Raw genomic sequence first — 144,179 nt, 5'->3', positions numbered from 1 at the left:
GGAATTATGAAATAATCTAACCATTCTGGAAAGCAATATGGAACTATGCTCAAAGGGCTATAAAACCATGGATATCCTTTGACTCAGCAGCTCCATTACTGGGTCTGTATCTTAAGGAAATCATAAAAGAGAGAAAAGGACCCACATGTGCAAAAATGTTTGCAGCAGTTATTTTTGTGGTAGCAAAGAATTGGAAAATGTGTAGCTACCCATCAATTGGGGAATAGATGAACAAGTTGTGGCATATGAAGATAATGGAATATTATTGTTCTATAAAATTGCTCCTCAATACATAAGATTCTCATAGAGGAAATCAAAAAGGCTCTCACAAGAGAGCTAGGAGAGAAATGGGAAAAGGAAAAGGAAGCTTGGCAAGAGAGTCTGGAGAAGTCATTCCACGCATTTAAAGACAGAGTGGATAAAGAAATCAAATCATTGTAAAACAAAATTAGTGAATTAGAAAAGGTAAACAACTCCAAGGAAAACAGGATTAGTGAGCTAGAAAAAGAAAACAGCTCCCTAAAAAATAAAATTGATGAAATGGAAAAAAATTCCATAGAAGATAAAAACTCAATTGGACAATTACAAAAAGATATAAAAAAAAAGTGAGTGAAGAAAATACATCATTGAAAATTAGAATGGAACAAGTAGAAATGAATGACTCAGGAGAAACTAAGAAGTAGTCAAGCCAAACCAGAAAAACAAAGCAATTGAAAAGAATGTCAAGTACCTTACTGGAAAGACAACAGACCTGGAACACAGATCCAGGAGAGACAATATGAGAATAATCGGACTCCCTGAAAAAATGTGAGGAAAAAAAGAGCCTAGACATTATTTTTCAGGAAATTATCAAAGAGAACTGCCCAGACATTTTGGAAACAGAGGGTAAAATATACAGTGAAAAAATTCATCAAACTTAGCACTCAGCACTGTATTAAGTGGTTGCCTTAAAAAAGTCACAGGGAATCATTAAGCATTTAATTAATCAGGGACTTGGAAAATCAACATAGAGTATTAGACATAGAGTTCTGGGTTTAGAGACACAAAGTTATAGTACAAATTCCATCTCTAGAACAACTAGATATATAATGTCAGGCATCTGTTAACCTCAAGCACATCAAGCATCTTGGCTGCACAGCTGGCAAGGACCTCACTGATATACCTGAAGAAGAATCACCAATATAACACATGTGAAAAGTAGTCATCTAGTCTTTGCTTGAAAATCATCACTATACTTAGGTATAATAAGGTAGTCAATATAACTTTAGTAAATTTCTGATAGTTAATAAGTTTGTCATTTATAGAAAATCTAAATTTGTAACTTTATAACATCTAATTATTGATCCCAGTTCTTCAATTTAGATCAGCATAGAGCACATCTAACTACTCCTCTACTTGAAAACATTATAAAGTGGTAAAGGTCACTTGTTATACTTGTGCCTTTTTCTTTTTTTAAGCAAAATATTTCCAGATTATCTAACTAGTCTTCATAGGAAAGGGACCCAAAGTTTTTTTTTTTTTTTTTTTTTTTTTTTTTTTTTTTTTTTTTAAACCATCTGGTGTCCCTTCTCTATACTTTTCATTTCACCAATTCATTCAGTGATGTGCCAGGCAAAGTGGTTGGCTCAGAAAATACAGAGGAAAAAAAAAATAAAATATTTCTAACTTCTAGGAGCTTATTATAATCTGTTGCAGGAAGTGTCATGGCTAAAAGTAACTAAATATATGCAAAAGCAATAAATATATGCAAAGCAAATCAGAAATAACTGAGAAACAAGTGGAATCAAAAGACCTAGTGTAGGGAGGCAGGAAAAGTTAGCAACTATCAAAAAATAAAAACAGATAGGGAATTCATACTGGATGTAGGAGATGGTATATTAAAAGATCTGATAATAAATAATATAATGAACAATAGAAAATTGGATGATCTACTAAAATATGCATTGTTTTTAAGGTAATGTAATAATTAGGAGATGGTATTCTGGAACCAAATTGTAAAGGATTTTAAATGACAAAGGAATTCATTAGTAATCCCAGAGATAATACAGAGCCAGTGGGTTTTTTGCAACAAAAGATTGATACACTCAGGCATGTGCTTTAGGAATATTTTTTTTTTTTTTTCAGCAAGGTGAAAAGAACTTGGAAAGAAGAGTAATTAGGAGAATATCGAATTATTCCAGCTTTGAAATAAGTTCTTATGAGAAAAGATCTGAATTAGAGTTGTACTTTGTATAAACAGATTGAAAGGCACAAATATTTTCTGTAGTTTTTGAGAATAACACAGTACTTCAGACTTTGCCTAAGAAAGAGTACAGAGTGAGTATCATTTTCTTATTCCTGGAACTCAAGCATCATAATATAGGCCCAAAGTAACATTAAGATTTTCTTACTGTTGCAGAAAAAGCATTTGATAAAATCCAACATCCATTCCTACTAAAAACGCTTGAGAGTATAGGAATAAATGGACTTTTCCTTAAAATAATAAGGAACATATATTTAAAACCTTCAGTAAACATCATATGTAATGGTGATAAACTAAAACCTTTCCCTGTAAGATCAGGAGTGAAACAAGGTTGCCCACTATCACCATTACTATTCAATATAGTACTAGAAACTCTAGCTTGGCAATAAGAGCCGAGAAAGAGATTCAAGGAATTAGAGTAGGAAATGAAGAAATCAAATTGTCACTTTTCGCAGATGACATGATGATATATATACTTAGAGAACCCCAAAGACTCTGCTAAAAAGCTATTAGAAATAATTCAGAATTTTAGCAAAGTCGCAGGATACAAAATAAATCCACATAAATCCTCAGGATTTTTATACATTACCAACACAATCCAACAGCAAGAGATACAAAGTGAAATTCCATTCAAAATAACAGTCGATAGAATAAAATATTTGGGAATCTATCCACCAAAGGAGAGTCAGGAATTATATGAGCAAAATTACAAAACACTTGCCACAAAAATAAAGTCAGATTTAAATAATTGGAAAGACATTCAGTGTTCTTGGATAGGCCGAGTGAATATAATAAAGATGACAATACTCCCTAAACTAATCTATTTATTTAGTGCTATACCAATCAGACTCCCAAGAAACTATTTTAATGACCTAGAAAAAATAACAACAAAATTCATATGGAAGAATAAAAGGTCGAGAATTGCAAGGGAACTAATGAAAAAAAAGTCAGAGGAAGGTGGTCTAAGTGTACCTGATTTAAAGCTATATTATAAAGCAACAGTCACCAAAACCATTTGGTATTGGCTAAGAAATAGACTAGTTGATCAGTGGCATAGGTTAGGTTCACAGGGCAAGATAGTGAATAAAAATAGCAATCTAATCTTTGACAAACCCAAAGATCCCAAATTTTGGGATAAGAATTCATTATTTGACAAAAACTGCTGGGAAAACTGGAAATTAGTATGGCAGAAACTAGGCATGGACCCACATTTAACACCACATACTAAGATTAGATCAAAATGGGTCCAAGATTTAGGCATAAAGAAAGAAATCATAAATAAATTGGAGGAACATGGGATGGTTTACCTCTCAGACTTGTGGAGGAGGAAGGAGTTTGTGTCCAAGGGAGAACTAGAGACCATTATTGATCACAAAATAGAACATTTTGATTACACCAAATTAAAAAGTTTCTGCACAAACAAAACTAATGCAAACAAGATTAGAAGGGAAGTAACAAATTGGGAAAACATTTTTACACTTAAAGGTTCTGATAAAGGCCTCATCTCCAAAATATACAGAGAATTGACTTTAATTTATAAGAAATCAAGCCATTCTCCAATTGATAAATGGTCAAAGGATATGAACAGACAATTTTCAGATGATGAAATTAAAACTATTTCCACTCATATGAAAGAGTGTACCAAATCACTATTGATCAGAGAAATGCAAATTAAGACAACTCTGAGGTATCATTACACACCTGTCATATTGGCTAAGATGACAGGAACAAATAACGATGAATGTTGGAGGGGCTGTGAGAAAACTGGGACACTGATGCATTGTTGGTGGAGTTGTGAAAGAATCCAACCATTCTGGAGAGCAATCTGGAATTATGCCCAAAAAGTTATCAAAATGTGCATACCCTTTGACCCAGCCATACTACTACTGAGCTTATATCCCAAGGAAATACTAAAGAAGGGAAAGGGACCTGTATGTGCCAAAATGTTTGTGGCAGCCCTTTTCATAGTGGCTAGAAACTGGAAAATGAATGGATGTCCATCAATTGGAGAATGGTTGGGTAAATTATGGTATATGAATGTTATGGAATATTATTGCTCTGTAAGAAATGACCAACAGGAGGAATACAGAGAGGCTTGGAGAGACTTACATCAACTGATGCTGAGTGAAACAAGCAGAACCAGAAGATCATTATACACTTCAACAATGATACTGTACGAGGATGTATGCTGATGGAAGTGGATTTCTTCAACATAGAGAAGAGCTAATCCAATTCCAATTGATTAATGATGGACAGAACCAGCTACATCCAGAAAAGGAACGCTGGGAAATGAGTGTAAACTGTTATTTTTACCTTCTGAATCCAATTCTTCCTGTGCAACAAAAAATTCGGTTCTACACACATATATTGTATCTAGAATATACTGTAATATATTTAACATATATAAGACTGCTTGCCATCTGGGGGAGGGGGTTGGGGGAGGAAGGGAAAAAATCTGAATAGAAGTAAGTGCAAGGGATAATGTTGTAAAAAATTACCCATTCATATGTACTGTCAAAAAAATGTTATAATTATAAAATAAAATAAAAATTAAAAAAAAAAAGATTTTCTTACTGTAAGGATGTATTTTGGGAATGTGTGTTTGTGTGTATGTGTGTGTATGTTTGGTGTATATGCATATATGTGTGTATGTGCTTATATGTGGGTGTACATGTAGGTGTGTATCTTATATCCTGTGATCTTTTTTCAGATGAACTGTTATCCACCTCTGTGATTTCTCATTTTATATTATTGAAGATGATCTTTTGAAAATCAAGAATGAGACTTCGCAACTATGCTTTTTCAGTTTTCATCCTACTAAATTCAGAACAGGTTTTCTGTGTGATCAGTATTATTTCTGGAAGCTGACGTCAAAGGTTAATCCATCCCATTTCTGTGTTCTCTGAAAAATCTGATATAGATATATTTCTTTATCCAAATCTTTGATGAAAATGTCAAATAGCACAGGAATAATCCAGAGGAATGTTAAGCAAAGATTCTCTTGAGATTATGCTGGCCATGTCTTTCTGAAGTTATAAAGGACAATTATTGATAGTTTGGAGTCTGGACATTTATCTGAATCTTCTTATATTTATGTGTATTCTCTTCTAGTACAGAGGTATATAACAGTAGCCAACTCCAACGCAAACCATTTCTAAGTATAGCTTGAAATAGGTTGAAATGTAACTCTTTACTGATTTTACTATGTTGATTTAGTAATTTTTAACAAAAAGTAATATCTAAATAAATGTGATTTTCTAAGTCAATATGTGACCTATAATACTTATGTATGATTTAGTGTACTCATTCCTATTACTGTTTGACAGCAAAAAGTATGTTAGATCATATCTCTTTACTTTTTTCACAAAAATATTGTTATTTACTCCAAAAATGTTTATTTTTTACATATTTATAAAGAGAATCTTTTCTACTACTTTGGAAGGTCTTTCAAAAAAGGAAATAAGTGGGCTTCCGGCCAAGATGGTGGCATGGAAGCAGACAGCTGGTTGAGCTCCACATTTTCTCTCAGGACTCACTTCATGACAAGCCTCGGAATTAATGCTTGACCAGAAAAGAAACCCACAAATAACCAACAGAAGACATCCTTGATAATCTCCAGAAAAGGTCTGTGTTTGCTCAGGGGAGGGTCAAACAGACTGGGCGCAGACTGAGGGCAGGCAAGCCAGAGAAAGACAGGCAGCTCACACTGCAGACCAGAGGAGGAGGGGTGTGATCTCTGCCATTTCTATGAAAAGACTTTTACCCCAGTGTGGATACTCCATCGTGGCAGCAAGCCAGGAACAGCATAGAGGGTGTAAACACCAGAGGTGAAGAATAAAACCCTGGAAAGCTAGTGTCTTTCTGGACCAGGCCACCCCCACCCCCATCCCCACCCAGAGTGACTCAGGACATTCTCAGACCCTCAGAGCAAAGACGAAGCACAGCCATATCTGTCCTGCTAGTGCCTTGCTGCTACCCTCCCCCCCTTCTAGAGGAAACCCATTAACACCATCCAGACCCATCCCCCCAAAAAACAGAGCAAGTGTTTCTCTTGTCAATTTGTTTTCTTTGAGTCCTGCTCTGACAAAATGAACAAAAAATTCAAAAGGGCTCTAACCACTGACAGCTTTTGTATGGAGAGAGAGCAGACTTCAAATATTGAGGGCACTAAAAGCAGATTGTATCCAGAGGTATCCCCTAATGGGGATATGATCTGCTCCTCAATAAAAAAAGAATCTGATAGAGGAAATCAAAAAGGCTCTCACAAGAGAGCTAGAAGAGAAATGGGAAAAGGATAGGGAAGCCTGGCAGGAGAGTCTGGAGAAGTCATTCCACGCATTTAAAGACAGAGTGGGTAAAGAAATCAAATCATTGAGAAACAAAATTAGTGAATTAGAAAAGGTAAACAACTCCAAGGAAAACAGGATTAGTGAGCTAGAAAAAGAAAACAGCTCTCTAAAAAATAAAATGGATGAAAAGGTAAAACATTCCATAGAAGAAAAAATCTCACTTAAAAACACAATTGGACAATTACAAAATGATATAAAAAAGTGAGTGAAGAAAATAGATCATTGGAAATTAGAATGGAACAAGTAAAAATGAATGACACAAGGAGAAACCAAGACTTAGTCAAGCAAAATCAGAAAAACGAAACAATTGAAAAGAATGTCAAGTACCTTATTGGAAAGACAACAGACCTGGAAAACAAATCCAGGAGAGACAATTTGAGAATAATCAGACTCCCTGAAAAAATGTGAGGAAAAAAAGAGCCTGGACAATATTTTCCAGGAAATTATCAAAGAGAACTGCCCAGACGGTCTGGAAACAGAGGGTAAAATAGACATTGAAAAAATTCAGCGAACACCTATGGAAAGGGAACCTAAAATCAAAATGCCAAGAAATATACTGGCGAAGTTCAAGAACCATCAGACTAAGGAAAAAATACTGGAAGCTGCTAGAAAAAAAGCAATTCAGATATGGAGAAGCCACGATAAGGATAACCTAGGATCTAGCAGAGTCCACATTAAAAAAATGAAGGGCCTGGAACATGATATTCCAAAAGGGTAGGAACTTGGCATGCAGCCAAGAATAACTTACCCAGCAAAAATGAGCATCGTTTTCCAGGGAAGAAGATGGACATTTAACAAAATAAATGAATTCCATCTATTCTTGATGAAAAAACCAGACAAACAAAATGTTTGATCTTCAAAAACAGAACTCAAGAGATTTCTAAAAAGGTAAAAAAAATGTTGAGAACTATATTTCTGCCATAAAGATATGTAAAGAGCACATGTACAATTTGTCCTAGAAACCAGAGGTGGAAAGGAAATTATATCATAAAAAACGGTAAATTGGTGGTACTACATCTCATGAAGAGGCAAAGGTAACCTATTATATCTGAGAGAAAGAAAGGAGGGAGATGAACATAGTGTATCAATAGACATATCCGATTTATGGTGAAAATTCTTCCACTTCATTGAAAAGTGAGAGGGAAGGAGTAAGCTAAAGGGAAGGGAATACAGAAATTGTGAGGAAAAGGGTTAAAACAAGGGGAGGAAGTTTAAGGTGGGGGAGGGATACTAAAAAAGGAGGGCTATGAAATGCAAGTGGTGTTCACAAGTTTAGAGGGGTAAGAGGGAAGGAAAGGAGAAAAGCATAAGCAAGGGTTAACAGGATGGCAAGCAATATAGAATTAGTCCTTCTAACCATAAACTTGAATGGGGCAAACTGCCTCATAAAGAGGAAGCAGTTAGCAGACTGGATTAAAAGTCAGAATCCTACTATATGTCATTTACAGGAAACACACCTGAAACAGGGTGAGACATTCAAACTAAAAGTAAAAGGGTGGAGCAGAATCTATTATGCTTCAGGCAAAACCAAAAAAGCAGGAGTAGCCATCCTCATCTCAGATCAAGCAAAAACAAAAATTGATCTAATTAAAAGAGATAAGGAAGGGCATTATATCCTGCTAAAGAGTAGCATCAATAATGAAGCAGTATCAAAATTAAACATATACACACCCAGTGGTGCACCATCTAAATTCTTAAAAGAAAAATTAAGACAGCTGAAAAAAAAATAGACAGCAAAACTATAATAGTGGGAGATCTCAACCTTGCACTCTCAGAATTAGATAAATCAAACCACAAAATAAATAAGAAAGAAGTCAAAGAGGCAAATAGAATACTAGAAAAGTTTGATATGATAGATCTTTGGCGAAAGCTAAATGGAGACAGAAAGGAGTATACTTTCTTCTCAGCAGTTCATGGAACCTACACAAAGATTAATCATATACTAGGGCATAAAAACCTCAAAATCAAATGCAGTAAGGCAGAAATAGTAAATGCATCCTTTTCAGACCACAATGCAATTAAAATTACATTTAATAAAAAGCCAGGGGAAAATAGACCAAAATATAATTGGAAACTAAATAATCTTATACTAAAGAATGATTGGGTAAAACAGCAAATCATACACATAATTAATAACTTCACCCAAGAAAATGACAATAATGAGACATCATACCAAAATGTGTGTGATACAGCCAAAGCAATAATAAGGGGAAGTTTTATATCTCTAGAGGCCTACATGCATAAAATAGAGAAAGAGAGGGCCAACAAATTGGGCTTACAACTAAAATTGCTAGAAAAGGAACAAATTAAAAACCCCCAGACAAACATGAAACTTGAAATTCTAAAAATAAAAGGTGAGATTAATAAAACTGTAAGTATAAAAACTATTGAATTAATTAATAAAACTAAGAATTGGTTCTATGAAAAAAACAACAAAATAGACAAATCCTTAGTAAACCTGATTAAAAAAAGGAAGGAGAAAAAGGAAAGTGTTAGTCTTGAAAATGAAAAGGGAGAACTCACCAGTAATGAAGAGGAAATTAGAACAATAGATAGGAGATACTTTGCTCAACTTTATGCCAATAAATTTGATAGCTTAAATGAAGTGGAAGAATACCTTCAAAAACATAGCTTGCCCAGATTAACAGAGGAAGAAGTAAGTAGTCTAAATAGTCCCATCTCAGAAAAAGAAATAGAACAAGCTATTAACCAACTCCCTAAGAAAAAATCCCCAGGACCAGATGGATTTACATGTGAATTCTACCAAACATTTAAAGAACAACTAACTCCAATGCTATATAAACTATTTGAAAAAATAGGGATTGAAGGAATCCTACCAAATTTTTTTTTATGACACAGACATGATACTGATACCTAAACGAGGTAGATTGAAAACTGTGAAAGAAAACTATAGACCAATCTCATTAATGAATATTGATGCTAAAATCTTAAATAAAATATTAGCAAAAAGACTTCAGAAAATCATCCACAGGATAATACACTATGATCAAGTAGGATTTATACCAGGAATGCAGGGCTGGTTTAATATTAGGAAAACTATTAGTATAATTGACCATATTAATAATCAAATTAATAAGAACAACCATATGATCATCTCAATAGATGCAGAAAAATATTTGATAAAACCCAACATCTATTCCTACTAAAAAAGCTTGAGAGTATAGGAATAAATGGACTATTCCTTAAAATAATAACGAGCATATATTTAAAACAGTCAGTAAACATTATATGTAATGGCTATAAACTGGAACCTTTCCCTGTAAGGTCAGGAGTGAAACAAAGTTGCCCACTATCACCATTACTATTCAATATTGTACTAGAAATACTAGCCTAGGCAATAAGAGCCGAGAAAGAGTTTCAAGGAATTAGAGTACGTAATGAGGAAATCAAACTATCACTCTTTGCAGATGATATGATGGTATACTTAGAGAACCCCAAAGACTCGGCTAAAAAATTATTAGAAATAATTCAGAACTTTAGCAAAGTTGCAGGATACAAAATAAATCCACATAAATCCTCAGTATTTTTATACATTACCAACATAATCCAACAGCAAGAGAATCAAAGAGAAATTCCATTCAAAATAATGGTCGATAGTATAATATATTTAGGAATATATCTACCAAAGGAAAGTCAGGAATTATATGAGCAAAATTACCACAAAATTGCCACAAAAATAAAGTCAGATTTCAATAATTGGAATGACGTTGAGTGCTCTTGAATAGGCCGAGAGAATATAATTAAGATGACAATACTCCCTAAACTAATCTATTTATTTAGTGCTATACCAATCAGACTCCCAAGAAACTATTTTAAGGAACTAGAAAAAATAACAACAGAATTCAAATGGAACAACAAAAGGTCAAGAATTTCAAGGGAAGTAATGAAAAAAAAAAATTAAATGAAGGTGGTCTAGCTGTACCTGATCTAGAAGTATATTATAAAGCAACAGTCACCAAAACCATTTGGTATTGGCTAAGAAATAGACTAGTTGATCAGTGGAATAGATTAGGTTCACAGGGCAAGATAGTGAATAAAAATAGCAATCTAGTGTTTGACAAACCCAAAGTTGGGATAAGAAGTCTTTATTTGACAAAAACTGCTGGGAGAACTGGAAATTAGTATGGCAGAAACTATGCATGGACCCATATTTAACATCACATATTAAGATAAGATCAAAATGGGTCCAAGATTTAGGCATAAAGAATGAGATCATAAATAAATTAGAGCAACATAGGATAGTTTACCTCTCAGACTTGTGGAGGAGGAAGGAATTTGTGTCCAAATGAGAACTATAGACCATTATTGAATACAAAATAGAACATTTTGATTACACCAAATTAAAAAGTTTCTGCACAAACAAAACTAATGCAAACAAGATTAGAAAGGAAGTAACAAATTGGGAAAACATTTTTACAGTTAAAGGTTCTGATAAAGGCCTCATCTCCAAAATATACAGAGAATTGACTTTAATTTATAAGAAATCAAGCCATTCTCCAATTGATAAATGGTCAAAGGATATGAACAGACAATTTTCAGATGATGAAATTTAAACTATTTCCACTCATATGAAAGAGTGTTCCATACCACTATTGATCAGAGAAATGCAAATTAAGACAACTCTGAGATATCATTACATACCTGTCAGATTGGCTAAGATGACAGGAACAAATAACGATGAATGTTGGAGGGGTAGTGGGAAACCTGGGACACTGATGCTTTGTTGGTGGAGTTGTGAAAGAATCCAACCATTCTGGAGAGCAATCTGGAATTATCAAAAGTTATCAAAATGTGCATACCCTTTGACCCAGCCATACTACTACTGGGCTTATACCCCAAGGAACTACTAAAGAAGGGAAAGGGACCTGTAGTGGCTAGAAACTGGAAAATGAATGGATGCCCATCAATTGGAGAATGGTTCAGTAAAGTATGGTATATGAATGTTATGGAATATTATTGTTCTGTATGACATGACCAACAGGAGGAATACAGAGAGTCTTGGAGAGACTTACATCAACTGATGCTGAGAGAAATGAGCAGAACTAGGGGATCATTATACACTTCAACAATGATACTGTATGAGGATATATTCTGATGGAAGTGATTATCTTCAACATAGAGAAGAGCTAATTCAATTCCAATTGATCAGTGATGGACAGAATCAGCTACATCTAGAAAAGGAACACTGGGAAATGAGTGTAAACTGTGAGCTTTTATTTTTTTTTTTCCTTCCCAGATTTTTTTTAACTTCCGAATACAATTCTTCCTTTGCAACAACAACAACAACCAAATTTGGTTCTGCACATATATATTGTACCTAGGACATACTATAAGATATTTAATATGTATGGGACTGCCTGCCATCTAGGGGAGGGGGTGGAGGGAAGGAGGGGAAAAATTCAGAACAGAAGGGAGTAATAGGGATAATGTTGTTAAAAAAAAAAATTACCTCTCCATATGTACTGTCAAAAAATGTTATAAGTATAAAAATTAATAATAATAATTAAAAAAGGAAATAAGTTTAGTTTCTCTAAGGTTTATTAATGTTTTTGGTCATTTACAATTTGTATTATTTGAAGGAATTCCTATGTTATGATTTCTCTATTGTGATGTAATCCCAGATACTTAACAAAACAGTAAGCAATAAGATAGCCAAGGTCAAATACTTACTCATAATCTCTTGTAGTACAGTGTGTCTCATTCATCCTCTTCCTGTTTTGTTTATTCTATGATGACAGGCACTACATAAAATACAACCTTTACAAATTTTTCCATTACTTAGCATAATTTCCTACACAGAGTAAGTAGGCATTTAAAAGTTCATTTAGCCGAATGAAGTCCTAAAACAACCCTATGTCTAATGTAATATGTTTATTAAGTGCAAATGCAAGAAGGAACAGATAGGTTAATACTCACAAGTTTTTTAAAGACTATCAACTTTTCCTAAGTGAATATACTTTTTTATTTCCTATAATTGCTTATGAGGAACAAACTTACATTCTCAAATAATTTAACTTTAATGGGTCATATCATTTCACAAATGATTAGTTGTATCCACAATTATATCACTTTATTGCAGCAATGAAATGAACAAAAATAAGACATCTTGACGATTTTTAAAATGTTACTATAATTTTAAAAAGTTAGATCACTTTCTAATCATTGGTTAGAAGGTAATTTTTTTGTCTCTTGAATCTTTTTTTTATGAATCTTTTTTTAAAATTTTTTCCAATGAGAAAATAATTTTAAGTAAACTTCAAATTTAAATTAAGCTCTAACAAAGAGGAAGTAAATATGATAACCAATTAGTCACAAAGTTATTGTTATTTTTTAACTAATGCATGCACACATATGATAGAATTGACACAGAATTAAAGAAAACATAAAATATTATAGTAAAATAAAATGTTAACAAAATTAAATTTTATTTGTTAATGACAAAGACTAAAATCTTTGAAATTATGGGAAATTCTCAGAAGTAGATCTCTAAAGACTTAGAAGAAAATAATGAAATTGTAAATCCCAATATGTCAGGCAAGAACTGGGGAACTGGTGCTGTGGTACAAAAGTCATGTTGAATCTTTTCCTATCCTCCTCCCTCACTCACATCATACTCTCTATGGCCAAGCTGACTTAGGGAAAGGCGAAAACAGATAAGTATAGTTCCAAAGTAAGAACAGACCCTGTTTGTGACTTTCAACTTGTCCTCATTAACAATAAAATCTCTAATGCACAACTCAATGAAACAAGTGACTAATATGATATGGCACTGATTCTTGAACCAGTACAACAGGGACTCTAACTATATAGCATTTCAAGTTTTGATCTAGTCTTGAAGGAAAAGTTAAGCCAGAACAAGAATTAGATATAATTAATTCATTAGACTGTAGTAGAATACAGGACAGGCTTCTTTCTGACCCTTCCATGTGTTCTTTCTGAACTTGAGGCCACTTCCCATATTTCTTTAGGAATGTGCAAATAAGTGTTTGATTGTCAAATAAGTGTTTGATTGTTATCCTTTTTTGAGTTTGTCTTTCCTTCTTGCTTTTTTCTTTCCTTTTCTTCTTTTTCTTTTCTTTTCTTTTCTTCTTTCCTTCCTTCCTTCCTTCCTTCCTTCCTTCCTTCCTTCCTTCCTTCCTTCCTTCCTTCCTTCCTTCCTTCCTTCCTTCCTTCCTTCCTTCCTTCCTTCCTCCCTCCCTCCCTCTCTTTCTTTCTTCTCATTTGTTTTAACACATTTCAGGGTTTCCTGCTGGTTTACTGAAGTGGGGCTCATGAAAAAGCTCCTGAAAAGCTTTCAGTCTTGGTCTGTGCTTCATATTACCTAAATGAGATGGACCTCTCCAGCCTATTCTCCTAATTTCTTGGCTAATTTACCCATCTCCTTTATGATTCAATAAATCCAGAGCCTTTCTTTTGGTATTATTTTATAGTTAAATGGAGATGAATATGGGAGATTTATAGTGATTCACTATTTACTCCACCATCTTGGCTCCTGGAAATAAGAGTCTGGCAGACCATTTATTAAGTGTTGATCAGTACAAGAAATGTTTAATTCAAAATCCAGACTATTCCTACTTTCAGAAAACATAATGTAATGGGGGAAGAAAAAAAAGTTTCATTTGCAAGTCAAGTAGAAATATTCCACAGTCTTTATGATATAAGGAGTAAACAAATGGAAATGATAGTTTTTCTTTACATTGATAGTTATCCTATCAGTTTCTTATGTTAAGCAATTTCATGGTGCCAAGAATATTGGTGATGAGAAATTTATCCTCTAAGGCTTTAGTAGTTTTGGTTGCTAGAGAGCCAGAGGATGAAAGAACTGTACAAGTACTTATCAGTTCTTAACATTATAAAGGTTGCTTCCCTTAAATAGTGGATGGGTGGCTAGATAGGAAGTAAAGAAGATGAAACTAGAAATATAGATAGGGAATTGGTTCCTAGGGTTTATAGGCTTACCTGCTGGTCACTGTCATGAAGGATGAAATATTGTAGGAAATAATTTGATATTAAGTCTTCACTTTGATTTTTTCAGTAACCCCTTTTATCTGCAATTACCAGCTTACCTAAAGATAACTCATTTACTTTGTTTAAGCTTATTTTCTCATGTGTATAACAGAGAAAATAATATCTATTGTATCTCACTCACAGGAGCATTTTGTAGAGACTGCTCCTAACTCATAGTCTAGAATGCTGTAGTTGTTTAATAAATGCTTGTAGTTTGGCTGTCTATTTCACATTTGCTGTTCTGTTTGATGCAACCCTTTGGAAAGAGAGACCCCTAACAGCAAAATTGTTTGATGATAAACTGTAAATGAATTAGCTATGTTCAACAATATAATGATATAAAACAATTTCTAAGGACTTAAGATGAAAAATGCTATCTACCTCCAGAGGAAGAACTATTGGAGTATGAAGAAAGAATGAAGTTTACTTTGTAAACTTTTATATACATATACATATATGTGTGTGTACATTATATATGTGAGTACTTACATGTATATAACATACAGACAGAAAGATCTATAGATATACATGTATATGTTCTTTGTTTTTCTTTTAGGAATAGTCTATGTTCTCTTTTGCAATATGGAAATATGTTTTGCATAAAAGCACATGTATAATTATAGGAAAGTACTTTCCTTTTCAAGGAAAGAGATAAAAAGGGAAAAAAAGAGAGAATTTGGAACTCAATATTAATTTTAAATGAATATTAAATTTTTCCTTTCTATAATTGAAAAGTAAATAGCATAAAAACTTTTCTTGAAAAAAAGAGATGTTCCTCCAGAATAAGCTCATCACTTCTCTTATGACCATGAAACTCACTGAAGCCTTGAATGATATTACCTACCTCAGTCTCCTCTCCTTTCTGACTGGAGAGAGAGCTCTTTCTAACTTAAATCCAATCTATAAAGTACCAAACTCTTTCAAATGCCTTCCATTACACAGGGCAGAAAGTGGACTATAAGTTCATGTATTTTCAAATTCGTTGTTCTGTTTGGTTTCCACTCCAAAAACCAAGACGCACCTATAGAGTACCTTGTGGTGTTTCACACACACACACACACACACACACACACACACACACACACACACACACATATACACACTTTCCTCCTCCCCCTTGGGCAGCATTGTTTCCCTCTATTACACTGTAAGTTCCTTGAGATTGGTAACTGTCTTTCTTTTTATTAGTTGTATTCCCAGTGCTTATTATGTTGTCTGATCCATAGTAAGCTTTTACCAGGGTGTGGCTGCTGTGTATGCTACAGTCCTGGAAGCCAGAAGTGAGAGTTAAGTGTATTAGGTGGACAACAAAGTTAAAAAGCACTCCTCTAAATGACTGATCAGCACTCACCCCAGAGATAGCGGTCTTTCCTGAACACACCTTTAACCTATTTCAGCAGACAGGCTAACCCAGATTGAGGATAACAAAGGGGTCTCAAATCCTTTGGTGAGTTAGGGGACTGTTTCCCCCAAGCATGTGAAGACTTCCCCTGATGGAATGAAAGATCTAGAAGTGTGTCCATGAAAGTAGATGAAGCAGATGTTGTGAAGCACTTACAAATTGGTTAGTCATTGAAGACACCATGGTCCTCTATTGAATCTCAAATCATCACCAGTCATTTTGACTCTGTCCTGCCAGTGGATAGTGATGACTCAGGAAGAAAGAGTTCATGCCTAGCTCTTTCTCACTTAAATCCAATGTATTCATGAATCAAAAGACATTGTCATACATAGTCAAAACCTAATATGTGCTTATTCAATATTGTATATAAAGACAACTATATTAAGTCTTTGTTAACTAACAATGCTATGAATTATTATAACTACAAAGAAAAAGATTTTTCAGTCAGGAGAAATTAGGACAGAAAAACTGGAAGAGTTAACCAGCTCTAAAAATTCTAAATTGTAGGAGGGACAATGGTGATTTGCAAGATCTGCATAAGAATGTCATTTGATAGTCCTCTGCTTGAGAGATCTCTGCCTAAGGTGATGAAATATAACATCAAATCGCCTGATAAAGTAGGCATTTCTCATAATTGACGAAGAATAATGAAAAAAAAGAAGAATTGAATAGTGCAGAATGTGGCAGTGTTTCTCTGGAGGAGACAATGTTTTAAATGACTGGTTTGGGTTAGTTCTTTAGGCTGAAATAACCCTGGAGTCTAGAAGGGTAATTCATCAAATTGTTATAACGTGAACAAAATGTCCCTTAAGGATATATAACTCCATTTACTCTAATTCTGTGTTCATCAGATCAACTATCTGAAGTGTAATTGGTCTCTTGTGTGGCCTTATCCTCTAGGAAGGTGTTTCCCAATATAGAAAACTGACTAGCTCTGTGGTTCTGCCTTTCTTTAGCCATTTACTGAGTTTTTCTATGGAGGATTCTGGTTACTACATATAGATCTTCACTCTGTTACATAATAATATTATATCTAGTTTCTGCCTATTCTTGTAATTTTAGTTTTGACCCATATTACTTATTTTCTGTGTCTGGTTTCACCCTATGTTATCCAATCTTTGTTTCTAAATCAACTTTCTTTTATTTTTCCTTTTTATTTCAGTTCTAAACTAGGTCTTTAATTTCACCAGCCTACCTTCTTTTTGCACCTTGGTTATTTATGCTTCCTCCTACCTGTACAGATTTCAGTAATCTTTTTAGTACTTTTTAGTATTTTCTGCTTGAAAATATCATGGCTGACATTGACATAGGCAGGCATATAAAAGGAAAAGAATAAGGACAGGAAGAAGAAGAAATGGAAGGGAAGAGAAGAAAAGAAATTAGAAGATTTCGATAAACAGAGCAATTTTATTTGGCCTGTTGAAAAGATGTGTTTTTATGTGGAGGCAAAGGTTACTCCATTTAAACTATCCAAGTAATACAGAATACTTAATAGATAGCCTCTCAATAATATAGTTAATCTAAATAACTACTGATTAGAAAAATGCAAATTAAGACAACTCTGAGGTACCAATTCATACCTCTCAGATTGGCTAATATGACCGAAAAATATAATGATAAATGTTGGAGGAAATGTAGGAAAACTAGGATACCAATTCATTATTGAGTTGTGAAACAATGCAACCATTCTGAAGAGCAATTTGGATCTATGCCCAAAGGGTTATAAAAAATATGCATATACTTTGATGCAGCAGTTTCTCTACTGAGTCTGTATCACAAGGAAATCATAAAAGAGGGAAAGAGGACTCAAAAGTTTAAAAATGTTAGAATCAATATTTTTTGTATTGTCAAGAAACCGGAAATTTAATGGAGGCCCATCCATTGGTGAATCGATGCAAATATTATAGTATATGAAAGCAAAGAAATAACATTATTCTAAAAGAAATGATGAGCAGACTGATTTCAGAAAAGCCTAGAAAGACTTACATGAATTGATGCTAAGTGAGGTGAGAACCAGAAGAACTTTTTACAGAGGAACAAGATTATGTAATTAACTGTGCTGGACTTGGCTCTTTTTAACAATGAGGCAATTCCAATACATAGACTTGGGATAGAAAGAGCTATCTGCATCCAGAGAAAGAACTACAGAGATTGAATGTCAATCAAAGCACAGTACTTTAATCCTTATTTATGTTGATTTGTTTGTTTGCTAGTTGTTTTTCTTTTCCCCTTTTGGTTTGATTTTTCTTGCTCAGAATGATGGATATGTAAGCATCTTCAGAACACTTGCACATGTTTTCTCCTATTGAATTATTTGCTGTCTTGTAGAGAGAAGTAGTGAGGGATAAAGGAAGAAAAATTTACAACACAGGTTTTTGTAAAAGTGAATGCTGAAATCCATCTTTGTGTACATTTGATAAAATAAAATACTATATAAAATAATACATTTAAGTAAAAGTTTTTTTTGTTAACTTTTGAATGATTTCCCAGTATTTCCTTTCATTCCAACAACCAATTTTTGTTAACAGAAATTTATCAATAATATTTACTAAATTGTGGAAGAGTTTCATTATATAACATTAGGAAAAGAGTTCACCAAAAAAAGGCCTAAATTGTTTAAGTATTTTTTTAATACTACATTTTAGAGCCTATTTAAATTGAGAAATCGTAAATGAAGCTCATGTTTCTACACAGGCAGTTATAGACACACACACACACACACACACACACACACACACACACACGGTGAATATTGAGGTCAAGATATCTATATTTGTTTAGAACTGAGATAAAATTTTAATAAATGTCTGACCAGTTGGATGAGACATTAATTACTAATGGCAAAACCCTGTGAAGGTTTTGTGAATAGATAACTGTCTAATTTACAAAAAAAGATTGATTCCAAGGAAGAAAAGAGAAGATAGAATGATATAAATAAAAAAAAGGGATTTTTTTTTATAAAACCTTACATGTGGAAAAATCCATTTTTTATTAGAAAACTTTTCTCAATTTTATTATTTATCCCTCCATCCTTATTTAGGAAACCAAAGAAATGTGTGGTTTATGTAACTGATAAAAAAATTATTTAATGAGTTAAAAAATAATAAAATCAATGTTCTTGATATTTCCAAATTTCATTATTTTTCATTTGTTCTGCTATTTCTATTGATCTATATAATGTAAATACATTCACAAATACAGAGGTATCTTTATTATGTATAACTGTACAGCTATATATTATATATACTCTATATAATTGTATAGCTATGCATCACAGTGTATTTTTTAAAAATCACCACTGCACATAAACAATTCAATAAAAGAGAAACTCTTTAATACATTGATTGTCATTAGATCCTAATCAGAAGAATGTGGAATTCATCTAATTAAAAGTGGTATGATTTTATTTTTTAGTATGCATTCACTTTGCTTTATCAAAATCTAACCTCTATGTTATGACAATTACTGTTGCTGCTATTACTACAATGAGAAAAATTGAAAATTTAGGATATTCAAAAGACAAATGAATTAAATGTTATACTTAGAGAATACAAGTAGAAAACATTTTGCTTTCAAACAATGCCATCTTTAATTGAAACTCTTCACCGAGGTTGAATTTTTTCTTATTATATTGGTCTTTATAAATACATAAAAGAAGGATTAAAATATGTGTGAATAGAAACTCAGCTTTTTCAAATATGTCTTCAAACAAAGCCAGATAATAAAGCTTACAATATAGCAGCCTTGGCTTCTGTACAGAGCATCTTTTAATAGAAATACCTATGCCTTGTCTTTATGTTTGATTTCTTTCTCATAAGAGGGAGGTCTTTATCTATTCTAACTAGTGAAGGGAAAGTAGTGGATTTCAAATTCTCAAACTTAGCATACAGTATACAAAATACTTTTGAAAATCACTTCTCAATGATCATCTGGATAGCCTTGTATCTCCTGTGAGGATTATTGGATTCATTCATTGACAACAACAAAATTCTACATACCTATTCTCTTTTCCATTGTTATCATAGCTTTAAGAAGGTTTCACTTAAAAAAATGTTTTTATTGATTATATTTCTATTAAAATTGGGGGTCATAAATAGATATAGACAGTATTATATTAAATAGCACAAACTCCATTATCGTTCTCTTCACCAAGGAAATGTAACAAAGACTAAATAAATAATGTAAACCATAGGAGAATGGTCATCATTTTCCATAGCACAAAATAAATATATATCTATATATAATATATATCAATATATCTATATATCTATATCTATATATCTATATTTATATCTATATCTGACATATGTTAAAGGATCTGAGGAATTTCAGTAATCTTTCTTATCTACATTTCCTTTGACACTTTTATTTTCAATTACTGTCTTTGGTAACATGAGAATTAAAAACAAGACAATTTCAAATTCCTTACTACAAATATCTATGAGTGTAAGGATGTGTGTGGTGTGTATGATTATATACTTATCTCCTCTGAAATCTTTGTGCTCTCTCTATAAAACTGATGCTCTCAATTTATCCCACTGGTATCTTCTTTGTACAGTATTTTGCATATTGTCTCCTCAGTAAAAATGCGACTTACTTGACAGCAGGATTTTTTTTTTCCTTCTCTGTATCTCCAGCATTTAGCACATTGCCTGTTTAATAAATCCTGATTGATTAAAATATGAATTACATTCTTCTTACTTTGGTTTCTTTCAGATATAGTGTTAGAAATGCTATCCCTGTATATAACAGGCAAGAACAGATTAGTAACTTTTGAGTTATAGTTCCAAATTTCTTTCCAGAGTGCTTGGTTAAATATACAGCTCTAAGAAACTGTTGGGGTAAAGAAGAACCATAGAGTGGCTTTAATATGCATTTCTCTAAATATATTCTTTTTTTTATTAAAGCTTTTTATTTTTAAAACATATGCATAAATAATTTTCAGCATTCATCATTACAAAATCTTGTATTCCAAAATTTTCCCCTCTCTTCTATCTATGTCTTGCCCTACATGACAAGTAATCCAATATATGTTAAATGGGCAATTCTTCTATACATATCTAAATATATTCTTATAAATTTTAGCAACTATATTTTCTGAGAAATCCTAAAAAATTCTATATTTCTCTCTGTTCCTTATTTGTAATCACAAACTGTTCCCATATCTATACATTTAAAAAGAATTTCTTTGCTTCTCTAATTTGTTAATGATGTCAGTTTTATATTTAAGCAATGTATTTAAAGTAGATTTTTTTTTCCTTTGTAAAAGTTGTGAGGGACTAGTTTATCCCTACTTTCAGAAGCATTGCTCTATGGTTTTCCCAGCAGTTTGTTTGTTTGTTTCTAGGTCATGAAATCTTTTTCTAGTAGCTCATGGATTTAGATCTATCAAAAAGTAGATTGTAATATTAGGTTGACATCTATATATTTTTGTTTATAATTTGTTTCATGAACAATTTCTATTGTTGTTTTAAGAATATCAAATCACTTTAATGATCTTAAATACAATATGAGAATTTACTGCTAGGCAACATGCCCCCTTCTTTCCTCTAATGTTGTCACCATTTTGGTACCTATTCTCATTATGTCATACCTGGTTTATTTCAATAGCCTTTTGTGGAGTCTATCTCTCTTTCTCAAGTCTCTCCCCACTCCATACAATTAATAAAATGATTTTACTGAAGTACAGGCCTGATCATGTCACTCCCCTATTCAATATACTCTTGAATCTCCTATTGTCTCTAGGAACAAATACAAAATATTCTGCTTTGCATTCAAAGTCCTTTGTAGCCAAACTGACTCTCAAGTTCTCTTACAATTTAATCCCTATCATGTACTCTCTGATTCTCATTTGTCCCTGGTTGTTCCATGAACACTATACTGTCTGTCTTGGTTTTAGGCATTTTTTCAAAACTGTCTTCTATTCCTACAATGTTTGTCTTCTTCAACTTTGTCTACTGGCTTCCTATAAATTCCAAATAAAATCCAGTTTTTATTCTGTCTTCTATAATTCCTGCTCATCCAGTACCTTCCCTCTGTTATTTATTTCAATTTATAGGAAGCCAGTAATGGTTCCATGGTTAGCTTTGTATATATTTGCTTAAATGTTGTCCCTAATTCAATTATAAATTCCTTGAGGCTAGGCACAGTCTTTTGTCTCTTTTTACATCATTTGTACAGTAACTTCAATATAGCAGGGGATTATTTAATGTTGATTAATTCATAAATATATTATTTGTGTTGTTCTTATCATCAACATGGCTTATTATGTTGAAATTTTTCCTAACCTAGAATTAATCCTAAATTTCTCATATAAATCTACCTGGGCCGTCATGTATACTCTTTCTGGCTTGTTTCTATAATCTCCTGACTGATATTTTAGTTAAATCTGTTGTATAACCAACATTCATATTGGTCTAAGGTATTGCTTTCTCCATTTTGAATCTTCCAGAGACAGATATCATGACCCTACCTGATCACAAAAGAAACATGATAGGACCCACTTTTTAGTTATTATATCTGACATTTGAATTAATTATTCCTTGAAAGTATGATAAAATTCACTTGTAAATCCATTTAGAAATGATATCCCTTTCTACTTCTAGTCCTCACTTCTGAAGCTCACTTATGGATTGATCCACTTTTTAAAAAATAATATATTTAAATTATCTATATGTTGTTGCATTGTTATGTATTTTCTATATATTTTTCTCATATGTATACATACATTTCATGTGACCTGTCACATAATTGGGCAAAACAGTGGCTAATTATTTCCTTTCTTTTTCTGTATATATGTGTGTGTGTCTGTGTGTACATGACCACAATTGTTAAAATCTTTTTTTTTTTTTTTGCACTATCTATAGTAGCTTGGAATTTTAATCAACAAAGTAGAAAAATGCTGTTCTATTCCTCTCTGACCCCCCAAAAAGAAAAGCCTAAAACATTTTTATCTTTCTCAATCTGATGAATCCTTCTCTTTCAAAACTAATTTTTACAACTTTCTTTGATAAAGAATATCTATTACTTTTATTTCATGCTCATATCTCTAAGTATTGGTTCCATCATTCCCTTTCCTTAAAATGTTCTCTTTTAACTATATTTTAAAAACAAAACAAAACAAATTCACCTTGTCTCTAACCCTTTATGCCACATTAAGAAGCAGAAAATGTGACAAAACAGGAACAGTATAAAACAATTCAATAAAATGTAGATTTTTCACAGATGAGAAATATTATGTTTTTATTTTGCTACCTAACATATTCCCTTACAAATAAAAATGCTCATAAATATTTGGTTAGGGGCAGCTAATTGGTGCAGTGGATAGAACGCCAGCCCTGAAGTCAGGAGGACCTTAGTTTAAATCTGATCACAGGCACTTAACACTTCCTAGCTATGTGACCCTGGGCAAGTCACTTAACCCCAATTACCTCAGGAAAAAAAAAAAAAAAGTTCAACTAAATTGAAGACATGAACACATTATACATATATATATGTATATATATACATATATATATATGTATAATGTGTTCATGTATACATGTATGCATGTATACATATATATATGTATGTATACATGCATACTTATACACAGAGAGTTTCAGAGAATATATACATATATGTGAGTGTGTATAGATAAATATAAATATATTACATTATATGCCAGGTGTAGTGCTAAAGATTTTACAATTATTATCTCATTTAATACTCACAATAACAATAAGAGGGAGATGTTATTATTATCCCATTTTACAGATGAGGAAACTGAAGCATAAAAAAGCATAAGTGACTTGCCAAGTGTCACACAGCTAATAAATTACTAAAGCCAGTTTTGAACTTAGGTTTTCTTGATTCTATGCTCAACACTCTATGCCCTATGTCACCTAGCTGCTCTATTAAAATTAGTACTTTTGTTGTATGTATATATGTTGGGTACACACACATGCATGTACATGTAGTCATTTATGTACATATGTATATATACAATATGTGTGTATTTAAGTGTGACAAAATATCAAATAAAATTTCTTATGTAGAAATGTGAGAGAACTAAGGGGAAGAGTAGAAAGGCATTCTAATTTTTCATTATAAAAAGAAAATAAAAGGATATGATTTTTTTTCCAATTGTTTTCCCAGCTAAAGTAGACAACAGAGTGGAGAAAAAGCAGTGTGTATGCAAGGGCCCATAGGACTGGAAATGAGCATTTGTTTTTCACTGATAGAGGCCAACCATTTTTAGGAACTTGATGTTAAAGTGTTAAAATGATGGGTTCCATTATGTGGATAAAACTGATATTTCATATGACATCTTTCCCTGAAAATAAATTATAATTCTGCAGACCATTTACCACCTCCCCAGGAAAGGGGACAAATGAGCATCTATGGAAACTTCTCTGGCATGGATAGAAAAACACAAATCCAGTGAAAGGATATAATGGTCTTAAAGTGGATAGATGATGAATGCAAACACATGAAATAAGGAATGACCCTTGTGATGTGGGCTATAGAGAACCTTCTAAAATACCACACTACTTCCTTCATAAGCTAATGCTTTTGACATTGGGACTTACTAGGGGAGGGGGGAAAGGGCTTTCCAAAATAAAACATGTATATTAAAAAGTTTAGGGCCATTAAACAATTTGCAACTTGGCAATGTTTTAAAAGTTGTTTTATATTTATGCTCAAACAATTATGACAATTTAAAAAGGATAAATAATAGGTTAGCTATATATATGCATATATATGTAGATAAAGAATTCTGTATATATGATTAATAAATTTTAAATAAAGCTATAAAATTGAAAAAAGGTCATCATTGTAAAGTGAAGTATAATATTTCTATTAAAAAAACATAAATGCATTTCCTGGAAGATAAGGTTACTTTTACTAATAAAATAATGGTAGGATTTAGGTTCTTTGAAATGAAAATAAGGCAACCTGAATAGAAAGGAATTACTTAAAAGCAGTGCATATTTGGGAACTAAATATTGATTCAATGCGGTCTCTGAAGTATAGTTCTTCAAACACCTTTTTCTTTTCATTCCATCCAGCCATATGTGAGAACTCAGGTCTTTGAAAATCAAAAAGCAAAACTGCATAAAAGCTTCTCTGGCATTATGAATGCAGCAATCTGTGAAATTTGTTTAAGTACCATTGCTTCAATGGGTGTTTATCCTTGCATAAGATAGTTCAAAGCACTACATTTTGGTCCTTAGGTTCATACAAATCTTCTGCATTAACTATAAATGGTAGCTTCACATTGATTTTTGAAAGCTCTATTTTTGAAAGAAATAGCTGTTTCTGAATATTTCATATTTCAAAAGTGACAATGAACTCAACTATCATTCTTTAGATTCTATAGTATTATTTTAATCTACTTTCATACAAATTTGCTTGTTTAATTTAACCTTTGGATAATCACTTTTCCTACTGACATCAACAGTATTTTTCCATTTAAAGATCACATAAGGAATTTCAAAAACAATGTTATCTTTGTCTGAGAGAAACAACATAATTTATAAAAGGTGTTTTGAGAATAATATTTTTTTTGCATTAACCTGATGTAAATAAACTATTTCAATTAGGCTATTTACTCAGGGATATTTATAGTGAATCTGTAGAGTGCTGGAGAATGTGTCAGGAAGTTTTGGATTCAAATATTGTTTCTTATGTTATTCTTCCTATGCCTAAAATAAATCTCTCAATCTATGAGAAATCTAAATTTCTCAAGAAGGATATTTTCATCTCATATTAAGTGAAATCACAAATTCTTGATATACTCATTCCAGGGCAAACTGTTTTCCTAATTCCTAACTGTTTTCCTAATTCTTCTATACAATTTAATGTTGATTCCTTATTCTCTAGTGTCTGATTAGATCCTAAACTGCTTGATGATTGGTCCATGATTTAACCTAGGCCAGATATCTTCAGACAGAGCATTATACATACATTATACATCTGTGATTATACATGGTAGCTGTTGTTATTAAAGTAATCAGATTAGAAGTTGACATTAATATGAGAAGAAAAGGTAATCCTAACAGATCAATTAACAGAATTTGTTTCTAATATATGTGCATGTATGTATATATATATATATATATGTATATATATAAATATAAGTATTTATATTTATGCACATAAGTACTTATATTTATACACATGCATACATGTACATACAAGTATATATGTATGTATATTTTATAGAGTGGAAAGTGGATGTGCATGTGTGTATGTATAGGTTGTTGTTGTTCAATAAGTTCGCTTGTATCTAACTCATCTTCACTCCATGGATCACAGCATACTAACACCATCCATGTGATTTTTCTTGGTAAAGAACCAAAAGTGGCTTGCCATTTCTTTTCAGTGAATCAAGTTAAGTGACATACATCTAGTAAAAATCTGAGAATGGATTTAGTGTCTTCTCTGACTCCAGACCAAGAATTCTATCTACTGAGTCACCTATATGCCATATAGAGTCAGTTATTCATACTACACACAAATACACACACGCAAAGATACACATATACTAATAAATAAAATAGACCAAATCAGAGATGAAATGTAATAAATGTAAAGGTAATATAATATATAATTAAAATAGCAACTTTGTGGCTAGAAGACAGGGTAAGTTTTACTAGAAAAAAAGTTAAAGTGAAATTCCCCCAAAGAAAGCTATATCCTCCCTCCTCATCTCCATTTCTTATTCTCCTCTTCCCTCTTCTCTATACTATAAGAACATTTGTAGAAAAAGGGATATTCGACCAATGAGATCATTAGAGAAAGTTGGAGTTTATGGCCAAAAAAGAACTGCAGAACATTATGAAATGAAAAATGAATAATTTTGATTGCATTAAATTCAAAAAGCTTTTTATTAAAAAAATTCATGCAACCAATATTAGAAAGCAAGTAGGAAGACGGGAAATAATTTTTTTATTGTTTCTGCTAATGGCTTCATTTCTAAAATATAGAGAACTAAATCACATTTATAAAAATGCAAGTCATTCCTCAATTGGCAAATGGTCAATGAATGTGCATAGGTACTTTTCAGATGAAAAATGTAAAGTCATCAAAAGTCATATTAAAAATTGTTCTAAATCAGCAGAGCCAAGATGGCAGAGAGGACACAAACATCTTCCTAAACTCTCCTTTACCCTTAAGGTATTTTAATAAAATTCAGGCTTGGAATTAGTGCTTAACTTTCAGAACCTAAGAATATTGGAGTATAACACATTACCAACCGAAAATAATCTTGAAATTTGCCAGCAAAGGTCTGTTTTGCTCATGTGGAGGGACTGAATGGAGTTAGGCCAGGCGCAGACTCAGGCACGCTGTGAGAGCATGAGAAACAGATCATGCTGAGCAGACAGGAAGAGGCGTGGGGGGTGATCTCTGCTGGTGGAAAATCTGTGGGGAGAAATTTACCAGTGTGAAATACTCTGCCTTGTCAGCAAGCCAGTAGATCAGCAGACAAGCTATAAATACAAAGGGTAAAGACTATAACCCCAAAATGCTCTTGGCACCTGGCTACACCTACCCAACATCCAGAGTGACTCAGCTTATTCCAGTGCAGCCCCAGTCGCTGTTCCCAGCGCAACCACAGTTACTGCCTTTCCATTGCCACTGACTTTAGCACAACTGGTAATTCCAACACAACTGTTACTGTCTAACTGCCCCTTCACTGCCATTTCCTGTTGTTTGTAGAGGCAGCTTGGAAGTACCCCCATTGCTCCCCTATAAACAGACCATATAATTTTTTTTAAATGAGCAAAAAAGGCAAAGCAGACTCTAACTATAGATAGCTTCTATACTGAAAGCGAGCAGACTACAAATCCTGAAGATACTAAAAACTAGTTTGCCTCTAGATCCAAAGGTGGACATGATCTGGTCCCTACCACATTAGGCTCTCATAGAAGAAATTTAAAAGGATCTTAAAAGAGAGCTAGAAGTAAAATGGGGAAAGGAAAGGAAAGCTTTGCAAGAAGGTTAGGATAAGGCATATGACTCATTAAAAGATAGAGTGGAAAAAGAAAAACCACTTCCTGAAAAACAGAATTTGCAAATTAGAAAAGGTAAACAACTCCCAAGAAAAGAGAATTTGTGAATTGGAAAAAGAAAATGATTCTTAAAAAAAAAAAAAAAATTGGTGAAATAGAAAAAAAAATCCATAGAACAAAACAACTCATTTTAAAGCTCAATTGGACAAATACAAAAAGAAATAAAAAAGTAAAAGAAAATAATTCATTGAAAATCAGACTTGAACACATGGAAATAAATTACTCAAGGAGACAACAAGAATGAGTCAAGCTAAACCAAAAAAAAAAAAAAAAAAAAAAAAAAAAGAAAAGAAAAATAGAAAAAAAATGTTAAATACCTACTTGAGGAAACAACAAACCTGGAAAATAGATCTAGGAGAGATAATCTAAGGACTATTGGACTCCCCAAAAATCACAATGTCAAAAGAGCCTAGACACTATTTTTTCAGGAAATCATCAAAGGGAACTGCCCAGATGTTATAGAAACAGAAAGCAAAATAGACATTGAAAGAATTCAATGATCACCTACTGAAAGAGATCCCAAAATGAAAACTCCAAGAAATAATGTGACCAAATTCCAGAACTATCAGACCAAGGAAAAAATACTACAAGAAGCCAGAATAAAAAGAAAAATTAAATACCAAGGAACCAAAATAAGGAAACCTCAGAATCTAGCAGCATCCACATTAAAGGATTGAAGGGCCTGGAATCTGATATTCCAAAAAGCAAAGGAACTTGGTATGCATCCAAGAATAACTTACCCAGCCAAAAAGAGCATTATGAGCATTTCCTTCCAGGGAAGAAGATGGACATTCAAGGAAATAGGTGAATTCTATTTATTTCTGATGAAAAAGCCAGAGCTAAAAAAAATTTAATCTTCAAAAATAGGACTCAAGAGAAGAATAAAAAAGGTAAAAAAGAAATTTTGAGAATTGTATTTCTGTTATGGCTAAACATAAAGAGTAACTTGGTTTTATTGTTATAATATAAAAAAGGAACTAGAGGTAAAAAGGAAATTTTACCAGAAAAAGAGAAAAGTGAAGGTAAAAAGAGGGAAACTACATCTCACAAAGAGTCAAAGGAAACCTATTATATCTGAGGGAAAGAAAGTAGGGGGATGAACATAATGTGGCTCTTTCTCTCATCAGAATTGGCTCAAAAAGAAAATAGTAGGCATATTTGTTTTACATAGAAACTTCTCCCACCTCATTGAAAAGTGGGAGGGGAAAAGTGAAAAGGGAAGGGGTAGGCTAAATAAAAGGAAATACAGAAATAGCAAGGGAAAGGTTTAAGAAAAGGGGTGTGACTTTAAGGGAGAGGGAGGAATTCTAAAGAGGGAGGGCTGCATGAGGCAAGTGATTCTCATAAGTTTAATACTGGGAAGGGGGATAAGGGGAAAAGAAAAGAGAAAAGTATAATTTGGAGATAATAAAATGGCAGGAAATACAGAATTAGTGGTTTAAACCATAAATGTGATTGGGATAAACTCCCCTATAAAGCAGAGGCAGATAGTAAACTGGATTAAAAGCCAGAATCCTACAGTATGTTTTTTTGCAGGAAATACACTTGAAACAGGGTGATACATACAGAGTAAAGATAAAAGGCTGTAGCAGGATCTACTATGCTGCAGGTGAAATAAAAAAAGCAGGGATAGCTATCCTTATCTCAGATCAAACAAAAGCAAAAATTGATCTAATCAAAAGAGATAAGGAAGGAAACTGTATCTTTCTAAAAGGTAGAATAGATAATGAAGTAATAAATACTAAACAAGTGGTATAGCATCTAACTTCCTAAAGGAGAAGTTAAGAAAACTGCAAGAAGAAATAGACAGCAAATCTATAATAGTAGGATACCTCAACCTTTCACTCTTATAACTAGATAAATCAAATAACAAAATAAATAAGAAAAAATTAAAAGAGGTAAATAGAACATTATAAAAGTAAGGTATGATAGATCTTTGGAGAAAACTGAATGGAGACAGAAAGGAGGATACTTTTTTCTCAGCATTTCATGGAACCTATAAAAAAATTGACTGTAAATTAGGACATAAAGACCTCAAATTCAAATGCAGAAAGGTAGGTATAGTAAATGCTTCCTTTTCAGATCATGGTGCAATAAAAATTACATTCAATAAAAAGTCAGGGGGAAATAGACCAAAAAGTAATTGGAAACTGAATAATCTCATCTTAAAGAATGATTAGGTGAAACAGCAAATCATAGACACAATTAAGAATTTCAGCCAAGAGAATGACAATAAGGAAATGTCATACGAAAATGTGTGGGATGTGTGGGATGCAGTCAAGTTTAAGCAAGAGGCTCACTTGCTTAAAATAGTAAAAGAGAAAATCATTGAATTAGGCTTGCAACTAAAAAAGCTAGAAAAAGAGCAAATTAAAAAAGCCCAATCAAACACTAAACTTGAAATTCTAAAAATAAAAGGAGAGATTAATAAAAGTGAAAGTTTAAAAAATTTACTTGAATTAATAAATAAATTAATAAGTTTAATTAATTTAAATAAATATTTTATTAATAAATTATATGAATTAAAATTAATTAATTGTGTGGAAAGTGAATTAATAAATAAAACTAAGAGTTGGTTTTATGAAAAACAACAACAACAACAACAACAACAAAATAGATAACGCCCTGGTGAATTTGATTAGAAAAAGGAAAGAGTAAAATCAAATTGTTAGTCTAAAAATATAAAGGGAGAGAACTTTCCACTAATGAAGAGGAAATTAGAGCAATAATTAAGAGTTACTTTGCCTATTTTCTGCCAATAAATTTGATGACTTAAATGAAATGGATGAATACCTTCAAAAATATAGGATGAATAGATTAACAGAGGAAGAAGTAAATTGATTAAATAATACCACTTTAGAAAAAGAAATAGAATAAGCTATTAATCAACTTCTTAAAGAAAAAATCCTCAGGACTAGATGGATTTACATGTGAAATCTAACAAACATTTAAAGAACAATTAACTGCAATGGTAATAAATTATTTGAAAAAATAGGGAATGAAGGAACCCTACCAAATTCCTTTTATGGTACAGATATGGTACTGATACCTAAATCAGATAGGATGAAAACAGAGAAAGAAAGTTATATACCAATTTCCCTAATGAACATTGATGCAAAAATCTTAAATAAAATCTTAGCAAAAAGATTACAGAAAACCATCTTCAGTATAATACATTATGACCAAGTAGGTTTTATAATGGGAATGCAGGGCTGGATCAATATTAGGAAAATTATTAGCATAACTGACTATATTAATAACCAAATTAACAAAAACCATAGATCATCTCAATAGATGCAGAAAAAGCATTTGATAAAATCTAACACCCATTCCTATTAAAAACACTTGAAAGTATAGGAATAAATGGACTTTTCATTAAAATAATCAGGAGATCTATTTAAAATCATCAGCCAGCATCTTATGTAATGGAGATAAACTGGAACTATTCCCAATAAAATCAAGAGTGAAACAAGATTGCCCACTATCACCATTACTATTCAATATTGTATTAGAAACACCAGCTTCAGCAATAAGAGATGAAAAAGAAATTTAAGCAATTAGAGTAGGTAATGAGAAAACCAAATTATCACTCTTTGCATATGATATGATATTATACTTAGAGAATCCCAGAGATTCTACTAAAAAGTTATTAGAAATAATCCACAACTTTAGCTAAATTGAAGTATACAAAGTAAATCCACATAAATCATTAAAACAGAGATGATACTTTTTATACATCACTAACAAAATCCAACAGCAAGAGATACAAAGAGAAATTCCATTCAAAATAACTGTCAATAGTATAAAATATTTGTGAATCTATTTGCTAAGCAAAAATCAGAAACTATATGAGCAAAACTACAAAACACTTTTCACACAAATAGTCAGATTTAAACAATTGGAAAAATATTAAGTGCTTCTGGATAAGTTGAGCTAATATAATAAAAATCTAATCTATTTATTTAGTGCTATACCAGACTCCCAAGAAACTATTTTAATGATCTAGAAAAAATAACAAAATTCATCTAGAAGAACAAAAGGCCAAGAATTTCAATAGAACTAATGAAAAAACAAAGCAAAACAAAACAAACCAAAAAAAAAAAAAAAAAAAATGAAGGTGGCCTAGCGGTACTTGATCTAAAACTATATTACAAAGCAGCAGTCACCAAAAACATTTGGTATTGGCTAAGAAACAGATTGGTTGATTAGTGGAATAGGTTAGGTTCACAGGACAAAATGGTAAATAATTATAGCAATCTAGTGTTTGACAAACTCAAAGACTCCAGGTTTTGGGATAAGACTTTATTATTTGACAAAAACTGCTAGGGAAATTGGAAATTAGTGTGGCAAAAACTAGGCATTGACCCACACTTAACACCATACACCAAGATAAGATCAAAATGGCATGATCTAGGCATAAAAAATGAGATAATAAATAAATTAGAAGAACATAGGATAGTTTACTTCTCAGACTTGTGGAGGAGAAAGAAATTTGTGACCAAAGAACTAGAGGTTATTATTGATCAAAAAATAGAAAATTTCAATTATATTAAGTTCAAAAGCTTTTATACAAACAAAACTAATGTAGACACAATTAGAAGGCAAGCAATGAACTGGGAAAGCATTTTTATAGCTAAAGGTTCTGATAAAGGCGTCATCTCCAAATATTTAGAGAATTGACTCTAATTTATAAGAAATCAAGCCATTCTTCAATTGATAAATGGTCAAGGGATATGAACAGACAATTCTTAATGAAGAAACTGAAACTATTTCCACCCATATGAAAAGATGTTCTATATTACTATTGATCAGAGAAAAACAAATTAAAACAACTCTGAGGTACTACTACACACCTCTCAGATTGGCTAAGATAACAGTAAAAGACAAGGAGTATAAGGTTAAATCACTCAATTCCACACCCTTTACTTTTCCTCATTTGTAAACCTTTTTAGTACTTCTTTAATGGAAGATAATTTATACTTTTTCTATGCTCCTTTTCCCAACTTCCCGTACATTCCTCTTCTCATCAAACATATATATTATATAACATCATAGTTAATTCATCATTATGGCCTCTTTCTATACCTCGAACTGCCCTGATACAGAAAAATTTTGTTAGGATTTACAAACATCACCTTTCCTTGCATGATGTAAGCAGTTTTAATCTTATTAAATATCTGATGATTTTCTGTTTATCTATTTATATTTCTCTTCAGTCTTATTTGAAAAGATCAGTTGGGTGAAAGATGATTCTTGGTTATGATTCTTGCTCCTTTGCCTTATAGAATATCATATTCCAAGTTGTATGCTCCTTTAATGTATAAGCTGCTAGATTTTGTACTACTATGACTGGTTGTGCAACATTTGAATTGTTTTTTTTTTTTCTTTTTCTTTTTTTTTTTAACTAATTACAATATTTTCATCTTGGTGTGTAAAAGATGAGTTTTGGCTATAATATTTCTGAGATCATTTTCAGGAAGTGTTTGTTTATTCTTTCAGTTTCTAGTTTACCTTTTATTTCAGGGATGTCGGGATAATTTTTCATGATGATTTCTTTAAACAAATGATGATGTCTATACTCCTTTTTTGATCATGGATTTGGGATAATCCAATATTTACTAAATTATTTCTCCTCACCCTATTTTCTAGGGCCATTGTGGTTTTTGTTAATGAGATATTTTAGATTTTCTTCATTTTTTTCATTCATTTCATTTTGTTTTAATAATTTTTGATGTTTCATGATATCAATTACATTTGCCCAATTCAATTTTTTTGGAAAAATATTTTCTTCAGTAAACTTTTATATTTTGTTTTTCATTAAGCCAGCTGTATTATTTTTTTTTTTGGAGTTGTTTTATGCAATGAATTTTGTATGTTTTTTCCATATTGCCAATTCAATTTTTATGTAATTCTTTTCATTGGATTTTGTGCCTCTTTAAACAATCAATCAATTCTCTTTCTCAAAGTATTATTTTCTTTAGGATTTCTGTGAATTCTTCATCAGTTGGCTTTTTTCTTCATGGTTTTTTTCTATTACTTCCTCTTTTATTTGATATTTAAAATCTTTTTGAATTTTTCTAAAAATTATTTTTAGGGACTGAGACATTCAAATATTACTTTGAGGCTTTGGATTAATAGCTTTAAATGTTGTTTTCTTCTGAAATCTTTCTTCAATAATACTAATTTTATGTTGTTTTATAAGCTATTATTTTCTTTTCCATTCAAAATGTATTTTTTTTTTCTAAATGGTATTTTATTTTTTTCAATTGCATGTAAAGATAATTTTCAACATTAATTTCTATAAGATTTTGAGTTCCAAATATTTCTTCTTCATTCTTCCCTTACCTCCTCTATTACTAAGACAGCAAGAAATCTGATTTAGTTTATATATGCTCAATAATTTCAAACATATTTCCATATTTGTCACATTATGAAAAAACAATTGGGGGAAACAAAAAAAAAAAAAGAAAAAAAAAAGAAAACAAGAGAATGGGAAAAAAGCAAATCAACAAAATTTCAAAGGTGAAAATTTTATGTTTTGATTTGCATTGTCTTCAAAGATCTCTCTCTCTAGATGAGGGTAGCATTTTCTATACAAAATCTATTGAATTGTCTTGGATCACTGTATTGCTAAGAACTAATTCTAATATTCCAATAAAAATTGTGTCCCAGATTTCTGCTTCACTTCTAATCTTGTTTGTGTGGTTTTGTTTGTGCAAAAACTTTTTAATTTAATGTAATCAAAGTTATTTTTTTTTAATTTTTTTAGGATTATTTAAATATGCCATCATGTCTTCTGAATAAAGTAATAAATTCCTCATTGCTTTCTGTAATTCCTTCAATTTTTGTTTCTCCTATTGTTACAGCTACCATTTCTAAAACATTATTGATTAGTGCTGTTGATAATTTCCATCTTTGTTTGAACCCTGATCTTGCACCTTGATAATCCTTCTATCTTACTCTTATTACATATAATGCTTATTGATGTTTTTAGATAGATGCTACTTATCATTTTAAATAAAACACTTTTTGTTTCTATGTTTTATAGTGTTTTTAGTAAGAACGAATGATCTTTTTTTCAAAAATTTTTTTCTGAATCTGAAATCTGAATTTTTGTTAAGGCTATAATTAATATGGCCAATTATGGTGACCCTTTTCTTGATATTGAATCCCATTTTCTTGGTAAAAGTCTCTAATTCCTAGTGTCTTAATCCTGATTATTCATTCCTATATCCTCTCTGCTGATATGTCATTTAAGATTTTGAATTAATGTTCATTAGAGAAATGGATTTATATTTTTTCACTATTTTGGTTATTCTTGATTTGGTTATCATCACTAAATCTGTGTTATAAAAGGAACTTGGTAGGACTCCTTTTCCTAAATTGTTTATATAATATTGGAATCTATCTGGTTCTGGAATTTTTTTCTTAGAGAGTTCATTGATGGCTTGTTCAATTTCTGTTTCAAATTTCTATTAGTCTAGACAATTTATATATTTTTAAAATATGCATTCATTTCAATTAGATTCTCAGATTTATTAGCATTGAGAAATATTTGTACTAGTTATTGCCTTAATTTCCTCTTCATTGGTGGTCAGTTAAATATTTTCATTTTTGATATTAGTAATTTGGTTTTCTTCTTTCCTTTTTCTAATCATGTTAACCAAAACATTATCTTTGTTGTTTTTCTTTCATTAATTTTTATTAGTTAAATTGTATTCTTACTTTCAATTTTAATCTCTTCTTTGATTTTCAGAATTTTTAATTTAATATTGAATAGGGAGGAAGATATTTGTTCTTTTTCTAGCTTATTTAATTATCTGCCCAATTTATTGATCTCATTTTTCTCTATTTATTAATGTAAACATCTAGAAATATATGATTTTCTTTAAGAATTGCTTTAGCTTCATCCCATAAATTTTGGCAAGTTATCTCATGGATATCTTTTAAATTAAGTCATTAACAGTTTCTATGTTTTATTAATTGGCTCAGTTTTGCTGGATAATTGATTCTTGTTTGTAGTCCAAGCATCTTTGTGTTCCAAGATATATCATTTTCCTAGCCTTCCAATACTTTAATTCTAATTGTGGCACCTCAATATCTGAATTGTTTCTTTCTGACTGATTGCAATATTTTCTCCTTGACCTTGACTTACTACTGGATCCCCAAATATGCCCTCTCTTTTATCACTCTTCTCCCTTCCCACATTATATTCCCCTCCCATTTTCCTTCATGCTAAGATAGATTTCCATACCTTTATTGAATATGTATATTATTTCCTATTTGAGCCAATTCTGATAAGAGTAAGATTTTGTCATTTAACTTCTCATTCACTTCTTCCCCTCCATTGTAAAAGCTGTTTCTTGACAGTTTTGTTTTTAAATGGGAGATACTTTGCACCTTTCTACTTCTCCCTTTCCCTTCTATCTATTGTATCTTGACTTTTCATAGTCAGCTTCCATTTGTTCAATTCTATTTTTTTTAAGGAATTATTTTCCTCCATGACTTTTTGCACCTTCTTTTCCAATTGACCAATTTTGCTTTTTAAAGCATTCTTCTCCTCTTTAGTTTTTGTATTTCCTTTTGCACTCCTTTCGATTCTTTCTCTAACTTTTTTCTTCTATCTTTCTTACTTGATTTTTAAAGTCCTTTTTGAGCTTTTCCATGGCCTAAGCCCAATTCTTATTGTTCTTGGAGGCTTTGGATATAGGAGCTTCAACTTTGTTATCATTTTCTGAGTGTGTGTTTTGATCCTCCTTGTCATCTTGATAACTTTCAATGTTCAGAAACTAGGGTTTGTTTTTTGTTTGTTTGTTTTCTGTTCATTTTCCTATTCTATTACTCAGCTTTTAACTGTAAAGGTAGAGTTCTTTTTCCAGGGTGAAGAAGCACTATTTCAAACTTCAAGAGTTTTGTTCAGCTGTTTCCAGAAAGCTGTCTATGAATCTGACCACAACCACTCTTTTCTGCCCTGAAACTGTTAGGAATATCCTCATTCCACTGTAGCTATAAAATCTAGTGTGCTGTCTGGGGCTAGGGCTTCTCTTCTACACACTACACTCAACCCATTGCCACAGACCTTCCCCACTTATCTTTTGAGCCCTCTCTGGTGTCCCCAGGCTAAAATGTTCAGAAGCCTCTAGCATTGATGGTGATTCAGAGGTCCTCCCTTGCTGATATTGGGGTCTGTGCTGGAGCTAGAGCTGGGACATTGGGATTGCATGCTGAGTTCCCATTCTGGTTCCACAGATATTTTCTTCTGACCTTCCAGATGTTTTTTTTTTTTTTTTTTTTTTTTTTTTTTTTTTTTTTATCTCTGCCCTGAGAAGTCTGGAAACCACTAATACTTTAAGTGATTCACAGGTCCAGTCAGACCAGATTGGGGCTATATCCAGAGTTGCATTGTCACTCCCACACTGACGTCCCAGACATTTTCTGCTGAGTTACTAAATTGCCTTTGGCTGGAAAATTTGTTTAAAGTCATTATTTAAAAGAATTTGGAGCAATTTGGGGCAGAGGTTGGGCAAGTTCCTGCTTTTACTCTTCCATCTTGGCTCTGTCTTTCTCTGTTCAGGATTTTTTTAATGATAACTTTCATGTAATCCAACCATTCTTAAATTCTCTCTCCTTGATCTATTTTTTGAGTTGGTTGTTTTTCTAATGAAGCATTTTATTTTTTTTTCTATTTTTATTTCTTTTTATATTTCACTGATTCTTGATGTCTTATTGAGTTCTTCACTTCCATTTCTACAATTCTAATTTTCAATGAATTTTTTTCTATAGATTAGTTTTTTTTTTAACTTTCCTTTGCATTTGGACAATTCTACTTTTAAAGGACTTTTATTCTTTAGTGGATTTCCCCAGTTAGGCCAATTTTCTTTTTTAAGGAATTGGTTTTTTTAGTCAATTTGTGCCTTTCCTTTTCCAAGCTATTATGTTTGCCCTCCAAGCTGTTGACTTTTCATTATTTTTTTCCATAGCTCTTATTTCTTTTCACCATTTTTCCTCTATCTTTCTTACTTGATTTTTAAAATCCTTTTGGAGCTCTTCCAAGAGAACCCTTTAACTTAAAACTAATTAATATTCCCCTTTAAGACTTAATATGTAAGCATTTTGCCATTACTTTCCTTTTCTGGGTTCTTATGCTTATCTTCTTTGTCACCATAGTAACTTTCTATGGTCAGAGTTCTTTTTGCATTTTGGCACATTTTAAAAAGTTGAGCCTTCTCCTAGAACACAGGAGAGACTGTCCCAAACTTCTTTGCAGTGGGAAAGGATCCTCTCATTGGCTTTTCATGCTGGGGCTGGAGGTTCCTTGGGCTTACCCACTGAGCTAGGTTAGCCTGAACTAGTCCTGCTTGTTGTGCCAGGTTTCACAGGCTCATAATTTGCTTGTGCTCTTGAGCTAGAGGCCTCATACATGGTCCGCTCTGCACTGTGTTGCTAAGCCAAGACTGAGGGCCTCTACTACTCATTTGTTCTGTGGTTAAGAGATTTTCCTAAATTTCTTTTCTTTTTTTTTTTTTTTTACTTAATAATTTTTTATTATATATATATATTTTTATAATATTATCCCTTGTATTCATTTTTCGAAATTATCCCCCCCTCCCTCTATTCCCTCCCCCCAATGACAGGCAATCCCATACATTTTACATGTGTTACAATATAGTCTAGGTACAATACATGTGTGTGAATATCATTTTCTTGTTGCACAATAAACATTAGATTCCGAAGGTACATGCAACCTGGGCAGACAGATATTAGTGCTAACAATTTATATTCACTTCCCAGTGTTTCTTCTCTGGGTGTAGCTACCTCTGTCCATCATTGATCAACTGGAAGTGAGTTGGTTTTTCTTTATGTTGAAGATTTCCACTTCCATCAGAATACATCCTCATAGAGTATTGTTGTTGAAGTGTACAGTGATCTTCTGGTTCTGCTCATTTCACTCAGCATCAGTTGATTTAAGTCTCTCCAGGCCTCTCTGTATTCCTCCTGCAGGTCATTTCTTACAGAGCAATAATATTCCATAACTTTCATATACCATAATTTACCCAACCATTCTCCAACTGATGGACATCCATTCATCTTCCAGTTTCTAGCTACAACAAAAAGAGCTGCCACAAACATTTTGGCACATATATGTCTCATTCCGCTCTTTAGTATTTCTTTGGGATATAATCCCAGTAGTAGCGCTGCTGGGTCAAAGGGTATGCACAGTTTGATAACTTTTTGGGCATAATTCCAGATTGCTCTCCAGAATGGCTGGATTCTTTCGCAACTCCACCAGCAATGTATTAGTGTCCCAGTTTCCCCACATCCCCTCCAACATTCATCATTATTTGTTCCTGTCATCTTAGCCAATCTGACAGGTGTGTAGTGGTATCTCAGAGTGGTCTTAATTTGCATTTCTCTGATCAGTAGTGATTTGGAACACTCTTTCATGTGAGTGGATATAGTTTCAATTTCTTCCTCTGAGAATTGTCTGTTCGTATCCTTTGACCATTTACCAATTGGAGAATGGTTTGGTTTCTTATAAATTAGGGTCAGTTCTCTATATAGTTTGGAAATGAGACCTTTGTCAGAACCTTTGTTTTTAAAAACATTTTCCCAATTTGTTACTTCCCTTCTAATCTTGTTTGCATTAGTATTATTTGTACAGAAACTTTTTAGTTTGATGTAATCAAAATCTTCTATTTTGTGATCAATAATGATCTCTAGTTCTCCTCTGGTCATAAATTCCTTCCTCCTCCACAAGTCTGAGAGGTAGATTATCCTCTGTTCCTCTAATCTATTTATTATCTCCCTCTTTATGCCTAAATCATGGATCCATTTTGATCTTATCTTGGTATATGGTGTTAAATGTGGATCCATATCTAATTTCTGCCATACTAATTTCCAGTTTTCCCAACAGTTTTTTCCGAATAATGAATTTTTATCCCTAATGTTGGTATCTTTGGGTTTGTCAAAGATTAGGTTGCTATATATGTACCCTTTTTTGTCCTTTGTATCTAATCTGTTCCACTGATCTACCGGTCTATTTCTTAGCCAATACCAAATGGTTTTGGTGACTGCTGCTATATAATATAGCTTTAGATCACGTACACTTAGACCACCTTCCTCTGACTTTTTTTTCATTAGTTCCCTTGCAATTCTCGACCTTTTATTCTTCCATATGAATTTTGTTGTTATTTTTTCTAGGTCATTGAAATAGTTTCTTGGGAGTCTGATTGGTATAGCACTAAATAAATAGATTAATTTGGGGAGTATTGTCATCTTTATTATATTCGCTCAGCCTATCCAAGAGCACTGAATGTCTTTCCAATTATTTAAATCTGATTTTATTTTTGTGGCAAGTGTTTTGTAGTTTTTCTCATATAATTCCTGACTTTTCTTTGGTAGATGGATTCCCAAATACTTTATACTCTCAACATTTGTTTGGAATGGAATTTCTCTTTGTATCTCTTGCTGATTTCCCTAAATTTCTTGTGCCATGCCTGGACAGGACCACATTATGCTCCCCTTTTATCCAAATGAGACAGACCTCTTCTGAAGTATTTTCAGGATATCTGTAACTGGACAATTGTTACATTCAATGTTTGCGAATTTTATCACTTAAGAATTCATTTAGAGGTTTAGATGATGTTATTCCTAACAGTAACCAGGGAGAGCTCAGGCAACTTCTTGCTTTCTCTTTCCTGTCATGGCTCTATCTCAACATAGTAATTTTCTATGTTTAGAATTCTGGGTTTTTTTCTTTGCTTTCTGAGTTTACTTTTTGACTGAAGAAGTCTGCATGTTTCCAGTTTTTCCTGTATTATTATTTGAGGAGAAATATTTGCCACTATCTTGCCCTGTGCTTTGGTCCATAAGTCACCATAACTACTCTTTTCCATCTTGGAATTCTGAGAAGGGTACCCACTCTATTGTAGCCACAAGTTGTGGGATTCTAGTGCTCTGCTTCATCATAGGACTGTGCCCTAGAACTATGATTTGCATTCTTGTAATCCTGCCCTGTGTCATCAAATGGACCCTTGTAATTTCCTTCAGACCATTTAGATTATCTTCCAGTTGTGAACTGATAACTATGAATGCTATTGCTTATTCAATTGTCCCCAAGGCCTTCAAATGGCTAGCATCCTATTGCCTGCTGCTGATTTGCTGTGTTATTGCCTTAGCTGCATTCCATTCTCATCCTGGTGTAACAGCTGTTTTTCTGCAATCGTTTAAATTAACTCTGTTATTCTGTGAATCTTATCGTTCCAGAATTTTTTAAGCAATTAAAGTCTTTTGGAGAAAAATTCAGGAGAGGTCAGGTAAGTATACACCTTTTCTATGTAATCTTAGTTCCAACTCTTAGTTATTGTTTTCTTCTCCTTTATAGTATTTTATTTTTTTCAAATACACAGAGTTTCCAACATTCAGTTTTGTAAGATTTTTGTATTTCAATGTTTTATTTTTCCCTCCCTTACCATCCCCAAAGGAGCAAGCAATCTTATACAGGTTAAACACATACAATTCTTTTGAACATATTTCCATATCTGTCATGTTTCACAAGAAAAATTGGACCAAAAAAGAAAGCAAACAAAGGTTAAAATTCTGTGCTTTGATCCACATTCATATTCAGTTTCTATAGTCCTCTCTCTGGATGCAGATGACATAATCCATCCCAAGACTATTGCAATTGGCATGAATCACCATATGCCTGAGAAGAGTTAAGTCCATCACAGTTGATCATCACATAATTTTGTTTTTACTGTATACAATGTTTGTTCTCTTGGTTCTGTTCACTTCACTTAGTATCAGTTCATGTTTGTCTTTCCAGACTTTTCTGAAGTCAGCATGCTCATCATTTTTTATAGCACAATAGTATTCCATTCTTTTCCAATTCATTATATACACAACTTGTTCAGCCAGATAGACATCTCTTCAATTTCCAATTCCTTGCTACGACCAAAAGAATTCTATAAACATTTTTGTACATGTGGGTCCTTTTTTCTTTTTTATGATCTCTCTGAGGCATAGACATAGTAGTAATATTGTTGGATCTGTATGTAGTCTTATAACCCTTTGTGCATAGTTCCAAATTGCTCTCCAGAATGGCTGAATCAGTTCTCAACTCCACCTATAATGCATTAGTGTTTCAGTTTTCCCACATCCTTTCCAAAATATGTCATTATATTTTCCTGTCATCTTAGCCAATCTGAGAAGTGTGAAGTGATACCTCAGTTGTCTTAAATTTTATTTATCTAACCAATAGTGATTTAGAGCATTTTTATATGTCTAGAAATAGCTTTAATTTTTTATTTAAAATTGTTTGTTCATATCCTTTGGCTATTCGTCAATAGGGAATTGCTTGTATTCTTATTAATTTGAGACATTTCTCTATATGTTTTAGAAATTAGACCTTTATCAGAAAGACTACATGTATTTTCCCCTCAGCTTTCTTCTTCCCTTCTATTCTATACTACAATGTTTTTGTTTGTAAAAAACAATCAACAACAACAACAACAAAAACCCCACTATAACTTAATGTGATAAAAGTTATTCATTTTGGGCGGAGCCAAGATGGCGGAGAAGAAACACACGTGTCTGTGAACGTCCTCACTCCCTCACAACCAATTAGATAAATTAAGTCTCAGAATTAGCTCAGGACTGATAGATACCATAAGGACTGGAAGCACGACTTACCAGCTGAAGAGAATCTGGAGTTTCAACAGGAAAGAGAAAGAGCGGGTATACAACCCCGAGGAAGTTAACAGCAGAGAATAAGCAAATAACAACCTAAAGGGGAACAATTCCTGCCCCCCATCACATAACTCTCTCCTAGAAGAAACTCTTAAAAAATTGAGGGAGATTGAAGAAAAATGGGGAAAGGAAAGGGAAGCTATGATAGAGAATAACAACGTCCTGAAATTGGAGTTGGAAAAAATAAAGAATTCACAGGAGATGCAGGGAAACAAAATTTATGAATTAGAAAAGGTTAAAAAAACACAGGAAAGTAGGATTTCTGAATTGGCAAAGATAAAAAAGTCTCAAGAAAATAGAATTTCTGAATTGGAAAAAGAAAATAATTCTCAAAAAAAAAAATTAGAGAAATGGAAAAAAATTCAATAGAGCAAAATAATTCATTTAAAAATGAAATTGGGCATTTACAAAAAGAACTAAAAACTGTGAAAGAAGAAAATAACTCCTTAAAAGTCAGGATGGAACAAATAGAAATGAATGATTCACAGAGAACCCAAGAATCAGTCAAACAAAACAAAAAAAATGAGAAGCTGGAGAACAACGTCAAATACTTACTGGGAAAATCTATAGACCTGGAAAATAGATCTAGGAGAGATAATCTGCGGATTATTGGACTTCCAGAAAACTATGACCAAAAAAAGAGCCTCGATTCTATTTTACAGGAAATTATCAAAGAGAAATGTCCAGAGATAATAGAAACAGAAGGGAAAGTAGATGTGGAAAGAATTCATCGAACTCCTTCTGAAATAGACCCTAAAAAAAAGAACACCACGGAATATAGTGGCTAAGCTGCAGAATTACCACACAAAGGAGAAAATCCTGCAAGCAGCTAGAAAAAAACAATGTAAATACCAAGGTGCCACAATAAGGGTCACCCAAGATCTGGCTGCTTCCACATTAAAAGATAGAAGGGCCTGGAACCTGATATTCCATAAGGCAAAAGATCAAGGACTGCAACCAAGAATGAACTACCCAGCTAAGTTTAGCATCTTTTTCCATGGAAGAAGATGGTCATTCAATGAAACAGAGGAATTCTATATGTTTCTAAGAAAAAAACCAGACTTAAACAAAAAATGTGATCTACATCCACAAGACTGAAGAGAAACAGAAAAAGGTATGTGGGTATATAAAAAATACTCAAGGATAATTTGATTTTACTGATATAAAAGAAAAAAAGGGGGGTGTAGTAAAGGGAAGGAGGTCGGTTCAGAAAAAGGGGAAGGAGTGATAAAAAGAGGGAAACTATATCCCAGGAAGAGGCATAGAAAATACACCATATCTGAGGGAACTTAGTGAGGGGGAGAATCATTGTGTGAATCTTACTCTCATCAGGAGAGGCTCAAAGAGTAAATAATTAACATATTTGTTTTTCAGATAATTTTCTCTCACCTCATTAAAAGGGGGGAGAGGAAAAAGGAAAAGGAAAAGGAGAATAAGTGAAGGGACTTGGAGGGAGGGGGGAGGGATCCTAAAAAAAAAAAAAAAAAAAAAAAAAAGAGGGAGGGTTGAGCGTCACACGGGGGGTCTGTAAATTAAATATCGGGGAGGGGGATCAGGGGGGTCAAGGGAAAAAAGTATAATCTGGGGATAATACGATGGCAGGAAATACAGAATTAGTAATTTTAACTGTAAATGTAAATGGGATGAACGATCCCATCAAACGGAGACGGATAGCAGATTAGATCAAAAAACAGAACCCTACAATATGTTGTCTACAGGAAACACACTTAAAGCAGGGAGATACATACAGAGTAAAGGTAAAAGGTTGGAACAGAGCCTATTATGCTTCAGGTAAAGCCAAAAAAGCAGGGGTAGCTATCCTTATCTCAGATCAAGCAAAAGCAGAAGTAGATCTTGTTATAAAAGATAAGGAAGGAAACTATATCCTGCTGAAAGGTAGCATAAATAATGAAGCCATATCAATACTAAACATATATGCACCAAGTGGTATAGCATCTAACTTTCTAAAGGAAAAGTTAAGAGAACTGCAAGAAGAAATAGACAGTAAAACTATAATAGTGGGAGATCTCAACCTTGCACTCTCAGATTTAGACAAATCAAACCACAAAACAAACAAGAAAGAAATTAAAAAAGTAAATAGAACATTATAAAAACTAGGTATGATAGACCTTTGGAGAAAACTGAATGGCAATAGAAAGGAATATACTTTCTTCTCAGCAGTTCATGGATCCTATACAAAAATTGACCATATATTAGGACATAAAGATCTCAAAATTAAATGTAGGAAGGCAGAAATAATAAATGTCTTCTTCTCAGATCACAATGCAATAAAAGCTACATTCAGTAAAAAGTTAGGGGTAAATAGACCAAAAAGTAATTGGAAACTGAATAATCTCATCTTAAAGAATGACTGGGTGAAAGAGCAAATTATAGAAACAATTAACAATTTCACCCAAGATAATGACAATGATGAGACATCATATCAAAATCTTTGGGATGCAGCTAAAGCAGTAATAAGGGGAAATTTTATATCTTTAGAGGCTTATTTGAAGAAAATTGAGAAAGAGAAGATTAACGAATTGGGCTCACAACTTAAAAGGCTAGAAAAAGACCAAATTATAAACCCCCAACCAAAAATTAAACTCGAAATACAAAAATTAAAAGGAGAAATCAATAAAATTGAAAGTAAAAAAACTATTGAATTAATAAATAAAACCAAGAGTTGGTTTTATGAAAAAGCCAATAAAATAGATAAACCTTTGGTAAATTTGATCAAAAAAAAGAAAGAGGAAAATCAAATTGATAGTTTTACAAATGAAAAGGGGGATCTTTCCACCAATGAAGAGGAAATTAGAGAAATAATAAGGAGTTACTTTGTCCAACTTTATGCCAATAAATTTGATAACTTAAGTGAAATGGATGACTTCCTCCAAAAATATAGGCTCCCTAGATTAACAGAGGAGGAGATAAATTGCTTAAATAATCCCATTTCAGAAAAAGAAATAGAACAAGCTATTAATCAACTCCTCAGGAAAAAATCCCCAGGGCCAGATGGATTCACATGTGAATTCTACCAAACATTTAAAGAACAATTAGCCCCAATGTTATATAAATTATTTGAAAAAATAGGGGATGAAGGAGTCCTACCAAACTCCTTTTATGACACAGACATGGTACTGATACCTAAACCAGATAGATCGAAAACTGAGAAAGAAAATTATAGACCAATTTCCTGAATGAATATTGATGCTAAAATCTTAAATAAGATATTAGCAAAAAGACTTCAGAAAATCATCTCCAAGATAATACACTATGATCAAGTAGGATTTATTCCAGGAATGCAGGGCTGGTTTAATATTAGGAAAACTATTAATATAATTGACCATATTAATAATTAAATTAATAAGAACCATATGATCATCTCAATAGATGCAGAAAAAGCATTTGACAAAATCCAACATCCATTCCTACTAAAAACACTTGAGAGTATAGGAATAAATGGACTATTCCTTAGAATAATCAGGAGCATATATTTAAGACCTTCAGTAAGCATAATATGCAATAGAAATAAACTGCAACCTTTCCCAGTAAGATCAGGAGTGAAACAAGGTTGCCCACTATCACCATTACTATTCAATGTAATACTAGAAACGCTAGCCTCAGCAGTAAGAGCCGAGAAAGAGATTCAAGGAATTAGAGTAGGAAATGAGGAAATTAAACTATCACTTTTTGCAGATGACATGATGGTATACTTAGAGAACCCCAAAGACTCTGCTAAAAAGCTACTAGAAATAATTCAAAATTTCAGCAAAGTGGCAGGATACAAAATAAATCCACATAAATCCTCGGCATTTTTATATATCACTAACAAAATGCAACAGCAAGAGATACAAAGAGAAATTCCATTCCAAACAAATGTTGAGAGTATAAAATATTTGGGAATCCATCTACCAAAGAAAAGTCAGGAATTATATGAGCAAAATTACAAAACACTTGCCACAAAAATAAAATCAGATTTAAATAATTGGAAAGACATTCAATGCTCTTGGATAGGCCGAGCGAATATAATAAAGATGACAATACTCCCCAAACTAATCTATTTATTTAGTGCTATACCAATCAGACTCCCAAGAAACTATTTCAATGACCTAGAAAAAATAACAACAAAATTCATATGGAAGAATAAAAGGTCGAGAATTGCAAGGGAACTAATGAAAAAAAACTCAGAGGAAGGTGGTCTAAGTGTACCTGATCTAAAGCGATATTATATAGCAGAAGTCACCAAAACCATTTGGTATTGGCTAAGAAATAGACCGGTAGATCAGTGGAACAGATTAGATACAAAGGACAAAAAAGGGTACATCTATAGCAATCTAATCTTTGACAAACCCAAAGATTCCAACATTAGGGATAAAAATTCATTATTCGGAAAAAACTGTTGGGAAAACTGGAAATTAGTATGCCAGAAATTAGATATGGATCCACACTTAACACCATATACCAAGATAAGATCAAAATGGATCCATGATTTAGGCATAAAGAGGGAGATAATAAATAGATTAGAGGAACAGAGGATAATCTACCTCTCAGACTTGTGGAGGAGAAAGGAATTTTTGACCAAAGGAGAACTAGAGATCATTATTGATCACAAAATAGAAGATTTTGATTACATCAAACTAAAAAGTTTCTGTACAAATAATACTAATGCAAACAAGATTAGAAGGAAAGTAACAAATTGGGAAAATATTTTTAAAAACAAAGGTTCTGACAAAGGTCTCATTTCCAAAATATATAGAGAACTGACCCTAATTTATAAGAAACCGAACCATTCTCCAATTGATAAATGGTCAAAGGATATGAACAGACAATTCTCAGAGGAAGAAATTGAAACTATATCCACTCACATGAAAGAGTGTTCCAAATCACTACTGATCAGAGAAATGCAAATTAAGACCACTCTGAGATACCACTACACACCTGTCAGATTGGCTAAGATGACAGGAACAAATAATAATAAATGTTGGAGGGGATGTGGGGAAATTGGGACACTAATACATTGCTGGTGGAGTTGCGAAAGAATCCAGCCATTCTGGAGAGCAATCTGGAATTATGCCCAAAAAGTTATCAAACTGTGCATACCCTTTGACCCAGCAGCGCTACTACTGGGATTATATCCCAAAGAAATACTAAAGAGCGGAATGAGACATATATGTGCCAAAATGTTTGTGGCAGCTCTTTTTGTTGTAGCTAGAAACTGGAAGATGAATGGATGTCCATCAGTTGGAGAATGGTTGGGTAAATTATGGTATATGAAAGTTATGGAATATTATTGCTCTGTAAGAAATGACCTGCAGGAGGAATACAGAGAGGCCTGGAGAGACTTAAATCAACTGATGCTGAGTGAAATGAGCAGAACCAGAAGATCACTGTACACTTCAACAACAATACTCTATGAGGATGTATTCTGATGGAAGTGGAAATCTTCAACATAAAGAAAAACCAACTCACTTCCAGTTGATCAATGATGGACAGAGGTAGCTACACCCAGAGAAGAAACACTGGGAAGTGAATATAAATTGTTAGCACTAATATCTGTCTGCCCAGGTTGCATGTACCTTCGGAATCTAATGTTTATTGTGCAACAAGAAAATGATATTCACACACATGTATTGTACCTAGACTATATTGTAACACATGTAAAATGTATGGGATTGCCTGTCATCAAGGGGAGGGAATAGAGGGAGGGGAGGTAATTTGGAAAAATGAATACAAGGGATAATATTATAAAAAAAAATATATATATATAATAAAAAAAATTTTAAAAAAAAGTTATTCATTTTGCATTTCACAATATTCTCTATTTCTTCTTTGGCCATAAATTCCTTTCTTCTTCACAGATCTCAGAGGAACACTATCCTTTGTTCTCCTTGGACTACTACTTTTAATGTCCTTTAGAGATGTGGTAGCCCATCATATTGTCCCTTTCATTCAGTTAAGGAAAGATAACTCTTTCATAAAGAAATCAATGCATCATTGCACATTAAGTCTCCTGACTTACAGTCTTAGCCAGTTTAACCTTTAACAGTGTCTTCATTTTTTTATTTCTGTCTTCTGAAAAACACTAAATATGATTTTTTTATCTTTTGTCATTTTTGCAAGTTTGATTGGCATGAAGCAAATATTTCCGAATTATTTTAATCTATTATGCCATATTTTGCAAAGGAGAAAACTAAATCTCAGAGAAATCATGTGATTTGTCCAAGGCACACAAATATTGTGAGAAACTGCTTACAATTTGCTTTTCATTATATTAAAATTGTTCAATCAGAACCATGAGAAACTTAACTACTTAAATCACTATGCTACAACCTAGCTAATGAGTTTGTTTAATAAAATACTTAGAAAGAATGAACAGTTCTTACCTCCAAACTTCGAGAATTTAAGTCTATAAAGTAACAAAATTGAGATAAATATTAATTTTTATCAACTTACATATATTCAGGACATGGAATTTATATAAAGGAATACCATATAAAAAACATATTCAAATACTGTCATTGACTAACTGAACTATCTCAGCCTGACAATTAAATATCTCAGCCTTGGTTTTCTCATCTATTAAAGTTTAAATATTAGTTTAAAAGTTATCTAAGATCTTGTTCATAATTTTTTTTAGTTTATTTTTGAGATGACTACTCTTTGACTATCCTTTTTCATGAATCTGAGTTTTCTGATAACTTAAAAGATCCTATAAATAACTGGATTACATATGATTGATCCTTTTAAAATTATTTTTAAATATCAAAAAATCACTTTCCCTCCTCCTCATTTGATAATCAAAAAAAAAGTGTTTGAAATTGTATGATCAAACAAAATACTTTTTTTTTATATATTGACCATATCTAAAAAGGAAAAAGAAAATAATACATATTTATGTTTCCATGTAGGAGTTTTATTCAGGAGGTAACTAATGAATTGTTTTTATTTCTGTTTTGCTCTTGATTCTAAGAGATCAATATCTAGTTTTAATTTACGAATCTTGAATTTTGATATCTTGGCTCTTTGTGTGTATGTATGGTCGAACATAGATTTCAGATAATTTAATGATCTTAAATATTATTTTCCTTGCTTGCTTTTGCTATTACACTTTATTTTTTCTTACATTACATTATCTTATCTGTTTTCAGTCTTTTGACTTTGTTTTTAAATTTCCTTTGTTTTCTTCATGGGGTTATTGAATTTATGCATTTCATTCTAATTTTCAAAGAGTTTTTTTTTTTTTTTTTTTTGGGCAATGTTTTGTACCTTTTATGCCAACATACTAATTACCTTTCCAAGTCTTTTTCCCATATTTCTTATTTATTTTCCATCTTTAGCAATTCCATTCCATTTTTAAATTATATATTTTAACTGTTCGTTTCCCTCTTATAGAATTCATAATTAAATTTGTGCAAATTATGTTTTCATTTGAGGTTTTCCTTTAGATATTCATTTTGGGGGGTATCCCTGTCACATAACACATCTTTTATTATTATTTTGTGACTATTTTTCTTTAATTGCTCTTTTTTAACCTACATTATGTTTTTAAATTTTCTATTAGGGCTAAGTTCTGTGCCCTTTTAGAAGCAAGTTTTGGGTTGTTCATATTGCTGAATTCTTGGAATACTGAGCATTTTTCCATTTCAGGTTCTCATATTATAGCAAGGTACCTCCCAACTTTCAGTATTCCTAGAGTGACTTGATCCAGGAAACAGTCTGATTACTGCCCCCTTTGTCTGAACTCTGCAAGTTCTTGACCTGGGTTTGTATTTGAGCAAAAATAGACAATTTCTGAATTCAGTCACTATTAGACAGCTAGAACCTTTACTGTACTAGGTGGAAAAAAATGTCCTTTATTTTGTGAAATCTATCCTTTATATAAGTTATGACCATATACCTTTCTTTACCCTGGATTTCTACTTCTGGATACAGAGTCCTTCCTCAGTCCATCCTATATCTCTGTGTCCTAGAACTTGGCATTGGAGGGGGATGAAATGCCAAGTATCATCTCCTCCCACTCCTTGCATTAAGTTGCAGTTCACTGGCATCACCCTAGTGACTAGTCTTGCCCGGCTTCTTAGCATCTATAAATGTTAGAATGCTGTGTGGGTGCCCTGGTTGGATTGTAGCCCCAGACTTCTCTGTATTTCTCCTTATGCTGACCTAGGCAGGGGGAAGAAATGATTCATTGTCAATTTCTCTTGAATTACCTGATCAGGATAATCTCCTGTGATTTCTATGTCTATTTAAAGAAGTTCTATTTATTTTTCAAGAATGGTGGGGATGAAAGAAGTGGATGGTACTGGTGGAATAGGATATAGAGTTGATGGCAGAACACTGTACTTCTTCCTCTTCACCATCTTGACTCTAGTCATTTATCGTCTTATTGTAACTCCTATACTGGGCTCTGACGATGTTCCTTTATGAAAGATACTAAAAGCAACAATGTGATTTCTCACTGTATCCTGTTCAATATATTTTAAATATGGATTCAAGTAACAATAGATGGATATTGAAAAACATAAAAGAACCATGATTTGATTGTGAGGCTGTCACTAATAGGCTAAATTAAGATTAGGATAAAAATAAAGAAATAATCAGAGAAGCAAAAAATTGATAAGGGAATACTGGTAAAAATGTTATGAGACTTTTGAGGTTATAGGTAGAGGAGAACAATGCGTTAAATATGATTTTAAACTTTTATATATGAACAATTACTTAATGGCTTAACCATTAAAAATAATGGTAAGGGATTCTTACAGGGTTCTAAGTCACTGGAATGGATAGAGGCAATAATTATCTAACTTAGCATGGTTCATTATGATTGATCTGACCCTAAAAGGAGATGCTATAGGCCAGAACTTAAAACAAGGTACAGAGTTGAATTGAGGAGACAATGATTAAATCTAACTTAGCATTGATTCAATCCTACAACAAATAATGGTTTCCTATTGATGTAATGTTTGGTGTGTACTCACTGTGCAGCATATAAGCAAGAAACTCTCAGGGCCAAAAAGGACTTCAGTAGATTCAGAGTCAGTATTCAGTCAAGGAGATTCACAAGTCGGGCAGAACGAAGGAAGACAGAGAACTGGTGGAAGGCTGTCCTGTAGAGAACACTGAAACCAAGATCTAGAAGGTCTCCACAAAACTAGCCAAGACCCAAGTGAAGGAGATAAGATATGGAAAGAGACAGTAAAGAAATTGGACTCCTGGCTTCATTTGGGATTATTGAACTGAACTGAAATGAAGGCTGTTCCAAGAAGATCCCCAAGAAATCTGCTCCCAGAGAACATCACAGCTAGAGAAAAGAACATTACATTTTGGTGCCCAAACGTGGGATAGACACAATCCTGATCTAGTGGAAAAGTCTCTCTGATCCAGAAATTAGGGTGAGTACAACAAGGAAATTTTGTTAAAGAGCTAATATAATATTTCAGTTGAAATGAAGCAGATGTTTAGAAAACAGCCTTCTGTTTCTCTTCAGGGAAAATGTGTAGAGAGCATTGTCAGGTATATGAAAAGCCAAGGTTTGCTTATAATTTGGGAGCAGATCACTGAACTTTTAGAATCTGTGCAGTACATATCTCCTTGGTTTTCTATGGAAAAAGAATTGGATCTAGAAGAATGGAAATTAGTAGGAGAGCAACTTAGTCAATACTACAATAAAAATGGACCTGACTCAATTTCCAAAAATACACTTAATATGTACAATTTAATACAACTGGCTTTAGGAAATTATATGAGTTATGGAATAAAGAAAAAGAAGAAAAAGCAGGAGGGGGAGGTGCCAACTAAGCTAGGTGAAAAGGATGTAGAATCAGATAAGAATTCACAGCAGGAGAAATTAGATCATTTCCAATCTCCTGTCTTACCTCCCTCAACTAACCCTTCATGGGTGAAGGGAGAAGGAGGAGAGAGAGAGGCAGTAATGCAATCAGAACCACCTATTAAGCAGCCTATGACAAGAGTTAAAAAAGCACTGGTTAAGGCAAAAAAATGAAGGAGAGGATATATCTGATTTTATAGATGCATGCCTTGTGATTAAAAAGCTTGACTATTAAGGTCAAAAAAGGAGAAGGTACACTCCTTTTGATTTTTTTTTTTGTTGTTGTTGTTTTGTTTTGTTTTGTTTTTTGGTAAATTTTGTTTTATTTTATTTTTCCAGTTACATACAAAGAGGATTTTCAACATTCGTTTTTTATGACTTTTTCCCTACATTCTCCTCACATTTTTTGACTTACATCCTATCCCCTCTCTCCAGCTAGCAAGTAATTTGTCATAGGTGATACATGTATTTTCACATATATTTTCACATATATTTTCACATCACTTGAGTTCTGAAAGAAGAGAAAAAAAAAAAAAAAAGGAAAAAGCCACAGAAAAACAACTTGAAAAAAAAAGAAAATAGTAAAACAATCTACTTTGATCTACATTCAAATTATCTAGTTCTTTCTTTGAATGTGGATGGCATTTTCTTCCATGAGATTGTTGAAATTATTTTGGTTCTTTGTATTACTGAGAAGAGCTAAGAGAATCATAGTTCATCATCACACAATGTTGCTCCTATAATACACAATGTTTTTGTGTGTCTGCTCGTTTCACTTAGCTTTTTTTTTTTAAATTTTTATTTATTTTTATTTTATTTTATAATTATAACTTTTTTTTGACAGTACATATGCATGGGTAATTTTTTAAAAACATTATCCCTTGCACTTCTATTCAGATTTTTTTCCCTTCCTCCCCCAACCCCCTCCCCCAGATGGCAAGCAGTCTTATATATGTTAAATATATTACAGTATATTCTAGATACAATATATGTGTGTAGAACCGAATTTTTGTTGCACAGGAAGAATTGGTTTCAGAAGGTAAAAATAACAGTTTACACTCATTTCCCATTGTTCCTTTTCTGGATGTAGTTGATTCTGTCCATCATTAATCAATTGGAATTGGATTAGCTCTTCTCTATGTTGAAGATATCCACTTCCATCACCATACATCGTCCTACAGTATCATTGTTGAAGTGTATAATGATCTTCTGGTTCTGCTCATTTCACTTAGCATCAGTTGATGTAAGTCTCTCCAAGCCTCTCTGTATTTCTCCTGTTGGTCATTTCTTACAGAACAATAATATTCCATAACATTCATATACCATAATTTACCCAACCATTCTCCAATTGATGGACATCCATTCATCTTCCAGCTTCTAGCCACTATGAAAAGGGCTGCCACAAACATTTTGGCACATACAGGTCCCTTTCCCTTCTTTAGTATTTCCTTGGGATATAAGCCCAGTAGTAGTATGGCTGGGTCAAAGGGTATGCACATTTTGATAACTTTTTGGGCATAATTCCAGATTGCTCTCCAGAATGGTTGGATTCTTTCACAACTCCATCAACAATGCATAAGTGTCCCAGTTTTCCCACAACCCCTCCAACATTCATCATTATTTGTTCCTGTCATCTTAGCCAATCTGACAGGTGTGTAATGATATCTCAGAGTTGTCTTAATTTGCATTTCTCTGATCAATAGTGATTTGGAACACTCTTTCATATGAGTGGAAATAGTTTTAATTTCATCATCTGAAAATTGTCTGTTCATATCCTTTGACCATTTATCAATTGGAGAATGGCTTGAATTCTTATAAATTAAAGTCAATTCTCTGTATATTTTGGAGATGAGGCCCTTATCAGAACCTTTAACTGTAAAAATGTTTTCCCAATTTGTTACTTCCCTTCTAATCTTGTTTGCATTAGTTTTGTTTGTGCAGAAACTTTTTAATTTGGTGTAATCAAAATGTTCTATTTTGTTTTCAATAATGCTCTCTAATTCTCCCTTGGACACAAACTCCTTCCTCCTCCACAAGTCTGAGAGGTCAACCAATCCATGTTCCTCCAATTTATTTATGATTTCATTCTTTATGCCTAAATCTTGGACCCATTTTGATCTAATCTTAGTATGTGGTGTTAAATGTGGGTCCATGCCTAATTTCTGCCATACTAATTTCCAGTTTTCCCAGCAGTTTTTGTCAAATAATGAATTCTTATCCCAAAATTTGGGGTCCTTGGGTTTGTCAAACACTAGATTGCTATTTTTATTCACTATCTTGCCCTGTGAACCTAATCTATTCCACTGATCAACTAGTCTATTTCTTAGCCAATACCAAATGGTTTTGGTGACTGTTGCTTTATAATATAGTTCTATATCAGGCACAGCTAGACCACCTTCACTTAATTTTTTTTCATTATTTCCCTTGAAATTCTTGACCTTTTGTTGTTCCATATGAATTCTGTTGTTATTTTTTCTAGGTTATTTAAATAGTTTCTTGGAAGTCTGATTGGTATAGCACTAAATAAATAGATTAGTTTAGGGAGTATTGTCATCTTAATTATATTCGCTCGGCCTATCCAAGAGCACTGAATGTCTTTCCAATTATTTAAATCTGACTTTATTTTTGTGGCAAGTGTTTTGTAATTTTGCTCATATAATTCCTGACTCTCCTTTGGGAGATATATTTCCAAATATTTTATACTATCGACTGTTATTTTGAATGGAATTTCTCTTTGTATCTCTTGCTGTTGGATTGTGTTGTTAATGTATAAAAATGCTGATGATTTATGTGGATTTATTTTGTATCCTGCAACTTTGCTAAAATTCTGAATTATTTCTAATAGCTTTTTAGCAGAGTCTTTGGGATTCTCTAAGTATACCATCATGTCATCTGCAAAAAGTGATAATTTGATTTGCTCATTTCCTACTCTAATTCCTTGAATCCCTTTCTCGGCTCTTATTGCCTAGGCTAGTATTTCTAGTACAATATTGAATAGTAATGGTGATAGTGGGCAACTTTGTTTCACTCCTGACCTTACAGGGAAAGGTTCCAGTTTATAGCCATTACATATGATGTTTATTGAAGGTTTTAAATATATGCTCCTTATTATTTTAAGGAATAGTCCATTTACTCCTATACTCTCAAACGTTTTTAGTAGGAATTGATGTTGGATTTTATCAAATGCTTTTTCAGCCTCTATTGAGATGATCATATGGTTTTTATTCATTTGATTATTAATATGATCAATTATACTAATAGTTTTCATAATATTAAACCAGCCCTGCATTCCTGGTATAAATCCCACTTGGTCATAGTGTATTATCCTGGGGATGATTTTCTGAAGTCTATTTGCTAATATCTTATTTAAGATTTTAGCATCAATATTCATTAAGGAAATTGGTCTATAGTTTTCTTTCTCAGTTTTCAATCTACCTGGTTTAGGTATCAGTACCATGTCTGTGTCATAGAAGGAATTTGGTAGGACTCCTTCAATCCCTATTTTTTCAAATAGTTTACAAAGCATTGGAGTTAGTTGTTCTTTAAATGTTGGGTAGAATTCACATGTAAATCCATCTGGTCCTGGGGACTTTTTCTTAGGAAGTTGGTTAATAGCTTGGTCTATTTCTTTTTCTGAGATGGGACTATTTAGACTACTTACTTCTTCCTCTGTTAATCTGGACAAGCTATATTTTTGAAGGTATTCTTCCATTTCATTTAAGTTATCGAATTTATCAGCATAAAGTTGAGCAAAGTATCTCCTAACTATTGTTCTAATTTCCTCTTCATCAGTGGTGAGTTCACCCTTTTCATTTTCAAGACTAACAATTTGCTTTTTCTCTTTCCTTTTTTTAATCAGGTTTACTAAGGGTTTGTCTATTTTGTTGGTTTCTTCAAAGAACCAACTCTTAGTTTTATTAATTAATTCAATAATTTTTTTACTTTCAATTTTACTGATCTCACCTTTTATTTTTTGAATTTCAAGTTTTGTGTTTGTCTGGGGGTTTTTAATTTATTCCTTTTCTAGCAATTTTAGTTGTAAGCCCAATTCTTTGGCCCTTTCTTTCTCTCTTTTATGCAAGTAGGCCTGTAGAGATATAAAACTTCCCCTTATTACTGCTTTGGCTGTATCCCACACATTTTGGTATGATGTCTCATTATTGTCATTTTCTTGGGTGAAGTTATTAATTATGTCTACGATTTGCTGTTTTACCCAATCATTCTTTAGTATAAGATTATTTAGTTTCCAATTATTTTTTGGTCTATTTTCCCCTGGCTTTTTATTAAATGTAATTTTGATTGCATTATGGTCTGAAAAGGATGCATTTACTATTTCTGCCTTACTGCATTTGATTTTGAGGTTTTTATGCCCTAGTATATGATCAATTTTTGTATAGGTTCCATGAACTGCTGAGAAGAAAGTATACTCCTTTCTGTCTCCATTTAGCTTTCGCCAAAGATCTATCATATCAAACTTTTCTAGTATTCTATTTACCTCTTTGACTTCTTTCTTATTTATTTTGTGGTTTGATTTATCTAATTCTGAGAGTGCAAGGTTGAGATCTCCCACTATTATAGTTTTGCTATCTATTTCCTCTTGCAGCTCTCTTAATTTCTCTTCTAAGAATTTAGATGCTGCACCACTTGGTGCATATATGTTTAATATTGATACTGCTTCATTATTGATGCTGCCCTTTAGCAGGATATAATGCCCTTCCTTATCTCTTTTAATTAGATCAATTTTTGTTTTTGCTTGATCTGAGATGAGGATGGCTACTCCTGCTTTTTTGGTTTTGCCTGAAGCATAATAGATTCTGCTCCACCCTTTTACTTTTAGTTTGAATGTCTCACCCTGTTTCAGGTGTGTTTCCTGTAAACAACATATAGTAGGATTCTGACTTTTAATCCAGTCTGCTAACTGCTTCCTCTTTATGAGGCAGTTTGCCCCATTCACATTTATGGTTAGAAGGACTAATTCTATATTGCTTGCCATCCTATTAACCCCTGCTTATGCTTTTCCCCTTTCCTTCCCTCTTACCCCCCTACCCAGTATTATACTGGTGAACACCACTTGCTTTTCACAACCCTCCCTTTTTAGGATCCCTCTCCCACCTTAAAGATCCTCCCCTTATTTTACCCCTTTTCCTCACAATTTCTGTATTCCCTTTCCCTTAGCTTACTCCTTCCCTTTCACTTTTCAATGAAGTGGAAGAAGTTTCACCATAAATCGAATATGTCTATTGATACACACTATGTTCATCTCCCTCCTGTCTTTCTCTCAGATATAATAGGTTACCTTTGCCTCTTCATGAGATGAAGTACCACCACTTTACAGTTTTTTATGATATAATTTCCTTTCCATCTCTAGTTTCTAAGACAAATTGTACATGTGTTCTTTACATATTTTTTTGGCAGAAGTATAGTTCTCAAGATTTCTTTTTACCTTTTTAGAAATCTCTTGAGTTCTGTATTTGAAGATCAAACCTTTTATGTAGGTCTGGTTTTTTCATCAAAAATAGATGGAATTCATTTATTTTTGTTAAATGTCCATCTTCTTCCCTGGAAAACAATGCTCATTCTTGCTGGGTAAGTTATTCTTGGCTGCATACCAAGTTCCTTAGCCTTTCAGAATATAATGTTCTAGGCCCTTCGTTCTTTTAATGTGGATGCTGCTAGATCTTGGGTTATCCTTATTGTGGATCCTCCATATCTGAATTGCTTTTTTCTAGCAGCTTCCAATATCTTTTCCTTTGTCTGATGGTTCTTGAAGTTGGCCACTATATTTCTTGGCGTTTTGATTTTAGGGTCCCTTTCAGTAGGTGATCAATGAATTTTTTCAATGTCTATTTTACCCTCTGTTTCCAGAATGTCTGGGCAGTTCTCTTTGATAATTTCCTCAAAAATAGTGTCCAAGCTCTTTTTTTCCTCACATGTTTTAGGGAGTCTGATTATTCTCAAATTGTCTCTCCTGGATCTGTTTTCCAGGTCTGTTGTCTTTCTAGTAAGGTACTTGACATTCTTTTCAATTGTTTCATTTCTCTGGTTTTGCTTGACTACCACTTGGTTTCTCCTTGAATCATTCATTTCTACTTGTTCTAGTCTAATTTTCAATGATGTATTTTCTTCACTCACTTTTTATATCTGTTTGTAATTGTCCAATTGAGTTTTTATCTTCTATGGAATTTTTTTCCATTTTATCCATTTTATTTTTTGGAGAGCTGTTTTCTTTTTCCAGCTCACTAATCCTGTTTTCCTTGGGGTTGTTTACCTTTTCCAGCTCACTAATCTTGTTTCTCAATGATTTGATTTCTTTATCCACTCTGTCTTTGAATGCATGGGATGATTTCTCCAGGCTCTCTTGCCAAGCTTCCCTTTTCTTTTCCCATTTCTCTTCCAGCTCTCTTGTGAGAGCCTTTTTGATGTCCTCTAGGAGATTCTTTTGTATTGAGGAGCAGCTCATATCCCTCTTAGGGGATTCATCTGGGGACAGTCTGTTTTTAGTCTCCTCATTGTTTGAAGTCTGCTCTCTCTCCATACAAAAGCTGTCGATGGTTAGAGCCCTTTTGATTTTTTTGTTCATTTTGTCTGAGTAGGAATCAAAGAAAACAAACTGACAAGAGAAACAATTGGTCTGTTTTGCGGGTGATAGGGCTGGATGGTATTAATGGGCTTCTTCTACAGACTGGGGGTAGGGCAGCAGAGAGCCACTAACAGAACAGCAGTGACTGTACTGAGTTTGCGCTCTGAGGCTCTGAAAACGCACTGAATCAGTCCAGGTCAGTGTTGGGGGTGGCCGGGTCTATGAGACGCTGGCTTTTCGGGGTTTTAATCTTCACCTCCGGTGTTTACACCCTCTCCACTGATCCCAGCTTGCTGCCAAGAGGGAGTATCCACACTGGGGAAAAAGTCTTTTCGCAGAAACGGCAGAGATTGTACCCCTCCCCCTCAGGTCTGAGCTGTGTGAGCTGCCTGTCTTGCTCTGGCTTGCCTGCCCTCAGTCTGCGCCCAGGCTGATTGACCCTCCCCCGAGCAAACACAGACCTTTTCTGGAGACTTTCAAGGATGTCTTCTCTTGCTGATTATTTGTGGTTTTCTTTCTGGGTCAAGCATTAAGTCTGAGGCTTGTCATGAAGTAAGTTCTGAGAGAAAACGAGGAGCTCAAGCAGCTGTCTCCACTCCTTTTGATTTTGTTAAAATTAAGGATTTGAAAAAAAATTTGTACTCTTTATGGGTCTACATCATCTTATGTTAAGATGTTATTAGATAGATTTGCTTATGAAATCCTAATCCCCAGTGACTGGAAATCTATAGCTAGGACATGTTTAAAACCTGGACAAAGCAAGTTGTGGCTTTCAGAGTATCATGAATTATGTAGGATTCAAGCCAGATGCAATATGCAAACAGGAGTTAATGTACAAATCATTTATGACCAACTAGCTGGTGAAGGTCAGCAATTAATAGATTACCCCACAACAGCTTATGAGCAGATTGCAATGGCTGCAATAAAAGCTTGGGGTTTCTTCCCTGAACAGAAAGATCGAGGGGAAGCTTTCACAAAAATAGAGCAAGGTCCCAATGAAACTTTTGCCAATTTTTTGGGATGTCTGCAAACTGCTGTCAAAAGAACTATTGGAGAGAATGCAGCTACAGAAATAATGACCAGACATTTGGCTAAGGAAAATTCCAATAAGGTTTGAAAAGAATTATTTGGGGACTACACAAAGATACTTCTTTAGAGGAGATCATAAGACTCTGTGCCACAGTGGGCACAAATGCTTATTATACCCAGACAATGATGAACATGGAAAGAAAGGATCCCTTTTGGCAAAGGACTTCTAGAGAAACTCATCAATGTTTTCAATTGGAAAAGTTGGACATCTAAGAACTCAGTGTAGATATGGAGATAGAGTGAGAAGACAGGTGGAGAGAAGACCTAAAATTCCATGTCCAAAATGTCATAAAGACTTCCATTGGGCCTCAGAATGTGGATTGACCCAGGGAAATGAGAGGCAGAACCCAGCTCCAAGATATCAACCAAAAGATAGGTGGGGCATGATGGCAGGTGAGATTACACCCAAAGAACCTTTAGAAGGTCAGGAGTCTGATTTGATCAACCACAAGAAAAGCAATCACGTGGCAGAAAGGGATTACCTGATCAGTCAGCCAAAAAGCAATCAGATAGCAGAAATGGATTGCAATTGGAGAGAATACAGTTTTTTTTTTTTTAAACCAACAGGGCAGTGTCCAGTGCAAACAGCTCCAATGTAATTGCCAGATTATGAGGAGAGATCCAGAAAGTGGTGAATGGAAGGGACCAGATAGGTTAACTGCTTAGGGGAGAGGGTTTGCTTGTATCTCCATAGATGGAGAAGGAATCAGATGGGTGCCAACAAAACATATTTGCCTTGTCCCTCAGAGACAAGCAGAAAATTAGAAAAATCTGGAAACAAAGAGAAAAACCTAAGAACAAAATCTGCAGGAATCATTGTATTCCCTAACACAACATGAGACTATTGCAGGACTTGAAAACAATCAGGAATCATTGAACTCCCTAACAAAAGATGAGACTGTTGCAGGACTAGAAAATCAGCAGGGATCATTGGATTCCTGAAAAATTGTTGATGAGACTATTGCAAGACTTCAAAACTTGCAGAAATTATTGGATTCCTGGCACATGAACTAATGGACAATGGATTCCTTTTGGACTATTTCTAGGACATATGGATATGTATAATTCCTCATGTGTTATGTTACTATGTGCTTATGTAATTTATTTAATTACGTGTAATGCCTCCCATATTGATGGATTTATGTATACCTGTTTCAAGTGAGCCCCTTCAAAAACCCACTAATCTGATTTGATTTCCCATTTCCTTTGGTGTCTTCATCTCCCTGAGAAGTCAGGGAGGGTATGACCACCTCCTTTTTATGATTTTTTTACTTCTTTTTTGAGCAGTCAGGGAAAGCATGATCACTTTCTTTTTTGGGGTTCTCACATCCTTGAGAAGTCAGGGAGGTCATGACCCCCCTATGTTCTAAATCAAAAGAAAGGGGGAGATGTTAGGATTCTTACAAGATGATACTGGAATGAATGAAGACAATAATTATTTAATTCAGTATGATTAATCTGATGCTACCAGGAGATATTATGGGCCAGAACTTGAAACAAGGTACTGAGTGGAATTGAGGAGACAATGGTTAAAACTAATTTAGCATTGATTTAATCCTACAACAAATAATGGTTTCCTAGTGATGTAATGATTGGTGTGTACTTAGTAAGCAAGAAGCTCTCAGGGCCAAAGAAGACTTTAGGAGATTCAGAGTCAGGATTCAGTTAAGGAAATTCACAAGTTGGGCAGAATGAAGGAAGACAAGAGAAGTGGTGGCCAGTGTCCTGTGGAGAACACTAAAACCAAGATCCGGAAGGCCACCAGAAAACTAGCAGAGCCCCAAGTGAAGGAGACAAGTTTTGGAAAGAGACAGTAAAGGATTTAGACTCCTGGCTGCATCTGGGATTATTGAACTGAACTGAAATGAAGGCTGCTCCCAGAAGGTCCCCAAGAAATCTACTCCCAGAGAACATCACAGTTAGAGAAAGGAGCATTATAGGAATCAGTAACTAAAATGAGGAGAGGGGATTGAGCCTTAGTCATGTTGAATTTGAAGTGATAATGGCACATTCCAGCAAAATTGTCCCAACATTATCATCCAAATGTCTTTAAAATAATGTGTCAAATCAAATTCTATAATGATATAGCCAATAAGCCTTTGGAATATAGCATTTTTTCCAGCCAAAAACAAGATAAGAGTTTGTAAGATGACAGGATGGGCTGTACTTTAGCAACTTCAATATTTTTTAACCAAATCTGGGGTGTAATTCCAGGACAGAAAGAAGAAACACTTATATTGTAATGGAGCAAGGCCTCCTGATGACTAAAGAGCAGAATATGGTACTAAAAGAGCAGAGGCACATTTCTACCTAAATCCTACCACATTTTAAACATCAAAAACTTATAGACCTACTGGAATAACTGTGAAAAGATTAGGGTAAAAAACCTGAAGCTTAGGAGAGTGATCTGTCATATGATCATCTCAATAGATGCAGAAAAAGCATTTGATAAAATCCAACATCCATTCTTATTAAAAACACTTGAGAGTATAGGAATAAATGGACTTTGTCTTAAAATAATGAGTATCTATTAAAAACCATCAGTAAGCATCATATGTAATGGAGATAAACTGCAACAATTCCCAATAAGATCAAAAGTGAAACAAGGTTGCCCACTATCACCATTACTATTCAGTATGGTATTAGAAATGGTAGCTGTTGGCAATAAAAGTTGAGAAAGAGATTAAGGAATTAGAATAGGGAATGAGGAAATCAAATTATCACTCTTTGCTGATGATATGAGAGAACCCCAGAGATTCTAATAAAAAGTTATTAGAAATAATCCACACCTTTACCAAAGTTGCAGGATACAAAATAACCCCACGTAAGTCATCTGCATTCTTATATATCACTAACAAAATCCAACAGTTAGAGTTACAAAAAGAAATTCCACTTAAAGTAACTGCCAATAGTATAAAATATTTAGGAATCTATTTGCCAGGGGAAAATCAGAACCTATATGACCAAAACTACAAAACACTTTCCACACAAATTAAGTCTGATCTAACCAATTGGAAAAATATTAAATGCTCTTGGATAAGGAGAACAAATATAATAAAGATGACAATACTACCTAAACTAATTTATTTATTTAACACTATACCAATCAGACTCTCAAAAAACTATTTTAATGAGCTAGAAAAAATAACAACAAAGTTCATATGGAAAAACAAAAGGTCAAGAATCTCATGGGAATTAATGAAAAAAAAAATCAAATGAAGGTGGCCTAGCTGTACCAGATTTAAAACTATAGTATAAAGCAGGAGTTACCAAAATCATTTGGTATTGGCTAAAAAATAGACTAGTTGATCAGTGGAATAAGTTAGATTCAAAGGACAAAATAATTAATAACTTTAATAATGTAGTGTTTGACAAACCCAAAGACCCCAGCTTTTGGGATAAGATTTTGTTTGACAAAAATTGCTGGGAAAATTGGAAATCAGTATGGCAGAAACTAGGCATTTAACCACACTTAACACCATACACCAAAATCAGGTCAAAATGGGTTAATGACCTAGGCAAAAAGAACATAGGATAGTTTACCTTTCAGATCTATGAAAGAAGAATGAATTTATGAACAAAGAAGAACTAGAAATCATTATTAATCACAAAGTATAAAAATTTTATTATATCAAATTGAAAAGTTTTTGTACAAAGGAAACTAATGCAGACAAGATTAGAAGGGAAACAATAAACTGGGAAAACATTTTTTACAGTCAAAGGTTCTGATAAAGGCCTCATTTCCAAAATACATAGAGAATTGACTCTAATTTATAAGAAATCAAACCATTCTCCAATTGATAAATAATCAAAGGATATGAACAGACAATTCTCAGGTGAAGAAATTGAACCTATTTCTAGCCATGAAAAGATGCTACAAGTCATTATTAATCAGAGAAATGCAAATTAAGACAACTCTGAGATACTACTACACACTTGTCAGATTGGCTAGAATGAGAGGAAAAGATAATGCACAATGTTGGAGGGGATGAGGGAAAACAGGGACACTGATACATTGTTGGTGGAATTGTGAATACATCCAGCCATTCTGGAGAGCAATTTGGAACTATGCTCAAAAAGCTGTGAAACTGTGAATATCCTTTGATCTAGCAATGTTACTACTGGGCTTATATCCCAAAGAGATTTTTAAAGAAGGAAAAGGGATTTGCATGTACAAGAATGTTTGTGGCAGCCCTTTTTGTAGTGGCCAGAAACTGGAAACTGAGTAGATGCCCATCAATTGGAGAATGGTTGAATAAAATGTGGTATATACATATTATGGAATATTTATTGTTCTGTACCAAATGACCAACAGGATGATTTCAGAAAGACCTGGAGAGACTTACATGAACTGATTGATGCTGAGTGAAATGAGCATGACCAGGAGATCATTGTATACTTCAACCATAATACTATGGCATAATATATGATATAATATGATAATAAATTCTGATGGACATGGCCATCTTCAACAATGAGATGAACCAAATCACTTCCAACAGAGCAGTAATAAATTGAACCAGGTATACTCAGCAAAAGAACTCTGGGAGACGACTATGAACCACTACATAGAATTCCCAATCCCTCTATTTTTGTCCACCTGAATTTTTTTATTTCTTTCACAGGCTAATTGTACGCTATTTCAATGTCCGATTCTTTTTGTACAGTAAAATAACTGTTTGGACATGTATACATATATTGTATTTAATTAATACATTAACATATTTAACATGTATTGGTCAACCTAACATCTGAGAGAGGGGTGGGGGGAAGGAGGGGAAAAATGGAAACTATAGGTTTGGCAATTATCAATGCTATAAAATTACATGAATATATCTGGTAAATAAAAAGCCATCAAAAATAAAATAAAATAAAGAATAAATGCTATCCATAATTGGGGTAAACTAGAAGACATACTAATAAGATCAGAATTGAAGAAAAAATATCCATTATCACTTTAATATTCAGTATTTCATAAGCAAACCTGAATATAGCAATAAGACAATAAAATAAAAAGTAATTGAAGGAATAACAGCAGGCAACAAGAAAACAAAACTATAATTCTTTGAAGATGATATAATAGCATACTTAGAGAACTCATGGAAAGCAAATAAAAATCATTAGAAATAAGCAATAATTTTAACAATATTCCATTATATAAAATTAATGCACAAAAATATCAATATTTTTATAACTACCAATAAAACCTAGCAGAAAAACATAGAAAGAGAGATTTCCCCTTAAAATAATGGTATAATGGTATTATTTTTATTTTTATTTATATAGTTTTTACTATTATTTATTGATTAAGATGGCTCTGTGAATACTGAGCATAGTTATGTCATGGATAATAAAACAATATGATATTAATAAAATATACTTATAAATAATCTGTAAGTAATGAGTATTGAGAGCAAAAGGGGTCCTAATAGATAGTGAAATAATTATACAGACCTATTGAAAACATATCAAAACAATTTAAAAGACAGCTTATGCACATAGGAGGGCACATCTGGCTTTAGTGAAGTAGAAAATAACTATGAATTCCTTAGGCTCCAATCACTGAGAATTTAGTACAACTCCCTTAGGTTTTTGAACAATTTAGTCAGTATATAGATTTACTGAGAGTAATTGGCTTGAGCTTGCTCCTTTAGACAAACTTCTAGGTAACAGATCCTATGCATAATGTGAATTAGCTAGGAAAATGAGCATATTTTGGAGAATTTGCAATATGAAACTTTTAGAAATATTAAGAATAACAAATCCCCAACTTTTCAAGGTATATATTTCTAAAATCAAAATTTTGGCAGACTGAATGATATTCAAAAATTAGTGGAGAACAAAAATGATATCCAAAAAAGTACCATCTAGATATAAAATGAGTTAAATTGTTCAAAATATAAATAGATATGAAAATAAATATAATAAATAGAAATGAAGCACAAGTAAGTTCATGTTAACTACATAGACTTCAACTTTTGCAATGTAGTGTTGCTAGAAAAGGGTGAAAATATCAAAAATGTGAATATTGATACCTCTGGAAAATAAGTGGTTAAGCTCCAATGATTATCAAAAACTCATAATTGTTATAAATATCATTTTATGCATACAAGGCCTTATAACCAAATATTAATTTTGATAAAATATTTTTAAAACAGAAACTGAAAAAACTAATAAAATGCAATACACAAAATAAAATTGGTAACAAACATTTTTCTCACTAATAATTCCCTAGAATTCTGTAATCTTTTGTGCTAACATCTCAGTTAAAAAAATTAATTTCAAACAATATTCCCTAATGACAATACCATGAATAATGTACAAGTGTTCTATTATTTTATTATATTTTTATTTTCATTATTTTTATTTATTATTTTTATTTATTTATTTATTATTTTTCATTATTTTTTATTTTTATTTTATTTTATTATTATTTATTATAATATTATTATTTTTATTAACAACAACATAGATTTATATTAATTGAATCATAATAATAATGTAAATTTTAAGAGACAAGAAAAGAATGTTCATTATGGGAAAGGTAAGACATACATGGATTCATGATAGGACAGACACATTTACTCCTTGTCAGCTGTTCACAACCTCAGATGCCTGTATTGTGGTGAGTCATAACATAGCCAGTGCCAGGCAGAATAGGAGTGTACATGTTGCAAAAATGTTAATGCAAAATTATGGTAACAGAGTGGTGATGAGATGAGAAATAACTGAATTGTCTCAGTCTTGAACCAACAATTTATTATATCACTGAATCATACATCTTGTAAATAGCTAGCTATGCTTATTTGTTGCAACTCAACAATGTGATGTCAAAAGTAGTGTCCTGCATAAATTTTATCAAAAGCACAAAGTTTAATAGTGATGAGTATGAGGAGTTACTGAGTGATCCTTGACTCTAGCTTCAGTGATTTTGGTTATCAGCGAAGTCCAGTGGCTGAGGTGAAATTTTATGAACTGCAGGATGAAGTTAAGAAGTTCATAGAGGAAAGGAAAATCTGTCAGGGAATTCAGTGATAGCATACAGTTGTGTGACATAGAATTCATTGTTGACATTACTAAGTAGCTGTCATAGCAGAACATCATGCTGTAGGGTTGCAATCAGCTTCTTAGCACTCTGTCTTCAAAAATAAAATACTTTTGAAGTTAAATTAAGGCTTTGGAAAGTGCAATTCAAAAAATAAAATAAATAACTGCATTTTCCCACTTTGGAAAAACAAAAACTTTCTATAACATTTGAATATGTTGTTGATTATAGTAAACTAATTGAGCCATTCAATGAAAGATTCAGTTCAAAGAACTGAAAAGTAAACAAATGGAATTGACCATCTTTGCCAAACCATTCAATATAGAAGCAGCTTATGTGCTTGATAACCAATAACATGAAAGCTTAAACCTGGGTAAAACAACTTCCCATTGCTTGAGATGTATAAAAAGCAATGATGAATTTCCCACTTTGAGAAGACATGCATTGAAATATGCATCTGTGTTCAGAACAACTTCTGTAAGCAATTCTTTGCAAAACTATCACAGAAGTCCACTGTACTCCAAGATTCACTAACACAAATGTGGGAAAGCAATTGTGAGTAATAACATCATCAATATAAGATAACATCATATGCGAAAACAAAGGGAAGCATTCTCAGTCACCACATTGAGAATTAATTAAATGTCTCATCAAATGTTACAGGCTAATTTTTACATTGATAGCTTTTTATGGCATGCAAATATCCAAATAAACCTTGGCAGAAGAAACAGTTTCCCATCTCTGCTTTATATCAATGTCCTCCTCCATAGACAAGTACAGTAATGCTATCTGTGATTCAAAAATTATATAAATTTTAGTTTCTTTCTTTGTATAACACCAAAAAGCTTTCCAAAATATTTGTATTGCTAAAATAAGGAAAATATGCTTATTTCACCAACGCCTACAAAATTGAAAATTATATATATTTTTTCCCCATCTTTGACAGTTTGCAGGGAATAAGATGAAATTTCTGGGTTATTGTTGTTTTGTTTTGTTTTTGTGTGTGTATATATCAAAAATTTTAAAAGAAAGTTTATACAAATAAATTACATGTGTGTATAATAGAACATATTTATTAGAAAAATTTTATTTAAATAATAAATTTATGTAAATGAATACTTGCCATAACAATGATAACATGAGAAACAGAATGTATTAATTAATAAAAGTATTTTAAAAATCAATGTATTGAGGTAGCAAGGTGGCATGTGGATAGAGTACCAGCCCTAAAGTCAGGAGGACCTGAGTTCAAGTCTGCCCTCAGACACTAAATGCCTCCTAGCTGTGTGACCCTGGGCAAGTCACTTAACCCCAATTGCCTCAGGGGAAAAAAAAAAACAAAAACAAAAAACAATGTATCTTCTATCCATATAAGTTGATTCAATATCAAAGATCATTTTCACTTTTTCTTTGCATTCCTTACACTTAAGAGCATTGCCTATAATGTAGTACTTTCTTAATAGATGTATTTATTGTATTGACTAATTGTAAACTTAATGATTGTTCATTGTAAAAACATTAGGCCTCAAAAAAAAAAAAGTTGGAGTAAATACAAGATGTGGGATAAAGTCTCTTCAAATTTAAATTTTTGAGTCTAATTGATAAAAATTATCTTTTAAATAATTTTTCATAAGAATTTTTGTTTAAGTTCTTAGTTTTTTATTGTTTTGATGTTACCTCTGATGTAGTAGAGTGACCCATGGTTTAAGAAGATACAATAATAGGGGCATCTAGTTGATGCAGTGAATAGAGTACCTAGTAGATGCAATGGATAGAGCATTTAATTGGTGCACTGGATAGAGCAGTGGCCAGTATCAGAAGGACCTGAGTTCAAATCATATCACAGCCATTTGACATTTAGTAGCTATAGGACTCTGGGCAAGTCATTTAACTTCAATTGCCTTGAAAAAAGTCACAATAAAAGAATACATACAAATGAAAACTAATAAATTAGCATTCATTACTACATCATATCTGCAATTAGGAGGGATAAGTTGTCTTAATTGGTAATAGATATTCAGAAATTGAATATTCAGAAATGAATTTAAAATATTACAATTAAACAAAAATAACAAATTTTAAACCAAATTTGAAGACTATTCTTTAAGGGATTAAGAATAAAATTCCTTAATTTTACTTTCATCCAGCCATCCTGACCCTGATGTATACTTCCAGTGTGCAAAGAGTTAGGTATTTCTTCAAATTCCAATCTGGAGAAAACTATGTGATATGGGATATACACTATTCAGTTTTCTATTGCAAATTGCATCTCACTGCTCCTTACCTCCAAAATAATGGTCCCATATAAACTGAGTATACTGTAGGACTAATTCAGTATGTACCTACCAAATTCAGACTCCCATATATGTACACCTGGTAAATCTGTTTTATCTGGCAACTTAATTGATTCAGAACCACTTAACAGATGGATATTATCAAAGAGACAAAGAACATTATAGTATTTTGTACTTAAATAGCATCTTTCTTCCACAGAGCTCAAAAAAATATTTTAACCCTCTAAAATATTTTCACAGTATTTCTGTGAAGATACTAGTATAATTCTCAATTATGCTCTAATTTTACAGATATAAAAACAAAAGAAACATCATATTTTACCTAATATAATTTAGAAAATTAGAATGCAAATCAAGATTTCTGAATTACATTTCACTGATTCAAATTCAAATTCCTTCTTTTGTCAATTTCCCAATATATCTGCCAGAACTAAGTCCTTGAACTGAGTTCATGACCTCCACCTTTTTCAAATGAACATTTATTAATTTCTTACTATTTTATTGATATAATATAAGTAACCAAAAATACAAATTTAAGAGAAAGAATAGATAGCTCTGACCCTCACATAAAAACTTTCATGACAGTAGAGAAATTATTCCAATAGATATATAGTATAGAAAAAAGTCCAGAGAATCAAAAGTGAATACCAGAAAGGAATATAGCCATTATTCTTAAAATGGAGTTTTGGGGAGGAATTGACCAGTAAGAGAAAGAGGCCACAATACCAGAAGCATATTTCAGGGTATGAAAGCCGTAATAGATAATGATCATCCAGTAAGAGAAGTCCATCATAGAATAACAAAGAAAGAAAGATGGGAAGAAAGTCAGAGCCCAGAAGAGAAAGAATTTTTTCTCTTCAGTAAGAACTCTCCTTTTTTCACATTATTTCACTGATGAAAATGAAAAATATTTTCTCTCTCTTGTGTTGATATCGTTGACTGCAACTACAACTTCTTGGTGGAAATGACATCATTTAGGTTTTTCTTAGCAGAAGTGGTTTGCCATTTCCTTCTCCAGTTCATTTTACAGATGAAGGAACTAAGGCAAACAGGATTAATTTACTTTCCCAGGCTCACACAACTTTTAAGTGTCTGAAGCTGGATGTTGAAAACTCAGGAAGAGCTATCTATTCAGACTCTATATTCTGCTCCATCTAGCTGTGGATACTGTACAATAATTTCTTGCATGAATGAAATAGAAAATATTCTTGTTATTTTAAAACATAGAAACAGTAATCATTTATTTTCAATATTAACCAATCACCAGCAATATGAATAAAGGCAAGTTGAACAACGACAGAACAAATTAGCCATCTAGCAAGAGGATTTGATACATACTTACTATCAGTCAAAAGTAATAAAATTGAATTCTGACTATAATATAATTTATGTTCTCATCCTTATGATGAGCACATAATAGTCATGGTATAAACTCATTCATTTTGTGGAATAAACTGAATTTATTTTGCACTTTAACTGACTATCTCAATTTAATAGATTCTTAAGCTGTCATCATTTCTGAAAATGTATTCTGAAATGAAATTACCAACCAACAATTTCTTTCTATTCTTGCTATGCATATATAGTTATTTTAGTATTTTATTGGGAACTTTAAATTTTTAAATATCTTTGTAAAGTATTAACATACTATCTCCTCTCACCACCCTCCTACCTCAGTATTTCTTTCAAGTCAATTATTCATTCAGGAACATTGCAAAATAATTTTTTCTGTAATTATCCAACTGCAGATTTAAGTGTTTCCATTAAAACAGAAGAGCCAACTAAAATGTAATTCTTGTATTCACTTCACTATTTTAAATATCTTTTATTTTAAGTCATTTTTACTTTGAACTCCCTGCTTCATTTCCCAAAGAAACTATTTCAAAACGTCTTTATTTTCTTCTAGCCTCTAGGAATGATCTCATCTCCTCAATTACTAAAATTATGACTACCAAACAAAAACCTCCTTGAATTTCCTTCACTTCATCTCATAATAGTACTTTATCTTTTTTTTTTTCCCCCAACTCTTCCATCCTAAGTCAGGATAAATTGAACCTTTTCACCTTTCCAAGTTTAATTCCCATCCCATACTTAGACTTGTACTTGAATCCATGTTCTCCTGCTTTTCTAGAGTTTTGCTAAATTATAGTTTTTTACTGTCAAATGTTAAAAAAGAATTATAGCATCATAGAAGAACTAGAAAAGACTTCATTAGGTATATAGTCTATCTCCTTCTCCAACCCCAAACACCACCCCCCACCATTTTACAAATGAGTAAAGTTTTGTCTAAGGAAAGGAAATGGCTTGACCCAGATCACATACGTAATAATATTAGAGTCAGAATTCTAACAGGCTAACCCATACTATTTGACTCTAGAATATGTGTCCCTCCCACACCACCAAGCTGCCTCTTAATGTCTTTTTTACTGGCTTCTTCACAACTGTCTTCAAAAATACTTGTTTTCCCTATATTAAAACAGGATTAAAAACATCAACTTATTTTGTTGTGCTGCACATTTCTTTCATTGACATCTCATCATATATGAAGAATAAGGACAGGGTCTATTTTGCTTTTGTCAGATATATCCCTGAAATGGTTTTAAGTACTTAACAAATGTTTATTGATTTAACCATTAGTGGATTTGGTCTCCTCTAACGGTGCAATTTTTCACCAACAACTCATGCTTTATAATTTCTCAGTATTCTATTGAAATTGCTTTATTACAGAAAAGCTGTAACTTAATAACTACCAAGCCCATTTGGGTTCTCCTGATTCTTATCTTCCTTGACCTCTCTTCTGTATTTCCTGATCTCTTCCTGACATTCTATTTTCCTTTGGTTTCTCCAACTCTAAAATAACAACTTTCTATTTTTTTTTCTTTTCTTTTTTCTCTATTGTTACTTTGTTGTCTTCTCCATTCCAATGCAAAAAAAAATGTAGACTTCCTGTAAGTTTTGTCTTCATTTATTTATTTTTTTTGCAAACAGAATAGGAAAAAAAAAAAAGCTTTATCTACTCATAAAATTTTTTTTTTTTTTTTTTTTTTTTATGGAAGAAATTAGAGACATTTATTGTTATAGAAGGAAACCAAACTAACATTGATTAGCATCATAATTTAAAATAATGTGCCCTGTAGTTTTTTTTTTTAATTTTTTTTTTATTATATATATATATATATATTTTATAATATTATCCCTTGTATTCATTTTTCGAAATTACCCCCCCTCCCTTATTCCCTCCCCCCGACGACAGGCAATACCATACATTTTACATGTGTTACAATATAGTCTAAGTACAATACATGTGTGTGAATATCATTTTCTTGTTGCACAATAAACATTAGAATCCGAAGGTACATGCAACCTGGGCAGACAGATATTAGTGCTAACAATTTACATTCCCCTCCCAGTGTTTCTTCTCTGGGTGTAGCTACCTCTGTCCATCATTGATCAACTGGAAGTGAGTTGGATCTTCTTTATGTTGAAGATTTCCACTTCCATCAGAATACATCCTCATACAGTATCGTTGTTGAAGTATACAGTGATCTTCTGGTTCTGCTCATTTCACTCAGCATCAGTTGATTTAAGTCTCTCCAACCCTCTCTGTATTCCTCCTGCTGGTCATTTCTTACTGAGCAATAATATTCCATAACTTTCATATACCACAATTTACCCAACCATTCTCCAACTGATGGACATCCATTCATCCTCCAGTTTCTAGCTACAACAAAAAGAGCTGCCACAAACATTTTGGCACATATATGTCTCTTTCCGCTCTTTAGTATTTCTTTGGGATATAATCCCAGTTACTCATAAAATTTTAGGCCTTATATCTGAGTTTATGATCTAAAATGAAAGGGATGGGAAGTCGAACCAAGATAAGGAATGATAGGAAGAAATGCTTTTAGTTCCTCTTTATAAATTCCTTATAATATATCCAGAAAATGTAACAGATTAAATGCTAATGGGAAATTCCAGAAAAATATATCACAATTAATCCTTTATCTAGCCTGGTTTGGTATAGGGAGACAAGCATGGAGGTTTTCTAACATAAGAAATGGGTTGGGTCAGGAGCACAACAGTACCAAGAAGAAGATGTACAATGGGTCAAGAGATCTCAGACATATTACAGAGTATAGCAACAAAGAAAGGTACCAATTGACAACTACTTGTCAGTTACTACCCAATACTTGGGCAGAATAAGGAGACCCATGCAGAGAAATAACATTTTAAATAGACAGGGTGGCCTTAGACAGTATATGGAGATATTTAAAATGACAGTAGTAATGGCAATGGTGCATCCCAAACCCCAAGCAATATCTCATTTCTAGCATCTAGATCAGCTTGCTGAAGAATAACATGGAAAAAAATCCTGGACCAAAGGTAAGTCTACAATTCTGTCACTTTGAACTTTCCAGCTAATGGATAGATGATGAATACAGTAATAGCCTATTCTTATAAGGACCCAGATACAGAACTTGCAAGCTCAGACCAAAGAGAAGCAAAACAAACAAATAAATAAATGACTGGATGGATGGATGAATAAATGAATGAAACAAAAATAAAAATAAAACCTTTACCCTAGATCAGATCACTTAGAAAACACTGGAAGCTTGCAGATCTTGTGCCTATTGCTGAGACGTTTAACACTATACCCTGACCACACAGCAACAGAATTAGCCCAAACCTTTCCTTCAGAATTGCCTCAGAGATAAGGCTTAACATCAAATCCAAAATCAGGAAGTAAAATGGAAAATAGGCAAACAAAAAAAAAAATCTTACATAATGAACTATTATGGTTTCAGGAGTGAACAGCACACACACACTCACTCTCACAGGAAAAAAAAATTGACTCTAAAACTTCAATAACATCATTTCAGAGAAAACCATAGCTTGAGCATAAACCCAACTAGATTTCCTGGAAGAGATAAAGGAAGATTATTTTTTTTTTAAAGAAAGGATAAAAAATGTTTTCCTTTTCTTTTTCTTTAAGCTGATGAGAGTTGTAGGGGGAGGGATGGAAAAGAAATAAATAATTAAGCAAGAAAAAATTACAAATTGAATTAACTACTATTAAATTTAATAACAACAACAATAATATCAAGCAACAAACTGCCTGAAAATTTAAGTGGACTACATGGAAACCAATGATTCCATGAAACAAAAATACATATTAATATTGTCACAAGATTTGAAGAAATAAATTATCTCATAGCAAAAGCAACTGATATATATAGTAGTGGAAGAAGAGAAAAAAGGAATCATTGATCTATACAAAAGATTTAATTACAAAAAGAATATAGATATCATATTTCAAAAAATCTTAGAAGAAAATTGCTACATACAGGAGGGCAAAATGGAAATAGAAAGAATCCAACCATGACCATCTGTATGAATCCACAAAATGAAAACTCTCAGGAACATCATAGTCAAAATCCAAAGTTTCCCAAAGTGTGCATGTATAACACAACAAAACACATATAGAAGTCACACAAACATTGGCAAGCAATTAGAACAAATTAATTCAAGTACATAGGAGTCAGTATCACACTATGGCTATTTAGTAGCCCTCACTATAAAGTGGAGAACCTGGAATATGATTTTAGGAGCCTATATCTTTAGAAAATGATATAGACTTAACTGCCAAGAATAACTTTTCTATGAAAACTGAGTATGTACACAGGGCAGAAAATAGACATTTTATAAAACAAAGCATTGCCAAACATTGGTAAAGAAAAAGTCGGAACTTCAGAGAATGTTGAAGAACAAAGATAAGAATGAAAAGAAACATAAATCAGGTAAACATTAGTAAAGAAAAAAAAAAGGAACAAACAAGGGTTAAACTGTTTACATTAAATAGGGGGAACTAATATGTGTTTTATCTCTGATCCTTATAATCATTGAGTTTCACAAAAATAGTTTAAGTAGACAAGGCCTAAGAGTGGTTTTCTTTATATTTTGGTGATATTAAAAAAAAAAAAAAAAAGAATTGGAAAGAGAGGAAGAAGAATACACTAGAGAGAAGAAAGAATGCAAAATGATGGGGGAAATTATTTCAAATAATCAGGGTACAAAAGAAAACATCTATATAAACAAAGAAGGGAGGGGGATCAGTTGACATTTTAATCATATTCTTTTGAACTGGTCAAAAGAAAAATTACAGATAAACATAAACATACATAAAAGCATTTTCCTCAAGAAAAGAGAAAGGGAAGAGAGAGGGAGAGGAAATTAGAGAGAAGATAAATTAAAGAAAGGAATTAGACCAAATTGAAACAAATTCTAAGAATTTTTTAAAAATGTATATGACTTTTTTAAAATGGCAAAAAAAATGAGAATCTGAGGCAATGCCAAGAAATTGAAGCATTAAAGAAAAAGTGAGAGAATATAAATGTGATGGAGTACTATTGTGCTGACCTCTTATCTTCTTATAAGTATTCCAGAAAACAAATGATAAAACTTGCCCACAAAACCTGACTAAAAATTCAGAATAAGACAATTTTAGGATATGGGCAATGTGGAAAATTGTTTTGATTGATATGTGTAATGAGTTTTATTTTTCTTATATACTTAATGGATGATTGGGGGAAGGAATTCAAATGTGATAACTTGCATCATGGCATCATGGCTAGTCAAATCAAATCTAGAGTTTTTTTTGTTTTTTTTTTAATTTGGGAATTTTGCTCAACTTAATGACCAACCACAATTCCTGAGGTCATATTATGAAACATGCTCCTCACCCCTGACAAAGAAAAGATTAACTTGAACAGAGATTAGGATATGTTTGCCCCAACACAGCCAATGAGAAATTTTGTTTTGATACCATATGAAAATATAACAGATGGCTTGTTTTTATTGCTTTCTCAATTCAGGTTGAAGGAAGAAAACAGAATTTTTTTAAGAAAAAAAATTGAACTGGAAGGGATGTTCAAGGTCATTTAATATAACCCCTTAATTTTATAGGTGAAAAAACTGAGAGAGACCCAGAAAGATAACTTGACCAAGTGTAAAGCACTGAAACTGAGTTGATGCACTGGAATCAGACAACTGAGCACTTAAGACTAATTACCATTTGGACAATAATTCTATTAGCATATGCTTGGAAAATGACACTTCCCACTATTCTGTGCTGGCTCAATCTTTTGGTGTATACAGATATTTGTAGGAGGGATTAGGGGGTAGAGTAAGACAAGCCAGAGTCTCTTTTGGCAGTAGAGGAGAAGGGAGGTCTTGGAGATCCCAAGTCCATCCCCTTCATTTCTACCTCTAAAGACCAATAATAAAGGCTAAGGATTTTGCTTATCCTGACTCTGGCTGATTACAAGACATCTAGAGTGCTAATTCAGTCTTCACAACCAAGTATTCAAATTCATATATTCTGTCTCTGAATTCATTTTATAGCAGTATTATATTGTACATTATTGTTGGAATTCAACAATGGCATGTTTGTGCAGGTTCTGAATAATGAACAATGCTCTAGTATTTTTCCAGTTACCATTGTAGTAAAGCAGAATTTTGTACTTATTCCCATGCTTTTTGGCAAGATGTTCAGTAATATTGCCACATACCTTCAACAAGGACATTGCTGTATGTCATTTTTTGGCACCAAATTGAGATACCACACAGATGGTGCTGAATTACTGGTCATATGTTGCCTCTTGGATATAGTTTACCACACACACACACCTAACCCACTAGCAAAACTTTATTACCTTTGTATTTTTTAATTCTTCCTTTACCCCAACCTCATCTAACAGAGGTATCCAGTTTGTTTTAGTTTCAGGTTAAAGGAGCTAGATGAATATTTGTTTAATCAAGAATTATGCATATTAAAAGATCTTAGAATTTTTCTAGGGAGGGTCTTTGATGATTACCTCATCTAAGCCTTTCATTTTATTCAAGAAGAAACATTTTATTCAAGAAGAAACAAGTACAGTAGGTAATAGTGCTGTGATTTAACTATAACTTTGTAAAGGAATTTCATTATAATCTATTTATATTAGATATCTTTAAAAAATCTCTTCTCACTTCAGCTCTCATATGCAAAAAAAATCTAAAGCTCAGTCTTATCAATCATTCTTTCTCTTTTTTTTTTAAACCAATGCTCATTTCTTCTTTGTATTTCATATTTTTGTAAATTAAATAACTTTTATTTATGGGAATTTCTCCATTCAGATTACTTCAAATGTAGTCATCACATACAACTGATAACAGCATTCCACTAACATAAGGGGGAAATGCTTATTTCTAGCTATTATGCTCAATCCATTATTTTTCTGCAGGATCCACTCCTGATTCTTTGGAGTTTTTTGCGTTTTTTTTTTTTGTTTTGTTTTGTTTTGTTTTGTTTTTTCTCTACCAAGCTCTTTCTGCCTCAACACTGGAAGATCTTCCTGCCTCTTTAAAGTCCCTTCTCTAAAGAGATTAGTTCCTCTCAGAACCTTTTTTTTTTTTTTTTTAAGAAATATCCAGGCCATCCATTTTAACTCTTTTATTCCTTTTTAGGTCCTACTGCTTTCTGGACTTCTTTCTGCATTATTCCTACAACATCATCTCTTCTTTCATTCTTCTTCATGGTTTTCAGTTTTGTTTTATTTTTTAATCTAATATTACCAACGTATCTCCTATTAGACCTATTAGAACACATGGACACGCAGAAAGAGAAACAAGAAAAATTTTAAAAGTGAAAAAAAGATGCTTCAATTTACACTCAGAGTTCAACAGTTCTCCCTCTAGAGGATGATAGCATTTTTTATCACCAATTTTTTTAATTGTCTTGAATTATTCATTGTCTTGAGGCTTTCAGAGTTGGTCATTATAATGTTATAATTACTTTATTATAATTTCCCTGATTCTTTTCACTTCTTTTTATATCAGTTCATATAAGACTTGATAGACTTTTCTAAAACCATTTCCTTTATCATTTCTTATAGCACAATAATATATAATCACAATCAAATACCAGCAGACTTTAAATCATGTCCCAATAGATGTACATCCCCTTGATTTTCAATTATTTGCAATCATAAAAAGAGGTGATAAAAATATATTTTCTATAAAAAATGTTTCTTTCCATAGTTCAAAAGAAATATTGAGATAAAATGCATATGCTGTAACTCTAAAAAATCAAAACTGTCTAGGAAAAGGTAAAAGTTATAATTATGCTATACAAATGAGTTGTAAGAGCAAGAAATGACATAGTTGAATTAGATGAGGGAGGACAACTGGTAGTTTTGAAAATTTACTCACATCAGGAATGGGGTTAAACACAAAGACATACCACACATTATATCTATATAGATAGATACACACGTTATATAGATATAGAAATAGTGTGTGAGTATCCAAGTATCTATTTATCTATTTATGCTCTAGCACCCTCTGAAATCTATAAATAAATAAGGGGAGGAAGAAATAACAGAAGGTGTGGTTTAGAAGAGTGTGAAAATTAATGGAAATGGGATAAGATATATAGGTTAATAGAAATGGGATAAAGAAGGAGGGAAAGAGTGGAGAAAAAAGTTAAGAAAGGGATTCATGGATGAGGGAAGGTTAAGTAATAGCAAGGCAAGTTAATGGGTAGAAATAAAGTAGAAGAATTAGCAGGGATAGGAAATAAGATATATTCACAAACACAATTACAAGGATCTGGAGTAGAATTTATTAGGAAAAAAAAGGGGATAATCTACACAAAGACTGACCATGTATTAGGGCATAAAAACCTCACAATCAAATGCAGAAAGATAAATAGTAAATGCTTCCTTTTCAAACCACAAGGCAATAAAAATTAAACTCAGTAAAGGAGCAAGGAAATATAAACTAAAAATGAATTGGAAATTAAATAATCTCATTCTAAAAAAATTAATGGGTCAAACAACAAATTACGAAACAATACAAGAGAATGACAACAATGAGACAACATTAAAAAAAAAAAATCTAGGGGATGCAGCCAAAGCAGTTCTTAGGGGAAATTTTATATCTCTAAATAACTACATGAATAAAATAGATAAAGAGACCAATGAATTGGATATGCAATGAAATAAGCTAGAAAAAGAACAAATTAACCCCTCCTATTAAATACCAAATTAAAAATTCTGAAACTCAAAGAAGAGATTAATAAAATTGAAACTAAGAAAACTATTGAACTAATTAATAAAAACTAAGAGTTGGTTTTACAAAAAAAACCAACAAAATAGATTAGTCTTTGGTTAATTTGATTAGAAAAAGGAAAAACAAAATCACCAGCATCAAAAATGAAAAGGATGAACTTACCACAATGAAAAAAAAAATAAATCAATAATTAGGAGCTATTTTTTTCTGTTGTATGCCAACAAAAAGAAAAATAATAATCATTGATCTCAGACAGTCAAACTTAGAAAAGATTTAATCAAGAGAGAAATCTACGTTCTATGTCAGCCATATTAATATTACTTTATATGCATGCATACATGTATTTGTATATAAATATACACATATATACAAATATGTGTATATACATAAAATATATCTGTGCTTAATTGTATCTACTTGAGGGAGGTGGGGGAAGGAAAGGGGGCAAATAATAAAAAGTGCGCAGCAGAGAATAAAAGGAAAACCTACAAGGAAACAAGAAAAGATGGACAATTATAAATATATCTTCTATTCCCAAATATGCTTTCTTGAAATGAAAATTTATCATGATATATTTTGAATGCTCCCTGGTGTTCTTCTGGGAACATGACAATTTGTCTTTTTTTCTTATTTTACTTTTAAGTTTTAAATAAATAAACATTTTTTTAAAAGAAACATAAAAAAATGAATGTTCCTTTTCCGTTTAATCTTTGTTGTAACAGGAATTATTGCATGACACTTCAGAATATGTTGAAGGTTTCCAGAACTAAAGAACAAAGACATTTAAATGTAAATAAAAAAGCTTTGGATTTTTATATACAATACAATTGGGCAGAAATTCCACACACTAAGAATCACCTTTCCAAAAATAGGCTATACCAATTTGATGATTACTGTTCTACATAAGATTCTCACAGTAGTATGTTGAGAGGAAGGGATTGGTTTTCCATTACAAAAGGAAAAGAGAAAGCACAATTATTACTGACTGAATTGAAACTAATCTTGCTAAGATAAGAGCACCTTACAGATAAAAGAACCCATTGACCTAGGAATGATTGTCTAAAAGGAAAAATAAGATGACACCCACCAGCCTGGAAATGAAAAATAATTTCAAAACTGAGGTAGTGAGGGAGTCAAAAGTTTAAAAAGTAGCCTTTGATTATCACAACCTCAGTGTCATTGTCATTGTTTGTCCTTATTATCAAAGAAGATATTATGTTGTGATGTCTTGAAATGAGCATAAATAAGACTTAAGTGAGGACAAGTTGCAAAAAATTTGTCAACTGAGAGAAATGATTATTAACAACCAATTATGGGGAGGAGGGAATCCAGGCTTATTCCTTGTCCTATTCCTTGTTTGAAGCATAGCTTTTGAAGAATATTACTGAAGTTGTGATAATTTTACCACATGTTATCTAGGTGAATTCATGCCCATTTTGTTCTACTCAAGTTTGGGTGGAGAAAAAAATGATTTGATTAAATCACCCAAGGCTGCAGGTGATTTGGAAGTAAATGACAAGATCAAAGTCACATTCTGCTATACCCTTCCCCCAATTAGAACAGGGAATTAATATTATGAGAGTTGATATAGCAGCCTTGGGTGATTTAATCAAATCATTTAATCAGATTCAATAGACACCCTCAAGAACATCCACTCTTTCAAGACTGTATAAGTGCTGAGTGAGTTCCATGAGGTTCTCTGGCAATTGAAAGTGTCACTGGCTCTTTTTTTTTTTTTAATTTATATCATGCTAATATTATAAATAAAATTATTGATTACTCAAAAACTATATCTTTTGAAATTTTTATTTGTTACACAGCCTCACTCTCTTTTCCAGAGTTATGGAAGTTCAATGACAAGACAAAATTCAAAATGATTGGAGAGGTACAGGATGCAGATGACTTGAGCATCTCTGATATGTGACCAAGCTTTAAGTGCTCTACAGAACTTGTATTAACAACTTCTTGATAATTGGAATAAATCTCTCTTATTTACTTATTCCACTTGGGGAAGATCTCAAACACATAGGATAAACATCTTCCTACCTCACTGATGACTTTAAGTTCTCAAATTTATCCTCAGTCTAATTTAGGCAGTCTACCCAGACAGTTTTACCAGAGCATGGTTTCTGTGAATAATACCACATCTCAGTATAGGTGGATACCTAAAGTGTATGAGCATCTCTGAAAAAAGACTCAGTAAGCCCTCATCCAAAAAGTAATAGTCCTTCATGAACAACTTGTAAATTCCAAGAACCACTAAAGTTTATTAATCCAACTAAAAAAGCACAGTATGACATTGTAATTCAAAAATAACAGAGTAGCATTTAAAACTACACAAAAAAGCTAAAAGATAAAAGGGGAAAAAAAAAAAAAAAAAAAACTGTAGCTAGATTATTCAAGAGTAAGTCCAAGTAGTCCAATAGATGCTTAGAAGAATTCAACAGCTCAGGAATCTCCCTATCCTGGGCAAATCAAATTTTAATAAGTCGCACAATGCACTGATATATTGCAATTCTATAACTGTGAGTAGGCTTGATCATGAATATTTTATATGTATATGTCACTTCCACTTTTTATAAGGTCCATAGTTTCTTCCATTTTACCATGGCTGTATTTGTATATATACTAAAGTATAGCCCATTAGTCCTCAAACTTTTTAAATAGGGGGCCAGTTCACTGTCCCTCAGACTGTTGGAGGGCAGGACTATAGTAAAAACAAAAGCTCACACTCTGTCTCCACCCCCAGCCCATTTGCCATAACCTGGCGGCCACATAAACTTCCTCCGCAGGCTACATCTGGCCCACAGGCCTGAGTTTGAGAATCCTGGTATAGCCCCTAAGTTATGGAGCAAAACTTTATAAATACACTTCTAATTATGCCATTTCAGTAAATTATTTTGTTAAAGTATTTCTTCTGCTGGATGATTGCTATGGGGTAGAACAAGGTGGGAATTATGAGTTACTTTTACCATAGAGTTATATTTAAAATTGTGAATGTAACAGGAATCTGAGGACCAACTTCAACATATTCAATCAAATTGACCAAGGAAATCCAGATTGTGTATGAGAAATTGTAGATTCTTTACCATTAAAGAATCTGCACTAGTATATTTCCATTTGAGCTTTTTTTATACATCCATTGTAAACATGAACAATACTTGGAAAAAGTTTATTTATAACCTATTGTTTTATTTTTTTAAGCAAAAAAATAAAATCTATTACTATAGAACCAGGAAAATTACTTAAATTGAAATGAATTATACCTAAGAACTTACTGACTATGAAATGTAGTAGAGAATCTTCTTAATTATACCTTGTAGGATAGAGCCTTCATAATTATATCTTGTAGGATCTTGCACAAAATAATATTTAAATAAATATTTATTGAATAAATGAATTTTAAAAAGAATTGAAATACAGCAGTTCATATTTTTATAATTACAATAAAATTTTTTAAAGATTTTTTTTTTTAAGCTATTTATTTGTTAGGTTCTTACTAAGTGCTAATGAGATAATAAGATATTAGGTTCTTACTAAGTGCTGTCAGTACTTGACAATTCTCTAGTTCTGGCCTTTACTGGGAGTTTTTACTTGTGAATTCCTGGGGAAGAGCTTGCATGCTTAGGAGGAGCAAGTTCATTGGTTTAAGTAATTTTTCCCAGAAGCCCTTGCATTATCCCTCGCCCATTCTCTGGGAGGATAAAAGAGAGCAGCTCTGGAGGAAAAGAGAGTTTTGTCTGGACAAGACTTGAGGCTGCTCTATGCAGGAAGGGAAGTTGGCTCTCTATAGGAAGAAGAATCTGCCTGAGTGATTTGAGTTGACACAGCAGATCTCCTCCCAGAGAGCGATAGGCAGCTTTTGGAGACAACAGCACATTACAGACATCCATTCATTTTCCAGTTTCTAGCCACTACAAAAGGAGCTGCCACAAACATTTTGGCACATACAGGTCCCTTTCTCATCTTTAGTATTTCTTTGGGATATAAGCTCAGTAGTAGCACTGCTGGATCAAAGGGTATGCACAGTTTGATAACTTTTTGGGCATAGTTCCAAAGTGCTCTCCAGAATGGCTGGATTCTTTCACAACTCCACCAACAATGTACCAGTGTCCCAGTTTTCCCACATCCCCTCCAACATTCATCATTATTTGTTCCTATCATCTTAGCCAATCTGACAGGTGGTATTCCATTTATATAAATAGTAATCATAGGTCGGTCAGCTGTCACAGCTGCTGTCAAATATATTATTGGATTTTGTTCATTGGAGTCCGAATCTAGGCGACTATCACCAGGTTGCTTATTAGGGGTATGTAACAATAAGCCTGATACTACTACTTCTCCTAGTTGATAAATCACACGTTGTCTACCTGTGTTAGTGACTGGGATATTATCTACATGTTCTCCAGTTTCCCACATCAGTGTATGGATGGACACTGTTTTGTAGGCATTCTCAGAAGGTGAAATGGTCAAGCCTACTGTGCCTGGAGGCAAAGGAAACATAGGCTCAATAGGAACAGATTTTACTTCTCCAGGGAGTATCTCAATAGTCTCTACTGCACACAACTCTATTTTTCCTAATCTCAATCCCTTTCTTCCATCTGATTGCCTTTTGGCTAATTGATCATGTCTTAAAATTCTCTGTATGTAACCTCAGCTGCCATCAATGCCCCACTTGGGGGGCTGAAGCTGGGCCCCGCCTCTTTTGCCCCATTACAAAAAGAGACAGATATTTTAGTTATTTTATTTGTATAATTCCAAATTAATTTCCAAAAATTAATAGGAGATATCCAATGGATGCATCCAGTGTTAGGCTTAACTACCAATCAACTACAACCTCTATATGACATTTTAAGGGGAGACAGTGCTTTAAATTCACCATGCCAGCTTACAAAAGAAGCACAAGAGGCTTTGAGAGAAGTTGAACTGGCTTTATCCAATGTGGTTGAAAGAATCACTCAAAAACCCTTGGAAATATCAGGTTTTGCTACAAAAGAGGCACCCACAGCAGTCCTTCATCAAGGAGATAGTGTGATTGAGTGGTGAACCTCCCAGCACAACCAGAAAAAACCTTACTCCTTACCCAGTGCTTGTGGCTAGGATTTTATTAAAGACTATTAAGAGAGTAATACAATTATCTGGAATAAGTCCTGAAAAAATATACACATTCTATACTAACATACAAATTAATGTATGCTGTGAGACCATTCCAGAATGGCAACTTTCATTGGCCGCCACTCCAAATTTTGCACCTGGATCTCCATTAAAGATAACCCGGCTACTACATAATTGGAGATGGATTTTTGAAGAAAAGGTTTCTAAGGTTCCTCTTAAAGGGCCAACAATCTTTGCAGATGCCTCCAAAGAAAATATTTGTGCTGTATGCTCTCATGATTTAACCATAAAGAGAGTAGTCAGGACTCCTTTTCAGTCCACTCAACAGAATGAATTATTTGCTATCATGCTAGCTCTTACTTATTACCCAGGAGATGTAAATATAATTACTGATTCAGCCTATTCAGTAGGTGTAGTACAAAGAATTGTCACAGCCCAAATAAAATTTGTAGCCTCTAATATTTATCAGCTCTTTAAGGAACTTCAAGAGCAAGTGAGAAAACATCCAGGCAAGATTTATATCTTGCATGTCCACTCCCATACTGGACTTCCAGGTCCTATTTTTGATGGAAATTCAAAGGCAGATAGCCTTCTAACCATGTTAGACAATAGTCCTTTATTTCAGGAAGCACAAGAATCTCATTCTAAATATCAAGAGGCTGCTTGAGCTTTATGTTTACAATTTGGAATCACAAGAGAGGAAGCTAGGAGCATAGTAAAAAGCTATAGAGCTTGTCTTCCTTTCCACACTCCAACACTCCCTACAGGGAAGAATCCTTGTGGTTTGAGACCCAATGAAATCTGGCAAATGAATGTGAGCCATTATAAATCTGTCTTTCATCCACGTGGTAGTAGATACCTTTTCAGGATTCACTTTTGCAGTGCCAACAGCAAAAGAAACAGCCCAAGTGGTCACTGAATTCCTTATCCAAGCATTTGCAATTATGGGTGTGCCACAAGAAATAAAAAAAAGATAATGGGCCTGCATATAGTTCTAAACATTTTGTGCACATTTGTGCGCAGTATAAGATTTTACACACTACTGAAATACCTTTTAATCTGCAAGGTCAGGCAATAGTAGAGAGAAGAAACAGAGACATTAAGACACTCCTCCAAAAACAAAAGAAAGGGGGAGCCACAGGTAACCCTAGAGAACTTCTAAATTTAGTTCTCTATACTATTAATTTTCTAATTTTTGACAAAGATGCACTAGCTCCAGCAGACAGGTTTTATAACCCACCAAAAGGGCAGTGTCCAGTGCAAGCAGCTCCAATGTCCTTAGATAATCGCCAGGTGATGTGGAGAGACCAAAAAAGTGGTGAATGGAAGGGACAAGATAGGTTAACTGCTTGGGGGAGAGGGTTTGCTTGTATTTCTTCAGATGCAGAAGGAATCAGATGGGTGCCAACGAGCTATATTTGCCTTGTCCATCGGAGAGAGACAGAAAAAGAGAAAGACCTCAAAACAAAGGAGAAAATCTAAGAAACATCTGACTCTGAAAGAGCATGGCTAATAAAAAGATTGTTAAAGAACTTTAAAATCAGCAAGAATCATTGGATTTCCTAACACAAGATGAGACTAATGGACAATAGACTTGTGGACATTTATAAATTCTCAATTTATGGAGACTTCCGGCCAAGATGGCAGCGTGGAGGCAGACAGCTGCTTGAGCTCCTCGTTTTCTCTCAGAACTTACTTCATGACAAGCCTCTGACTTAATGCTTGACCCAGAAAGAAATCCACAAATTATCACCAAGAGAAGACATCCTTGAAAGTCGCCAGAAAAGGTCTGTGTTTGCTCGGGGGAGGGTCAATCAGACTGGGCACAGACTGAGGGCAGACAGCCAGAGCAAGACAGGCAAGCTCACACAGCTCAGACCAGAGGGGGAGGGGTGTGATCTCTGCCGTTTCTGTGAAAGGGCTTTTGCCCCAGTGTGGATGCTCCCTCTTGGCAGCAAGCCAGGAGTGGTGGAGAGGGTGTAAACACCGGAGGTGAAGATTAAAACCCCAGAAAGCCAGCATCTCTCAGAGCCCGGCCACCCCCAACCCCCACCTGGACTGACTCAGTGCATTCTCAGAGCCTCAGAGCACAGACTCAGTACAGTCATTGCTGTTCTGTTAGTGGCTCTCTGCTGCCCTACCCCCAGTCTGTAGAGGAAGCCCATTAATACCATCCAGCCCCATCCCCCGCAAAACAGACCAATTGTTTCTCTTGTCAGTTTGTTTTCTTTGATTCCTACTCTGACAAAATGAACAAAAAATTCAAAAGGGCTCTAACCATTGACAGCTTCTGTGTGGAGAGGGAGCAGACTTCAAATGCTGAGGAGACTAGGAACAGACTGTCCCCAGATGTATCCCTTGGGAGGGATATAAGCTGCTCCTCAATACAAAAGAACCTCATAGAGGAAATCAAAAAGGCTCTCACAAGAGAGCTGGAAGAGAAATGGGAAAAGGAAAGGGAAGCTTGGCAAGAGAGCCTGGAGAAGTCATCCCATGCATTCAAAGACAGAGTGGATAAAGAAATCAAATCATTGAGAAACAAGATTAGTGAGCTGGAAAAGGTAAACAACTCCAAGGAAAACAGGATTAGTGAGCTGGAAAAGGTAAACAACTCCAAGGAAAACAGGATTAGAGAGCTGGAAAAAGAAATCAGCTCTCTAAAAAATAAAATGGATAAAATGGAAAAAAATTCCATAGAAGATAAAAACTCAATTGGACAATTACAAAGAGATATAAAAAAAGTGAGTGAAGAAAATACATCATTGAAAATTAGACTGGAACAAGTAGAAATGAATGACTCAAGGAGAAACCAAGAGGGAGTCAAGCAAAACCAGAGAAATGAAACAATTGAAAAGACTGTCAAGTACCTTACCAGAAAGACAACAGACCTGGAAAACAGATCCAGGAGAGACAATTTGAGAATAATCAGACTCCCTGAAAAATGGGAGGAAAAAAAGAGCTTGGACACCATTTTCGAGGAAATTATCAAAGAGAACTGCCCAGACGTTTTGGAAACAGAGGGTAAAATAGACATTGAAAATATTCATCGATCACCTACTGAAAGGGACCCTAAAATCAAAACGCCAAGAAATATAGTGGCCAAGTTCAAGAACCATCAGACAAAGGAAAAGATATTGGAAGCTGCTAGAAAAAAACAATTCAGATATAGAGGATCCACAATAAGGATAACCCAGGATCTAGCAGCGTCCACATTAAAAGAACGCAGGGCCTGGAACATGATATTCTGAAAGGCTAAGGAACTTGGTATGCAGCCAAGAATAACTTACCCAGCAAGAATGAGCATCGTTTTCCAGGGAAGAAAATGGACATTTAACGAAATAAATGAATTCCATCTATTTTTGATGAAAAAACCAGACCTACATAAAAGGTTTGATCTTCAAATACAGAACTCAAGAGACTTCTAAAAAAGGTAAAAAGAAATCTTGAGAACTATACTTCTGTCAAAAAAATATGTAAAGAACATATGTACAATTTGTCTTAGAAACTAGAGGTGGAAAGGAGATTATATCATAAAAAAGTGTAAAGTGGTGGTACTACATCTCATGAAGAGGCAAAGGTAACCTATTATATCTGAGAGAAAGAAAGGAGGGAGATGAACATAGCGTGTATTAATAGACATATTCGATTTATGGTGAAACTTCTTCCACTTCATTGAAAAGTGAAAGGGAAGGAGTAAGCTAAGGGGAAGGGAATACAGAAATTGTGAGGAAAAGGGGTAAAATAAGGGGAGGATCTTTAAGGTGGGGGAGGGATCCTAAAAAGGGAGGGCTGTGAAAAGCAAGTGGTGTTTACCAGTTTAATACTGGATAGGAGGGTAAAAGGGAAGGAAAGGGGAAAAGCATAAGCAGGGGTTAATAGGATGGCAAGCAATATAGAATTAGTCCTTCTAACCATAAACTTGAATGGGGCAAACTGCCTCATAAAGAGGAAGCAGTTAGCAGACTGGATTAAAAGTCAGAATCCTACTATATGTTGTTTACAGGAAACATACCTGAAACAGGATGAGACATTCAAACTAAAAGTAAAAGGGTGGAGCAGAATCTATTATGCTTCAGGCAAAACCAAAAAAGCAGGAGTAGCCATCCTCATCTCAGATCAAGCAAAAACAAAAATTGATCTAATTAAAAGAGATAAGGAAGGGCATTATATCCTGCTAAAGAGAAGCATCAATAGTGAAGCAGTATCAATATTAAACATATATGCACCAAGTGGTGCAGCATCTAAATTCTTAAAAGAGAAATTAAGAGAGCTGCAAGAGGAAATAGATAGCAAAACTATAATAGCGGGAGATCTCAACCTTGCACTATCAGAATTAGATAAATCAAACCACAAAATAAATAAGAAAGAAGTCAAAGAGGTAAATAGAATACTAGAAAAGTTTGATATGATAGATCTTTGGCGAAAGCTAAATGGAGACAGAAAGGAGTATACTTTCTTCTCAGCAGTTCATGGAACCTATACAAAAATTGATCATATACTAGGGCATAAAAACCTCAAAATCAAATGCAGTAAGGCAGAAATAGTAAATGCATCCTTTTCAGACCATAATGCAATCAAAATAACATTTAATAAAAAGCCAGGGGAAAATAGACCAAAAAATAATTGGAAACTAAATAATCTTATACTAAAGAATGATTGGGTAAAACAGCAAATCATAGACATAATTAATAACTTCACCCAAGAAAATGACAATAATGAGACATCATACCAAAATGTGTGGGATACAGCCAAAGCAGTAATAAGGGGAAGTTTTATATCTCTACAGGCCTACTTCCATAAAATAGAGAAAGAGAGGGCCAATGAATTGGGTTTACAACTAAAATTGCTAGAAAAGGAACAAATTAAAAACCCCAGACAAACACAAAACTTGAAATTCAAAAAATGAAAGGTGAGATTAATAAAATTGAAAGTAAAAAAACTATTGAATTAATTAATAAAACTAAGAGTTGGTTTTATGAAAAAACCAACAAAATAGACAAACCCTTAGTAAACCTGATTAAAAAAAGGAAAGAGAAAAAGCAAATTGATAGTCTTGAAAATGAAAAGGGTGAACTCACCACTAATGAAGAGGAAATTAGAACAATAGTTAGGAGCTACTTTGCTCAACTTTATGCCGATAAATTCGATAACTTAAATGAAATGGAAGAATACCTTCAAAAATATAGCTTGCCCAGATTAACAGAGGAAGAAGTAAGTAGTCTAAATAGTCCCATCTCAGAAAAAGAAATAGACCAAGCTATTAACCAACTTCCTAAGAAAAAGTCCCCAGGACCAGATGGATTTACAGGTGAATTCTATCAAACATTTAAAGAACAACTAACTCCAATGCTATGTAAACTATTTGAAAAAATAGGGATTGAAGGAGTCCTACCAAATTCCTTCTATGACACAGACATGGTACTGATACCTAAACCAGGTAGATAGAAAAATGAGAAAGAAAACTATAGACCAATTTCCTTAATGAATAATGATGCTAAAATCTTAAATAAGATATTAGCAAATAGACTTCAGAAAATCATCCCCAGGATAATACACTATGACCAAGTGGGATTTATACCAGGAATGCAGGGCTGGTTTAATATTAGGAAAACTATTAGTATAATTGACCATATTAATAATCAAATTAATAAAAACCATATGATCATCTCAATAGATGCAGAAAAGGCATTTGATAAAATCCAACATCCATTCCTACTAAAAACGCTTGAGAGTATAGTAATAAATGGACTATTCCTTAAAATAATAAGGAGCATATATTTAAAACCTTCAGTAAACATCATATGTAATGGTGATAAACTAGAACCTTTCCCTGTAAGATCAGGAGTGAAACAAGTTTGCCCACTATCACCATTACTATTCCATATAGTACTAGAAACTCTAGCCTCGGCAATAAGAGCCGAGAAAGAGATCCAAGGAATTAGAGTAGGAAATGAAGAAATCAAATTGTCACTTTTCGCAGATGACATGATGGTATACTTAGAGAACCCCAAAGACTCTGCTAAAAAGCTATTAGAAATAATTCAGAATTTTAGCAAAGTTGCAGGATACAAAATAAATCCACATAAATCCTCAGGATTTTTATACATTACCAACACAATCCAACAGCAAGAGATACAAAGTGAAATTCCATTCAAAATAACAGTCGATAGTATCAAATATTTGGGAATATATCTACCAAAGGAGAGTCAGGAATTATATGAGCAAAATTACAAAACACTTGCCACAAAAATAAAGTCAGATTTAAATAATTGGAAAGACATTCAGTGCTCTTGGATAGGCCCAGCGAATATAATAAAGATGACAATACTCCCTAAACTAATCTATTTATTTAGTGCTATACCAATCAGACTCCCAAGATACTATTTCAATGACCTAGAAAAATTAACAACAAAATTCATATGGAAGAATAAAAGGTCGAGAATTGCAAGGGAACTAATGAAAAAAAAGTCAGAGGAAGGTGGTCTAAGTGTACCTGATTTAAAGCTATATTATAAAGCAACAGTCACCAAAACCATTTGGTATTGGCTAAGAAATAGACTAGTTGATCAGTGGCATAAGTTAGGTTCACAGGGCAAGATAGTGAATAAAAATAGCAATCTAATCTTTGACAAACCCAAAGATCCCAAATTTTGGGATAAGAATTCATTATTTGACAAAAACTGCTGGGAAAACTGGAAATTAGTATGGCAGAAACTAGGCATGGACCCACATTTAACACCACATACTAAGATTAGATCAAAATGGGTCCAAGATTTAGGCATAAAGAACGAAATCATAAATAAATTGGAGGAACATGGGATGGTTTACCTCTCAGACTTGTGGAGGAGGAAGGAGTTTGTGTCCAAGGGAGAACTAGAGACCATTATTGATCACAAAATAGAACATTTTGATTACACCAAATTAAAAAGTTTCTGCACAAACAAAACTAATGCAAACAAGATTAGAAGGGAAGTAACAAATTGGGAAAAAATTTTTACAGTTAAAGGTTCTGATAAAGGCCTCATCTCCAAAATATACAGAGAATTGACTTTAATTTATAAGAAATCAGGCCATTCTCCAATTGATAAATGGTCAAAGGATATGAACAGACAATTTTCAGATGATGAAATTAAAACTATTTCCACTCATATGAAAGAGTGTTCCAAATCACTATTGATCAGAGAAATGCAAATTAAGACAACTCTGAGGTATCATTACACACCTGTCAGATTGGCTAAGATGACAGGAACAAATAACGATGAATGTTGGAGGGGCTGTGGGAAAACTGGGACACTGATGCATTGTTGGTGGATTTGTGAAAGAATCCAACCATTCTTGAGAGCAATCTGGAATTATGCCCAAAAAGTTATCAAAATGTGCATACCCTTTGACCCAGCCATACTACTACTGGGCTTATACCCCAAGGAACTACTAGAGAAGGGAAAGGGTCCTGTAAGTGCCAAAATGTTTGTGGCAGCCCTTTTCATAGTGGCTAGAAGCTGGAAGATGAATGGATGTCCATCAATTGGAGAATGGTTGGGTAAACTATGGTATATGAATGTTATGGAATATTATTGTTCTATTAGAAATGACCAACAGGAGAAATACAGAGAGGCTTAGAGAGACTTACATAAACTGATGCTGAGTGAAACGAGCAGAACCAGAAGATCATTATACACTTCAACAATGATACTGTACGAGGATGTATGCTGATGGAAGTGGATTTCTTCAACATAGAGAAGAGCTAATCCAATTTCAATTGATTAATGATGGACAGAACCAGCTACATCCTGAAAAGGAACACTGGGAAATGAATGTAAACTGTTATTTTTACCTTCTGAATCCAATTCTTCCTGTGCAACAAAAAAATTCGGTTCTACACACATATATTGTATCTAGAATATACTGTAATATATTTAACATATATAAGACTGCTTGCCATCAGGGGGAGGGGGTTGGGGGAGGAAGGGAAAAAATCTGAATAGAAGTAAGTGCAAGGGATAATGTTGTAAAAAATTACCCATGCATATGTACTGTCAAAAAATGTTATAATTATAAAATAAAATAAAAAATTAAAAAAAAATTCTCAATTTATGATTATTTGATCATGTTATTTGTTACATACTTCTAGCATGTGTTATGTTACTATGTTACTATGTGTTTATGTAATCTATGTAATTATGTGTAATGCCTCTCATATTGATGGATTTATGTTTCAAGGTCATGACCACCCTATGTTCTAAATCAAAAGAAAGGTGGAGATGTTAGGTTCTTACTAATTGCTAATGTGATAATGAGATATTAGGTTCTTACTAAGTGCTAAGTTGGTACTTGACAATTCTCTAGTTCTGGCCTTTACTGGGAGTTTTTACTTGTGAATTCCTGGGGAAGAGCTTGCATGCTTAAGAGGAGCAAGTTCATTGGTGGAAGTAATTTTTCCCAGAAGCCCTTGCATTATCCCTCGCCTATTCTCTGGGAGGATAAAAGAGGGAAGTCACTACTCTGGACCAGAGTTAATGGCAAATGTCTGGAGACAACGGTTCTCTACAGGAAGAAGAATCTGTCTGAGAGATTTGAGTTGACACAGCAGATCTCTTCCCAGAGAGCGATTGGCAGCTTCTGGAGACAACAGCATGTTACATTTATTATTCAATCAATAGATAAATATTTCTTAATTTACTACTTTGTCTTAGACATTTTGCTTGGAATATGGATAAAAGTAAAAAAGATAATATGATCTCTATGAGTTTGTGTGTGTCTTTATATGTAGTTGTATGTGTGAGTGTGTGTTTGTGAGTTTTGTGTTCAAGTGTTTCAGTTGTGTCTGACTCTTCATGACCTGATTCGGGTTTTCTTGGAAAAAATATTTTAACTGTTTGCTATTTCCTTCTCCAGTTTATTTTACATATGAGAAAGTAAGGCAAACAGGTTTAAGTGACTTTCCTAAGATCATACCTCTAATAAGTGTCTCAGACTGGATTTGAATTTAGATCTTTCTAATTTTAGGCCTAGCACTTTATCCACTGGTTCAACATAGTTATCAATCCTTACTTGCAAGATGCCTGATTCTTAATAGGGATTCACCAAGTATACCTAAAATTTGTAGCACAAACGTATAAAGAAAATAAGTACCTGTGTACTAAACAGCTAAAGAAATAAGTAAAGGATTTATGCTGAAGATAGTGTTTGACATGGACTTTAAAAGAAGATAATTTCTGAGATGAAGTTAATAGTCAGTTGATAAGCAATTATTAAGCACCTACTTTTTCCAGTTACTGCCTTAAGCACTAGAGATACAAAGAAAATCAGGATAATTCTTATTCTTAAGGAGTTTCTGATCTAAATAGCAAGATAACATGAAAAGCACTATGTTAAAATAAGATGTGTACCAGATAAATTGAAGATGGCTAATAGAGGGAAGACACTATAATTAAGTGAGAATGATAAAAGACTTCATATGAAAGGAGGGATTTTAGCTGACACTGGAAGGAAGTTAAAGAAGCCAGGAGAGAGAAAAGAAGGTTAAAATTACAGGCATGGGGTACCTTCATTTAGTAGAACTACCTGCAATCTAATGAGGAGTATATTAGACAAATAGAAAAAAAATAGAAAAAAAGCCAATATAATGGGTCTCTTACAAAGTGGGTGCAGGATATTACAGACTGGAAATGTCAGGGTGGAGGTTACAAGGACTTTGAATAACATATATATGATTTTATATATGTTTATAGAAGTGATTAGGGATCCAGTAGAGTTTATTTAGTAGAGAGATGACATAGTAAGATTTGTGCTTTAGGAAGATCACTTTGGGAGATATGTGAAGTACTAACTAAAGTATAGGGGAATTTAAGGCAGGGAGATTAATTGCTAGTCCATCATAATAGTCCTTTCATGATATAATAAGAGAATAAACCAGGACAGTGGCAGTGATGGGTTGGACGATGGATGGATATAGGTGTAGGAGTAAAGGATGAACTTAGATTATAAGCCTGAGTTACTAGAAGAAAAGTGGTATCCTCAACAGTGATGATAAAATTAAAGAAGAAGAGAAATAAAGAATTCCTAGCATGGGATATAGTCAATGCAAAAAACACAAGGATGACAACTAAAATATCTTGTCAGAGGAAGACACACTGGCCAGTTTAACTGAATGTAAGAATGTTAATGGGATTTTGATGCCCAATGAAAGTAGAAAGATAGACAGGTGTCAGAGTGTTTACAGTTAAAATCTCAGTAGAGGAATTTGCTTTTCATCCTAAAAACAATTTTAAAAGTACCTGAAGTATTTGAATACTGTAATAATATGGTCAGACCTTGGTAGTTAGGTAACACAATGGATAGAGTGGTGAGCTTGGAATCAGGAAGAACTGAGTTAAAATCTGGCCACATTATGCTTACTAGCTATGTGACCTTGGGCATATCAATTAACCTATTTTCCTCAGTTTTAGTAACTTTAAAATTTGGATAAAAATAGCATCTACAGAGTTGTGAGAATGAAATGAAGTAATATTTCTTAAGCACAGTGCTTATCACAGAATATGCATTATAATTGTTTTTAGATCTGTAAAGAAAATTACTTTTGTAGACATATGTAGGGTGGAATTGAAGCAGGTAGCCCAATTAGGAGAATGATGAAATAAGCTAGGTGAGAGAAGATAAAGGACTATAAGTGAAATGGTTGCTATGAAATTATAAAGATAATATCAAGTGCAAATTATTGTAAAGGTAAAATTATCAAATCTGGAAAATATTGCTGCCTTTTAACTAATCTTTAATGAATAGAATATTGAGGTTTGAAACCTGAGTTTTAGCCATTCTAGTTTTTACTAATATATTTTGAAGGTTCACTTACAAAAATAAGATCCTTCCTGTTAAAGTTTGACACCCCCCCCCAAAAAAAAAGATTATGTCACTTTCACTTTTATGCAAATATATGTACAATATATTTAAATGCTATTTTCAATTTGTAGAGCTTAAGGGGAAAAAAAAACCTACAATGCACAATTTCTTGAGAAACAGAGGTTTCAATCATCTTTTTAAAAACAAGAAAAAAAATTCTGGCAATTTTTGCTCTACTGTTCTTTTAATTCAATACAATTTGAGAGTTCATGATAAAAGAAAATCTCTTGAGGACACTTCTATTCCTATGTCTTTTGTCTATTCCTATGTCCTTTGTCCCATATATAGTAGACTGCAGCATTTGCATTGTCAAACCAGAGTTCTTTATGAATTAATAGACCTGAACAGATTCCTTAAAGAAGGGGGAATATCACTTTGTTAATTTGGATAAAAACAACCAAACCAAACCAAACCACAATAGTTAAATACCCCAAAGAGTTATTTTTTTCTATGATAAGGAGCTTGAAATATTATTTTATTTATAATGCAAACTCTAAAAATAGTCTATTTTAAAACCCAATGAAAGGAACATAATTTCAAGTCTACTGGAACAACTGGTCATACATCACTCTTATTAATAATCTTTTCCTATAACATGGAAATATTATTACAGAAATTTTAATTGGGAAAAATCATGTCCATAATTAGCTATATTAGTTGTCTTTTAAAACATTAAAAATGTTGATAACTAGTTCAATATAATTGGTTTTCTTTATAATTCTGTAAATTTTTATGCATTTAAAAGTATTATTCTGACGTCCATGAGTTTCACCAGATTTCCAAAGAAGTCCATGATACTAAAAAATAATAAAGAATTACAAATCAATATAATTAAAGGAGTTCTTTACTTTAGTTTGATTATCATTTTGCTTTGCTCTTCCCAAAGTCTTTCATGAAAATATTCTTTTCCTTAAGAATCCACAATTATTTTCATTGTCTTCTGTCTCAAAATGAAATTATTCTGCTTTACCTTCAAGATGTATACCCAATTAAGTTTATGCTCATTTAGCCAAGCTAGGCATAACAAAAGTAAAATTCAAAACCAGATCATTTGACTCCAAACTTAAAAGTCATTTCACTAATGTCTGAGTTCATTCAACATTTAAATTATGGAACTTCTGTACCATTGTAAACAGTAAAAGTTCCTTGACAAATGAAGGTCAGTTGATCGGAGGTATAAAGAGTAGGAGTGATTTCTAATAACCTTGTTGAGAATATTACTTTGTTCTATGCTAATATTTCCTGGAAATATCACAGAAAGCTGAAAAGAGTTCATCCTCAGATGATGTTCTTATTCACATAAATATTATGTATGAATATATGAATATAAATGAATATTATATAAATGGATGTATATAATTGTATATAATTCTATGCTCCTGTCACTTTATTATTTTTTCTTGTTGATAGTATCTATTTTATTATTATTATTTTCTTTTCACTGATCCAACTGCATGTTCCATTTATCAATTCTATTTGGACCTGTAAAATAGGTTTTGTTTATTTCAGTTTTTTATTGTATTGATGGGCTGTGACAACATATTTGCACATCTAATGTAATATTTTATGTCACATTATCTATGTCAATCTGATTTAGTTTTATATTAGTGCCAGATAAAATTTCTTTATCCATAATCAATCAATAAAAATTTATTAAGCATCTACTCTATTCTAGTTCCTGTTTTATCTATTCATGGATCTGGTCATTTTCTTCTTCTGATTAAAAATCTTTGATAAGTTACCATTCCCTACTAGATAAAGATCAAACACATTTTCATGACATTTAAGACTTTTTACAAACTTATTCTAGTTTAAATTTCCGAGTTTATAGCCTTTTGCTTCTCAATTCACTCTAAAAATTGGCCCATATAGGTTATTTTCTATCTTTTTTTGCCCTTGAATTTTTCTTCTTGCTTACATTTTTCACTTTATCTGAAAGGATTTATCATTATATCCTTATGGAATATGATGCCAAAACTTTAAAGGTTACCTAAAATGGCACATTTTTTCCAAAACATCTCCTAAGTAATCTCATTACTTCAAGGATCTCTTCACTTTATTTCATCCTCCACACTATCATACCACAACTAAAGTGATTTTCTTTAAAATGGTTATTTTTTAATATCCAGTTTTTACCTTACAATTAAGTCACATACAGATTTAAATTTCCATTAATAATATTTCTATATGTGCATACAAACTTCTAAGATCTCATGCCCAGAATAAGAAAGTTCTAAATTTTAGCACACATTCTTTTTTTAATTATTATTATAGCTTTTTTTTTGACAAAACATATACATGGATAATTTTTCAACATTGAACCTTGCAAAAACTTCTGTTCCAACTTTTCCCCTTCTTCCCTCCACCTTCTACCCTAGATAATAGGTAATCCCATACATGTTAAAGTATATATTAAATATAATATATGTATGCAGTTGCCTTAGCATACATTCCTAATATTCATTGTGTAATAAAATTCTCTCAAACAATTTTAGAATCAGATTTCAAATTTAAAGATGAATAAATTTAATACTTTATTTTTTGGGGAATGAGGGTCCAGGAAAGTTGCACTCAGGTGTCCAGATAATACTAGGGCATCAAGGCAGTGATTTTTGGCTTCCAAGGAAGTTCTGCAGTTGGAATCAGCCTTCCATATCAGAAATGCTGCAGAATTCTGTCAAAGATGTTAGCATATGCATAAACTCTAGGAGAATCCAGGCTTGAAAGTAGCAAGCTAGATATGTTAGCTTAGTCATGATCTTTTCAACAAGATTTTCTTTAAGGGAGAAAAACATTGAAAATCACGAAGAGAGGAGAGATACCCCAAAATACACCAAAATGTTTCAGAAAAATTGTTTCAATTGACTTCCTGGAGTGGACCAAAAATGGCAGAGAAAATCCAGGAAGCTGCTTGAATTCTGTTTCTCTCAAAAAACACATGAAACCAAGCCACTGAACACAGTCTGTTGGAAAGAAACCACTCTCCAGCTCCATAGGCTGGAAAAACTTCAAAAAAAGGTCAGTCTCACTGGGATAAAATGAGTATTCAGCCCAGTTCAGGGGACTATAGGAAAGCCCCTGAGAAGATCTTAATCATAGCAAATCAACAACTAAAACTCCCAGTCCTGGCTAAGAAGAGAAGAAAACAATGGAGCAGCTTTCAATCCCAGCTCAGAAAGCAAAACCTGGAAAGGCAGGTTGTTTCCTGAAAAGAGCAGGCAACACTACTCCCTGAAAAGACAAGGGGCCTACATGATCAAAGCCAAGGTTCAGAGTGCACAGTAAGCTTGGGACAGTGCCCCTTTTATCCCAAGAACAGATTTTGAACATAAAAATAAAAAAAAAGAGGAAATAGCAAAAGAAAAGGAAAGAAAGTAAGCAAGAAACAGAAAAGTATCTTGACTGCAGAAAGCCACTATGATCACAGAGATGGGGGGAAAAAACAAAAAACAAAAACCAAAAACACACACACATAGATATGGACAAAAGGTCCACAGAAGAAATCACAAAGAGTGATATAAATTGGTCTCAAGCCCAAAGAGGCTTCTTGGAAGTGCTCATAAAAGACTTTAAAAGACAAAAAAAGAAGTAAATGAAAAAAAATGAGAAAAGAAATGAGAAGTATGCATGAAACACTTAACAGCTTAGAAAATGAATGGAAAAAGTTGTCTGAAGAAAACAACTCCTTAAACAGTAGAATTAAGCAAATGTAAAAACATAAATAAAAGCTAACTAAAGGAAAATAACACATTAAAACCAAGAACAGGCAAAAGGAAGTTAATGACCCTGTGAGACAGCAGTAATCAGTCAAAGAAACTAAAAAGAATGAGTAAAAAAAAAAAAGGAAGAAAATGTGAAATGCCTCATTGGAAAAACATCTGACCTGGAAAAGAGATCAAGAAGAGACAATTTAAATCTTATTGGCCTCATTGAAGGCCATGATGAGAAACTGCCTCGATAGTATTCTTTAAGAGATCATTAAGGAAAATTGCCCAAATATTCTTGAAACAGAATGGAGAATACTCATTAAAAGAATCCATTGATCCTCCCCAGCGAGAAATTCTACAAGGAAAATGCCAAGGAACATAGTTGCAAAAGTCCAGAAATGCAATCTCAAGGAAAAAATACTGCAAGATGCCAGTCAAAAACAATCAAATATCAAGGAGCAACAGTAAGGATTGCTCAGAATCTGTCAGCTTCTACAATACATGATAGGAGGGCCTAGAATAAAATATTCTGGAAGGTAAAAGACCTAGGGTTATAACCAAAACTTAATTACCCAACCAGACTTAGCATCACCTTTCAGGGAATGTGATGGATCTTCAATGAAGTTAGACAATTTCAATCATTTCTATTAAAAAAAAAAAAAAAAAAAAAAAAAAAAAAAAAAAAAAAAAAAACAGAAATAAACAGAAAATTTAATAAATTTAATCTAATAATACAGGATTCAAGAAAAGCATAGAAAGGTAAACAGATAAAATATATATTATTTAAAGGTTAAAATGATTACATTAGTATGTGGGAAAATGATATGTGTAACTTTTGAGAACTGCATCTCTCTCTAGGGAATGCAGAAAGGGGCATCATAGGAATGGAGGGTATGATTGTGAAAGGACTCTGATGTGACAATACCAAAGAAAAGGAAATTAAGAGATAGCAAAAAGTCTGTACTGAAAAAAGAGGAAAGGAGAAATATAATGAGACAGTTAGATTTGATAAAGAGGCACAAAAGACTTGTTATAATCAAGTGAAAGAAAGAAAGTTATGAACATTGTCTGCAGCTTGATCTCTTAAATTTTGACTGTAACAGGAAATAACTTAACCATTCAGTTGGGAATAGAAAGTTAACCATAAAAAGGAGGAGAAAAAGGAAAGAAAAGAGAGGGGCAGAATAGAAAAGAGGTCAGAAACAGTAGGGAAAGAGGTAAAAGAAGGGGGGAAGGGGTGATAGAAGATAAGATAGTGGGTGATGTTGGTTTTTAAAAAGACTATTAAGAGAATAGGGAGAGATGATAGGAGATAAGGTAATGGATAGAGAGAGTAAAAAAACACTACTAATGACAAGGTGTAAAAAGAGAAGAAAAGTATATAAAAGGGAAAGAAGGGAGAAAATAGGATGGAAAGAAAAACAGAGCTGGTAATCATAACAGTGAATGTGAGTGGGATAAATTCTCCCATAAAATAAAAGTGATTAGCAATTTAATAAAACACAGAATCCTATTATATATTGTTTATAAGAAACACATCTGATACAGACAGACGCATGCATAGTAAAAGTTAAAGGATGGAATAAAATTTATTATGCTTCAACTGAAATAAAAAAGGAGAGGAAGCAATTCTCATCTCCGAGGAAGCAAAAATAAACCAGATCTTACTAAAGGAGATAAGGGAGGAAAGTACATTTTGATAAAGGACACCATAAACAATGAAGTAATAACTATATTAAGTGTTTATGCATTAAGTGGCAGAGTAGCTAAATTCCTAGAGAAAATTTTAAAAAGCCAGTTATTGGAGGAAATAGAAAGCAAAATTATACTAGTGAGGGACTTCAACCTTCCCCTCATAGAATCAGACAAATCTAACTACAAAATAAACAAGAAAGGAAGTAAGAAAGTGAATAGGATCCTTGCAAATTTGGATATGATTGAGCTCAGGAGAAAACGGAATCGGGACAGCAAATAATATACCATTTTCTTGGCAGTACATGGTACCAACACAAAAACTGACTATGTATTAGGGCATGAAAACCCTAAATGCAGAAATGCAGAAATAGTAAATATTTCCTTTTCAAGTTCATGGTGCAATAAAAATGATATTCAGTAAAGGAGCAAAGAAAGATGGACTAAAAACCAATTGGAAATTAAATAATAGATTTTTTAAAAAAATGAGTAGGTCAAACAGCAAATCAAACAATCCATCGTTTCATCCAAGAGAATAAAAATAATGAGACAATATACCAAAATCTATAGGATGCAACCAAAGCAATTTTCAGAGAAATTTTATCTCTAAATAACTACATGAATAAAATAAAGAGGAGATCATTGAATTATGCATCCAATTAAATAAGCTAGACAAAGAACAAATTAAAATCCCCCAGTTAGATACTAAACAAGAAATTCTAAAAGGAGAGATTAATAAAATTTAAACTAATAAAACTATTGAAATAATAAACAAAACTAACTTTCACTAAACTGCCCCCCCGAAAATTGGTTAATTTGATTAGAAAAAAGAAAGAAAATCAATCACCAACATTAAAAATGAAAAAGGTAAATTCACCACCAATGAAAAAAAAAAAAAAAACAATAATTGGGTGGTATTTTATTCAACTGTATAGCAACAAGTCTGACAATCTAACCAAAATGGATGAATATTTACAAAAATATAAATTGCCCAGATTAAAAGAAGAGAAATAAATTACTTAAATGGTCCCATTTTAGAAAAAGAAATTGAACAAACTACTAATGAACGCCCAAAGAAAAAATCTATATGGTCAAATGGATTCACAAGTGAATTCTAACAAACATTTTAAAAAACAATTAATTCAAATACTTTGTAAACTATTTCGGAAAAGAGGTAAAATAAAGGAGTACTGTCAAATTCCTTTGATGATAAAATATGGTACTAATCCTAAACTAGGAAGGGACAAAACAGGGAAAGAAAATTATAGACCAATTTCCTTAATGATAATTAATGCAAAAATTTTAAATAAAATATTAGCACAGAGATTATAGCAACTTATCAGCAGGATAATACAATATGGCACAAGTATGGGTTGTATACTAGAAATGCATGTCTGGTTCAATATCAGCAAAAGTATTACCATAATTGACCATATTATTAACAAAACAAACAGAAATCATATAAACATATGAATAGATGCAGAAAAAGCTTTTGACAAAATACAGCAAATACTCCTACTAAAAAATTAGAGAGCATAGAGATAAAGGGAGCTTTCCTTAAAATAATAAGCAGTATCTAACTAAATCCATCAGTAAGCATTATATGTAATGGAGAGAAGCTGATCACATTCACAATAAAAACAGGCATGTCAATTCCAATGATATTGTGAAGAGAGTCATGTGCTCTCAGAGAGAGGACCGTGGAAACTACGCTTGCATCACAACATAGTATCTTCACCTCTTTTATTGTTGCTTCCTTGTATTTTGTTTTCTTTCTCTTTTTTTCCTTTTTGATCTGATTTTTCAGTTGCACCATGATAATTTAAAATTTTCATAGAATAACTGTGCATGTTTAACATATTGGATTACTTGCCATCTAAGAGAGGAGGTGGAGAAAAGGAAAGGAAAAAAAAATGGAATACAAGATTTCTCAAAGTTTGAATGTTAAAAATTCTCTTTGCATATGTTTTGAATATAAACAGCTTTAATAATTTTTAAAAATGGTATGAAACAAGGATGCCCATTATCACAATAGTTATTCAACATTATATCAGAAATGTTGGTTTTAGCAATAAGAAAAGAAAGAATAAATTAAAGGAATTAGGACTTCCAGGCCAAGATGGTGGCAAGGAGGCACACAGCTGCTTGAGCTCTGTGTTTTCTCTCAGAATTTACTTCATGACAAGCCTCAGAATTAATGCTTGACTGGGGAAAAAAAAAAAAAAAAAAAAACACAACTAATCACCAACAGAAGACATCCTTGAAATTCACCAGAAAAGGTCTGTTTGCTCGGGGGAGAGGACGAACAGATTGGGCACAGACTGAGAGCTAGGCAGGCAGCTCACACAGCTCAGACCCAAGGGGGGAGAGGTGCCATCTCTTCTGTTTCTGAGAAAAACTACCTTTAATCCAGTGTGGATATTCTGTCTTGGCAGCAAGCCTGGAGCAGCAGAGAAGGTGTAAACACTTGAGGTAAAGAATAAAACGCTGGAAAGCTAGTTTCTCTCCAGACCCGGAGTGACTCAGCACATTCTTAGAGTCCCAGAGCGCAGGTACAGGACAGCCATTGCTGTCCTGTTAGTGCCTCATTGCTGTCTCCCGCAGTCTGTAGAGGATGCCTGGTACCACCTTCCAGCCCCATTGCCCCCTTACCCCCCAGAAACAGACCAATTGTTACTTTTGTCAATTTGTTTTCTTCAATTCCCACTCTGACAAAATGAACAAAAAATGTAAAAGGGCTCTAACGATTGACAGGTTCTGTATGGAGAGATAGCAGACTTCAAACCCTGAGGAGACTAAAAGTAGACTGTCTCCAAAGGAATCCCCTAAGGGGGATATGATCTGCTCCTCAATACACAAAACTCTCACAGAGGAAATCAAAAAGGCTCTCACAAGAGAGCTAGGAGAGAAATGGGAAAAGGAAAGGGAAGCTTGGCAAGAGAGTCTGGAGAAGTCACCCAGAATGGATAAAGAGATCAAATCATTGAGAAAAAAAAATTAGTGAGTAAGAAAAAGAAAACAGCTCTCTAAAAAATATAATTGATGAAATGGAAAAAAATTCCATAGAAGATAAAAACTCAACTGGACAATTACAAAAAGATGTTAAATAAATGAGTTAAGAAAATACATCATCAAAAATTAGAATGGAACAAGTAGAAATGAATGACTAAAAGAGAAACCAAGAAGTACTCAAGCAAAACCAGAAAAATGAAACAATTGAAAAGAATGTCAAGTAGCTTATTGGAAAGGCAACAGAAGTGGACAACAGATCCAGGAGAGACAATTTGAAAATAATCGGACTCCCGGAAAAATGTGAGGAAAAAAAGAGCCTGGACACTATTTTCCAGGAAATTATCAAAGGGAACTGCCTAGACATTTTGGAAACAAGGGGTAAAATAGACAATGAAAAAATTCATCAATCACCTACTGAAAGGGACCCTATAATCAAAACGCCAAGAAATATAGTGGCCAAGTTCAAGAACCATCAGATGAAGGAAAAAATATTGGAAACTGCTAGGAAAAAGCAATTCAGATATGGAGGAGCCAAAATAAGGATAACCCAGGATCTACAGCATCCACATTAAAGGAATGAAGGGCCTGGACTATGATATTCCCTAAGGCTAAGGAACTTGGTATGCAGCCAAGAATAACTTACCCAGCAAGAATGAGCATCGTTTTCCAGGGAAGAAAATGGACATTTAACGAAATAAATGAATTCCATCTATTCTTGATGAAAAAACCAGATCTACACAAAATGTTTGATCTTCAAAAGCAGAACTCAAGAGATTTCTAAAAAGGTAAAAAGAAATGCTGAGAACTATATTTCTGCCATAAAGATATGTAAAGAACACATGTATAATTTGTCCTAGAAACTAGAGGTGGAAAGGAAATTATGTCATAAAAAAGGGTAAAGTGTTGGTACTACATCTCATGAAGAGGCAAAGGTAAACTATTATATGTGAGAGAAAGAAAGGAGGAGGATAAACATAGTATATGTCAATAGACATATACTATTTATGGTGAAAATTCTTCCACTTCATTGAAAAGTGGGCGGGAAGGAGTAAGCTAAGGGGAAGGGAATACTAGAAATTGTGAGGAAAAGGGGTAAAATAGGGGAAGGAACTTTAAGGTGGTGGAGGGATACTAAAAAAGGAGGGCTGTGAAAAACAATTGGTGCTCACAAGTTTAATACTGGGGAGCGGGCTTAGAGGGAAAGAAAGGGAAAAAGCATAAGCAGGGGTTAACAGGATAGCAAGCAATATAGAATTAGTCATTATAACCATTAATATGAATGGGGTAAACTCTCCCATAAGGAGGAAGCAGTTAGCAGACTGGATAAAAGCCAGAATCCTACTATATGTTGTTTACAGGAAACACACCTGAAAACAGGGTGATACAATCAGATACTATAACATATTTAATATGTATGGAAATGCCTACCATATAGGGGAGGGGGTGGAGGGAGGAGGGGAAAAATTAGGAATAGAAGGGAGTGCAAGGGATAATGTTGTAAAAAATTACCTATCCATATGTACTGTCAAAAAATATTATAATTATAAAATTAATTAAAGAAAAGGAATTAGAATACACAGTGAGGAAATAAAACTGTCACTCATTGCAGATGATATGATGATATACTTAGAGAATCTTGGAAAATTATCCCAAAACCTATATGAAATAATAAACTATTTTACCAAAATTCTAGTATATAAAATAAGCCAACTCAAACCATCAGCATTTCTCTATTTTACTGACAAAGCCCATCAGCAAGAGAGAGAAAGAGAAATTACATTTAAAATTACTGGAGACAAAATAAAGTGCTCCTGGATCTATCTAACAAGACAAATCCAAGACTTATATAAACAAAATTATAAAACACATCTCATACAAATAATATCAGATCACAACAATTGGAAATATATCAATTGCTCATGGATAAGATGACAAAATAAAAATGCCAATTCTGTAAATTGACATACTTGTTCAGTGCCATACCAATCAAACTGCCGAAAAACATTAATTTTATAAAATTTTTAAAAAATTAAAAAAAAATTCATCTGGAAAGACAAAAATTAAGAAGATCAAGGGAACTAATGGAAAAAATATATACAAAGGATGGTGGCTTAGCAGTACCAAATTTAAACTATATTATAAATTAGCAAGCCTCAAAACCATCTGATACTACTGTCTGATAAATAGAGTGATAGGTCAATGGAAAAGATTAGATACACATGATACAATAATGAGTGACTATAGTAACATAGCTTTACATAAACCTCAATCCCCAACTTTTGGAATAAGAACACATTATTTGTCAAAAAGTGCTAGAGTGAGACTGACAGCTCACACAGCTCAGACCAGAGTGGGGAGGGGTGTTAGGATTACTAAGTGAGAACTGAGGTTTTCTGGACAATTACAAGGTGAGAACTCAGGTTGACTTGATAGAGGGGGCAAGCTCATTGGCTGGGGTGGTTCTTCCCAGAAGCCCTTGCATTATCCCACGCCCATTCTCTGGGAGAATAAAAGAGAGCTCTCAGAGAAAGAAGAAGACTCTCTGCATTACATCAGGCCTGACGGGGCTCTCTGCAGGAAGGGAAGTCACTTCTAAGGACAAGAGTTAACAGCAACTGCCTGGAGACAACGGTTCATTACAGGAAGAAGAATCTGTCTGAAAGATTTGAGTAGACACAGCAGATCTCTTCCCAGAGAGCGATCCGGCAGCTTCTGGAGACGATAGCTCTCTACAGGCTACTACATAATTGGCGATGGATTTTTGAAGAAAAGGTTTCTAAGGTTCCTCTTAAAGGACCAACAATCTTTACAGATGCCTCCAAAGAAAATATTTGTGCCATATACTCTCATGATTTAACCATAAAGAGAGTAATCAGGACTCCTTTTCAATCCACTCAACAGAATGAATTATTTGCTATCATGCTAGCTCTCACTTATTACCCAGGAGACGTAAATATAATTACTGATTCAGCCTATTCAGTAGGTGTAGTACAAAGAATTGCCACAGCCCAAATAAAATTTGCAGCCTCCAATATTTATCAGCTCTTTAAGGAACTTCAAGAGCAAGTGAGAAAACATCCAGGCAAGATTTATATCTTGCATGTCCACTCACATAGTGGACTCCCAGGTCCTATTTTTGATGGAAATTCAATGGCAGATAGCCTTCTAACCATGTTAGCCAGTAGTCCTTTATTTCAGGAAGCGCAAGAATCTCATTCTAAATATCATCAGGCTGCTCGAGCTTTACGTTTACAATTTGGAATCACAAGAGAGGAAGCTAGGAGCATAGTAAAAAGCTGTACAGCTTGTCTTCCTTTCCATGCTCCTACACTCCCTCCAGGGAAGAATCCTCGTGGTTTGAGACCCAATGAAATCTGGCAAATGGATGTGACCCATTATAAATCTTTTGGTCGTCTATCTTTTATTCATGTCGTGGTAGACACCTTTTCAGGATTCACATTTGCAATGCCAGCAGCAAAAGAGACAGCCCGAGTGGTCACTGAATTCCTTATACAAGCTTTTGCAATTATGGGTGTGCCACAAGCAATAAAAACAGACAATGGACCTGCATATACGTCCAAACATTTTACACACTTTTGTGCACAGTATAAGATTTTACATACCACGGGCATACCCTTTAATCCTCAAGGGCAGGCAATAGTAGAGAGAAGAAACAGAGATATTAAGACACTCCTCCAAAAACAAAAGAAAGGGGGAGCCACAGGTAGCCCTAGGGAACTTCTAAATTTAGTTCTCTATACCATTAATTTTCTAATTTTTGACAAAGTTGCACTGGCTCCAGCAGACAGGTTTTATAACCCACCAGAAGAGCAGTGTCCAGTGAGAGCATCTCCACTGTCCTTAGATAATCGCCAGGTGATGTGGAGAGATCCAGAAAGTGGTGAATGGAAGGGACCAGATAGGTTAACTGCCTGGGGGAGAGGGTTTGCTTGTATTTCTTCAGCAAGAGAAGGAATCAGATGGGTGCCAACGAGTCATATTCGCCTTGTCCATCAGAGAGAGACAGAAAAAGAGAAAGACCTCAAAATAAAGGAGAAGATCTAAGAAACATCTGACACTGAAAGAGCATGGATAATAAGAAGACTGTTAAAGAACTTTAAAAACCAGCAGGAATCATTGGACTTCCTCACACAAGATGAGACTAATGGACAATGGACTTATGGACATTTATAAATTTTCAATTTATGATTATGATTATGTTATATACTTCTAGCATGTGTTATGTTACTATGTTACTATGTGCTTATGTAATTTATGTAATTATCTGTAATACTTCCCATATTGATGGATTTATGTTTCAAGGTCATGACTGTCCTATGTTCTAAATCAAAAGAAAGGGGGAGATGTTAGGATTACTAAGTGAGAACTAAGGTTGTCTGGATGGTGACAAGGTGAGAATTCAGGTTTTCTGGACAATTACAATTTTTTACAAATTTTATTTGGGCTGTGGCAATTCTTTGTACTACACCTACTGAATAGGCTGAATCAGTAATTATATTTACGTCTCCTGGGTAATAAGTGAGAGCTAGCATGATAGCAAATAATTCATTCTGTTGAGTGGATTGAAAAGGAGTCCTGATTACTCTCTTTATGGTTAAATTATGAGAGTATATGGCACAAATATTTTCTTTGGAGGCATCTGTAAAGATTGTTGGTCCTTTAAGAGGAACCTTAGAAACCTTTTCTTCAAAAATCCATCGCCAATTATGTAGTAGCCTGTAGAGAGCTATCGTCTCCAGAAGCTGCCGGATCGCTCTCTGGGAAGAGATCTGCTGTGTCTACTCAAATCTTTCAGACAGATTCTTCTTCCTGTAATGAACCGTTGTCTCCAGGCAGTTGCTGTTAACTCTTGTCCTTAGAAGTGACTTCCCTTCCTGCAGAGAGCCCCGTCAGGCCTGATGTAATGCAGAGAGTCTTCTTCTTTCTCTGAGAGCTCTCTTTTATTCTCCCAGAGAATGGGCGTGGGATAATGCAAGGGCTTCTGGGAAGAACCACCCCAGCCAATGAGCTTGCCCCCTCTATCAAGTCAACCTGAGTTCTCACCTTGTAATTGTCCAGAAAACCTGAATTCTCACCTTGTCACCATCCAGACAACCTTAGTTCTCACTTAGTAATCCTAACAGAGGGGTACAATCTTTTCGGTTTCTGCAAAAAGATTTTACCCCAGTGTGGATAAGGAAGGGCATTATATCCAGCTAAAGGGTAGCATCAATAACGAAGTAGTATCAATATTAAACATATACCCACCAAGTGATGCAGCATCTAAATTCTTAAAAGAGAAATTAAGACAGCTGAAAAAAGAAATAGACAGCAAAATTATAATAGTGGGAGATCCCAAACTTTCACTCTCATAATTAGATAAATCAAACCACAAAATAAATAAGAAAGAAGTCAAAAAGGTAAATAGAATACTAGAAAAGTCTGATATGATAGATCTTTGGCAAAAGCTAAATGGAGACAGAAAGGAGTATACTTTCTTCTCAGCAGTTCATGGAACCTATACAAAAATTGATCATATATTAGGGCATAAAAACCTCAAAATCAAATGCAGTAAGGCAGAAATAGTAAATGCAAACTTTTCAGACCATAAGGCAATTAAAAGTACATTTAATAAAAAGCCAGGGGAAAATAGACCAAAAAATAATTGGAAACTAAATAATCTTATACTAAAGAATAACTGGATAAAACAGCAAATCATAGGCATAATTAATAACTTCACCCAAGAAAATAACAATAATGAGACACCATACCAAAATGTGTGGGATACAGGCAAAGTAGTAATAAGGGGAAGTTTTATATCTCTACAGGCCTACTTGCATAAAAGAGAGAAAGAGAGGGCTAACAAATTGGGCTTATAACTAAAATTGTTAGAAAAGGAATAAATTAAGAACCCCCAGACAAACACAAAACTTGAAATTCTAAAAATAAAAGGTGAGATTAATAAAATTGAAAGTAAAAAAAAAAACTATTGAATTAATTAATAAAACTAAGAGTTGGTTCTATGAAAAAAATCAACAAAATAGACAAACACTTAGTAAACATGATTAAAAAAATGAAAGAGAAAAAACAAATTGTTAGTCTGGAAAATGAAAAGAGAGAAATCACCACTAATGAAGAGGAAATTAGAACAATAGTTAGGAGCTAGCTACTTTGCTCAACTTTATGCCAATAAATTTGATAACTTAAATGAAATGGAAGAATACATTGAAAAATATAGCTTGCCCAGATTAACAGAGGAAGAAGTAAGTAGTCTAAATAGTCCCATCTCAGAAAAAGAAATAGAACAAGCTATTAACCAACTCCCTAAGAAAAAATCCCCAGGACCAGATGGATTTACATGTGAATTCTACCAAACATTTAAAGAACAACTAACTACACTGCTATATAATCTATTTGAAAAAAATAGTGATTGAAGGAGTCCTACCAAATTCCTTTTATGACAAAGACATGGGACTGATACCTAAACCAGGTAGATTGAAAACTGAGAAAGAAAACTATAGACCAATCTCGTTAATGAATATTGATGATAAAATCTTAAATGAGATATTAGCAAAAAGACTTCAGAAAATCATCCCCAGGATAATACACTATGATCAAGTAGGATTTATACCAGGAATGAAGGGCTGGTTTAATATTAGGAAAACTATTAGTATGATTGACTATATTAATAATCAAATTAATAAAAAAACATATGATCATCTCAATAGATGCAGAAAAAGCATTTGATAAAATCCAACATCCATTCCTACTAAAAATGCTTGAGAGTATAGGAATTAATGGACTATTTCTTAGAATAATCAAAAGCATCTATTTAAAACCATCAATAAGCCTCGTATGTAATGGGGATAAACTGTAACCACTCCCAATAAGATCAAGAGTGAAACAAGATTGCCCCTTATCACCATTACTATTCAATATTGTATTAGAAATGCTAGCTTTGGCAATAAGAGTTGAGAAAGAAATTAAAGGAATTATAATAGGTAATGAGGAAACCAATACTCTTTGCTGATGATTTGATGGTATACTTAGAGAACCCCGAAGTCTCTGCTAAAAAGCTCTTAGAAATAATTCAGAATTTTATCAAAGTTGCAGGATACAAAATGAATCCATATAAATCCTCAGCATTTTTATACATTACCAACACAATCCAACAGCAAGAGATACAACGAGAAATTCTGTAAAGGGCTAGAACTGAACAATGCACTTGGATAATGAAGCACGTGAGACGAATTTCCAATTGGACGGTTCCCTATTAACTTGTTTGAAGGTTGACCCTCCCCAGCTGTTCTGTGTTGACTTGATTGGTGTGACAAAGAGGGGGAAGTGACATGTGTGGGAGGAGTAGGAGAAACTTGGGTGGTGGAACTCATGCTCACTTGCACTCGTGACCTGGCATTGGAGGTGATGGTAAAGATCAAGAATAAAGACGTTTAGTGATCCTGACTCCGGCTGATTTCTGGAAAGACAGAGTTTCAGCATTTGAAGTCCAATGTGTGGCTGGCACCCTACTTCCACCGAAGTCCTCCAGTGACCAGGAGATTAGGTGAGTATTCTAATAGAAATAAGGAACTTACCTTTTTAAGGACTAAATCAGCAATCTCTAGTAGCTGAGATGGGGCAGATGTTAGGTACAAACATTTCCTCAGCCTCAGCTGACCCTGCTCCAACCCCAGCCCCTGCTTCAGCCTCATCTAGAAATGCTATAGAGGATATAATTAAGATAACTGATGTTACCATCCCACAAATGAATAATCTCTAACACTCATTGAATTGTAAGTCCCCTTGGTTCTTAAATGAAGAAAAACTACATATAGATAAATGGAAGCTAGTGGGACTTGAAATGAAAGAATTTTACTCAAAAAATGGGCTTTGTATATTTTAAAACTCAGATTAGATTTTTCCCGGACCCTGGGGGTGACTCAGGCACAGATCTCGGCACCAGGGGGTGTGGCCTCAGCTACCTCCTGAGAATAGTTAAGAGACTGACAAGTGGGTGGATACGGCCCAAGGCAACACACACTGCCTAGCTTAGCTGGAGGGAGTGGAACTCAGCTCCAGGAAGTCCCAGAGAAGCGGAACCTTTGAACTAGGGACCACGGTTTCTGGCAGACACTTCCAGTTTGAGCGCAGGGGCTTCTTACGTCACCTGCTGCAGACACCCACTCCCCACCCGGACACATAGGCTGGGCTTCTTGCTGTCTTCACTATTCTACGCCCTCGAAGCACAGTAGTGCTAATCACCTCTGAGGCACTCCCAGGGAGAGGGTGGGGAACTCTCTCCCAGAGCTCTCTCCTAGCTCAGGCTCAGGAGCCGCTGCATCCATCCGGTCTGGGAGGAAGCTGGTAAAGAAGTAAATAATTTCCTACCCCAGAGACAGACCCCAAAAGATTTTTTTTAAGTATGAGCAAAAAAGCTAGAAAAACCATAGATTCCTTCTATACAGAGAAAGAGCGGGTATCCAACCCCGAGGAAGTTGACAGCAGAGAATCAGATAACAACCTAAAGGGGAACGATTCCTGCCCCCCATCACATAACTCTCTCCTAGAAGAAGCTCTTAAGAAATTGAGGGAGATCGAAGAAAAATGGGGAAAAGAAAGGGAAGTTATGATAGAGTATAACAATGTCCTGAAATTGGAGTTGGAAAAAATAAAGAATTCACAGGAGATGCAGGGAAACAAAATTAGTGAATTAGAAAAGGTTAAAAAAACACAGGAAAGTAGGATTTCTGAATTGGAAAAGATAAAAAAGTCTCAAGAAAATAGAATTTCTGAATTGGAAAAAGAAAATAATTCTCAAAAAAAAAAATTAGGGAAATGGAAAAAAACTCAATAGAGCAAAATAATTCATTTAAAAACGAAATTGGGCATTTACAAAAAGAACTAAAAACTGTGAAAGAAGAAAATAACTCCTTAAAAGTCAGGATGGAACAAATAGAAATGAATGATTCACAGAGAACCCAAGAATCAGTCAAACAAAACAAAAAAAATGAGAAGCTGGAGAACAACGTCAAATACTTACTGGGAAAATCTATAGACCTGGAAAATAGATCTAGGAGAGATAATCTGCGGATTATTGGACTTCCAGAAAACTATGACCAAAAAAAGAGCCTAGATTCTATTTTACAGGAAATTATCAAAGAGAACTGTCCAGAGATAATAGAAACAGAAGGGAAAGTAGATGTGGAAAGAATTCATCGAATTCCTTCTGAAATAGACCCTAAAAAAAGAACACCACGGAATATTGTGGCTAAGCTGCAGAATTACCACACAAAGGAGAAAATCCTGCAAGCAGCTAGAAAAAAACAATTTAAATACCAAGGTGCCACAATAAGGGTCACCCAAGATCTGGCTGCCTCCACATTAAAAGATAGAAGGGCCTGGAACCTGATATTCCGAAAGGCAAAAGATCAAGGACTGCAACCAAGAATGAACTACCCAGCTAAGTTTAGCATTTTTTTCCATGGAAGAAGATGGTCATTCAATGAAACAGAGGAATTCTATATGTTTCTAAGAAAAAAACCAGACTTAAACAAAAAATTTGATCTACATCCACAAGACTGAAGAGAAACAGAAAAAGGTACACAGAACCCTTGAGAACTGTAACTTTGTTGTGGGTATACAAAAAATACTCAAGGATAATTTGATTTTACTGATATAAAAGAAAAAAAGGGGGGTGTGGTAAAGGGAAGGAGGTTGGTTCAGAAAAAGGGGAAGGAGTGATAAAAAGAGGGAAACTATATCCCAGGAAGAGACATAGAAAATACACCATATCTGAGGGAACTTAGTGAGGGGGAGAATCATTGTGTGAATCTTACTCTCATCAGAAGAGGCTCAAAGAGTAAATAATTAACATATTTGTTTTTCAGAGAATTTTATCTCACCTCATTAAAAGGGGGGAGAGGAAAAGGGGAAAGGAAAAGGAGAATAAGTGAAGGGACTTGGAGGGAGGGGGGAGGGATCCTAAAAAAAAAAAAAAAAAAAAAGAGGGAGGGTTGCGCGTCACAAGGGGGGTCTGTAAATTAAATATCGGGGAGGGGGATCAGGGGGGTCAAGGGAAAAAAGTATAATCTGGGGATAATACGATGGCAGGAAATACAGAATTAGTAATTTTAATTGTAAATGTAAATGGGATGAACGATCCCATCAAACGGAGACAGATAGCAGATTGGATCAAAAAGCAGAACCCTACAATATGTTGTCTACAGGAAACACACTTAAAGCAGGGAGATACATACAGAGTAAAGGTAAAAGGTTGGAACAGAGCTTATTATGCTTCAGGTAAAGCCAAAAAAGCAGGAGTAGCTATCCTTATCTCAGATCAAGCAAAAGCAGAAGTAGATCTCGTTAAAAAAGATAAGGAAGGAAACTATATCCTGCTGAAAGGTAGCATAAATAATGAAGCCATATCAATACTAAACATATATGCACCAAGTGGTATAGCATCTAACTTTCTAAAGGAAAAGTTAAGAGAACTGAAAGAAGAAATAGACAGTAAAACTATAATAGTGGGAGATCTCAACCTTGCACTCTCAGATTTAGACAAATCAAACCACAAAACAAACAAGAAAGAAATTAAAAAAAGTAAATAGAACATTAGAAAAACTAGGTATGATAGACCTTTGGAGAAAACTGAATGGCAATAGGAAGGAATATACTTTCTTCTCAGCAGTTCATGGATCCTATACAAAAATTGACCATATATTAGGACATAAAGATCTCAAAATTAAATGTAGGAAGGCAGAAATAATAAATGCCTTCTTCTCAGATCACAATGCAATAAAAGCTACATTCAGTAAAAAGTTAGGGGTAAATAGACCAAAAAGTAATTGGAAACTGAATAATCTCATCTTAAAGAATGACTGGGTGAAAGAGCAAATTATAGAAACAATTAACAATTTCACCCAAGATAATGATAATGATGAGACATCATATCAAAATCTTTGGGATGCAGCTAAAGCAGTAATAAGGGGAAATTTTATATCTTTAGAGGCTTATTTGAAGAAAATTGAGAAAGAGAAGATTAACGAATTGGGCTTACAACTTAAAAGGCTAGAAAAAGACCAAATTATAAACCCCCAACCAAAAATTAAACTCGAAATACAAAAATTAAAAGGAGAAATCAATAAAATTGAAAGTAAAAAAACTATTGAATTAATAAATAAAACCAAGAGTTGGTTTTATGAAAAAGCCAATAAAATAGATAAACCTTTGGTAAATTTGATCAAAAAAAAGAAAGAGGAAAATCAAATTGATAGTCTTACAAATGAAAAGGGGGATCTTTCCACCAATGAAGAGGAAATTAGAGAAATAATAAGGAGTTACTTTGCCCAACTTTATGCCAATAAATTTGATAACTTAAGTGAAATGGATGACTTTCTCCAAAAATATAGGCTCCCTAGATTAACAGAGGAGGAGATAAATTGCTTAAATAGTCCCATTTCAGAAAAAGAAATAGAACAAGCTATTAATCAACTCCCCAGGAAAAAATCCCCAGGGCCAGATGGATTCACATGTGAATTCTACCAAACATTTAAAGAACAATTAGCCCCAATGTTATATAAATTATTTGAAAAAATAGGGGATGAAGGAGTCCTACCAAACTCCTTTTATGACACAGACATGGTACTGATACCTAAACCTGGTAGATCGAAAACTGAGAAAGAAAATTATAGACCAATCTCCTTAATGAATATTGATGCTAAAATCTTAAATAAGATATTAGCAAAAAGACTTCAGAAAATCATCTCCAAGATAATACACTATGATCAAGTAGGATTTATTCCAGGAATGCAGGGCTGGTTTAATATTAGGAAAACTATTAATATAATTGACCATATTAATAATCAAATTAATAAGAACCATATGATCATCTCAATAGATGCAGAAAAAGCATTTGACAAAATCCAACATCCATTCCTACTAAAAACTCTTGAGAGTATAGGAATAAATGGATTATTCCTTAGAATAATCAGGAGTATATATTTAAGACCGTCAGTAAGCATAATATGCAATAGAAATAAACTGCAACCTTTCCCAGTAAGATCAGGAGTGAAACAAGGTTGCCCACTATCACCATTACTATTCAATATAGTACTAGAAACGCTAGCCTCGGCAATAAGAGCCGAGAAAGAGATTCAAGGAATTAGAGTAGGAAATGAGGAAATCAAACTATCACTTTTTGCAGATGACATGATGGTATACTTAGAGAACCCCAAAGACTCTGCTAAAAAGCTACTAGAAATAATTCAAAATTTCAGCAAAGTGGCAGGATACAAAATAAATCCACATAAATCCTCGGCATTTTTATATATCACTAACAAAATGCAACAGCAAGAGATACAAAGAGAAATTCCATTCCAAACAAATGTTGAGAGTATAAAATATTTGGGAATCCATCTACCAAAGAAAAGTCAGGAATTATATGAGAAAAATTACAAAACACTTGCCACAAAAATAAAATCAGATTTAAATAATTGGAAAGACATTCAGTGCTCTTGGATAGGCCGAGCGAATATAATAAAGATGACAATACTCCCCAAACTAATCTATTTATTTAGTGCTATACCAATCAGACTCCCAAGAAACTATTTTAATGACCTAGAAAAAATAACAACAAAATTCATATGGAAGAATAAAAGGTCAAGAATTGCAAGGGAACTAATGAAAAAAAACTCAGAGGAAGGTGGTCTAAGTGTACCTGATCTAAAGCTATATTATATAGCAGCAGTCACCAAAACCATTTGGTATTGGCTAAGAAATAGACCAGTAGATCAGTGGAACAGATTAGATACAAAGGACAAAAAAGGGTACATCTATAGCAATCTAATCTTTGACAAACCCAAAGATTCCAACATTAGGGATAAAAATTCATTATTCGGAAAAAACTGTTGGGAAAACTGGAAATTAGTATGGCAGAAATTAGATATGGACCCACACTTAACACCATATACCAAGATAAAATCAAAATGGGTCCATGATTTAGGCATAAAGAGGGAGATAATAAATAGATTAGAGGAACAGAGGATAATCTACCTCTCAGACTTGTGGAGGAGGAAGGAATTTATGACCAGAGGAGAACTAGAGATCATTATTGATCACAAAATAGAAGATTTTGATTACATCAAACTAAAAAGTTTCTGTACAAATAATACTAATGCAAACAAGATTAGAAGGGAAGTAACAAATTGGGAAAATATTTTTAAAAACAAAGGTTCTGACAAAGGTCTCATTTCCAAAATATATAGAGAACTGACCCTAATTTATAAGAAACCGAACCATTCTCCAATTGATAAATGGTCAAAGGATATGAACAGACAATTCTCAGAGGAAGAAATTGAAACTATATCCACTCACATGAAAGAGTGTTCCAAATCACTATTGATCAGAGAAATGCAAATTAAGACCACTCTGAGATACCACTACACACCTGTCAGATTGGCTAAGATGACAGGAACAAATAATGACAAATGTTGGAGGGGATGTGGGGAAACTGGGACACTAATACATTGCTGGTGGAGTTGTGAAAGAATCCAGCCATTCTGGAGAGCAATCTGGAATTATGCCCAAAAAGTTATCAAACTGTGCATACCCTTTGACCCAGCAGCGCTACTACTGGGATTATATCCCAAAGAAATACTAAAGAGCGGAAAGAGACATATATGTGCCAAAATGTTTGTGGCAGCTCTTTTTGTTGTAGCTAGAAACTGGAGGATGAATGGATGTCCATCAGTTGGAGAATGGTTGGGTAAATTGTGGTATATGAAGGTTATGGAATATTATTGCTCGGTAAGAAATGACCAGCGGGAGGTATATAGAGAGGCCTGGAGAGACTTAAATCAACTGATGCTGAGTGAAATGAGCAGAACCAGAGGATCACTGTACACTTCAACAACAATACTGTATGAGGATGTATTCTGATGGAAGTGGAAATCTTCAACATAAAGAAGATCCAACTCACTTCCAGTTGATCAATGATGGACAGAGGTAGCTGCACCCAGAGAAGAAACACTGGGAGGGGAATGAAAATTGTTAGCACTAATATCTGTCTGCCCAGGTTGCATGTACCTTCGGATTCTAATGTTTATTGTGCAACAAGAAAATGATATTCACACACATGTATTGTACCTAGACTATATTGTAACACATGTAAAATGTATGGTATTGCCTGTCGTCGGGGGGAGGGAATAGAGGGGGGGGGTAAATTGGAAAAATGAATACAAGGGATAATATTATAAAATATATATATATATATAATAAAAAAAAAAAAAAAAAAAAAAAGAAAAAAAAAATGGGCTTTGTTCAATTTCCCCAGAGGTATTTTATCTATACAAAGTGATTCTATTAGACTTAAGCTATTGAGCAGAGTTTAGGAGAAGGAAAAGTTCTAAAAATGTACAGAGAAGGAAATGTGAGGAACAAAAGATAGAAGATAAGCAAACTCAAGACATTGCCAGAGGGCAAGGGGATTTGAATGAGGAATCTGAGTGTATTGACTCTGATTGTCCAGAAGAAATTTCAACCCCACCTAGAGAGCAGATTATTGATCAGCCCACATCAACTCCACCTTTAGGGACATAGGGAGGAGGAGTAGTGGGAGGGGCGGTGACATCATCAGCGCCTCCCCCCCAACAACTACCAACTCCTATAACTAGGTTATAGAAAGGGCTTGTTGAAGCGATTGAAAATGGAAAAGAAATAGAAAATGATTTCAAACTTCAAATTTTTCCCGTGATTCAACAGTATAATTCTGCAGGTCAAGAGAGTAGAAGATATGCTCCTTTTAATATGGATGTCCTTAAAAATCTGAAAAAATCTTGCACTGTCTTTGGGGCTACATCAAATTATGTTAAGATGTTAATACACAATTTAGCTTATGAAACCTTAACCCCTAGTGACTGGAAAGTCATTGCAAAGGTGTGCTTAGAACCTGGATAAAATTTGTTGTGGTTTTCTGAATTTAGTGAGCTCTGTAGGATTCAAGCCCAACAAAATAGTCAAAGTGCAGTTAATATCACCTATGACCTACTAACAGGTGTAGGTTCTTATGCAGATGCTTCAGTACAGACTGATTACTCCATAACAGCATTTGAGCAAATTGCTGCTGCTGCTATCAAAGCATGGGCTTCTCTCCCCAGTAAAAACTAGAAGGGTGAGACCTACACAAAAATTGTACAGGGACCAAATGAACTTTTTGCTGATTTTGTGGCATGTTTGCAGACAGCTGTCATACAGGCTAATGGTGACAATGAAGTAACAGACACTTTGGTAAGGCAACTTGCTAGAGACAATGCCAATGAGGTTTGTAGAAGGATTATACTAGGACTACATAGGGATGCTCCTTTAGAGGAGATCATAAGACTCTGTGCCACAGTGGGCACAAATACCTTTTATAGCCAGGCTATGGTGCAATCTTCCCAAGATCCCAACATGGGGAGACAGGATCCCTTTTGGCAAGGGGTTTCCAGACAGACTAGTCATTGCTTTCAATGTAGTAAAGTAGGCCATCTGAAAGCTCAATGTTGGCATAGAAACAGAGTGAGAAAGCAGGCTGGGAGAACAAGACCCAAAACCCCATGTCCAAAATGCAACAGAGGACTCCATTGGGCCTCAGAGTGTACACTGATTCAGGGAAACGGGATGAGGGGCCCAGCTCCAGGGCCCCAGGCAAAAAACACTTGGGGAATGATGGCAGCCGATGCCACACCCAGAGAGTGCCTCCAAGTCCAATACCCAGACATGACCAATTAGCCAGGAAGCCATCTGATGGGAGAAAGGGATTACACAATCAGTCAGCCAGGAAGCAACATGATGGGAGAAAGGGACTACAATTAGGGAGAATAGAGTTGTATGCAGCTGGGACAACTGAGATACCCCCTGGAGAGGTGAAATCTGTTCCTCTCCAACCTATGGATCCCTTGCCTCCAAGGACAGTAGGCTTGACCATTTCACCTCCTGAGAGTACTTACAAGACAGTGTTCATTCATACACTGATGTGGGAAACTGGGGAATGTGTATATAATATCCCAGTCACTAACACAGGGAGACAATGTGTGACTTATTAACCAGGGGAAGTAGTAGCATCGGGTTTATTGATACAGACCCCTAATAAGCAACCTGGTGACAGTCACCCAAGTTCTGACTCTAAGCAGAAAAACCCATGAATATACTGGACAGCAGCTGTGACAGCTGACCGACCTATGCGCACCATCTATATAAATGGCATAGCATTAGAAGGACTGGTGGACACAGGTGCAGATCACAAAGTCATTAGAGGTGCCAACTGGCCCAGTCACTGGCCAAAGAAAAAGGCAGACACCTACATGTTTGGGGTAGGAGGATCAATAGCAGCTAAAGCTAGTGCTACCCCTTTAAAATGGGTATTTGAAGGTGAAACAGTTTTTACTCCTTTTATAGTTGAAAAAAATCCCCATCAATCTATGGGGAAGAGACATTTTACAACAATTAGGGGTAAAAATGAGTACTTCGGTTTTTTAGTCAGGGCTGCTGTGGAAGGCCTGCCAACACTTTCACCTGTTCCTATCCAATGGAAAACTGATACACCAGTGTGGATAGAACAGTGGCCCTTAGGTAGTGATAAAATTCAGGCCTTACTAGACATAGAACAGGAACAGCTTGACCAAGGACACTTACAACCTTCTCTAAGTCCTTGGAATTCCCCAGTATTTGTTGTAAAAAAGAAATCTGGAAAATGGAGGATGTTGACTGATTTAAGAAAGATAAATGAACAGATGGAAACTATGGGAACTCTTCAACCTGGACTTCCATCTCCTACTCAGGTGCCAAGAGAATGGCCTCTGTGTGTTATAGACATATTAAGGATTGTTTCTATTCTATCCCTCTAGATAAGGAGGATATGAAAAGATTTGCCTTTTCAGTGCCCAGCGTTGACTTAGCTGAGCCTTATAAAATATATGAATGGACAGTTTTGCCACAGGGAATGAAAAACAGCCCTACTATGTGTCAAATGTATGTTCCTGCTGCTCTTAGTCCAGTAAGAAAAGCATTTCCAAAAGTAATATTATTACATTACATGGATGATATATTGGGATGTGCACCTGAGGAACAAATGTTAGAAGCATGTCTACAAAAAACCATAGAAACACTAAGGAATTATAAATTGCATATAGCTTCAGAAAAGATTCAAAGACATGCTCCTTTTCAAAATTTAGGATATGAAGTATATCCTAAGGTGCTTTCAGTACAAAAACTGTCCTTAAGAACAGAGAAGCTAACCACCTTAAATGACTTCCAGAAATTGATAGGAGATATCCAATGGATGTGTCCCATGCTAGGCTTGACTACCTGTCAATTGCAACCATTATATGACATTTTAAGGGGAGACAGTGCTTTATATTCACCACGCCAGCTTACAAAAGAAGCTCAAGAGGTTTTGAGACAAGTTGAACTGGCTTTATCCAATGTGGTTGAAAGAGTCACTCAAAAACCCTTGGAAATATCAGTTTTTGCTACACAAGAGGCACCCACAGCAGTCCTTCATCAAGGAGACAGTGTGATAGAGTGGGTGAACCTCCCAGAGCAACCAGAACAAAGCCTTACTACTTACCCAGTGCTTGTGGCTAGAATTTTATTAAAGGCCATTAAACGAGCAGTACAATTATCTGGGACAAGACCTGACAAGATATACACCTTTTATACTAATATACAAGTTAATGTGTGCTATGAAACCATCCCAGAGTGGCAAATTTTATTAACCATGGCTCCAAATTTTGCACACGGGTCTCTATTAAAGATAACCAGACTGTTACATAATTGGCAATGGATTCTTGAAGAAAAGGTTTCTAAAGTTCCTCTTAAAGGATCAACTATCTTTACAGATGCTTCCAAACATAATATTTGCACTGTGTATTCTCGTGACTTAACTATAAAGAGAGTAATCAGAACTCCTTTTCAGTCCACTCAGCAGAATGAATTGTAAGCAATCATTCTAGCTCTTGCTTATTATCCAGGAGACATAAATATAATATCTGATTCGGCCTATTCAGTGGGTGTGATACAAAGAATTGCCATAGCCCAAATAAAATTTGTAGCCTCCTATATATATATATATATCAGCTCTTTAAAGAATTGCAAGAGCAAGTGAGAAAGCATCCAGGTAAGATTTATATTTTGCATGTCCACTCCCATAGTGGACTTCCAGGTCCTATTTTTGATGGTAATTCAAAGGCAGATAGCCTTCTAACCATGCTGGCCAGTACTCCTTTATTTCAAGAAGCACAAGAATCTCATTCTAAATATCATCAGGCTGCCCGAGCTCTACGTTTGCAGTTTGGAATAACAAGAGAAGGAGCTAGGAGCATAGTAAAAGCCTGTACAGCTTGCCTTCCTTTCCATGCTCCTACACTCCCTACAGGGAAGAACCCTCGTGGTTTGAGACCTAATGAAATTTGGCAAATGGATGTGACCCATTATAAATCTTTTGGTCATCTATCTTTTATCCATGTTGTGGTAGACACCTTTTCAGGATTCACATTTGCAATGCCAGCAGCAAAAGAGACAGCCCGAGTGGTCACTGAATTCCTTATACAAGCTTTTGCAATTATGGGTGTGCCACAAGCAATAAAAACAGACAATGGACCTGCATATACGTCCAAACATTTTACACACTTTTGTGCACAGTATAAGATTTTACATACCACGGGCATACCCTTTAATCCTCAAGGGCAGGCAATAGTAGAGAGAAGAAGGAGAGATATTAAGACACTCCTCCAAAAACAAAAGAAAGGGGGAGCCACAGTTAACCCTAGAGAACTTCTAAATTTAGTTCTCTACACTATTAATTTTTTAATTTTTGACAAAGATGCACTGGCTCCAGCAGACAGGTTTTATAACCCACTGGAAGGGCAGTGTCCAGTGCAGGCAGCTCCATTGTCTTTAGATAATCACCAAGTGATGTGGAGAGACCCAGAAAGTGGTGAATGGAAGGAATCAGATAGGTTAACTGCTTGGGGGAGAGGGTTTGCTTGTATTTCTTCAGATGCAGAAGGAATCAGATGGGTGCCAATGAGCCGTATTCGCCTTGTCCTTTAGAGAGAGACAGAGCAGACCCTTGAAACGAAGGAGAAGACCCAAGAAACATCGGGTGGTTCCATTGCTGACTGTGCCCACTACTGAAAGAACCTGGCAGTTATGGCGTTTGACTCATGGACATCAAAAACTGTTGGACTTGAAAATCCTCAGGAATCATTGGATTCTCTGAGACATCATAAGACTATTGTTGGACTTGAAAGCCCTCAGGAATCATTGGATTCTCTGAGACATCATAAGACTATTGTAGGACTTGAAAGTCCTCAGGAAACATTGGATTCTCTGAGGCATTATAAGACTGTTGCTGGACATATAAAAATATAACATAAAAAAAAAAAAAAAAACTGATGTGGGACTTCAAAAACTTGTGGGGATCATTGGATTCCCTAACAGTGAAGCAATGGACAATAGATTGGTTTTGGATTATATCTTGGTTGCTGAAGAAGGCGTGTATGTGTGACTGATGTTTACATACCTTCCTTCTAGAACTTCTGGAAATCTCTTACAATACCATGTTGATTTATAGTATAGTTGATATAGTATAGTTGATATAGTATAGTATAGTTGATTTATACTTGCATGTACAATTCCTGTTTGTTACACCACATTGAGTCTGCACTGACTGTGGGGAGAGTCATCACTAATAGCCTCTGTGTTATTGCTATGTGCTTGTGTAATACCTCTCATGTTGATGGGTTTGTGCATACTTGTCTCTAATAAGGCTTTTCAACCGAGAAACCCACTAGCAAATCCTCACTTCTTTTTGGTTCTTTTCATCTCCCTTCCTGAGAAGTCAGGGAGGGCATGATTATCTCCTTTTTAGTGCTTTCATCTCCCCTCTTCAGAAGTCAGTGGGGGTATGATCACCTCTTTTTTTGGGTTCTCACTCCCTGAAAAGTCAGGGATAGCAAGACCACCTATGGTCTAAAACAAAAGAAAGCAGGAGATGTAAAGGGCTAGAACTGAGCAATGCACTTGGATAATGAAGCACATGACTCTAATTGCCAATTGGACGGTTCCCTATTAACTTGTTTGAAGGTTGACCCTCCCCAGCTGTTCTGTGCTGACTTGATTGGTGGGACAAAGAGGGGGAAGTGACATGTGTGGGAGGAGTAGGAGAAACTTGGGTGGTGGAACTCATGCTCACTTGCACTCGTGACCTGGCATTGGAGGTGACGGTAAAGATCAAGAATAAAGACGTTTAGTGATCCTGACTCCGGCTGATTTCTGGGAAGACAGAGTTCCAGCAAAATTCCATTCAAAATAACTGTTGATAGTATAAAATATTTGGGAATATATCTACTAAAGGAAAGTCAGGAATTATATGAGCAAAATTACAAAACACTTGCCACAAAAATAAAGTCAGATTTCAATAATTGGAAAGACATTCAATGCTCTTGGATAGGCCGAGTGAATATAATTAAGATGACAATACTCCCTAAACTAATCTATTTATTTAGTGCTATACCAATCAGGCTCCCAAGAAACTATTTTAATGACTTAGAAAAAATAACAATAGAATTCATATGGAACAACAAAATGTCAAGAATTTCAAGGGAAGTAATGAAAAAAAAATAAATGAAGTTGGTCTAGCTGTACCTGATCTAGAACTATATTATAAAGCAACAGTCACCAAAATCATTTGGTATTGGCTAAGAAATAGACTAGTTGATCAGTGGAATAGATTAGGTTCACAGGGCAAGATAGTGAATAAAAATAGCAATCTAGTGTTTGAGAAACCCAAACATACCAACTTCTGTGATAAAAATTCATTATTTGACAAAAACTGCTGGGAAAACTGGAAATTAGTATGGAAGAAACTAGGCATGGACCCACATTTAACACCACTTACTAAGATAAGTTCAAAATGGGTCCAAGATTTAGGCATAAAGAACCATATCATAAATAAATTGGAGGAACATGGGATGGTTTACCTCTCAGACTTTTGGAGGAGAAAGGATTTTGTGTCCAATAGAGAACTAGAGACCATTAATGATCAAAAAATGGAAAATTTTGATTTTCTGCACAAACAAAACTAATGCAAACAAGATTAGAAGGGAAGTAACAATTTGGGAAAACATTTTTACAGTTAAAGGTTTTGATAAAGGCCTCATCTCCAAAATATACAGAGAATTGACTTTAATTTATAAGAAATCAAGCCATTCTTCAATTGATAAATGGTCAAAGGATATGAACAGACAATTTTCAGATGATGAACTTAAAACTGTCTCCCCTCATATGAAAGTGTGTTCCAAATCACTATTGATCAGAGAAATGCAAATTAAGACAACTCTGAGATATCATTACACACCTGTCAGATTGGCTAAGATGAATTGATGAATATTGGAGGGGCTGTGGGAAAACTGGGACACTAGTACATTGTTGGTGGAATTGTGGAAGAATCCAACCATTCTGGAGAGCAATCTGGAATTATGCCCAAAAAGTTATCAAAATGTGCATACCCTTTGACCCAGCCATACTACTATTGGGCTTATATCCCAAGGAAATACTAAAGAAGGGAAAGGGACCTGTATGTGCCAAAATGTTTGTGGCAGCCCTTTTCATAGTGGCTAGAAACTGGAAAATGAATGATTGTCCATCAATTGGAGAATGGTTGGGTAAATTATGGTATTTGAAATTATGGAATATTATTGTTCTATAAGAAATGACCAACAAGGGGAGTACAGAGAGGCTTGGAGAGACTTATGTCAACTGATGCTGAGTGAAACAAGCAGAACTAGGGGATCATTATACACTTCAACAATGATACTGTATGAGGATGTATTCTGATGTAAGTGGATATCTCCAACATAGAGAAGAGCTAATCCAATTCCAATTGATCAATGATAGACAGAATCAGCTACATCCAGAAAAGGATCACTGGAAAATTAGTATAAACTGTGAGCATTGTTTTTGTTTTGTTTTGTTTTGTTTTTCTTCCCAGATTATTTTTACCTTTCCAAATACAATCCTTCCTTTGCAACAACAATTCGGTTCTGCACATATATATTGTACCTAGGATATACTGTAAGATATTTAATATGTATGGGAATGCCTGCCATCTAGGGGAGGGGGTGGAGGGAAGGAGGGGAAAAATTCAGAACATAAGGGAGTACAAGGGATAATGTTGTTAAAAAAATTATTTATGCATATGTACTGTCAAAGAAAATGTTATAATTATAAAAATAAAAAAAATAAATGAAATTGTAAAAAAAAAAATTGTCATTTCCCAATTGATAGATGTCCAAAAGATATGAAAAGACAATTTTCAGATGATGAATTTAAAGTCATCTATTGTCAGATGAAAAATGCTCTAAATAACTATTGATTAGTGAAATGCAAATTAAAATAACCATGAGGTACCACCTCACACCTATGATATTGACTAAGACCACAGGAAATGATAATGATAATTATTGTAAGTTATGTGGGAAAACTCTAATACTAATGCATTATTGATGTTGTTGTGAAATGATCCAACATCTCTGGAGAGCAATTTGGAAATGTAGAACCCTAAAATTTTGCATATCCTTTGGCCAAGCAGTGCCATTAATGGGTCTGTGTCCCAAGGAAATCATAAAGAAATAAAAGTACCCACAATTGCAAAATTCTTTGCTGTTACCGAGACAATAACAAAACAAACAAACAGAAAAAAAGAAAAAAAGTATACATATCAAATTCTTACTAGCCAGATATTAAAATATTTCCTCTCTTCAATGTTGGGGGGAGGGCAAGCATTCTTAAGAAGTCACAATCCTACACTCAAGCAACCTTTCCCACTCACACAACATCCTGAAGTAAAATAGGGATGTGCAATTATTCTCAGAAAAGGGCATAATCTATTTGTGAAAATTCCTTCAACTTTAAATTCCCCTAAATGTTGTCTACTAGAAGTTTTGGTCAGAAATGTAGCCTGAGATGTCTGGACTCTCAGTTACATGCTACATTAGTTGAGGAGTAGGAAAAATAAAATAAACACATACACATATATATATATTGGGTTGTTCATTATCTTTGGCAAGGAGAAGATCAGACTTTTCAAGCATCAAATGATAAGGTCAGGGTAACAATTCATAGTTTGAAATAAACATTTGAAAATTTCTGAGTTGATATTCTCTTTGTCAAAAGGTAATTTTGTTTAGAAAAGGTTACAGAAAAAATAAAAGGTAAAGTATATACCTTCCACTAGGAATGGTAAATATAATATAGGTTTGGAGAGAAATTGGGAAAGGAATTTGGAAGAATCCCTTAAAAGAATATTCCATGAGGCTTAAGTATGTTAGTGACTAGCAGGAGGTTTAGCAGACTAAGCAGAGTTGGTCTCCTTAGGGTAAGGAAGCCATCTTTAAAGGGAAAGTCCTATAAGGAGGGAGAGAGTCGCTCATAGCAAGCTTAATCCTTAAAAAAAAGAAAATAGCAATTAATATGGGTCTTTCCTTGTCAATTTTCTATTCAATAAATTCCAGGGGATTATACACACACACACATACACACAGACACACAGACACACACACACACACACACACACACACACACACTCTACAAGGAGTCAGAAAGAATTCATATGCCAAGAAATGTTCAAAATCATAAAAGATTTAGCAGCTATTAAAAGGAAAGAAAAAATATGGGTTATAATAATTCAAGAGACAAAATTCTCAGTCTACAACTGAGAATAACTTGCCCAGGAAAACTATATATTATCAACTTGATGATATTAGATTCAGGGAACCAAAATGATGAGATTAGAGTTTCTGGTTGTCAGGGAGTTAAATGATGAGGTTAGTGGTAGGTTCAGGGTTCAGGGAACCAAATGAACCTAAATCCACTTTAGGATTTGGCACAAGATAGGGAGTTTTGGGAACCCTCTTTTGGTGGTGCAGAGGTCCTTTTTAAAGGAATTTACAAAAAGCTAGACTGGTAAAAAGAAGTTTATTATTGGCATTACTATGAATGAATAGAAAGGCTGAATTCCTTAGTGGCAAGATACTGACAAGGGAGTAGAGTAGTAGAGGAGTCCTGGCAGAGACATAGAGAATTCCTAGCAGTGAAATTCCGACAGAGAGGTATAACATCTTATTAGGGAGGATAAATAGAGGGTAGTGCTGAAAGAGAATATCATCCCAGCGGGCAGAGGCTTGCTGCTATACCAGGAAGAGAGAGTTTCCTTGATATGGCATATTAGGTCCTCTGCAAAGAGTGAGTTTAAAATTGGCTCTTTTTATGATAGAAGCCTTAGCTACAAGCCTAGGCCTGCTGCCAATGGGGGCTGGTCAGCTTGAGCTGGATTTTGAATAGAATTGAATGAGCATTTCTTGATTAATTTCCAAATCAATGGGATTAAAATCTCTAACTCTGGATTCAGGTAGCCCCATCTAGATGGGGCTGTTTGTCTTGTAATCCTCTGGTGGAGTCTTTACAGAAAAAGGATTCAAGGAGACTTTCTCCTTGAAGGAGTTTTAGAGTTTGGGGCTCCCTCATCAAACTTACCCAAAGGAAAACAAACAAACATTTTACCTTACAAGACTAAAAACTGGACCCTCAATAACTCAAAAAATTACAAATATTTCTGGTGAAAAGAAAATAAGAAGCTTAATAAGAACTTTCAAATACCGATATGGAAGTCAAGAGAAAATATAATAAAAATATGATTGAGCAATCAGAAGGGACTTTATGAAGATGAACTATTTCACTGATAATGGAAGGGTTGAAAAAGGAGTCTTTTCAGAATTCCAGTTCCACAGTGGTTTTTAGAAGAACACTAACAAGTAATTGTGCTTTCTTGATGATGATTTTAAAAAGGAAAGAAATTATAGGGAAGGAAAGGTTAAAGTGGAGGGGAAGGGAGAGGAAAATGAATACAAAAGCTTTTGATTGCACATAATTGATATTTGCAAATAGAAGTACCCAAAAAACATTAAGGAATGGAGAAAGTAGTTATCACTTGAATTTCACTTTCATCTAAACTGTCAGAAGAGGGTAAAACATACATGCAAATGCACACATACCAAGGATTTGGTTTAGGAATAAATTTAACTTAACAAGGTCACATTAAAAAAAAAAAAAAAAGAATAGGTTGTATATAAGGGATAGTAGATTCAAAGACCATAAATAAAAGATTATAAATAAAACAAACACTAGAATTTATGAGTAAGTTGTAAAGAGGAAGCAAAAAATAAAATCTATGGTAAGAATATATGATAAAGATGAGAAGAAGAAAAAAATGAGAGAAATAATAATCATAATTATGAATAATAAAGAGATAATCTTACCCATAATATGAAAAACATAGTTGAATGGATAAGAAAATAATGACACACAAAGTTAAAATAAGAGATTGAAACAAGAACTATTATTCTTCATTGGTGGCATACACACACACACACACACAAGGCCAGTTAGCAATTATAATTTCAAAAAAGGCAACAGAACAAGGAGACTAAAAAGAGATAAACAAGGAAATCTTTTGCTAAAAACATTAATAGATAATGAATTAATTTCATTCTTAGCAAATTTCAAGTGAATGGTATAGCATCTAAATAAAGATATATAGACATAGATATAGATTATATCTATATCAATATATAGGTTAAATAATTTAAAAGGAGAAGTAAAAAGTAAAACTAAAATAGTGGGAGATTTTAATGTATCCTTTATAGCCTTAAACATATCTAACAAAAAAAAATATAAGAGCATGAGTAGAATTTTAGAAAGGTTAGCCATGACAAAGCTTTGGCAGTTTTTAAATGGACATTAACATGATAATGTATATATTATCAGCTGCTAAATAGGACATTTTAATTTTTTTAAGTGCTCATGTATTAGGTCATAAAAATTGATAGATTATAAGATTTGCATCACATATATTTGTAGTTGTGTCAGTATATGAAGAGAATGGAATGATATACCCTTTCCAATTATACTTAGAGAATACATCACTAACTAAAAAAGGGGATCAAATTATTTTTTAAATTATTTGTTCCTGCACAGTGGATAGCTGAATGGCACAATGGATAGAGCTAAAGTCAGAAGGACCTAAGTTCAAACTAGCTTTACCACTAATAATGGTGTGATCCTGCGCTACTCACTTAACCCCAAATGTCTCTCTCTCTCTGTCTCTCTCTCTCTTTACATATATATATATATATATATACATATATATATATATATAAAACATATATAAAATATATATTTCTCTCTGTCTCTCTGTCTCTCTCTGTCTCTCTCTGTCTCTCTCTCTCTCTGTCTCTCTCTCTCTCTCTCTCTCTCTCTCTCTCTCTCTACATATATATATATATATATATATATATATATATATATATATATATATATATATGTTTTATCTTGCTCAATATGCACTAACTCATCAACATTAAAAAACAAAACAAAATGAAAACCCTCACCAAAACAAACAAAAACAAATATGTAGCTCAATAAATTCCTGCATTGACCAGAAACAAACAAACAAAACACCTTGATTTTAGATTTTAAATCCATTTCTTCTCTCATGGAAGGGGGCAGTTTGATTAAACTTTAGCTCCCTGGGATCATGACTTATGATTGTAGTAATTTTTAAAAAAACAGTCTTTCAAAGGTATTTTTTTAATACTTGTTATTATTTTATTATCTCTTATGGTTTTTGTCAAGTCATAATAATCTTCCATTTTCTCCAAACTTCTCACTCCCATAAATTTCTATACCTAATGATAATAATACCCTTTGCTTGGCAATTCTTCAATGTTCACATGTCTTTTTAGTTTCTATTTTTGTCACTAACACAAGAGTTGATGTAAATATGTTTTTATACATGTGATTTTTTAAATCTGTTTCTGTGTGTACCACTTATATAATCATTTCAAAGGTCATCACAGTTTAAAGACTTTTGAGGCACAGTTCCAAATTATTTTCCTATCCTGAACAAATTCTTAACTTGACTAAATATGGCATCAATATGCCCTAGTTTTTAAAAATATTCAACAATTAACATTTCAAGGGATACAATAAAAAAGCTAAACAATAATTGACAAAATATTCTAAGCAATACTTTCTGTGGCAGCAAGAATTATAGACAAAGTAGATACCTATCAATTGGTATGTCTGAAAAGGATAGAAAGAAAAACACCTGTGAGGAAAGAGAAACATATAACCTTGGTAAAATAAGATAACAGGAAGGAAAGAATTAGTAATTTTAACTATGAATGTAAATGGGATGAACTCTCCCATAAAATAGAAGCAGACAACAGACAGGATTCTACAATGTTTTGTTTACAAGAAATACATTTAAAACAGTGATACATAGAGAATAAAGTAACAGGCTGGAGCAGAATATATTATGATTACTCTGAGTTAAAAAACAAAAAAGTAGGGTTAGCAATCATGATCTTATTTAAAACAAAAGCAAAAATAGATCTAATTAAAAGAGATAAGGAAGGAAATTACATCTTGATAAAGGTTGCCATAGACAATGAAGTAATATTAATACTAAAAATATATGCACCAAATAGTCTAGCATGCATGTTCCTAGAGAACTGGATGTTCTTAAAAGAGCTGCAAAAAGAATAGACAGCAAAGCTGTACTAGTAGGTTATAAATGCTTAATTTCAGGCATTCACTTCATTTGTGAACACCTTAGTACTACTTTGCATTTACACTGCCAATCTCTCCTAATTCCCAGGCCCTCAGAGAAATCTCTTGTCACTATCTTTTGTAGTGCTTAAACCAATTTTACTAAGCTTACCACTTTCTGAGGTCTTCAGAGATCTCTGGCCAATGTTTCATAAAAACAGTAGTTTAAATATGGTAGTGCAATCAGGAATAGCCATATGCAAGCCAAAGTCCTTTATTCACATGTTTACATCCTACCCCTAACCTCTGTTGACTCCCAGGTGAATACCAGGTTAAAGAGAGTGACATCCTTCTCCTTAGAGCTTAAATAGGGTCTATGAGGTCACACACAGCCAATCAGAGAAGGAGATGCATCCCAATATGAAGCAATCTCAATATGGCCAGAGTTGCCACTCACAAGGTAGTCCCTGAATACTCACAGCAAATCACTTCCAGGTGTCTCAAGTATTACAGCTTGTTAACTTCTTGTTTGCACTGAATGTGACCTTTCTCCTCTGACCTTTATAATGGGTGAACTCAACCTCACTCTGTCAGAATAGATAAATTGGACCACAAAATAAACAAGAAAGAAGTTAAGGAAAATATTAAGGAGATAAGAATTTTACAGAAATTAGGTATGATACAACTTTGGGAAAAACTGAATGAGGGCAAAAAGAAGTATACTTTTTTCCTCAGCAGTTCAGGGATCCTATACAAAAATCAACCATATGTTAGTGCATAAAAACTTCAAAGTCAAATGCAGAAAGGCAGAAATAGTAAATGAATTGTTTTCAGACCATGATGCAATAAATATTACCTGTAATACAGAACCAGGAAAAAATAGACCAAAAAATAAGGGAAACTAAATAATCTAATCTGAAAGAACAAATGGGTAAAGCAACAAATCATAGAAAGAATCTGTAATTTTATCCAAGAGAATGACAATAATGAGGCACAATACCAAAATTTATGGGGTGTATCCAAATCACTTCTTAAAGGAAATCTTATATCTCTAGATGCTTACTTAATTGAAATAGAGAAAGAGATCGGTGAATTGGGCATATGACAAAAAGAGCTAAAAAAAGAACATATTAAAACCCAGAATTAAAGGCCAAATTTTCATGAAAAAAAAAAAAAAAAGATAAATCTTTAGTTAATTTTATTGGAAAAAGAAAAGAAAATCAAACTGCTAGTATCAAAAATGAAAAGGGTAAACTTTTCACCAATAAAGAGGAAATTAGAGCAAAAATTAAAAAGCTATTTTGCTCTACTGTGTGCCAATAAATCTGAGTGAAATGCATGAATGCTTATAATGATATAAATTTTCCAAATTAGCAGAGGAGGAAATAAATTAATTAAATGGTCTCATTTCAGAAAAATAAATTGAACAAGCTATTAATCAAATCCCTAAGGAAAAATCTCCAAAGCCAGAGGGATATACGAGTGAATTCTATCAAACTTTTAAAAAACAATAAATCCTAATAGTATACAAATTATTTGGGAAAATAGGGGGAAAAAGTGGTCCTACAAAAATCATTTGATGACACAAATATGGTGCTGATACATAAACCAGGAAGGATTAAAACAGAGAAGGAAAATTATTAATTTAATATTTATTTAATTATTGAAAATAAAATAGAATGAAAATTATTAATGGATATTGATTCAAAAATATTAAATAAAATATTGGCAAAGAGATTACTGCAAGTTATTATCAGAATAATACATGATGATCAAGTAGGATTATACCAAAAATACAGGGCTGGTTCAATATTAGGAAAATTATTACCATAAATTGACTATATCAGCAATGAAAATAATAGAAATGACATAATTATCTTAATAGATAAAGAAAATCATGTGACAAAATCCAACACCCATTCCTATTAAAAATATTACAGAATATAGGAATAAAAAGGATTTTCCTTAAGATGATCAGTAACATATACTTAAAATCTTCAGCTAGCATCATATGTAATGGGGATAAACTAGATCCATTCTAAATAAGATTGGGTATGAAACAAAGTTGCTCACTATCACCATTATTATTCAAAATTGTATTAGAAATATTAGCATTAGCAATAAGAGAAGAAAAAAATAATAAAGGGATTAATAGGTAATGAGTAATTATTTGCAAATGATAGATGGTATACTTAGAAATTGTGTTCATATTGTTCCTGACTTTGTCTTGGCAGGTAGACAAATATTTCATATTATCTACAATTACTTTAAATAGAATTTCTCTTTGTATCTCTTGCTGCTGAAATTTGTTGATGACATACAGAAATGCTGATAGTTTATATTGATTTATATTGTATCCTGCAACTATGCTAAAGTTAATTGTTTTTAGTAGTTTTTATTTGATTCTACAAATATCTATATCTATACAGAGGCATCATGGTATAGGGAACAGAGAGCTGACTTCCTAGAGAATCCATTGTTCAAGTTCCAATTTGATACACAAAGACTAAGTGATCCTGGGAAAAACATTTAATCTCTCACTAATATGGACAATTTTGTTTTTCACAGTACTTGGCACATAATAGATACTTACTAAATGTTTGTTTACTAATTTATTTTATCAATATAATTTGCAAAGAAGATGTTAAACTACCTTATTAAAAGAAGTTTGTTCACCTGAGAATTCTGCCTCATTAAAATATTTACATTAACAAGGTATCATTTTGCATTATTTACAAGGCAATCTGATTTTTTAAAATATTTGTATCACTGTTCATTTAGTCTCTGGAGAGTTGGAACTCCCTTTTGTTCACCTCGTGTATTTTTTACTTTCACAGGTTGACTTGATTGCCCAACCCACTATGAGTATTTATAAAACAGTGTTTATTTATAGAATGATTTGTGAAATTGATATTGTCTCAATCACTAGTATAGATAGACAGTGTGTGATATGTGACCCAGGAGGAGAAGTAACATCAGATTTATTGATTCACACTCCTGAAATACTATTTAGTGTTAGTAATTCAAATTTTTACTTTAGGCAAAAGAATTTAGGGATATTATGGACTGAAACTTTCACAGCTGAGCGTCCTTTTCTCATTACCTGTATGAATGGCGGACAATTGAAAAGATTGGTAGACACAGATGTAGATAATACAGCTTTAAGAGGTGCCTATATGTCTGGCATAACAGGATCTATAATACCTAAAATTAGTGCTACCTCTTGGAAACGGGAATTTAAATATAAGACAGAAAAAATTATTTATTTTACAGTTGAAAGGTTCCCCATTGATCAGTGGGGAAGATACTTCTTAGAAAATGGAAAAAAATTCAGATTCCATTAGGCATAAGACAAAAAACCTTAACCAAGGACATTTATAAGCCTCTCTAAGTCCTTGGAATTCTACTGAATTTGTTATAAAGAAGGAAATTTGGGGAATAGAGAATGTTTATTGATCCAAGAAAAGTAAATGGACACGTGGAGACAAAATTCTTTTATGACACAGATTTGGTGCTCATACCTAAACCAGGAAGAGAAAAAGAAAAAAAAAAAAAAAAAAAAAAAAAGGAGAAACTGGAAGATTGATATTTGTATTAGCACAAGCAATAAAACAAATGGGATAACAGTATAATAGAAAGAGATTCAGACATTTTGATGTCAACAATTTGAGATAATGTTAGACCATCCAATTGGAAATATCTAGCTTTCAGGAAACAGAATCTGAATTTTAGTATAAGATTTGGGATAAAAATTTGGTCTGGAATTCTATAATTCAAAATTATCCTGCTACAAATAATAGAAGCTGATAGAATTGATGATCACTGAGAAAATAGTAAAGAACAAGGACAGATTTAAAAAATAATAATAATAGCGATTATTAATATTTAAATAGTGCATTAAAGTTTATAAAGTTTTAAAAAATCATGTTATTTTATACTCCAATAAACATGGAAAAAAGTCACTCTCCTATGATCCCCATTTTTTAGGTGAGGAAATTGAAGTACAAAAAAATTAAGTGATTTGTCCAAAGTTACATAATTAATAAGAAATTTATGATTTTCTACTTAAGATTTTTGACTTAAACTCCGACTCTTTATAATGCCACAGTTACCTTTTTTTAGAAGAAACCTATTTTTAATATTATTTTTAAGCTCCCTGCATAAATTCTTGATTGTTTTTGAAATATCCTCAACTAGGTGATAATTACATATGACATTGTAGATAATGGAGTTTTTAGTTTTATTTTATTTTATTATTCTTCTGAACATTTTCTTATATCACTTCGTATTACATACTACTGAATTGATTCAGTAGGAATCGGGAAATAATTCCACCTCTTATTATATTTTAATTTAAGATAAAATTATTGCATAAAAATGGGAAAATAGTTTCCTATTTAAAGGGATCAATGTTACTGTTCATAAAAATTGAACAACTCAATAAATACAATTCTTTATTAACCGAAGATTTTTAGTTGGTAGAAGCCTTGTATTTCATTTAATTCAATCCGCTGATTTTTACACATATTGAAAATGAAGCTCAAAGAGATAAATCCACTTTACCAAAGTCACACTGTAAGTTATAAAATAAAGATTTGAACCTATTCCTCTCATTCAAAATCCAGTAATCTTTCCCCTATGCATCCATTTTATTTATCTTGCTTACAGTTTTGTCTTATCCCTTTACCTACTCAAAATCATGAACAAAAAAATAAAAACTAAAAATAGAAATAAAAAATATAACAAATAAATAAGATACTTTGATGTGTTGTATTTGAGCCAGTGAATATACTCTCTCTAAGTCACACATCCAATCCAAGGCTTCAACAGGTTCAAATTCATGATATAAATAAGTAAGATCACAAAGATTACAAATTATGGTCAGATTAAAGAATTGCAGAGCTGGTTCAACATTACAAGAACTATATGCATAGTTTACCATATCAATAACAAAAATGATCCCTCCCAAATGTTATTTTGATAGAGGAAGAAAAAGTTATATCAAGATATAAAAGTCTCTATATATAAAACAAGCTGCCGATGATGAGGGAGAGGACAGCGAGGAAGATGAGAAGGATTGAGCCTGCTGCCCTGCCCTGTAATCAGTGAGCAAGCAGCAGCTTACAGACAGACTCTGCCAGCTTGCCCTTGCCCTTTGATCCCCCAGCCCTGGGCACTACTGGCTCTGGGGTCTGTTCTTTTCCAGAAGGGGCTCCACAGGCACTTCTTGGCCAGGGGATTTGGTGACCAAAGGAACTCTCCGTTTTCAGGGGTGTGTTTTGTGCAACAATTTGTTGGAATTCTTTCTAAATCTTTGTTTCCAAACATATATATATATATATAAAAAGTCTACCCATACCTTTAAAAATACTAAAAATATCAACTAAATATAAACAAGAATATATTAAGTATTGTCATTCCAAAATCAAGAGAAAACATATCTCATAGGGATAAATGAGAAGCATTTTCCATAAGATTAGACATGAAGCTACAATGTCTATTCTCAATATGATTATTTAATTTCTAAGAAATATTCTGATTACAGAAATAAGAAGAAATAACATAGGCAAAGATGAAAAAAAACCTATCACTTTCTACAGTTAAGATAATGGTTTACTAACAGAACTTTAGAGTTAACTAAACAAGAATCTGGAATAATTAACAACTTTAGTAATGCTGCAGGATATTAAATAAATACATTCAAATTATCAGAATTTTTATTAGCAACAAAACCTAACTGAAAGACATAGAGAAATTTCATTTAAAATAAATTCAGATAATATAAAATATTTGAAAGCCTACGTAGTAACACATTCACAGTAACTCTATGAACATAATTATAAAATATTCTTCAGACAAGTATATATCAATTGTTCAAGGATAGGCCAATATAATAACAATACTATTTAAATTATTTTACTTTTTCAGTGCCTTACCAACAAAATCATAAAGAATTACTTTATAGAGTTAGGTGGGAACACATAAACAGTTTATATGAAGTAACAAAAAGTCAAGAAAATTAAGAGAAAAATGGGGAAAAAAAATTCTAGAAGGGTGAGAACCCATCAATATCAGATCTTGAAATATACTACAAATCTGTAATCATAAAAACAAACTGGTATTCAATAAAAAATAAAGTGGTAATGGAACAGATTAGATATACAACATACCAAAGCAAATGGGTACAAATAAACTTAATGAAAGAAACTACTGGGGCAATAATTTACTACTATTTGACAAAAAAAAAAAAAAAAAAAAAAAAAAAAAAAGGCTTTTAAAAATATGGAAATGAGTCTGGAGAAAACTGGTTATAGATCACCATGTCATATAGTATACTAAAATAAGCTGAAATAGTTACATTCAGGGCAATATCATGTGTAAATTAATGGAGGATCGAAGATATTGCTTATCTAATGTATTGGAGAAGAAATCATGATCGAAGAATAGATATAGATGTTCATGAGAGGGTATATAATAATTAATTTTTATTCTTTGTTGTTCATTTATTTCAGTTGTGTTTTACTCTTGTGGACCTCATTTGGTGCAAAGATACTAGAGTGGTTTACCATTAATTTCTCTAGCTTATTTTTGTAGTTCTAGTTCTTAATTTTGACTACATAAAATTTTTAAAAAGTTTTTATACATAGAAAATCAATGCAGAAAATTTAGAAGAGAAAACTGGAGGAACATGGGGGTAAATTCATAAAAGCATTTTTCTCAAATATAGGTCTTATTTCTGAAATATATGGAAAACAGCCAATTTTTTAAGAGTGAGAGTCTTCAGTTGACAAATCATCAAAGGAAGAATTAAAAACTATAAAAAGTCATATGAAAAGGTCCCTAAATAACAATTAGAGAAATGTAAATTCAAACAACTTTGAAGTACAACCTCATGTCCATAAGATTGACTAAGATGACAGAAAAAGAAAATGACAAATTCTGGAGGGTATATGAGAAAATAGGTATGCTAATAAATTTTTGGTGGAGCAATAAACTATTCCAACCATTATAGAAAAGAAGTTTGAATATAAAACTCCTTAAATTATATATGCACTTTGGTCTAGTATTACTACTATTAGGTCTATATAACAAAGAAGAAAAAACTAAAAAGACTCATATGTATAAAAACATTTATGGTAGTTCTTATTGTAATAGAAATAAACTAGAAATTAAGGGTTTTACCATAACATGGGCACTAATTCTGGAAAATGAATTGATGTACTCAGAGTGCAGATAATATTTTTTTCTTTTTGTGTTGTCTATTTTATTTTTCTTTGAAATAAATCATGACATGTTCATTTGATTTGAATGACTGCTTATTTATTGTGGCTTTTGTATTTCTTGTCTTCTCAATGGATGGGAGAAAGGAGAGAGAAAAGAGAGAATCTACTATTGAAAAAAAATGAAAAAAAAAAAAAGACAGTGAAGTCTTCCATTTTACTTGATCATGGTAGATGATACCACTGAAATTTATTTAAAATGAAAAGAAATCTGCTGAGTTCAACTTCTTTCTTTTTATTTTTTTGAATAATTTACTGTAAGTTTAAGACATTCATCATTTGGCTAAGTGATACAGTGAATAGAATACTTAGCCTGGAGTAAAATACTGATTTCATTAAATCAAATCTGGCCTCAGACAGTTGTGTGATGCTGGACAAGTCACCTAATGCTGTTTACTTTGATTCCTCATCTGTAAAAAAAATAAAATAAAATAAAAATAAAAAGAAGAAAAAAGAGAAGGAAAAGACAAAACATTCCAGTTTTCTTTCCCAAGAAAATTCCAACTGGGATCATGAAAAGTCATACAAGACCGAAGTGATTTAACAAGAAAAAACATTGACAGTTAATATGCTAAACTACATTTTTTAGATAAGGTATCAATGGTCTCACATGCCAGTTTTGACTTTTTTTTTTAAATTCATGAGTAAATTTTCATCTTTACAAAAATTGATTCTCTCTGTCTCTGTCATTCTTTTTTTCTCTTTCTCTGCATATGATGAACTTGATTCCTACAATGTGACATCATCACTAACCGCAATGTGAAATATTCAATAAACAGACAACTAATCTAATCATAATAATAAAATTCTATCTTAAAAATTCTAATAAGACATAATTGTTACTAGTGCAGGAATTCATTTTGTATAATGGCTTAAATTAATGAGAATAGAGCTAATCAGAATACTGAATGGTAAGATAATGTTATACTTTTAAAATTCATTGAAAAACTGTCCAATAAAAAGATGGTTGAATGTACTCTGAATACATGTTATTTGGAAACTGGTATTTTCATTGGAATGGCTTTTAAATAATTTTTCTGGGTGTTCATATATTATTTTTGATTATTATTTTTACTTCATCAAGTTCAGATGTTAAATATATTGTAGGAATAAATGTAGATTTCTGATTTTTATGACAATTGATCTTTGTGTTCCAAAAACTATGCTAAGTCCCACGGATATTAATATAAACCACCAATAGAGCCTTGGCTCAAGAAGCTTACATTAGAATAATAAAAGACAGCATGTAGAATAGAGATGTAAATTGGGAGTGTATACAGAAGTAGGCAATGCCTTTACTTGATTCAGAAAGCAAAACCACTATTGATCTAGCTTCTCATGCTTGAAATGTGGTTGCTATCTTCAGTTTTTTATCTCTCTTAATTTAACCATCATATATATTTTTTTCTTACATCTTAGTAGTTACTAAGACAAATCAATTCTATTTCCACAAGGACATGTTATCATGGTATAGGGAAAAGTGTGCAAAATGTTAAGTTGAAAACCTGATTTCTAATTTTACTCTATTGCTTAAAATTTGTTTGATATTGACCAAATTATTTAATCTCTCTGGATAACAGTTTATATGTAAAATAAAGAAATTACACTAGAAAACTTCTATTCTCTGATCTTACTAATGACTCTATGAACCTATAATGATAAAATATCTTTCCAATCTGTCTAATAGTTTTGACTTCTCATGAATATAGATCATCATTAGCATCTATATTAACTATTTCAATAATATTCTGACTGTTATATACTCTTTTTTCAAATCTATTCTTAAAATCAATTAATATGACAGTGATTACAGTGATTTACATAGGTTTGGTGATGTTTTTGTTTTTCTCAAAATATTTTAATGACTTTCATTTACTTTTAAAGTTCAGATATTATTCTGTTTTATCCTTGCATTGAAGGCTCCAAATAAATGAAAAATTAGAAGAAAAAAAATTTATTTCAGATTATTTCAGTTGCAATCTTATGACTAAATGCATTTACCAGGCTTATAGTTTCATTTAACACTGTGCTAAAGATTCTGCTTAAAACTTTAGTTTCCTATTTCAACCTAAAGTTTGAGTTATAGGGGAATTTCATATACTGAGTATCATCTGAAAGAAGAAAATTAAAGATTAAGTGGGATTCTTTCCATCCCCAGCCTTGATGTCTTTGTTACTTAAAATCATTATCCTCCACTTTGTCACTGAATTCCTATATATAATTTAGAGTCAAAATCTTATGTTAGCTCTTTGATTAAACTTTTTCTAATCCTCACTAAAAGAAACAATCTTACTTTCCAGGTATCGTGTTTTTCTGTTTTACTTAAGCATCATGAACAATATTACATAATATCTGTATTTGGTTTTCATTCACTTATAATAAAAAAGAAGCAACAACAATAAGTGGCACATGTGTCATTGAAACATGTAAAGTAATACATACGTGAACATACATTTTACCACCCACAAATGTATTTTTGTGTATGCAAAACATCATTCGAAACTTGTAACAATACTGCTCAGTAGTTTTTTTTTTTTTTTTTTTTTTTTTTTTTTTTAAGATATTCTTATTTTGCAGATCAGAAGACTGAAGTTCAGAGTGGTTACAAGATTTATTCAAGGTGGGGGAACTACAGTACCAGCCCTGAAGTCAGGAGGACCTGAGTTCAAATCTCACCTCAGACACTTAACACTTCCTAGCTGTGTGATCCTTGAACAAGTCACTTAAACCCAATTGCCTCAGGGGAAAAAATATTCAAGGTAACACAACTGGAGTTGGTGTCAAAGACAAAATTTCATCATACATGTTCTTGATGGTAAACTAAAATACTGTTTACTACCCACTCTTGCCTCTGAAATGAAAATAGTATCTATCTTAAATGATCATAATTACATTACTTTAGGGTTTTTTTTTTTATGTTAATGGGAGAATTTTTCCCTACATCTCCTCTCATTCTTTATGTGGATGGAGGGGAAGGTAGAATAACAGAGAGTAATCTCTGATTAAATTAAAATTTCTCCAAAGTACTCTGATTAGAAAAAAAATATATATATATTATATATATATATATATATATATATAATATATATATATATAAAACATATTCCTGTTTAGTGAATAGATTTCTTTTATTTGTATACATGCTGCTATCCTCATCTGTCTAGTCAGTGAATCATTGAACATTTTATAAATGTTGATCCAGATCAAGCCTGCCAAGCTTTGCTATTTTTTTCTCTCTTTTCCTAAATTCTCAAAAGATGCATATACTTAATGAACATTTTAAAATATTTTGAATTTGGCAGAGCAGAAAACATTTTAAATTATATGGAATAGTCATTTACTTGGAGCAGGGATATGAGTCACAGGGGATTAGGTTAATATGGAACAACATAGTGAATGTACTTTATAAAAGTTCAATAGAACTTAAATTATATTTTTAAAAAACTGTTTTTTAAAATAATGTTTATTATTAATTATTATTATTAAAGCTTTTTTTTTAATTTTCAAAAGATATGTATGAATAATTTTTAACAGTAACTCTTTCAAAATTCTGTGTTCCAATTTTCCCCTTTTCCCCCTACCTCCTCGCCTAGATAGCAAGTAATTCAATATATGTTAAACATGGTAAAAATATATGTTAAATCCAACCTATGCATACCTATTTATTCAATTATCTTGCTTCAGAAGAAAAATCAAATTAAAAAGGGAAAAAATGAGAAAAAAAAATGCAAGCAAATAACAACAACAACAAAAAAAAAAGTGAAAATGCTATGTTGTGATCCACACTCAGTCGCTGAGTTCTCACAGTTCTCTCTCTGGGTGTAGATGGCTCTCTTCTTGACAAGACCATCAGAACTGGTTTGAATCAACTCATTGTTCAAAAGAGCCATGTCCATTAGAATTGATCATCATATAATCTTGTTGCTGTGTACAATGATCTCCCGGTTCTGCTCCTTTCACTTAGCATCAGTTCATGTAAGGCTTTCAAGGCCTCTCTGAAATCATCCTGCTGATCATTTCTTATAGAATAATATTCCATAACATTCATACACAATAATTTATTTAGCCATTCTCCAAGTGATGCACATTCATTCAGCTTCCAGTTTCTTTCCAGTACAAAAAGGGCTGCCACAAATATTTTTGCACACATGAGGTTTTTTCCCTCCTTTAAGATCTCTTTGAAATATAAGCCCAGAAGAAACACTGCTGGATCAAAGGTTTGCTACATTCATTCAGCTTCCAGTTTCTTTCCAGTACAAAAAGGGCTGCCACAAATATTTTTGCACACATGAGGTTTTTTCCCTCCTTTAAGATCTCTTTGAAATATAAGCCCAGAAGAAACACTGCTGGATCAAAGGTTTGCTACCCTTTTCAGCATAGTTCCAAATCATTCTCCAGTTTTCCCACATCCTCTCCAATATTCATTATTGTGTTTTCCTATCATCATAGCCAATCTGAGAGATGTGAAATGTTACCTCAGAACTATCTTAATAGAGATGTAGAACACCTTTTCATATGCCTAAAAACTGTTTTAATTTCTTCATTTGAAAATTGTCTGTTCATATCCTTTCACCATTTATCAACTGGAGAATGGCTTAAATTCTTATATATTTGAATCAATTCTCTATATATTTTAGAAATGAGGCCTTTATCAGAAAAATGTTTTCCCAATTTATTGCTTCCCTTCTAATCATGTTTGCATTAGTTTTGTAAAAATCCGTAATTTAGAATAACACTGGTTTCTACCTCTATTCCTGTATTGAACTTGCTCTTTTCAAATTATGTGATCTTTAAATTGCCAGAAACTATTATGTACAGTAAGCTCCCCTTATCTTTGAGGTTTCTACAGAATCTGATAAAGTTAAACTCTACCTCCATTTTGAAAACCTCCTCTCACTCCTCCCTAGCCACACCTTATTTATCTCCTTTAATGGTTCTCATTTTTCCTACCCTCTAAGTATGAAAATCATCTAAACTTCCCCTCTTAGCCTAGTTTCTTTTTACACACTATTTTATGGCAATCCCATATATACTCATTTTTTTTTTATTACTTC

Source organism: Sminthopsis crassicaudata, chromosome 4 (assembly GCF_048593235.1).
Source record: "Sminthopsis crassicaudata isolate SCR6 chromosome 4, ASM4859323v1, whole genome shotgun sequence".
Lineage (NCBI taxonomy): Eukaryota > Metazoa > Chordata > Mammalia > Dasyuromorphia > Dasyuridae > Sminthopsis > Sminthopsis crassicaudata.
This window is presented reverse-complemented; position numbering follows the sequence as displayed.